The sequence below is a fragment of the Lampetra fluviatilis genome, chromosome 23, assembly GCF_964198595.1.
Source record: "Lampetra fluviatilis chromosome 23, kcLamFluv1.1, whole genome shotgun sequence".
Taxonomy (NCBI): Eukaryota; Metazoa; Chordata; class Hyperoartia; order Petromyzontiformes; family Petromyzontidae; genus Lampetra; species Lampetra fluviatilis.
Window position 1 is genome coordinate 6655949 of NC_136297.1, and position 106245 is coordinate 6762193.

General features: G+C 47.3%; 3 protein-coding genes, 20 non-coding genes and 5 pseudogenes across 24 annotated transcripts; 14 read left to right on the forward strand and 14 right to left on the reverse strand.

Moving 5' to 3' along the window:
- Nucleotides 1-9692: 9692 nt before the first annotated feature.
- Nucleotides 9693-21844, reverse strand: LOC144940662 (uncharacterized). 2 transcript variants are annotated; one of them, XM_078866946.1, is made up of 12 exons: nucleotides 21652-21844; nucleotides 20082-20406; nucleotides 19616-19732; nucleotides 18872-18981; nucleotides 18563-18657; nucleotides 17778-17901; nucleotides 17041-17316; nucleotides 15613-15807; nucleotides 15159-15300; nucleotides 13459-13631; nucleotides 12672-12740; nucleotides 9693-12447 (listed from the first exon to the last, which is right to left on the reverse strand). In XM_078866946.1, exons 2-12 carry the CDS (start codon nucleotides 20356-20358, stop codon nucleotides 12436-12438), a joined length of 1590 nt encoding a protein of 529 aa, XP_078723072.1. In that variant the 5' UTR covers nucleotides 20359-20406; nucleotides 21652-21844; the 3' UTR covers nucleotides 9693-12435. The 2 variants fall into 2 exon arrangements, with proteins under 2 accessions (XP_078723072.1, XP_078723071.1); XM_078866945.1 differs by having other exon boundaries at nucleotides 20082-20431.
- A 5206-nt stretch (nucleotides 21845-27050) lies between these two features.
- Nucleotides 27051-27169, forward strand: LOC144940976 (5S ribosomal RNA). Its single transcript, XR_013639189.1, has one exon. It is a non-coding gene; the product is annotated as a 5S ribosomal RNA (ribosomal RNA).
- A 1402-nt stretch (nucleotides 27170-28571) lies between these two features.
- Nucleotides 28572-28690, reverse strand: LOC144940978 (5S ribosomal RNA). Its single transcript, XR_013639190.1, has one exon. It is a non-coding gene; the product is annotated as a 5S ribosomal RNA (ribosomal RNA).
- A 752-nt stretch (nucleotides 28691-29442) lies between these two features.
- LOC144940979 (5S ribosomal RNA) lies at nucleotides 29443-29561 on the forward strand. The gene has a single exon (XR_013639191.1). It is a non-coding gene; the product is annotated as a 5S ribosomal RNA (ribosomal RNA).
- Nucleotides 29562-30982: 1421 nt separating this feature from the next.
- Nucleotides 30983-31101, reverse strand: LOC144940980 (5S ribosomal RNA). Its single transcript, XR_013639192.1, has one exon. It is a non-coding gene; the product is annotated as a 5S ribosomal RNA (ribosomal RNA).
- A 752-nt stretch (nucleotides 31102-31853) lies between these two features.
- Nucleotides 31854-31972, forward strand: LOC144940981 (5S ribosomal RNA). The gene has a single exon (XR_013639193.1). It is a non-coding gene; the product is annotated as a 5S ribosomal RNA (ribosomal RNA).
- Nucleotides 31973-33392: 1420 nt separating this feature from the next.
- LOC144941013 (5S ribosomal RNA) lies at nucleotides 33393-33501 on the reverse strand (annotated as a pseudogene).
- A 752-nt stretch (nucleotides 33502-34253) lies between these two features.
- On the forward strand, nucleotides 34254-34372 carry LOC144940982 (5S ribosomal RNA). The gene has a single exon (XR_013639194.1). It is a non-coding gene; the product is annotated as a 5S ribosomal RNA (ribosomal RNA).
- A 1421-nt stretch (nucleotides 34373-35793) lies between these two features.
- Nucleotides 35794-35912, reverse strand: LOC144940983 (5S ribosomal RNA). The gene has a single exon (XR_013639195.1). It is a non-coding gene; the product is annotated as a 5S ribosomal RNA (ribosomal RNA).
- Nucleotides 35913-36664: 752 nt separating this feature from the next.
- Nucleotides 36665-36783, forward strand: LOC144940984 (5S ribosomal RNA). Its single transcript, XR_013639196.1, has one exon. It is a non-coding gene; the product is annotated as a 5S ribosomal RNA (ribosomal RNA).
- Nucleotides 36784-38204: 1421 nt separating this feature from the next.
- LOC144940986 (5S ribosomal RNA) lies at nucleotides 38205-38323 on the reverse strand. The gene has a single exon (XR_013639198.1). It is a non-coding gene; the product is annotated as a 5S ribosomal RNA (ribosomal RNA).
- A 752-nt stretch (nucleotides 38324-39075) lies between these two features.
- Nucleotides 39076-39194, forward strand: LOC144940987 (5S ribosomal RNA). The gene has a single exon (XR_013639199.1). It is a non-coding gene; the product is annotated as a 5S ribosomal RNA (ribosomal RNA).
- A 1420-nt stretch (nucleotides 39195-40614) lies between these two features.
- LOC144940989 (5S ribosomal RNA) lies at nucleotides 40615-40733 on the reverse strand. Its single transcript, XR_013639200.1, has one exon. It is a non-coding gene; the product is annotated as a 5S ribosomal RNA (ribosomal RNA).
- Nucleotides 40734-41485: 752 nt separating this feature from the next.
- LOC144940990 (5S ribosomal RNA) lies at nucleotides 41486-41604 on the forward strand. Its single transcript, XR_013639201.1, has one exon. It is a non-coding gene; the product is annotated as a 5S ribosomal RNA (ribosomal RNA).
- A 1420-nt stretch (nucleotides 41605-43024) lies between these two features.
- On the reverse strand, nucleotides 43025-43143 carry LOC144940991 (5S ribosomal RNA). Its single transcript, XR_013639202.1, has one exon. It is a non-coding gene; the product is annotated as a 5S ribosomal RNA (ribosomal RNA).
- Nucleotides 43144-43895: 752 nt separating this feature from the next.
- On the forward strand, nucleotides 43896-44014 carry LOC144941000 (5S ribosomal RNA). The gene has a single exon (XR_013639211.1). It is a non-coding gene; the product is annotated as a 5S ribosomal RNA (ribosomal RNA).
- A 1420-nt stretch (nucleotides 44015-45434) lies between these two features.
- Nucleotides 45435-45553, reverse strand: LOC144940992 (5S ribosomal RNA). The gene has a single exon (XR_013639203.1). It is a non-coding gene; the product is annotated as a 5S ribosomal RNA (ribosomal RNA).
- Nucleotides 45554-46305: 752 nt separating this feature from the next.
- On the forward strand, nucleotides 46306-46414 carry LOC144940944 (5S ribosomal RNA; annotated as a pseudogene).
- Nucleotides 46415-48094: 1680 nt separating this feature from the next.
- Nucleotides 48095-48213, reverse strand: LOC144941003 (5S ribosomal RNA). Its single transcript, XR_013639214.1, has one exon. It is a non-coding gene; the product is annotated as a 5S ribosomal RNA (ribosomal RNA).
- Nucleotides 48214-48960: 747 nt separating this feature from the next.
- On the forward strand, nucleotides 48961-49069 carry LOC144940945 (5S ribosomal RNA; annotated as a pseudogene).
- Nucleotides 49070-50490: 1421 nt separating this feature from the next.
- On the reverse strand, nucleotides 50491-50609 carry LOC144940943 (5S ribosomal RNA). Its single transcript, XR_013639170.1, has one exon. It is a non-coding gene; the product is annotated as a 5S ribosomal RNA (ribosomal RNA).
- A 677-nt stretch (nucleotides 50610-51286) lies between these two features.
- LOC144940946 (5S ribosomal RNA) lies at nucleotides 51287-51395 on the forward strand (annotated as a pseudogene).
- Nucleotides 51396-53075: 1680 nt separating this feature from the next.
- Nucleotides 53076-53194, reverse strand: LOC144940993 (5S ribosomal RNA). The gene has a single exon (XR_013639204.1). It is a non-coding gene; the product is annotated as a 5S ribosomal RNA (ribosomal RNA).
- A 747-nt stretch (nucleotides 53195-53941) lies between these two features.
- On the forward strand, nucleotides 53942-54060 carry LOC144940994 (5S ribosomal RNA). The gene has a single exon (XR_013639205.1). It is a non-coding gene; the product is annotated as a 5S ribosomal RNA (ribosomal RNA).
- A 1421-nt stretch (nucleotides 54061-55481) lies between these two features.
- Nucleotides 55482-55600, reverse strand: LOC144940973 (5S ribosomal RNA). Its single transcript, XR_013639186.1, has one exon. It is a non-coding gene; the product is annotated as a 5S ribosomal RNA (ribosomal RNA).
- Nucleotides 55601-56277: 677 nt separating this feature from the next.
- On the forward strand, nucleotides 56278-56386 carry LOC144940947 (5S ribosomal RNA; annotated as a pseudogene).
- A 5081-nt stretch (nucleotides 56387-61467) lies between these two features.
- On the forward strand, nucleotides 61468-77854 carry LOC144940664 (telomeric repeat-binding factor 2-like). The gene is made up of 12 exons (XM_078866949.1): nucleotides 61468-61865; nucleotides 63446-63541; nucleotides 64355-64479; nucleotides 64837-64923; nucleotides 65408-65557; nucleotides 66027-66070; nucleotides 69884-70031; nucleotides 70617-70991; nucleotides 71536-71672; nucleotides 73508-73578; nucleotides 73817-73866; nucleotides 74806-77854. Exons 1-12 carry the CDS (start codon nucleotides 61490-61492, stop codon nucleotides 74977-74979), a joined length of 1833 nt encoding a protein of 610 aa, XP_078723075.1. The 5' UTR covers nucleotides 61468-61489; the 3' UTR covers nucleotides 74980-77854.
- Nucleotides 77855-79450: 1596 nt separating this feature from the next.
- Nucleotides 79451-87987, reverse strand: SLC66A3 (solute carrier family 66 member 3). The gene is made up of 7 exons (XM_078866950.1): nucleotides 87767-87987; nucleotides 86608-86690; nucleotides 85711-85783; nucleotides 83807-83864; nucleotides 82397-82517; nucleotides 81412-81453; nucleotides 79451-80670 (listed from the first exon to the last, which is right to left on the reverse strand). The coding sequence occupies exons 1-7, from the start codon at nucleotides 87904-87906 to the stop codon at nucleotides 80582-80584; spliced, it is 606 nt and encodes a 201-aa protein (XP_078723076.1). The 5' UTR covers nucleotides 87907-87987; the 3' UTR covers nucleotides 79451-80581.
- Between the last annotated feature and the right edge of the window lie 18258 nt (nucleotides 87988-106245).

Genomic DNA, 106245 nt, shown 5'->3' on the forward strand with positions numbered 1-106245 from the left:
TGCTGAGAGGGACCCGTGGGCGCCTACTTGTACTTGCTGCTGCTGACACTGGCTTCTGCGAACCTCCTTTGGGCTCCAAGTCCATCGCTTTCTTGTTGCTCCCTAAATCTGTTGAGCCTTGGGACTTATGGGGCTCCTGCTTTGGTTGTATGTCCGAATGTGTGACTTTTTTCAATTCCTGTTTGACCACCCCATTGCTCTGTAGCTGGTCGTCTCGGATGCTATGGGCTTTTGATGGTTCTTGATCCTCCACGACCGTCATGATGGTGGAGTCATGCTCAGCAGATACCCCGTTCAGCTGACTAAGCTGCTTTGCAGTCTGCATGGGAGTGCATTTCTCTGGCTTGGGTGTAACTGCAGTTGGTGTTTGTCCTCGATTGACTGAGTCCTTCTTCACAACGTGCACCTCACCGGAGATTGGGGAAGCTAATGGACTGGTGACAGGTTTCTTCACTTCCACATAAACATTCTCTGGAACTGACTCTTTCAGCTTTATGTTGGCGGTTATACTTTGACATGTATCTGTCGATGGATTGCATATCTTAAAGGTCTTTCCTGCAGTGCTAGTAGTAGGCGAGGTTTGTCCTGATAAATTGAAGCTTAGTTTTGACACCTCTTTGAGTCTCCTAGATTCATTCATGTCCTCTTTGGAGCCACTGGTATCTTGCTTTGGCTCGGATTTATGATCACTGGGCCTGTCTTGCTTCGTTTGGAGGGACCCCACTGGGACACGTTCGGTCGGTCTGAGGGTGCCATTGGAGTAAGCTGGTGGGATAGCTGAATGAACACCTTGGTCTGACGAGGTCTTCTGGGAGATGGACACCTGCGAAGTGCTGCGAGATAAGTGTCGGGCGTTCGCCGGGGTTGATTCATAGCTCGTCTTGCCCCACCCACTCGACAGGGTAATCACCATTTTTGAAGAACACAGTGTATTCTCATTCGTTGGTGGGGGCGTCACTGGACCGATCGCCTGGTTCTCAACTTGTGCATTTAAAGGTCGATCTCCTCCAATGGGCTTATTCAGATGTTGCAGAGGGGCGGATTGCAACAAAGGGCAACTGATTGGCGAACGGGCACAAGCTGGTTTGGTGGGGCTATGAGATTCAGTCGTACAGCATTGATCAGTCTTACAAATGCTGGTGGTCTCACAGCGCAGTGGTTTCTCCAGCTGAGTCGACTCCAATGTTTTGCTCATACTAACAGGCTTTTCTGTTTGTGGTTCAGCAGAACGGTCTTGAGACGCCAGATTGGTACCCTTGTTGATGCCGTATTGACGTCGCCTGGATCGTTGCACAGGTTGTTGTTGATCCGGCTGAGGAGGCTCTGAATTGCGGGAGCTGATGGCAACACTTGCCTGAGGATTGATGGAATCTTTTGATAGATCAACAGTGGAGCCTTGCTTTGTTATTGAACCGTTTGGTACAGGTTTTTTTTGCTCTGGTTTGCACCCATTCGAGGTCGCAATCCGGCCAATGGTGGACGAAGACTCGCATTGCTTGGTGCCATCAGCCCGAGTTTCAGCGTTCCCAACCTGCTGCTCCAAACATTCCGATTTTAAACTGGTGTTAGCTGATGGATCAGAGGTAGGCTGTACAGTGCTTGTGTTTGTCTTTAGTCCTTCACTCAGCTCGTTCGCTCCGCGATTGGGTCTCTTTATCGCAGGCTGATTCGACTTACTCGACCTGTTGATCAAACGGAAGCTCGCAGCCTTTTTTGCAGCCGCGCGATCTCGTAATTCTTCCATGACCCCATTCCACACGACACTGCGCGTCGAATCCTCCTGCGCTGTTTCATCTGAGTCGACAGACTCTGAAGAGTCGGGAGGAGGGTTTGCAGAAGTAGTTGAAACTGCTGCAGCATCCTGGTTACCTGCTGGCTCAACTACACGGCATTGTTCGCGCCTTTTTCCTTGCTGTTGTTGCTGTTTTGGCTGCATCTGCTGAGGTTGTAGACCTACATGCTTGAGCCCCTGGCCGCTGCGATGGTTCAAAATCGACTTGTTTATAAGGTCTCGCATTTCTTTGTCATTTTGAGTTGTAACATTGTCTGCTGCTTTATCATCCTGCAATGGCTTTTCGAACAGAGTTGATTTGACCTCACTAATGGGCAAGTCGCCATTTGACACATTTAAAATATCTCTGTCTCCATTCTCCCCAGATTCACCACAGGCCTTGTTCTCAAGTCTTTTATCTTCTGATGGCTTCTCTCGTTGACCTGAACTTAGTTCATGGGATTGCTTCTCAGTCTTTGTGTTGGCCTCAATTGAAACACCTTTGGCTTCCAACATTTCACGTTGCTCAATCATCTCACCATTCCGCCTCCTCTCCTTTAGCTTTTCTGACCGTGTCAAACTCAATTCTTGCTTCAGCTGCTCATCGCTTGACTCGTTTAAAACATTACTTCCTTCCAACATTCCACCCTTCTCAACCACCTCACCATTCTGCATCCTCTGCTGTAGTTTTTCTGACAGAATTGAACTCAACTTTTTCTCCAGCTGATCATTGATTAACTTGTTTAAAACATTACTTCTCCCCAACGTTCCACCTTGCTCGATCACCTCACCGTTCCGCCTCCTCTCCTTTGCTTGATCCACCTGAGCCGGCCTCAGTTCGCACTCTGGTTGCGCATCGCTAGACTTGTCAGGGACACAACGGTCCTGCCGTGCACCTCGCTCCACCACTCTGCCGTTCACCGCCCTTTCCTGCAACTTCTCGGAAGCACGGCAGGTCCGATCGTTCGCGTTACCCGGGTCATCATCCTGCCGACTTTGTGATCCCTTCCCATCAGTCTCCTCCGCGCCACTTGGCTCGTCCCTCGTGCCGGGGGACGTTGGTTGTGAGGATGGCCCTTGCGTGACGGGCGCGCGGTTGAACTTCTTAAATATATCCCCGAGGGAAATCTTCAGCTCGGACGAGCCTCCCACCACCATGGTGCCTCTTCTCGTGTATCACCGCTCAACCTATCAGCGTGTCAAGGGTGCGAAAGGTACAGAAAGCATGAGAATCTCTGACTCATTCGGTTGCCTCAGTTTCGCTGATAGTGTTAGCCAATTCTGCTTACCAGGAATACACAAAAACCGTTAAATACGATTACATATACAATACACTATTGTTAGACAATTATCCATAAAATATTAAATACAACTCATATTTAATAGACAAATCGAGTGAATAGTTATATCTTCATATAAGTCGATTATATTTTACATATGGAATACACTGCCTACACAGTTGGTTTGATTGGGATACACAGGAAATTATTAACCGATACATGGACAAGTCGCCGATTTCCCATTTAAAGTAGAAGACATCGCTTAATCTACAAGAATAATTAACAAAAACATCCTTTTCCTGATGACGACCGCTTGTTTTGCGATCGAAACGTCGTAGTTTTTTTGTTATTTTTTTTGAACCTATATACGTGACTTTACCGAAAGACCCAAAGAATATAAAAACATTTCCCTTTTGCAAATGTATGTAAATAACAAATGAAGGCAAATTGACGTCTCGGTTTCACATGATAATACATTTTTATTAGGCTTACTTTATTTTATTAATTAAATTTCCAAAGCCTTCATAGTAGTTTTTTTAACCGTAATAAACACCAAGTTTTCTAGCAAAATAAGATCAATATACACACATCTTTAGTTTTGTCAAGATTAGGCAAAGTGAACATTTGAACTGTCATTCGGGTATAATGAGATCAAGCAGCATGGCCTTTAGCGAGCTTGCCAAACACTTACAGAGCCAGAGAGCAGAGCAGCCTCAAGTGCAGCAGCGGGCCCCGTGTGTCTGTGGCTGCCTTTGGGCCTGTGGGTTAAATATAGGACGGTGTGGCATCCCAGGCGCTCGTGCATGCATCTGCCATGGATAAATATAGAGAGGCTGCCACGTTATCCACACCTCCCCTATGCATCAGCAAACTACAAAGTGCACCCAGGATGTTCACGGCTACAACACGCCACCCTTGGATGGCTTCTCCCATCTAAATGGACGTCGCTATTGTGGAGAAGAGACGATGGCAGTCAAAGCAAGGGAGATCAGAAGTATAAAATAAAAATCACAGCGAGACCACAAAATACAAAATATAGAACAATGTAACGATACAAAAATTGAGGCACGACTAAAAAAACTAAATTATAAACAAAATATTCCAATTGTTCAATCACTATTAAATACTAAAAAATAACGTGACTATTGTATCCATAACATGTCAGTATTCGAAACACACAGGGTGATACATTTATAGATGCGCCACTTAAACAATGATTGGAGGAACAACACTGGAGGGAAATCCGGTGTCTTCGTTTCAAAGCCTCTACAGGTCTCCCGCCACCAATCTCAATGCACACGTTAAATCTTCTGGCGCCTCTAGCTCTGTAAGACATGGAAAGCATCGTTTTCACAACATCTAATCGGCTGTTGAGACGAAAGTGAAAGGGTCGTTTAAAATCGATGGGGCATAATACTGCAAATTTATCGCCCTTCATTAAAAACACAAAACCCCACGTATACCGTTGAAGTAAACGATCGAAAGGGTTAAAGTCAGGTTTGGGATGGCGTAGTTTGTAAGAGTATTCCATACGTGATATTGTTGTAAAAGAGGATTTAACAAATTGAACCATTGGCCTCTCTCTCGAACATTGTATCAGAATGTTAAAACACCTCCGAAGCCGCGAGGCTTTACTTGCGGAGCTAGATTAGGCAACTGTTTGTGGAAACTTGTTAGTGAACACCTTGGCGAGGAATGTAGGCGAGAGTAAATTCATTATTGTTGATAAAGGAAGGTCAAATGAAATATATTAAAAAACGGATTAAAGTCTCGTGATAACCTGCAGATTCTGACCGGAACCATCAATGTATGACTACATCACGCGGAATAATAATACATTTCAACTCATAACGCGCTGTCGAACATTATTCACTCACTCTCATAGACAGAACGACTCATAGGCGCAAAGAGAACCCACAGACAAGAGGCAAAGGCAGCAGCCACGCAGTGATCCGGCGCCAAGAGTTTCCCAAGCTCTGCGGTCCTCTGTATATTAAGGTGTTAAAGAGTGTTTGCATCTGGGTAACAACCGGAGCACCCGGAGAAAACCCACGCGTGAGGTGGCAACACTATCGCATACCGATTGAACATGCTGTTTGTCTGCATTTTGCTGTACTGACTTATCCTGAAGAGCCATGGCAATGGCACTTCATCGATGCCCACGGGAATGAACTTTCTCATATTTTGTGTGATCCACCAAGGCTTGCCTCCAGTGCTGGATTAGAGGTGTGGATAGCCACCGCAGGTGGGCCATCGTTATTGTCAGATTTCGGAAGCTAAGCGGGGCTAAGCGTGTATACCGCTGGAATGAATCGCCATGCCCACCAGGTTGTCAAATGTGGTTGTGGGGACGAATAAATCCATCGTTGTATGCCCCCCGCCCGCCTCCATCAACCCGTACTAACCAGCGTGCGTAACAAAAAAAACTCAACACATTCGTCAACAAGATTGTGGCCTGAAAAGTAAAATTGTTTAATCGGCAACGTTTCGAGAAATGGCCATCAGTCGATTGACAAAAGAGCTGTCTGTGCATGTTAACCACAGAGGCAGGCCATACGGGAGATTCCTCAGCCAAGCCCAAGGGGGTCTCCTTAACACCAGAACTGGTCACCTCAAGTGACACTCTCCGGTCTGTCAGCTTTTACAATCAGCGCGGAGCCTCATCCTCCCAGTGCAGGGAGCTGGGTTGAGGATTTCTGGAGGGAGGGCCTGTGCACATTTACAAAGTGTACCCAAGACACATTGGCCGAGACATTCCTATGGGTAGGAGATAGGGGATAAACTTAGACTTCGATGTGTGTTCAGGTTGCACCCCGTGTTGTTCGGAATGATGTCCGGCGTTTCGCTCCACCTGCTTGGAGCTTCTTTATCATGATTGGAGCACGTGGGTGGAAACGTTGGACATCATGTCGGACAGCACGTGGTATACTACCTGACAAAAACATTGGAGCGCTTATACAGCACAACCACTAGATCCAGCGATATTGATATTGCCATGGTAATACTGGTAGGAACGAAGTGAACCAGCCTACAATAGATTATATCGTCCGTCCGTCCGATGTCCGATTAGGTGTAGCAACATCGCCCCCTACTGCAAACACTTGGCAGGACCCTACAAAAACCTTTATACTCAGTGAGGCTTTCCTGGCTAAACAAGTGTAACATTCCCCTATAATTCCCTGAGATAGTTTTTAATTAAAACATTTAAATTCAAAATTAACTCACAGCGGCCTAACGCCTACAGCTAGGCCTAAAGCCTAGAACTAGGCCTCAAACTCTCCCTTCGTATCGTACCCCCGCCATTTCATTTTATTATAGCCATTCATTCATTTGTTCGTTCCTACCAGCCCACCCCGCAGGGACCTGTTTTGTTTGTCTATAGGTGTATATTATGTTGATCCGCAGCCCTTTGTCAAGGTAGCAAGCCACCCCAAGCCGACGTGTCGGTCATGGGGTTGCTGGACCATACTTCACCACGCTGGTCAGTGTGGATTGGTAAAGAGATGTGTTTAGGGTTCAGGTTTTATACCAAAAGTAAAAACTAAGTGTCAACACCCAACTCGTTCAACATTTACGACAGTGGGGAGGAGCCGGGGGAGCGGTGACACAGTGGTTGGCCCACTGCGCTTTGAATCCACAAAAACACATTCCTGCGGAGGGAGCTGGTAGGAACGTTGGGTTGATACTCATACTCTTAGGTTTTTTCGGTAAAGTCACGTAGGGAAAAATAAATAATAAATATAAATAATAAACTAATATGAATAATAATGGAAATAAAATAATTTAATAAAATAACGTTGGGTTACTCGGTCAATGGCCAGGGTCAACGGCGGCGTGGTGTAATTCCGCAAATATGGTCGACTGTGAGGGCGGGCACAAGCCGGCGTGAGTAGGTGAAACGTTGAGTTTTATAAGGGCACCACGGGGTGACCAGCCCCTCCCCACCCAGCCCCACCCCTCCCACCCCGCCCCACCCAGCCCCACCCTCCCCACCCAGCCCCTTCCCACCCTCCCCACCCAGCCCCTCCCCACCCCATCCCCTCCCCACCCAGCCCCTCCCCACCAAGCCCCTCCCCACCCAGCCCCTCCCTGCACGCAGGACGGACACAATAATCCCCTGTGGGCTGGTGTAACCAGGAGGTTCCTACCAGTAATAAGTTCGTTTTGGCTAACACCAGTGGCGAGAGATATCTGAACCGGTTCTGGGCTCTTCCCCCCCACCCACAGCCGCTACACCAACTTGCAAAGACCGGCAGAGAGAGAGAGATGTGATCAAACAACTCCCATGACTGACACACCAACGTGGAGAAGCCTTCATCCAGCAGCTCGCGGATTAACGGAAGTCTGTAAAAGAAAACAGTGTTCACAACTCGGTACTATTTTGAGATCTTACCACATCGCCGCGTCAACAGGGGGAGCACTTCATTCAGCAGTGGATAGAAAATGGCAACTGCTGCTATTGATGATGATGACATCTGCTAAAATATATCTCGTAAAGAACAACACTTGCCCAGGAGTAATGGTGTTAAACATAGCATCACGCGTCATGCCACTGACACGGGTGTTTGCGTCATGGACGGACGGCAGCTGGGAGACAGGGTGATGCATTCCCGTGAACGTCCAGAACTCTCGTGCCATCAAACAGCATTACAGTATTACTATACATAGTGTATTGGTATAGGGGGCTCCAAAATGTGAAATCGCGAGTGGTTTTGCTCCCACACGAACGCGTCGGGGTGGAAAGCCGCCTAATGCAGCAAACGCTGAGCCGGCCAGCAATCCCGGATCGCCTACTGGTAACACTTGAGAACGCGGTGGTTGATTTTGTTATCCAATGTGCAATCTCTTTGCGAGCCGCCAGCAGCGACGAGTTCAAGACATATTGCTTTGACAGTCATACGACGAACATTATTCTCTGCAGCAGGGCAGGCGTAAGTGCTGCCCCTCTACTTCGTAGGCCAGAGTTCACTCGAAGGGACCTTATGGGTAGTACTGTGACATCCGCGTCGACGGACCGTTGTCGAACATGAAGATGTTCTAGATTTGAAGCTTTCGTGACTGCAAGGATTCATACTCTTAGGTTTTTTCGGTAAAGTCACGTAGGTAAAAAATAAATAAAAAGTTAATAAAAGTAATACCTAATGCAGTCATTTTAGCTGTGACGGTCCCACCTGATGACGGAGACTTGCGTTGCCTCCGAAACATCGTGATTTATTATTTTATTTTATTTCCATTATTACTTTTATTAACTTTTAATTGTATTTTTTACCTACGTGACTTTACCGAAAAAAACTAAGAACATGAAGATGTTGTACTGCTCTGCGAAATCCGAATGGATACTTCGTCTCGTAGCGTGACACCCATGGCATATCATCATCAGCCACGATCAACTCACTTCTAAAGGCTTCCCAAAGCACTATCTCTCACAATTCTGAAATGGAATATTCGACCAGACACCTGTACACAAGCTGATTTAACTGCTCCACCTCGGTAGACATTCTCTTGGTGTAAAGCTTTCGCGACTGCAGGGATTCATCTTCTTGGTTCTTTCGGTAAAGTCACGTGACTTTACCGAAAGAACCAAGAAGATTCTCTTGGTGGTTTCATTCCTTGGCTGTCATTGTTCCTGGCCATTGGCCATCCTGATAGCACAATTGGGATACAATTGTACGTGTGCTCGTCATCATCTTTTTCCCAATTGTTTCCACTCATGTGGAATCTGCCTCCCTAGTGCTCTTTTTCACCAATTTCTGTTCTGGGCCATGATCACCATGTCGACAGCAGTCCTCCCATCACATGAAACCGCCTCTTCCTGCACCTCCGACGAACACGGTTGGCTACGTATGGTGGGAAAGAAGTTTAACATTCATTCTAGGCCGATTCCTTGGTCTCTACCCTGGTGCTTTCCTATTCATCACCTATCTTCCCATTTCATTTGAATCAACGACTGTACCATTCAGCTTGTGTGAGACGGGTACCACAAACCCTTCTTCCTTGAATTTTTACTCAATCCAGCCTTGTATACCTGAAATACATCTCCCATCCTGTCAATGGTGCACATCTGCTCCATGGTTTTTCCCAAGTCCAGCATTCAGACCAGTATATGAATATTGGTCTTGTATACCGTTCCTTTAAATGTCTGATATACTATACATGAACGTTATATAACACATTCCTGCGGAGGGAGCTGGTAGGAACGTTGGGTTGCTCGGTCAATGGCCAGGGTCAACGGCGGCGTGGTGTATTTCGCAAATATGCCCGACTGTGAGGACGGGCACAAGCCGGCGTGAGTAGGTTAAACGTTGAGTTTAATAAGGGCACCACAGGGTGACCAGCTCCTCCCCACCCTCCACCCAGTCCCACCCAGCCCCTCCCCACCCAGTCCCACCCTCCCCTCGCCACGCAGCTCCTCCCTCCCCACCCAGCCCCTCCCTGCACGACGGACACAATAATCCCGTGGGCTGGTGTAACCAGGAGGTTCCTACCAGTATAATCACGTTAGAGCTCGTTGCAAGGGAGGGCCTTGAGATGTAGGGGGGCATTTGTTCCACAAGTATTAATTATTCAAACAGCACGCTTGCGTAAATCAATACGATGTATGTACTTGATGATCTCTCTGAAAAAAATGCGGAGCACAAATATTTAAGTTCAGAAATTTTATTGAAAACGGACACAAAATAGATAAAAACATGCGCAAATACATCAACATTACCACCAACAGGGCAGGCGGAAGTGAGAACTTGCACCACAGCCTCCAGACTCGCCTTCCTTCACAGGCTCAAAACCACACCCACTTTTCATATCTCCCATCATAAAAAAAGTAGGTGGAAACATCGATAGCGCCTAAACACACGCTAATCTGTTAAAACGGAGTAAAAAAATACAAAATATAACCCACAGACGTGACAGAATTTGCTTTTGGGACACCCTTATTTGCAATCAATTCTAAGAGTTGAATTTCAAACTTTTGTGGGACAAAACCTCGTGTGCTTTATGTGACACTATTGAAACATGTATACGATTTATAACAGCCTCCATTCACAAAGACAAACCTTATTGAGCTCTGGTTGTCAGCAAGATAATCATGGGGACGCTTGTCACGGATTCAATTATATCAACCTGACCGTGTGACCACTAACCCAGGCTAAACACTTGAGTTGGCTCATGCCGGCATGCATCCCCCCCAGCGAAAGGATGCATGTGGAGCAGTGGCAGCTTAAGTTAGAGCGGGTAGACGGCTAAAGCGAGACACCCTGAGGTCATAGTGATAAGCTTTCCCTGCAGTGGATTAACTTAGCATAGCTCAAGAGCTCTCACCGCAAAATGGAAACGGGAGTCAATTAGCGTTAGCAGTTTGTGTCAAGTTGAGCTTTTAACATCGGCTGCAAGTGAGTCTGCAGAGTCTCTGCAACAAATCCAAGCATGTTTAAATACTGCGAGACATCCATGAAAGATAATGCCTTTATTTTCGTCCTATATATCTCCAAGGTGGATTGGTGGTGCACGAGTCCCGTAAATGAGAGACCCAAGTTGAAATCCCAGCCACGGCTAAATATTAGTGGCGAGTGATATTTTCGTTGGCTCTGGAAACTCTTCCCTCCCCTCTTCACCAATGTACACGGAGCACAATGGTGAATTACGTTCAAACATCCCCTGTGACAGAGTGTGGGAATGCCTTTATGCAGCAGTGGATTGGTAAAGGGTTATGATTACTTGTAATCTTCAGGAAATAGACATTTCAAAATAAGTGAAATTGCATTGTAAAATACAATTTCAATTTGTGAAACTCTCTTCCCGTGGGAAGTAGAGAAGCCATACTCTGGCTTGCCAGGAAAAGACAAAAGCACAATGCAGACTGATATCATGTTCCATCTGTATGGGATAGTTGCTCCCTCGCACATGGGTTTTCTCCAGCTGCTAGTTTCCTCCCGCATGTAGATACACTCATTAATGGGCTGAAAACATTTTAAGATTGTAGGGCTTGGGGGTAATTGTTTGTGCTGGGCTCACCACCTGGCTGCTTTCTGGCTTGTCTGTGGCTCTCTAGGAACTGAGACGCAATTTGGATGAATGACGCTACATGGAACCAAGCAATATTTTTCAATAGCTCAAATTGATAAACTGGAGTCAAACAATCTTGCCAACCATATTTCCATTCCATGGGCTGAAAGTCTGTGTGAGCATGTCGTAATAATTCACGACTGGCTGAACACAGGTCTAGATAGTTAAAGGCATTCTCCTGTGCATGCCGAACTTTTATCGTGGCCACAACATGAATTTAGTTTAATGGCCCTGCTGTTTGGCACAACTTACATGAAAAAAAATACTTAAAGGCTTCCCAGATTTGAACCCAGCAATCTTAAGATTCCCAGCTTAGTGATCTGATGTCTTGAGCCACCAGGCAAGTTAGAATGAGACAATGGGTTTTCAAACGAACTGTCCAGATACAATAACATTTTTGAAGTATGGATGTCTAAAAGGCGCTCTCGTCATGTGAAACGTATTCAATAAAGGTAATGCATGTGTTTCACCTGAACAACGTGCTCTGTAACAAAATAAAGGTCAGATGAGAAAATTCCGCATGGGAATGGAGCTCCATTGGCTGCTGTCATGACACCTGTTAATTCTGATGGTAATCTTATTTTTATAAACATATAAAAAAAAAGGTCTCACTGGTAACAAATAAGGTTCCACCAGCCCTCCCAACCCCCTGCTCAGACTTAACTGGAAGAATCACTACTTAAAAAAAAAATATCTATGACTTTACTTAAAAATCACCCATGCGTGAGATGTTTAATTAAATCCCTATTTGTGTAGAAACAACCAGGATTATAGAAAACACCATTCGGCTTCCCTTCCATTAAACGATAAACAAAATCAACATCAATTTATGCAAATTTTTCACGAAAAATGTTTTATACCACACTGTGATAATCTTAAAAAAACACACATTATACCCGATTTGTGTCTTATAACCCAAAAGTAAATTAACCCATACTTGCTCCGAGTTTGGATTTATGGACACTGGGCTTGTCCGATGATCAAATATGACGTCAAACTTTGCCCCACAATTAATCATTATACATCTGTGACATTGGATTGGATAGGAAGTAATCCTAAAGTTCCTTAAGATTGGCCTTTATGTATCCCTAACACCCCTTACAACTAGACCTCATGTATTTGTATGCCCGCTTTCATTGGCGTGTGATTCTCCCCAGATCTCATTGATTATTGACAGTAAATCAATACCGAGGACTGTTGTGAAAACAGCCCGCTGAGGGCTGTGGGGAAGGATGCGAGCCACGTTCAGGAATGCCGGCCGGGGCTCAGGAATGCCGAGGTATAGAAACGCCATACCCGCTGGGGGAGGAGTGCTGCTGATCTTCACGAAATGAGCTGTGAGCATAGCAACGCATGCGCGCACACACACACACACAGGGCACACTTTTAGGCCAAGATTTTAGGGACAGGTGTTAAGCGAGCACTTTGCCAAAACATTGTCAAAAGTTTTACAGTAGTGTGCATTACAACTATGCCACCGAGCTTAACTTCCCACACACCACACATACAGATGCATATCACACCAGTCTGAAAATGGGTTCAGTGTTTGCATCTCTTACCTCCTTCACCGCCTGTTTAATGAGGTCCTTCCTCTCCGTGAGATCAAAGTCAGGAAATTTCGCATACACCTGGCAGTACGACACCACCATCACAGCCCCATGTGACACAAGAACACAAGGCACAACTCTCGTACTCCCCTCTACAACACTAGCAGTCCTCCGTACCCGGTGTATCCATATATCCAACACTAGAGCACAGTATCCTCAAAATCTTCCTTTAACCACTCCCGTGAAAATCGAGTTAAATTGATGAATCAATGCATCTTTACACCCCAAATGTAAATTTCCCTTCAGCTAGAATGGCCAATGCCTCCCACGCTTCCTTAACCAATACCAGAGTTCTTCAACTATAACTTCCCGTGGGCCACATGACTTTACGTCACATGGAGATATGTTATGACGTCTCATCTCCACATCTCTCATTTGTTATCTTGCTATAACCTCAATAACCTCTATCTTCTGTCTACAGCTGTCTCATCTATATTTCTTGTTTATCTCTCTGTCATCATACTATAATCTGCATATTTTCATGTCACGGTGAGCCATAACCCAGTGGGCCTTCCTTTTAAGTGCACTATCTTCCTTTTCCTTCACCACCCACTTCCTCCCAAACTTTTTTTCCCCACTCACAGCTTCTCGTCCACCTACCACCAGTGCCATCACATTCAACATCCTCTAACGCCCAATCCTCCCCCATGCCCTCCCGATATCAAATCCTTCTAGCCATCATCACCAACTCCCCCCTCACCCTTCCCTTGCAGCCCATGCCCCGGTCTGCCCCACACACCTCTTTGCACACATGCTTCATGGTGACGCTTTCCAAGTCGGCTCCGTCGAGGAGGAGGCGCACGGCTTGACGCAGATCGTCGTCGGACGGCGGCCTTTTTGTCTTTTTGATCAGGGGTTCGTCGTCCGAGCTGTCGGACCAGTCTGAGTTGGCACCATCACCAGCGCCACTCGCTGTGCATGTGTATGGGGATGGATTAAGCAGATCAAGACATGTATAAAATCTTCTTTGATAGTTTTATACAAATTATAATTCAGATTTTGTGTCTAAATTAGTCCTTGAACGAGTTGTCGCTGAATTTACCATTTTCGACATTTATTACTGAATACTCGGGCCCCTTAAAAATGGTTGCTGCCCACACATTTTGCTTCCCTAAGGTGGGAAAAACCCACCACAAGCCATGGTCAGTGATGTGGCCGATGATGTGAGATGTCACCAAGACTGCCGCAAGTGGTTTTTCTCCCACACGAACACGTCGGGGTGGAAAGCCGCCTAATACAGCAAATGCTGAGCCGGCCAGCAATCCCGGATTGCCTCCTGGTAAAGTTTCAGAATGCGGTGGTTGATTTTGTTATCCAAGGTGCAATCTCTTTGCGAGCCGCCGGCAGCGACAAGTTCAAGAACTTGGTCCACACATTGACGCAGGGATACGAGGGCCCGTCGACCCGGGATGAAGGCTGAGCTGGTGTGGTACCGTGACTTCCTGGTTCAGGAACCTGCCATTGTGGCATCCTACTTGAATCCACAGCTGCCGAAAACGACAGACCAAGACGAGCTAGTTACACTCAAGGGCACGATCCACTGTTCTGTAGCATCGCAACTTGGACGTGCTCGCGTTTCCGCCGACGGCAGTCGCTGCCCACATGGAGGAGGGGTCGCTGTTCAGCACCCTATTCAGCAACGTCGGCAGCTCCATCGAAGATGAAGTCGATCGTATTCTGAGCATGGGCGTCACGACCGCCAGCGCCTTCATTGACGTAATGCAGTGGTGGTCTCCCTGCAAAGATCTGCTCCACGCCCACTACAAGATGGCCTGCGGCTACTTGGGAGCACCGGCGACGTCAACTCTCTGCGAACGCGCGAATAGCGGAGCCAGGCGGGAGTTCACATGCGTTTGCCAGTCGCTGTCGTCGACGCGCTTTATCCAGTCCATGTGCTTGTGATCGTAGATTGCAGCCGGCTGCCTGAAGGTCCCGTCTAACCGGGCCGGAGTGGCAAAAGATCTTATTGCCTGCCATTCGTCCAAGGACGACGGCAATGACGAACTTGATCAGGTTGTTGAGATCGTCATCGACCAAGACGACTGGGATGAGGTTATGGAGGACGATGTCGTCGACAGCCTCAACGCCCGATTACAGAGTATTCAATACGAATAAAGCGCTCTACCTCGCGTTTACCTGTTATAACCTTTTTCACGTGTAGTACCCCGGTAATTACCCTGTAATCAGGTCATTTGTATGGGGTAAGGGTAGAAGGTAGGGTAAGGGTAGACTCGTTGCTTTTTAACTTTTACCTTACCTTGCTAAAGGATAAAAGGTAGAGTGATTGTATTGTGGTAAGGTAAAAGGTAGCGTGAAGGTAGGCTCGTTGTTTTTACCTTTTACCTTACCTTGCCGCGGACTATGGAGATACGAAAAAATAGACTGCAAATATGTGATAAACAAGGCAAATGTGCAGGAGACATGCAGTACAAGGCATACCTGGCTTCTTCTTAGGCTGGGGTGCTGCAGCTTTCTTATTGGTGCTGCTGTCTGCCTTCTTCACGTACGCTTTCAGGTCGGCCCTCTTCCGTTTCGTCTGCGACTTCTGTTTCGGACTCTTCCCTTTTGAGGACTCCTTTTCCTGTGGAGAAACAAATGTTATAATATAATGAATTCCCTTTTGTTTAACCAGGAAGGCCTCATTTGGGCTCAAACTTTTGCAGGAAGGTCCTGCACTGGGATGTTCTTACCATTTACCTTTTCCCCTCAACTTTATCCTAATTGTGCTCTTGGTTTCATGTCATGCGATGAATCTATTAGCGTAACTTTTTGATGTGGAGTGTGTTGGTCCCACAGCTCACATTTAGCATGAATTATAACAATCTTACACACGCACTTTTAAAAGATTCAAGCCCCTGTTTACACAGCTCTGTCGCAACCCCACAGGTGCCACCTTTAAGGTTGGGCTGGATGTGTCCTCTCCCTCCTCTTCCTCTTTGGCCTCTTCATCGGCCTCGCCGTCACTTGAACTGTCACTGGAGATGACTCTGCGAGCCCCTCCCCGAGCCTTCTTGTTTCCACCCTGAGCCTTCTTGGCTCCACCGGTAGCCCGGCCGCCCCCCTTCTTACGGCTTGAGCCTGGGGCGGGCTGTGAAAGGGGAAAAATACCAAAGTGAAAAATCAACCGCAACTAGATTATGGTCAAATTACATACTGTCGGCATACAAAAAACCTTGATACGGTGTACAGGGCAGTCACATTAACATCAACACATCCAAATAATAAACACAGTTTTTAATTAATAAATCTTTACTTAGAGCTTTCGTGACTGCAGGAATTCATATTCTTTGGGGCTTTCGGTAAAGCCACGTAGATATATATTTTTTCAACGGTTTTATTTAACTTGACACCTGTTTGTTGTGGTCGAATCTTGTAATCAAAATTTTGTCTACTTCCTGTTGTCCAATCAATTGAAAATTTGCACACGTACTCAAATCCGGTGATAATGCCTGTATCAAAATCGGCACCAATTCGTCAATTAATTGGCTCCTTTTCAAGCAATTACAATTTTAGTATGGACCCCTTATTAATTATATATTTTTGTGTAGGTCAAAAACGCCGCGGTCCCTAAACTGTCCAATCGCCTCGCACAAAAAGCAGGCGCCGCGTGTCTCAGGCGCGCCTGCTCCGTGTGAACGAGTTATGGGCACCATCACTCCACACACAAACAAAAGTTGTACATTGAAGATTAATTTATAAATTAACCAATTATTTCAAGTAAGCGTTGATGTGGGAGCAGGCGCCGCATCATTGACGTACTTCTCGAGGGCGAGTTCAACAAAGTTGTGAATAAAACCGTTGTTTAAAAAAAAAATATTTCAAGGAGTTTATTTCACCTGATGATGATTGCTTGTGTTGCGATCGAAACGTCGTGATATTTTTATTATTTTTCTATCCACGTGGCTTTACCGAAAGACCCAAAGAACATTGAATTAATATTCAACAAACACTTCTGTCAGAGGCCCTGGGTGTAAGGTCTTTTTAAATCCTTTATATTAAGTTCGCTTGCTTGCTTAGGACTGTGCAAATCTTTCGGTCGTTTTTTAACCCACTTCCCGTGATCCAATCGAGCTGACATTTTCCACACAGACTCGTTGTGCGTGACAATTAATTTTCCTGAAAATTTTTTTCCTAAATTTTACACTTTTTAGGACAAAAATATTATATTTAATTACCAATTGCTTAATGGTGCAATGCAATCATCTGACCCATAGGTGGCAGCCATCTCAAGCCAGAGGACGATAGGAGTCTAGCCGCCACGCATATAAAGGATTTATAGTGAAAAACTTAGTTTTTACGGGTTATACTTATTCCCCCTTACCTCATCTTCATCGTCCCCATCCCCCTCTCCAGCCTCATCCTCCTCCTCCTCATCTTTACTCGACTCTGCATCCCCTTCTTCCTTCTCTTCTTCCTCCTCTTCCTCCTCCTCTTCCTCATCATTGCTCGAGTTGGAATCTGAGGGTACCTCTTCATCATCTTTCTTTACCACCTTGCGTTTCTTTTTTCCGCCAGCGGACCCTGGAGTTTTTTTCGAGTGCGAAGCTCTTGAGCCCCGTCCGGAGCTCTTCCGCTTGTGGCTCGACTTCGGCAGAGACTGACGAACCACATAACCAGAGGGCAGAGATGTTACATCAGAGTCATTGTGTTGTTTAAAAAAAACACCTAAGAGGTTCGTTTTCAGAATTTAGTATTCTGCATGGAGTTTATACGCTGACGATTGTGGAATTTCAGTTGTCCAATTATATTATCTAGGAAATAGCTCCACTTTATTCAAACAACAAACCCCGCTTCTTTGACGATGTCCAGGTTACTCTAGTTATCATGCAAGTCTTTTCAAAGCTATTTATATTTCCACTTGGCTTGACTTCAACATCAGAATTCGGGTCAGCAAAATTGCTCCTAGGAATTTAGACAGTGAGCACTATGTTGCCATTGATGCCGTTTAGTGGTAATTAGGTGGCATTGTTGGCATGTGTACCTTATCATGGCTCATGTGAAACCGTGAGTCAATACCCATATACTCCACAGGCGTGCAAATGTGTGTACAACTTGCACCTTGCCAGAAGACTTGGGCTGCAGCAGGAATTCCATTATGCGCGCGACGACCTCATCCTTGTTTCCTCCCTTCTCTAAGTCCAGCACATCACAGAAGCTAGCCTTCAGCACGTCCTTGTGGTACCTGCAGTGGTGCAGCGATACCAATTAAACACGTACAAAAAAAACCCCAAACATACCCTTATTGCCATAAATATTACTTGAAAAATTGCAGTTAGTCAGCATCAATTCCCATCCACTGTTAACATTTGTGTCAAGTGACATCTCAACTGGTGATTAGGCCTCCCAAAGTTAACTCAGCCTTAAATATATATTGTCCACGTGAAAGAATGCCACAACATACTGTATATAAAATAAGTTTTGCTGGCTGGCTGGTGCGTGGGTGGGAAAGTGCATGGTGGTGATGTCACCACACACGTGTGTCACCACACACACGTGTGTGGTGACATCACCCGCATCCTACAGCATTGAGTCGGGTTCATGCATCGTGCTGATGTCATGTGTTCCTCCCCACCCACCCCTTCGGCCGGCCATGCACCCCGCGCAAATGTGCAGGCAGTGCCAGTGTTAGCATAAACATTGTTCAGACCAAGTTCCACGTAATGCCCACTCCACAAACAAGCGCAAGATAGGTAGCAATCACCACTGCAAGTGCAACACACATGTACCACACACACAGACACTTAACATACACATCTACGAAACACACACGTATTACAAACACAGATGTACGACACACATATACCACCAGCCTACACACAAAATGTAAAATCCCCTTAACATACTTCTTGATTGAGTCCTCCTTGCGCTTGTATATATCGCTGTCCTTGGAGAAGGAGAAGCCATTAAACTGACGGATGTTCTTCTTGACTTCTGTAAGCTGTAATAAAAAGTCACAGGGTACGATTAAAATTAGGAGTTTATTCATTACCCTTGCTTCTTGTTCAAAGGGTCTTGGCGAGGACCCTCCTGAAAAAGTAATGAGACTCAGTACAGCTTTCCTGGGTAAACAGGGTATTCATTACCATGGGATATATCATAGTAAAGAGTGTTCCTTACCACAGGATAGCTCATGGTAAGGATACAGTGCTTACATTGCCTGGACGGTTGTAGATAACCTTGTGCAGTGGCTTCAGAATATCAGCCTTCATTTTATTCATGAAAAAGTTGACCCTCTCGATTTCACCCAGCCGCTCTCCTGTGCCTGCATGAGCACACATGGAACATGCAATTGTCACATGATCAAAGATCTCCCATGTAGCTAATATAGGTGGTTGGGACAAGTGCTGTTAACAAGCAACCTATTGAAGGCTGGGACGGTGCACCAAGTGGTGGTGTGGCCAGCACTGTACCTAGCGTTTTGACGATAAAGGTTTTAGTTTATCATGCATGCATAAGCCTGTACAGGATGATTAGACAACATATGTGGCTAAATAAAACGCAATCAATACACTTTACTTACGCAGAAGCAGGTGAGACCTGAGTGAAAATACCATACCTGTCAACCGGTATGGTTTACCCATATTCCTGTACAGGGAAATAAGAGTTTTCAGGTCCATACGGAGTACAGCCGTTTCAATACGGGCAATATTTTTTTGTTCATGTTTCTCCCTTGTGATGGGACTTTGTAGGACGAACGTGGAAATATATACGGGCACGGGGTGACCAATAAGGTCTGAATTGGTCTGTAATAAGGTAAGCACTGATAAATGGGTTGACAGGTATGAAATACCGAGAAACAAACATTCAGGGTACAAATATTGAATGCAGAAAAACTGAACCAATCGAATTTAAAGAGCACAGTGAAATACGAGGGTAGTGCAACGGCAAGGGCTCACCCTCCTCTATCTTGTGCGTTTCAGCCTTGGACTTGGGCGCCTGGAAGCTGAGGCGCTCCACCTTTTTCTTCTCTCGCTTCCCCTCCTTCACCACAGGGTCCCGCTCCAGTAGCCCCACTGAGAACAAGGGGCCCGCGGCAAAGTTGAGAGCCAACGCGATCGTCATCGATGTGATCACAACGCACGCAGATGGTCACCATTATTTTGATTGGGTCTCTAAAACAAGAGACTGATGATTGGGTCTTTAGACAAGATGAACTTGCTCTGTTTTCAGCCACAATAATATGTAAAAAGTATTTTCACATGCTCCACAATAATCATATCAACGGTATCTGATGGGGCATTTTGCAGAGCAGTCTCTGATTGGGTCTTTAGACAAGGTGAACTTGCTCTGTTTTCAGCCGCAATAATATGTAAAAAGTATTTTCACATGCTCCACAATAATCATATCAACAGGAATACTTACACTTCAGCTCTTCCTCCTCTGAACTCTCCTCACCCTGGTCCGATTCCCCCTCCTCCTCTTTCTTCTTCGTTTTCTCCCCCTTCTTTTTCGCCTGCACCTTTTTCTTAGACTCTTTCTCGTCTTTTTTCACCTCCTTCTTTTCATCAGTCTTCACCTCCTCGGTATCTTTTTTATGTTTCTCTTCCTTCACCTCGGTCTCCACTGCCTTCTCCGGCTGTGAAGGGGGTGCCACCTTCTCTCCAGCCTCAGCATCGCTGGCTTTGGCGTCTTTCGACATGACGACTCGAGGGTAATCGCAAGCCACTGGGGGTGGTTAGCAGTCGTCCTACGCGGGGCAGGGAGGGGCGATGCTACAGCAGAGGGCAACATGGTGCAGCACAGTTATACGAGTGAAATGCGGCAAGGAAAACGTCCAACAAGGAACACGGATTAAGTGTCAAAGACTGCTCGACTTCACTTAACACGTATCTACCCGATCTATATATCTTCTCTCACACAAAATGAAAGCAAAACCTCTGGGCGGGAATGTCCACGTGTTTTGGTTGAGCCGACGTGCACTCAATGATCTTATGAACAAATACATTTGCGCCGTTAACATTTGATCGCCAAAGAGCTCCAGTGAGGTTACAGTAGCCTTATAAATGCGTTAAAATTAAGTAAAAACAAGTGTGAGATACCGAGTTCGCAGTGGTGCATTAATAGATAACTAAAACTCAACACCTTGGTCAATACCACTCACTTAAAATATAAAAAATACAATAGATGACGTTTCTGCTATAATTAGTTCCCGAAACATCATCTATTATAATTCATTTAGGATTTAAAGCTTTCGTGACTGCAGGGATTCATCTTCTTGGTTCTTTCGGTAAAGTCACGTAGAATGGAAACAATAATGTTGTATTTTTATTATTTCCATTCTACGTGACTTTACCGAAAGAACCAAGAAGATTCATTTAGGAGTTTAAAAAAATTTTTAGTATGACCCCGAGCTCTGAGATCGTATGGGGGGGGGGGGGGGGGGCTCTCCACTGCTGGATGGAGGTCCTCACCACACACGTGGCGGGGTCGTCGTGAGTCTCACTTTGACCATACTTCACCACTGCCACCGCAAATGATTTAACCACCGGGCGGCTAAGCTAACCCACACACTCTTGAAAAGAACGCGGTGTTTTGTTTTGCGAGCTTGAAATCAACCGATTGCAAATAACTCGAGAGATTGTTGATGCTTTAAAACCGGCGTAGTTTTGATCGCGTTGCTTATTTAAGCTATACATCGCAAGAGTTGCGAGCGAGCGAGCGTCGTTAACCTCACAAGGCCCCAACATTTGGCATTCAGCAAATAACAAGCGACGCAGTCGTAAAACACAATAACACGAACTGCACATTACAGCATCTCCCCACATCTTCCGTACGAATCATCAAAGCGAACGAATTAATAACACGAAAGATCTCGGGTGAATAATCGCGTTAATTGAATCGATAAATCGATGGCTTGAGCTAACGTGTATTAATCTCTTTTTTTTTAAGGGAACATTTTTAAAACTCGCTTTAATCGAATCATTGCACGTACCGGGCCGTGAGCGCTACGCTCGTCGAATCACTCTGTTGAGTTGCGTGTATTGTAATTTTTTTTTTATATTCGTGGTTTAATTTTTTTCTTTGATTGTTTTAGCAACAAAATTGTTTTTTCTGTTTAAACGCGAAGCTCCGTGTCGCTCATCTCCCGCGCGCGATGTCAAGATGGAGGCAAAAAAAATAATAAAAAGTCCCCGCGCGAGGCCCAAAAGCCACCGCCGGCCAATGAGAGGGCGCCGCTTGGGTCACGTGTGGATCCGGTGGGCACGCGCTGAGATTCTTGGGTTTCGTGGCATCGTCTGCAGCCGCTCCGCCAATCGTTGACGTCAGGCAGTCCCCGCGTCTACGCAAGGGATAGGTTCCCGAGAACGATCCGTAACCCGAATTTTCCGTATGTCGGAAAATGGACGATGTCCCCGCAAAATCAAGATAAATTCCAATTACTTTAATCCGAGTGAAGCCGCAACCTCACCGCGCTGGACTACTTGCGTTTGCATAAGTAACGCAAACACTTCCGTGCATTTTTCGATTTAGAGCTTTCGTGACTGCAGGGATTCATCTTCTTGGTTCTTTCGGTAAAGTCACATAGAAGGGATAAAAAAACATTTTTATAAATAAAATCATTTTTTATAAAAAAAAATGTTTTTTTTTTAAATTTCCCTTCTAAGTGACTTTACCGAAAGAACCAAGAAGATTTCCGCGCATTTTATTATTTTGCAACGAGAGTTTCCGTAAGGGTGGATTTCCGTAAGTCTGGTCGTCCGCAACCCGGGTAACTGTGTATAATTAAAAAAAAATCTACAAGTTCGTCAATAACACTGGATGTGTGTGGCCTTGAAAGAAAAAGTATACACTTAGCGATGTTCTTGGCAGAGGTGGGACAAAGTCATTGTTATGCAAGTCCAAGTCGAGTCGCAAGTCATCAAATTCATGACTCGAGTCTGACTCGAGTCCAAGTCACATGACTCGAGTCCACATCTCAGAGGTGGGACAAAGTCATTGTTATGCAAGTCCAAGTCGAGTCGCAAGTCATCAAATTCATGACTCGAGTCTGACTCGAGTCCAAGTCACATGACTCGAGTCCACACCTCTGGTTCTTGGGCAATGCTCCTCCTCCAGAGCACATAGGGAGGCAAAAGAGACGGTGTGGGAAATGAGAGTTGGCGACTTGCACTTATTTACACCATGGGACCTGGTGAGAATACCATGATTAAAACTATTAATATTGATGACCAGTTTTGGAATTGGCATGAGAATAGTTGATTGACTAACGAATCCTCTAAATAAAAAAGCATAACTCCTAAAGCGTACAAATTTTCAATTCAAAGTAAAATGATGAAATGCTGCTGGCACATGCATTGCGGGAAGATGTTTTCTTGTCAGCACAAGCCACAATCCACTTAAGAGCGCGAAATCCACAAAATAACAGGAGCCTGCGGGGTGGGCTGGTAGGAATAATACTAATACCGGTACAGGGATATCGACCGCACACACACGCACACACACACGCGCACACACGCGCATAAACGTACACACGCACACACCGCACGCACACAAAGACAAAGATCCCCCGTGTAGCCTGAACAGACTGTCGGGGCAAGTGCTGTTAGCGAGCAGCACCTATGAAGGCCGGCACGGCACACACACAACAACAACAACCGCCATTCGCCACTAAGTGGCGGTGACGTCACCACGACGCTTGTGCCAGGCCATGTGCACCCTGAGGCCACGTGAAGTGTCGAACGCCCGCTGGCAGGAGGTCACGGGGCAGACCCAGGTGCCACGGGTCGACTGACCGAGATGACCGAGATGACTGGCTGATGCACCACCTGTGCCCCCTACTGTGCCACACACACACGTACACACACATGCACGTACACACACACACACATGCACGCACACACACACGTAATGAAGTTGTGTTGCTACGCTTCCAGTTCGCCGTGAATAACGATCCGAAGCCCAATAGCGCCCATTCATCACGCCGCTCGAGTGGGCCGGACACGCACACACGCACACACACGCACACAATCACACATATACACACACGCACACACGCACACACAGACACGCACACACACGCGTATACACACGCACACACACGCACGCACACACGCGCATACACACACGCACACACACGCGCATACACACGCGCATACGGACGCACACGCACGCGCATACACACGCGCATACACACACGCACACACACATATACACACCTCTCACCTGCAAGGCAGCGGTCGCCGCTTCTCCCACATCTCTCGTCGCGGCAGCTGTAGCGATGGTGCAAGTTTGTTGTTGTAAAGTAATTTTGAAGCGAAGTTTAAAGTTTTGCCGTGATGGCAGGGGGAGCGGGCGGTAATCTTGTCGGACAGGGTCATGCCAAGTGTTTGCAGTAGGGGGCGATGTTGATACACGTGTGAATACGATGTAGTGAACACGACAGAGATGTGGTGAACACGGCAGAGATGTAGTGAACACGACAGAGATGTAGAGATGATAGTTAACACGACAGAGATATAGTGAACACGACAGAGATGTAGAGATGATAGTGAACACGGCAGAGATGTAGTGAACACAGCAGATGTAGTGAACACGGCAGAGATGTGGTGAACACGGCAGAGATGTGGTGAACACGGCAGAGATGTAGAGATGATAGTGAACACGGCAGAGATGTAGTGAACACAGCAGATGTAGTGAACACGACAGAGATGTAGTGAACACGGTAGAACTATAAGCGAGTGAATAGCAGCAGCGACGAGGCCTCTCGCTGCCTCTGCTCTGCCGCTGCCGGGCTGCAGATTCAGCCGAGTCAGGTACCACTGCCAATATGCACAACAACAACAATAAACGTGCTGCGTTTCATCTCTGTGTTAATAAGCCTGCCGCACTAGGTCTCACGAAGCCTGCCGCACTAGGCCTCGTGCCGTGCTTTTCGTGCACAAATAAGGCGATTAAATGTATCTCGTCTCTGTGTTAATAAATGTTTCTTGTCTCTGTGTTAAAAAAACGTGCTGCGTTTCAGTAAAGTAATTTTTTTTTATAAACGTGCTGCGTTTCATCTCTGTGTTAATAAGCCTGCCGCACTAGGCCTCACAAAGCCTGCCGCACTAGGCCTCGTGCCGTGCTTTTCGTGCACAAATAAGGCGATTAAATGTATCTCGTCTCTGTGTTAATAAATGTTTCTTGTCTCTGTGTTATAAAAACGTGCTGCGTTTCAGTAAAATAATTGTTTTTAAATAAACGTGCTGCGTTTCATCTCTGTGTTAATAAGCCTGCCGCACTAGGCCTCACGAAGCCTGCCGCACTAGGCCTCGTGCCGTGCTTTTCGTGCACAAATAAGGCGATTAAATGTATCTCGTCTCTGTGTTAATAAATGTTTCTTGTCTCTGTGTTATAAAAACGTGCTGCGTTTCAGTAAAATAATTGTTTTTAAATAAACGTGCTGCGTTTCATCTCTGTGTTAATAAGCCTGCCGCACTAGGCCTCACGAAGCCTGCCGCACTAGGCCTCGTGCCGTGCTTTTCGTGCACAAATAAGGCGATTAAATGTATCTCGTCTCTGTGTTAATAAATCTTTGTTGTCTCTGTGTTATAAAAACGTGCTGCGTTTCAGTAAAATAATTGTTTTTAAATAAACGTGCTGCGTTTCATCTCTGTGTTAATAAGCCTGCCGCACTAGGCCTCACGAAGCCTGCCGCACTAGGCCTCATGCCGTGCTTTTCGTGCACAAATAAGGCGATTAAATGTATCTCGTCTCTGTGTTAATAAATGTTTCTTGTCTCTGTGTTAAAAAAACGTGCTGCGTTTCAGTAAAGTAATTGTTTTTAAATAAACGTGCTGCGTTTCATCTCTGTGTTAATAAGCCTGCCGCACTAGGCCTCACGAAGCCTGCCGCACTAGGCCTCGTGCCGTGCTTTTCGTGCACAAATAAGGCGATTAAATGTATCTCGTCTCTGTGTTAATAAATGTTTCTTGTCTCTGTGTTAAAAAAACGTGCTGCGTTTCAGTAAAGTAATTGTTTTTAAATAAACGTGCTGCGTTTCATCTCTGTGTTAATAAGCCTGCCGCACTAGGCCTCACGAAGCCTGCCGCACTAGGCCTCGTGCCGTGCTTTTCGTGCACAAATAAGGCGATTAAATGTATCTCGTCTCTGTGTTAATAAATGTTTCTTGTCTCTGTGTTAAAAAAACGTGCTGCGTTTCAGTAAAGTAATTGTTTTTAAATAAACGTGCTGCGTTTCATCTCTGTGTTAATAAGCCTGCCGCACTAGGCCTCACGAAGCCTGCCGCACTAGGCCTCGTGCCGTGCTTTTCGTGCACAAATAAGGCGATTAAATGTATCTCGTTTCTGTGTTAATAAATGTTTCTTGTCTCTGTGTTAAAAAGCGTGCAGCGTTTCAGTAACGTAATTTTTTAAATAAACGTGCTGCGTTTCAGTAAAGTAATTTTGAAGCGAAGTTTAAAGTTTTGCCGTGATGCGCCGGAAGCGACGGCCATCTTGTTTAATTCACATATCGCAGGGGGAGCGGGCGGCCATCTTGTCAGACAGGGTCATGCCAAGTGTTTGCAGTAGGGGGCGATGTTGATACACGGACGGACGGACGGACAAACGCGGACGGACGGACGGACAAACGCGGACGGACGGACAAACGCGGACGGACGGACGGACAAACGCGGACGGACGGACGGACAAACGCGGACGGACGGACGGACAAACGCGGACGGACGGACGGACAAACGCGGACGGACGGACGGACAAACGCGGACGGACGGACGGACAAACGCGGACGGACGGACGGACAAACGCGGACGGACGGACGGACACATTAATCTATTGGTGGTCTGGTCCACTTCGTTCCTACCAGTAAAAGTCGTTTTTTACACATCCCATCAGCCAGGCGACCTGAGAGTGAATCGTTTCATTAAAAATGGTTGACCAGAGGAACAAACTTTGGGCTGGTTTTGACAATCAGTGTCTCACCAACAGAGTGAGTGAACGCTGGTGAACTGCGGGACGTTCATATGCAAGGGCCCCTCTGTTAGCTAACAAAGTCTGCAAGTTTTGGTTTAAACACACACACACACGTACTGTACGTAAATATGGTGACAACTTTTACTCTGAGATAGCTGCTCAGAACTGAGATGTTGCTCCAGAGCTGAGACCACCACTTGGGTTTGCACCGAGACGTCTTGAGTTGAACTCCACTGTGAATGCGAGGATGATTGCAGGCAGTGTCTTCACACAAGAAGTTAAGCCACGTGCAAAGGTGGGTCACAACTAAGTTAGAGATAAGTTGACGACTTATATGGGTAACATTTACGCGCTGTGAAAATATCATCAGCCGGAAGAGTTGGCGTTGAAGATGAATTTACTGAATCTTCACTAAGCTTTCGCCTACGACCATATCACCCTGAATACGCCCGATCTCGTCCGATCTCGGAAGCTAAGCAGGGTCGAGCCTGGTTAGTACTTGGATGGGAGACCGCCTGGGAATACCAGGTGTTGTAGGCTTTTTGTTCTCGGCTTTTGCCTCTTCCCGTCGGCAGGGAGAGCGCTGTCTACCCCGCGTGTCGCTCACGCACAGCGGGGCTGGCGGGTTCTCGTCCCTAGGGGGCACCGCTACCTCGGCTAGTAGCTGACAACAGCTGAATTTTACAGCCTTTGTCATTCCACTGCTGGATGAAAGTCTGCTCAAACCACGTCGGTTATAGTTTTTGTTAACCATATATCGCCACGCTGGTCAGTTTTTGGGTTTGCGACGTCACTTTTATTTCTCCGCACGGCTGAAACATTTATTTACAGCTGCCTGATTGAACGTTCACAGCCCTCTGTCAATCCACTTCTGGATGAGGGCCTCCACATGCCGAGTGGGTAATGGGGCTTATTTGACCGCGCGTCCACGCTGGTCCCTGGGGGTTAGTGAGGGCGGGAATCTCCGTACATAGAAGTGGGGTGCAACAAGCGGGTGTTGTGCACTGCCCACTGAAGAGGGGATAGTGGGAAATTAGAGTTGGCGTCATACAGTTATTTACACCATGGGACCTGAATAATATGTTAAAAACTATGAATTTTGATGACCAGTTTTTTTCATTGCCATAAGAATAGTTGAACTATTAGTTGGGATTGAGTCACACATCCTTCAATCAATCAAAATAATGACTACTAAATAATTCTTATTTATATTAAAAGTAAAATGATGAAATTATCTTTGGCACAATGCATTGTAGGAGAATGCTTTCATGTCAGCACCAGCGATAATCCACTGAGCGCGAAATCTCCAACATAAAAGTATTTTTTACACATCCCATCAGCCAGGTGACCTGAGAGTGAATCGTTTCATTAGCAAAGGTTGACCACAGGAACAAACTCTGGGCTGGTTTTGACAATCAGTGTCTCATCAACAGAGTGAATTCTGGTGAACTGCGGGACGTTCACGTGCAAGGGCCCCTCTGTTAGCTGTGGGTCCCAGTGGAGCACAAAACTCTACAATGCACGACACGGAATGACCAGGCGCGTAGTCGGTGCAGCTTTGAGGCCGAGGTAGCGATGCCCCCTAGAGACGAGAACCCGCCAGCTCCGCTCTGCGTGAGCGACACGCACAGAGTGGAACGTGCATATTTAATCTTAATTTTGTGGGGAGCACGGCCAACTCGGGGTGAGCGTGTTCCATTTGTTTAACAGCTCTTGGTCAATCCAAGGCACTGTCATGTTCATCGTGGTTATGCAAATTAAGATAGAACTCTAAGCAAACAAAAACCTGATGAATTCCAATTCTGAATCCCAAGAAGTCACGAGTTTGACCCCGAGTAGCAGTGCCCCGGAAAGACATTGAAACGCCAGTTCGGCTTCGTGCGTGTGAAACGTGGAGTAAATAGCGCCCCCTGGAGACACGAAAACGCAAAAAGTTTCTAAAAGCCTACAACACCTGGTATTCCCAGGCGGTCTCCCATCCAAGTACTAACCAGGCTCGACCCTGCTTAGCTTCCGAGATCGGACGAGATCGGGCGTATTCAGGGTGATATGGTCGTAGGCGAAAGCTCAGAGAAGATTCAGTAAATTCATCTCTTAACGCCAACTCGTCCAGCTGATGATATTTTCACAGCGAATAAATGTTACCCACAAAATTCGTCAACTTATCTCTAACTTAGTTGTGACCCACCTTTGCACGTGGCTTCACTTCTTGTGTGAAGACACCGCCTGCAATCATCCTCGCATTCACGGTGGAGTTCAACTCAAGACGTCTCGGTGCAAACCCAAGTGGTGGTCTCAGCTTTGGAGCAACATCTCCGTTCTGAGCAGCTATCTCAGAGTAAAAGTTGTCACCATATTTACGTACAGTACGTGTGTGTGTGTGTTTAAACCAAAACGTACTGACTTTGTTAATCCGCTGATGGATGAAGACCTCCACAAACCGTGTCTGTCCTATCCCGGGGGTTGATTGAGCATACTTCACCACGCTGGTGGACGGTGCGGGTTGGTGGGGAAGTGGTGGGGGTGGAGAGAGGCTGACCTGGTTCGGATATCACTCGACACCACCGATGTTAGCCGTGCCCGGGATTCTAACTCAGCTCAGCAGCTTCACTGCACCGTGACGCTGAGAGCCACGGCGCCCTAAGGGCTGTGGTCTTGACAGTGGCAGAAGTGAGCTCTGGGCTCGCGATCTGTAGCTGGTGGTGAACACGAGTTTTGTGGGTAACATTGACTCGCTGTGAAAATGTCATCAGCCATATCAGCCGGAAGAGTCAAGGTTGGAGATAAGTTTACTAAATCTCCTTTCAGCTTTCGCCTACGACCATATCACCCTGAATACGCCCGATCTCGTCCGATCTCGGAAGCTAAGCAGGGTCGAGCCTGGTTAGTACTTGGATGGGAGACCGCCTGGGAATACCAGGTGTTGTAGGCTTTTTGTCCTCGGCTTTTGCCTCTTCCCGTCGGCAGGGGGAGCGCTGTCTACCCCGCGTGTCGCTCACGCACAGCGGGGCCGGCGGGTTCTCGTCTCTAGGGGGCACCGCTACCTCGGCTAGAAACTGACAACAGGTGAATTTTACAGCCTTTGTCATTCCACTGCTGGATGAAAGTCTTCCCAAACCACGTCGGATATAGTTTTTGTTAACCATATATCGCCACGTTGGTCAGTTTTTGGGTTTGCGACGTCACTTTTATTTCTCCGCACGGCTGAAACATTTATTTACAGCTGCCTGATTGAACGTTCACAGCCCTCTGTCAATCCACTTCTGGATGAGGGCCTCCACATGCCGAGTGGGTAATGGGGCTTATTTGACCGCGCGTCCACGCTGGTCCCTGGGGGTTAGTGAGGGCGGGAATCTCTGTACATAGAAGTGGGGTGCAACAAGCGGGTGTTGTGCACTGCCCACGGAAGAGAGGATAGTGGGGAATGTGAGTTGGCGTCATACAGTTATTTACACCATGGGACCTGAATAATATGTTAAAAACTATGAACTTTAATGACCAGTTTTTTTCATCGCCATAATAATAGTTGAACTATTAGTTGGGATTGAGTCACACATCCTTCAATCAATCAAAATAATGACTACTAAATTATTCTTATTTATATTAAAAGTAAAATGATGAAATTATCTTTGGCACAATGCATTGTAGGAGAATGCTTTCACGTCAGCACCAGCGATAATCCACTGAGCGCGAAATCTCCAACATAAAAGTATTTTTTACACATCCCATCAGCCAGGTGACCTGAGAGTGAATCGTTTCATTAGCAAAGGTTGACCACAGGAACAAACTCTGGGCTGGTTTTGACAATCAGTGTCTCATCAACAGAGTGAATTCTGGTGAACTGCGGGACGTTCACGTGCAAGGGCCCCTCTGTTAGCTGTGGGTCCCAGTGGAGCACAAAACTCTAAAATGCACGACACGGAATGACCAGGCGCGTAGTCGGTGCAGCTTGAGGCCGAGGTAGCGATGCCCCCTAGAGACGAGAACCCGCCAGCTCCGCTCTGCGTGAGCGACACGCACAGAGTGGAACTTGCATATTTAAGTCTGTGGGGAGCACTGCCAACTCGGGGTGAGCGTGTTCCATTTGTTTAACAGCTCTTGGTCAATCCACTGCCGGGTGAAGGCCTCCCCACAAGCCACTGTCATGTTCATCGCGGTTATGCAATTTAACATAGAACTCTAAGCAAAAAAATACCTGATGAATTCCAATTCTGAATGCCAAGTAGTCAAGAGTTTGACCCTGAATAGGCAAGTGCCCCCTATAGACATTGAAACGCCAGTTCGGCGTCGTGCGTGTGAAACGTGGAGTAAATAGCGCCCCCTGGAGACACGAAAACGCAAAACGTTTTTAAAAGCCTACAACACCTGGTATTCCCAGGCGGTCTCCCATCCAAGTACTAACCAGGCTCGACCCTGCTTAGCTTCCGAGATCGGACGAGATCGGGCGTATTCAGGGTGATATGGTCGTAGGCGAAAGCTCAGAGAAGATTCAGTAAATTCATCTCTTAACGCCAACTCGTCCAGCTGATGATATTTTCACAGCGAATAAATGTTACCCACAAAATTCGTCAACTTATCTCTAACTTAGTTGTGACCCACCTTTGCACGTGGCTTCACTTCTTGTGTGAAGACACCGCCTGCAATCATCCTCGCATTCACGGTGGAGTTCAACTCAAGACGTCTCGGTGCAAACCCAAGTGGTGGTCTCAGCTTTGGAGCAACATCTCCGTTCTGAGCAGCTATCTCAGAGTAAAAGTTGTCACCATATTTACGTACAGTACGTGTGTGTGTGTGTTTAAACCAAAACGTACTGACTTTGTTAATCCGCTGATGGATGAAGACCTCCACAAACCGTGTCTGTCCTATCCCGGGGGTTGATTGAGCATACTTCACCACGCTGGTGGACGGTGCGGGTTGGTGGGGAAGTGGTGGGGGTGGAGAGAGGCTGACCTGGTTCGGATATCACTCGACACCACCGATGTTAGCCGTGCCCGGGATTCTAACTCAGCTCAGCAGCTTCACTGCACCGTGACGCTGAGAGCCACGGCGCCCTAAGGGCTGTGGTCTTGACAGTGGCAGAAGTGAGCTCTGGGCTCGCGATCTGTAGCTGGTGGTGAACACGAGTTTTGTGGGTAACATTGACTCGCTGTGAAAATGTCATCAGCCATATCAGCCGGAAGAGTCAAGGTTGGAGATAAGTTTACTAAATCTCCTTTCAGCTTTCGCCTACGACCATATCACCCTGAATACGCCCGATCTCGTCCGATCTCGGAAGCTAAGCAGGGTCGAGCCTGGTTAGTACTTGGATGGGAGACCGCCTGGGAATACCAGGTGTTGTAGGCTTTTTGTCCTCGGCTTTTGCCTCTTCCCGTCGGCAGGGGGAGCGCTGTCTACCCCGCGTGTCGCTCACGCACAGCGGGGCCGGCGGGTTCTCGTCTCTAGGGGGCACCGCTACCTCGGCTAGAAACTGACAACAGGTGAATTTTACAGCCTTTGTCATTCCACTGCTGGATGAAAGTCTTCCCAAACCACGTCGGATATAGTTTTTGTTAACCATATATCGCCACGTTGGTCAGTTTTTGGGTTTGCGACGTCACTTTTATTTCTCCGCACGGCTGAAACATTTATTTACAGCTGCCTGATTGAACGTTCACAGCCCTCTGTCAATCCACTTCTGGATGAGGGCCTCCACATGCCGAGTGGGTAATGGGGCTTATTTGACCGCGCGTCCACGCTGGTCCCTGGGGGTTAGTGAGGGCGGGAATCTCTGTACATAGAAGTGGGGTGCAACAAGCGGGTGTTGTGCACTGCCCACGGAAGAGAGGATAGTGGGGAATGTGAGTTGGCGTCATACAGTTATTTACACCATGGGACCTGAATAATATGTTAAAAACTATGAATTTTGATGACCAGTTTTTTTCATTGCCATAAGAATAGTTGAACTATTAGTTGGGATTGAGTCACACATCCTTCAATCAATCAAAATAATGACTACTAAATTATTCTTATTTATATTAAAAGTAAAATGATGAAATTATCTTTGGCACAATGCATTGTAGGAGAATGCTTTCACGTCAGCACCAGCGATAATCCACTGAGCGCGAAATCTCCAACATAAAAGTATTTTTTACACATCCCATCAGCCAGGTGACCTGAGAGTGAATCGTTTCATTAGCAAAGGTTGACCACAGGAACAAACTCTGGGCTGGTTTGACAATCAGTGTCTCATCAACAGAGTGAATTCTGGTGAACTGCGGGACGTTCACGTGCAAGGGCCCCTCTGTTAGCTGTGGGTCCCAGTGGAGCACAAAACTCTAAAATGCACGACACGGAATGACCAGGCGCGTAGTCGGTGCAGCTTGAGGCCGAGGTAGCGATGCCCCCTATAGACGAGAACCCGCCAGCTCCGCTCTGCGTGAGCGACACGCACAGAGTGGAACTTGCATATTTAAGTCTGTGGGGAGCACTGCCAACTCGGGGTGAGCGTGTTCCATTTGTTTAACAGCTCTTGGTCAATCCACTGCCGGGTGAAGGCCTCCCCACAAGCCACTGTCATGTTCATCGCGGTTATGCAATTTAACATAGAACTCTAAGCAAAAAAATACCTGATGAATTCCAATTCTGAATGCCAAGTAGTCAAGAGTTTGACCCTGAATAGGCAAGTGCCCCCTATAGACATTGAAACGCCAGTTCGGCGTCGTGCGTGTGAAACGTGGAGTAAATAGCGCCCCCTGGAGACACGAAAACGCAAAACGTTTTTAAAAGCCTACAACACCTGGTATTCCCAGGCGGTCTCCCATCCAAGTACTAACCAGGCTCGACCCTGCTTAGCTTCCGAGATCGGGCGTATTCAGGGTGATATGGTCGTAGGCGAAAGCTCAGAGAAGATTCAGTAAATTCATCTCTTAACGCCAACTCGTCCAGCTGATGATATTTTCACAGCGAATAAATGTTACCCACAAAATTCGTCAACTTATCTCTAACTTAGTTGTGACCCACCTTTGCACGTGGCTTCACTTCTTGTGTGAAGACACCGCCTGCAATCATCCTCGCATTCACGGTGGAGTTCAACTCAAGACGTCTCGGTGCAAACCCAAGTGGTGGTCTCAGCTTTGGAGCAACATCTCCGTTCTGAGCAGCTATCTCAGAGTAAAAGTTGTCACCATATTTACGTACAGTACGTGTGTGTGTGTGTTTAAACCAAAACGTACTGACTTTGTTAATCCGCTGATGGATGAAGACCTCCACAAACCGTGTCTGTCCTATCCCGGGGGTTGATTGAGCATACTTCACCACGCTGGTGGACGGTGCGGGTTGGTGGGGAAGTGGTGGGGGTGGAGAGAGGCTGACCTGGTTCGGATATCACTCGACACCACCGATGTTAGCCGTGCCCGGGATTCTAACTCAGCTCAGCAGCTTCACTGCACCGTGACGCTGAGAGCCACGGCGCCCTAAGGGCTGTGGTCTTGACAGTGGCAGAAGTGAGCTCTGGGCTCGCGATCTGTAGCTGGTGGTGAACACGAGTTTTGTGGGTAACATTGACTCGCTGTGAAAATGTCATCAGCCATATCAGCCGGAAGAGTCAAGGTTGGAGATAAGTTTACTAAATCTCCTTTCAGCTTTCGCCTACGACCATATCACCCTGAATACGCCCGATCTCGTCCGATCTCGGAAGCTAAGCAGGGTCGAGCCTGGTTAGTACTTGGATGGGAGACCGCCTGGGAATACCAGGTGTTGTAGGCTTTTTGTCCTCGGCTTTTGCCTCTTCCCGTCGGCAGGGGGAGCGCTGTCTACCCCGCGTGTCGCTCACGCACAGCGGGGCCGGCGGGTTCTCGTCTCTAGGGGGCACCGCTACCTCGGCTAGAAACTGACAACAGGTGAATTTTACAGCCTTTGTCATTCCACTGCTGGATGAAAGTCTTCCCAAACCACGTCGGATATAGTTTTTGTTAACCATATATCGCCACGTTGGTCAGTTTTTGGGTTTGCGACGTCACTTTTATTTCTCCGCACGGCTGAAACATTTATTTACAGCTGCCTGATTGAACGTTCACAGCCCTCTGTCAATCCACTTCTGGATGAGGGCCTCCACATGCCGAGTGGGTAATGGGGCTTATTTGACCGCGCGTCCACGCTGGTCCCTGGGGGTTAGTGAGGGCGGGAATCTCTGTACATAGAAGTGGGGTGCAACAAGCGGGTGTTGTGCACTGCCCACGGAAGAGAGGATAGTGGGGAATGTGAGTTGGCGTCATACAGTTATTTACACCATGGGACCTGAATAATATGTTAAAAACTATGAATTTTGATGACCAGTTTTTTTCATCGCCATAAGAATAGTTGAACTATTAGTTGGGATTGAGTCACACATCCTTCAATCAATCAAAATAATGACTACTAAATTATTCTTATTTATATTAAAAGTAAAATGATGAAATTATCTTTGGCACAATGCATTGTAGGAGAATGCTTTCACGTCAGCACCAGCGATAATCCACTGAGCGCGAAATCTCCAACATAAAAGTATTTTTTACACATCCCATCAGCCAGGTGACCTGAGAGTGAATCGTTTCATTAGCAAAGGTTGACCACAGGAACAAACTCTGGGCTGGTTTTGACAATCAGTGTCTCATCAACAGAGTGAATTCTGGTGAACTGCGGGACGTTCACGTGCAAGGGCCCCTCTGTTAGCTGTGGGTCCCAGTGGAGCACAAAACTCTAAAATGCACGACACGGAATGACCAGGCGCGTAGTCGGTGCAGCTTGAGGCCGAGGTAGCGATGCCCCCTAGAGACGAGAACCCGCCAGCTCCGCTCTGCGTGAGCGACACGCACAGAGTGGAACTTGCATATTTAAGTCTGTGGGGAGCACTGCCAACTCGGGGTGAGCGTGTTCCATTTGTTTAACAGCTCTTGGTCAATCCACTGCCGGGTGAAGGCCTCCCCACAAGCCACTGTCATGTTCATCGCGGTTATGCAATTTAACATAGAACTCTAAGCAAAAAAATACCTGATGAATTCCAATTCTGAATGCCAAGTAGTCAAGAGTTTGACCCTGAATAGGCAAGTGCCCCCTATAGACATTGAAACGCCAGTTCGGCGTCGTGCGTGTGAAACGTGGAGTAAATAGCGCCCCCTGGAGACACGAAAACGCAAAACGTTTTTAAAAGCCTACAACACCTGGTATTCCCAGGCGGTCTCCCATCCAAGTACTAACCAGGCTCGACCCTGCTTAGCTTCCGAGATCGGACGAGATCGGGCGTATTCAGGGTGATATGGTCGTAGGCGAAAGCTCAGAGAAGATTCAGTAAATTCATCTCTTAACGCCAACTCGTCCAGCTGATGATATTTTCACAGCGAATAAATGTTACCCACAAAATTCGTCAACTTATCTCTAACTTAGTTGTGACCCACCTTTGCACGTGGCTTCACTTCTTGTGTGAAGACACCGCCTGCAATCATCCTCGCATTCACGGTGGAGTTCAACTCAAGACGTCTCGGTGCAAACCCAAGTGGTGGTCTCAGCTTTGGAGCAACATCTCCGTTCTGAGCAGCTATCTCAGAGTAAAAGTTGTCACCATATTTACGTACAGTACGTGTGTGTGTGTGTTTAAACCAAAACGTACTGACTTTGTTAATCCGCTGATGGATGAAGACCTCCACAAACCGTGTCTGTCCTATCCCGGGGGTTGATTGAGCATACTTCACCACGCTGGTGGACGGTGCGGGTTGGTGGGGAAGTGGTGGGGGTGGAGAGAGGCTGACCTGGTTCGGATATCACTCGACACCACCGATGTTAGCCGTGCCCGGGATTCTAACTCAGCTCAGCAGCTTCACTGCACCGTGACGCTGAGAGCCACGGCGCCCTAAGGGCTGTGGTCTTGACAGTGGCAGAAGTGAGCTCTGGGCTCGCGATCTGTAGCTGGTGGTGAACACGAGTTTTGTGGGTAACATTGACTCGCTGTGAAAATGTCATCAGCCATATCAGCCGGAAGAGTCAAGGTTGGAGATAAGTTTACTAAATCTCCTTTCAGCTTTCGCCTACGACCATATCACCCTGAATACGCCCGATCTCGTCCGATCTCGGAAGCTAAGCAGGGTCGAGCCTGGTTAGTACTTGGATGGGAGACCGCCTGGGAATACCAGGTGTTGTAGGCTTTTTGTCCTCGGCTTTTGCCTCTTCCCGTCGGCAGGGGGAGCGCTGTCTACCCCGCGTGTCGCTCACGCACAGCGGGGCCGGCGGGTTCTCGTCTCTAGGGGGCACCGCTACCTCGGCTAGAAACTGACAACAGGTGAATTTTACAGCCTTTGTCATTCCACTGCTGGATGAAAGTCTTCCCAAACCACGTCGGATATAGTTTTTGTTAACCATATATCGCCACGTTGGTCAGTTTTTGGGTTTGCGACGTCACTTTTATTTCTCCGCACGGCTGAAACATTTATTTACAGCTGCCTGATTGAACGTTCACAGCCCTCTGTCAATCCACTTCTGGATGAGGGCCTCCACATGCCGAGTGGGTAATGGGGCTTATTTGACCGCGCGTCCACGCTGGTCCCTGGGGGTTAGTGAGGGCGGGAATCTCTGTACATAGAAGTGGGGTGCAACAAGCGGGTGTTGTGCACTGCCCACGGAAGAGAGGATAGTGGGGAATGTGAGTTGGCGTCATACAGTTATTTACACCATGGGACCTGAATAATATGTTAAAAACTATGAATTTTGATGACCAGTTTTTTTCATCGCCATAAGAATAGTTGAACTATTAGTTGGGATTGAGTCACACATCCTTCAATCAATCAAAATAATGACTACTAAATTATTCTTATTTATATTAAAAGTAAAATGATGAAATTATCTTTGGCACAATGCATTGTAGGAGAATGCTTTCACGTCAGCACCAGCGATAATCCACTGAGCGCGAAATCTCCAACATAAAAGTATTTTTTACACATCCCATCAGCCAGGTGACCTGAGAGTGAATCGTTTCATTAGCAAAGGTTGACCACAGGAACAAACTCTGGGCTGGTTTTGACAATCAGTGTCTCATCAACAGAGTGAATTCTGGTGAACTGCGGGACGTTCACGTGCAAGGGCCCCTCTGTTAGCTGTGGGTCCCAGTGGAGCACAAAACTCTAAAATGCACGACACGGAATGACCAGGCGCGTAGTCGGTGCAGCTTGAGGCCGAGGTAGCGATGCCCCCTAGAGACGAGAACCCGCCAGCTCCGCTCTGCGTGAGCGACACGCACAGAGTGGAACTTGCATATTTAAGTCTGTGGGGAGCACTGCCAACTCGGGGTGAGCGTGTTCCATTTGTTTAACAGCTCTTGGTCAATCCACTGCCGGGTGAAGGCCTCCCCACAAGCCACTGTCATGTTCATCGCGGTTATGCAATTTAACATAGAACTCTAAGCAAAAAAATACCTGATGAATTCCAATTCTGAATGCCAAGTAGTCAAGAGTTTGACCCTGAATAGGCAAGTGCCCCCTATAGACATTGAAACGCCAGTTCGGCGTCGTGCGTGTGAAACGTGGAGTAAATAGCGCCCCCTGGAGACACGAAAACGCAAAACGTTTTTAAAAGCCTACAACACCTGGTATTCCCAGGCGGTCTCCCATCCAAGTACTAACCAGGCTCGACCCTGCTTAGCTTCCGAGATCGGACGAGATCGGGCGTATTCAGGGTGATATGGTCGTAGGCGAAAGCTCAGAGAAGATTCAGTAAATTCATCTCTTAACGCCAACTCGTCCAGCTGATGATATTTTCACAGCGAATAAATGTTACCCACAAAATTCGTCAACTTATCTCTAACTTAGTTGTGACCCACCTTTGCACGTGGCTTCACTTCTTGTGTGAAGACACCGCCTGCAATCATCCTCGCATTCACGGTGGAGTTCAACTCAAGACGTCTCGGTGCAAACCCAAGTGGTGGTCTCAGCTTTGGAGCAACATCTCCGTTCTGAGCAGCTATCTCAGAGTAAAAGTTGTCACCATATTTACGTACAGTACGTGTGTGTGTGTGTTTAAACCAAAACGTACTGACTTTGTTAATCCGCTGATGGATGAAGACCTCCACAAACCGTGTCTGTCCTATCCCGGGGGTTGATTGAGCATACTTCACCACGCTGGTGGACGGTGCGGGTTGGTGGGGAAGTGGTGGGGGTGGAGAGAGGCTGACCTGGTTCGGATATCACTCGACACCACCGATGTTAGCCGTGCCCGGGATTCTAACTCAGCTCAGCAGCTTCACTGCACCGTGACGCTGAGAGCCACGGCGCCCTAAGGGCTGTGGTCTTGACAGTGGCAGAAGTGAGCTCTGGGCTCGCGATCTGTAGCTGGTGGTGAACACGAGTTTTGTGGGTAACATTGACTCGCTGTGAAAATGTCATCAGCCATATCAGCCGGAAGAGTCAAGGTTGGAGATAAGTTTACTAAATCTCCTTTCAGCTTTCGCCTACGACCATATCACCCTGAATACGCCCGATCTCGTCCGATCTCGGAAGCTAAGCAGGGTCGAGCCTGGTTAGTACTTGGATGGGAGACCGCCTGGGAATACCAGGTGTTGTAGGCTTTTTGTCCTCGGCTTTTGCCTCTTCCCGTCGGCAGGGGGAGCGCTGTCTACCCCGCGTGTCGCTCACGCACAGCGGGGCCGGCGGGTTCTCGTCTCTAGGGGGCACCGCTACCTCGGCTAGAAACTGACAACAGGTGAATTTTACAGCCTTTGTCATTCCACTGCTGGATGAAAGTCTTCCCAAACCACGTCGGATATAGTTTTTGTTAACCATATATCGCCACGTTGGTCAGTTTTTGGGTTTGCGACGTCACTTTTATTTCTCCGCACGGCTGAAACATTTATTTACAGCTGCCTGATTGAACGTTCACAGCCCTCTGTCAATCCACTTCTGGATGAGGGCCTCCACATGCCGAGTGGGTAATGGGGCTTATTTGACCGCGCGTCCACGCTGGTCCCTGGGGGTTAGTGAGGGCGGGAATCTCTGTACATAGAAGTGGGGTGCAACAAGCGGGTGTTGTGCACTGCCCACGGAAGAGAGGATAGTGGGGAATGTGAGTTGGCGTCATACAGTTATTTACACCATGGGACCTGAATAATATGTTAAAAACTATGAATTTTGATGACCAGTTTTTTTCATTGCCATAAGAATAGTTGAACTATTAGTTGGGATTGAGTCACACATCCTTCAATCAATCAAAATAATGACTACTAAATTATTCTTATTTATATTAAAAGTAAAATGATGAAATTATCTTTGGCACAATGCATTGTAGGAGAATGCTTTCACGTCAGCACCAGCGATAATCCACTGAGCGCGAAATCTCCAACATAAAAGTATTTTTTACACATCCCATCAGCCAGGTGACCTGAGAGTGAATCGTTTCATTAGCAAAGGTTGACCACAGGAACAAACTCTGGGCTGGTTTGACAATCAGTGTCTCATCAACAGAGTGAATTCTGGTGAACTGCGGGACGTTCACGTGCAAGGGCCCCTCTGTTAGCTGTGGGTCCCAGTGGAGCACAAAACTCTAAAATGCACGACACGGAATGACCAGGCGCGTAGTCGGTGCAGCTTGAGGCCGAGGTAGCGATGCCCCCTATAGACGAGAACCCGCCAGCTCCGCTCTGCGTGAGCGACACGCACAGAGTGGAACTTGCATATTTAAGTCTGTGGGGAGCACTGCCAACTCGGGGTGAGCGTGTTCCATTTGTTTAACAGCTCTTGGTCAATCCACTGCCGGGTGAAGGCCTCCCCACAAGCCACTGTCATGTTCATCGCGGTTATGCAATTTAACATAGAACTCTAAGCAAAAAAATACCTGATGAATTCCAATTCTGAATGCCAAGTAGTCAAGAGTTTGACCCTGAATAGGCAAGTGCCCCCTATAGACATTGAAACGCCAGTTCGGCGTCGTGCGTGTGAAACGTGGAGTAAATAGCGCCCCCTGGAGACACGAAAACGCAAAACGTTTTTAAAAGCCTACAACACCTGGTATTCCCAGGCGGTCTCCCATCCAAGTACTAACCAGGCTCGACCCTGCTTAGCTTCCGAGATCGGACGAGATCGGGCGTATTCAGGGTGATATGGTCGTAGGCGAAAGCTCAGAGAAGATTCAGTAAATTCATCTCTTAACGCCAACTCGTCCAGCTGATGATATTTTCACAGCGAATAAATGTTACCCACAAAATTCGTCAACTTATCTCTAACTTAGTTGTGACCCACCTTTGCACGTGGCTTCACTTCTTGTGTGAAGACACCGCCTGCAATCATCCTCGCATTCACGGTGGAGTTCAACTCAAGACGTCTCGGTGCAAACCCAAGTGGTGGTCTCAGCTTTGGAGCAACATCTCCGTTCTGAGCAGCTATCTCAGAGTAAAAGTTGTCACCATATTTACGTACAGTACGTGTGTGTGTGTGTTTAAACCAAAACGTACTGACTTTGTTAATCCGCTGATGGATGAAGACCTCCACAAACCGTGTCTGTCCTATCCCGGGGGTTGATTGAGCATACTTCACCACGCTGGTGGACGGTGCGGGTTGGTGGGGAAGTGGTGGGGGTGGAGAGAGGCTGACCTGGTTCGGATATCACTCGACACCACCGATGTTAGCCGTGCCCGGGATTCTAACTCAGCTCAGCAGCTTCACTGCACCGTGACGCTGAGAGCCACGGCGCCCTAAGGGCTGTGGTCTTGACAGTGGCAGAAGTGAGCTCTGGGCTCGCGATCTGTAGCTGGTGGTGAACACGAGTTTTGTGGGTAACATTGACTCGCTGTGAAAATGTCATCAGCCATATCAGCCGGAAGAGTCAAGGTTGGAGATAAGTTTACTAAATCTCCTTTCAGCTTTCGCCTACGACCATATCACCCTGAATACGCCCGATCTCGTCCGATCTCGGAAGCTAAGCAGGGTCGAGCCTGGTTAGTACTTGGATGGGAGACCGCCTGGGAATACCAGGTGTTGTAGGCTTTTTGTCCTCGGCTTTTGCCTCTTCCCGTCGGCAGGGGGAGCGCTGTCTACCCCGCGTGTCGCTCACGCACAGCGGGGCCGGCGGGTTCTCGTCTCTAGGGGGCACCGCTACCTCGGCTAGAAACTGACAACAGGTGAATTTTACAGCCTTTGTCATTCCACTGCTGGATGAAAGTCTTCCCAAACCACGTCGGATATAGTTTTTGTTAACCATATATCGCCACGTTGGTCAGTTTTTGGGTTTGCGACGTCACTTTTATTTCTCCGCACGGCTGAAACATTTATTTACAGCTGCCTGATTGAACGTTCACAGCCCTCTGTCAATCCACTTCTGGATGAGGGCCTCCACATGCCGAGTGGGTAATGGGGCTTATTTGACCGCGCGTCCACGCTGGTCCCTGGGGGTTAGTGAGGGCGGGAATCTCTGTACATAGAAGTGGGGTGCAACAAGCGGGTGTTGTGCACTGCCCACGGAAGAGAGGATAGTGGGGAATGTGAGTTGGCGTCATACAGTTATTTACACCATGGGACCTGAATAATATGTTAAAAACTATGAATTTTGATGACCAGTTTTTTTCATTGCCATAAGAATAGTTGAACTATTAGTTGGGATTGAGTCACACATCCTTCAATCAATCAAAATAATGACTACTAAATTATTCTTATTTATATTAAAAGTAAAATGATGAAATTATCTTTGGCACAATGCATTGTAGGAGAATGCTTTCACGTCAGCACCAGCGATAATCCACTGAGCGCGAAATCTCCAACATAAAAGTATTTTTTACACATCCCATCAGCCAGGTGACCTGAGAGTGAATCGTTTCATTAGCAAAGGTTGACCACAGGAACAAACTCTGGGCTGGTTTGACAATCAGTGTCTCATCAACAGAGTGAATTCTGGTGAACTGCGGGACGTTCACGTGCAAGGGCCCCTCTGTTAGCTGTGGGTCCCAGTGGAGCACAAAACTCTAAAATGCACGACACGGAATGACCAGGCGCGTAGTCGGTGCAGCTTGAGGCCGAGGTAGCGATGCCCCCTATAGACGAGAACCCGCCAGCTCCGCTCTGCGTGAGCGACACGCACAGAGTGGAACTTGCATATTTAAGTCTGTGGGGAGCACTGCCAACTCGGGGTGAGCGTGTTCCATTTGTTTAACAGCTCTTGGTCAATCCACTGCCGGGTGAAGGCCTCCCCACAAGCCACTGTCATGTTCATCGCGGTTATGCAATTTAACATAGAACTCTAAGCAAAAAAATACCTGATGAATTCCAATTCTGAATGCCAAGTAGTCAAGAGTTTGACCCTGAATAGGCAAGTGCCCCCTATAGACATTGAAACGCCAGTTCGGCGTCGTGCGTGTGAAACGTGGAGTAAATAGCGCCCCCTGGAGACACGAAAACGCAAAACGTTTTTAAAAGCCTACAACACCTGGTATTCCCAGGCGGTCTCCCATCCAAGTACTAACCAGGCTCGACCCTGCTTAGCTTCCGAGATCGGACGAGATCGGGCGTATTCAGGGTGATATGGTCGTAGGCGAAAGCTCAGAGAAGATTCAGTAAATTCATCTCTTAACGCCAACTCGTCCAGCTGATGATATTTTCACAGCGAATAAATGTTACCCACAAAATTCGTCAACTTATCTCTAACTTAGTTGTGACCCACCTTTGCACGTGGCTTCACTTCTTGTGTGAAGACACCGCCTGCAATCATCCTCGCATTCACGGTGGAGTTCAACTCAAGACGTCTCGGTGCAAACCCAAGTGGTGGTCTCAGCTTTGGAGCAACATCTCCGTTCTGAGCAGCTATCTCAGAGTAAAAGTTGTCACCATATTTACGTACAGTACGTGTGTGTGTGTGTTTAAACCAAAACGTACTGACTTTGTTAATCCGCTGATGGATGAAGACCTCCACAAACCGTGTCTGTCCTATCCCGGGGGTTGATTGAGCATACTTCACCACGCTGGTGGACGGTGCGGGTTGGTGGGGAAGTGGTGGGGGTGGAGAAAGGCTGACCTGGTTCGGATATCACTCGACACCACCGATGTTAGCCGTGCCCGGGATTCTAACTCAGCTCAGCAGCTTCACTGCACCGTGACGCTGAGAGCCACGGCGCCCTAAGGGCTGTGGTCTTGACAGTGGCAGAAGTGAGCTCTGGGCTCGCGATCTGTAGCTGGTGGTGAACACGAGTTTTGTGGGTAACATTGACTCGCTGTGAAAATGTCATCAGCCATATCAGCCGGAAGAGTCAAGGTTGGAGATAAGTTTACTAAATCTCCTTTCAGCTTTCGCCTACGACCATATCACCCTGAATACGCCCGATCTCGTCCGATCTCGGAAGCTAAGCAGGGTCGAGCCTGGTTAGTACTTGGATGGGAGACCGCTTGGGAATACCAGGTGTTGTAGGCTTTTTGTCCTCGGCTTTTGCCTCTTCCCGTCGGCAGGGGGAGCGCTGTCTACCCCGCGTGTCGCTCACGCACAGCGGGGCCGGCGGGTTCTCGTCTCTAGGGGGCACCGCTACCTCGGCTAGAAACTGACAACAGGTGAATTTTACAGCCTTTGTCATTCCACTGCTGGATGAAAGTCTTCCCAAACCACGTCGGATATAGTTTTTGTTAACCATATATCGCCACGTTGGTCAGTTTTTGGGTTTGCGACGTCACTTTTATTTCTCCGCACGGCTGAAACATTTATTTACAGCTGCCTGATTGAACGTTCACAGCCCTCTGTCAATCCACTTCTGGATGAGGGCCTCCACATGCCGAGTGGGTAATGGGGCTTATTTGACCGCGCGTCCACGCTGGTCCCTGGGGGTTAGTGAGGGCGGGAATCTCTGTACATAGAAGTGGGGTGCAACAAGCGGGTGTTGTGCACTGCCCACGGAAGAGAGGATAGTGGGGAATGTGAGTTGGCGTCATACAGTTATTTACACCATGGGACCTGAATAATATGTTAAAAACTATGAATTTTGATGACCAGTTTTTTTCATTGCCATAAGAATAGTTGAACTATTAGTTGGGATTGAGTCACACATCCTTCAATCAATCAAAATAATGACTACTAAATTATTCTTATTTATATTAAAAGTAAAATGATGAAATTATCTTTGGCACAATGCATTGTAGGAGAATGCTTTCACGTCAGCACCAGCGATAATCCACTGAGCGCGAAATCTCCAACATAAAAGTATTTTTTACACATCCCATCAGCCAGGTGACCTGAGAGTGAATCGTTTCATTAGCAAAGGTTGACCACAGGAACAAACTCTGGGCTGGTTTGACAATCAGTGTCTCATCAACAGAGTGAATTCTGGTGAACTGCGGGACGTTCACGTGCAAGGGCCCCTCTGTTAGCTGTGGGTCCCAGTGGAGCACAAAACTCTAAAATGCACGACACGGAATGACCAGGCGCGTAGTCGGTGCAGCTTGAGGCCGAGGTAGCGATGCCCCCTATAGACGAGAACCCGCCAGCTCCGCTCTGCGTGAGCGACACGCACAGAGTGGAACTTGCATATTTAAGTCTGTGGGGAGCACTGCCAACTCGGGGTGAGCGTGTTCCATTTGTTTAACAGCTCTTGGTCAATCCACTGCCGGGTGAAGGCCTCCCCACAAGCCACTGTCATGTTCATCGCGGTTATGCAATTTAACATAGAACTCTAAGCAAAAAAATACCTGATGAATTCCAATTCTGAATGCCAAGTAGTCAAGAGTTTGACCCTGAATAGGCAAGTGCCCCCTATAGACATTGAAACGCCAGTTCGGCGTCGTGCGTGTGAAACGTGGAGTAAATAGCGCCCCCTGGAGACACGAAAACGCAAAACGTTTTTAAAAGCCTACAACACCTGGTATTCCCAGGCGGTCTCCCATCCAAGTACTAACCAGGCTCGACCCTGCTTAGCTTCCGAGATCGGACGAGATCGGGCGTATTCAGGGTGATATGGTCGTAGGCGAAAGCTCAGAGAAGATTCAGTAAATTCATCTCTTAACGCCAACTCGTCCAGCTGATGATATTTTCACAGCGAATAAATGTTACCCACAAAATTCGTCAACTTATCTCTAACTTAGTTGTGACCCACCTTTGCACGTGGCTTCACTTCTTGTGTGAAGACACCGCCTGCAATCATCCTCGCATTCACGGTGGAGTTCAACTCAAGACGTCTCGGTGCAAACCCAAGTGGTGGTCTCAGCTTTGGAGCAACATCTCCGTTCTGAGCAGCTATCTCAGAGTAAAAGTTGTCACCATATTTACGTACAGTACGTGTGTGTGTGTGTTTAAACCAAAACGTACTGACTTTGTTAATCCGCTGATGGATGAAGACCTCCACAAACCGTGTCTGTCCTATCCCGGGGGTTGATTGAGCATACTTCACCACGCTGGTGGACGGTGCGGGTTGGTGGGGAAGTGGTGGGGGTGGAGAGAGGCTGACCTGGTTCGGATATCACTCGACACCACCGATGTTAGCCGTGCCCGGGATTCTAACTCAGCTCAGCAGCTTCACTGCACCGTGACGCTGAGAGCCACGGCGCCCTAAGGGCTGTGGTCTTGACAGTGGCAGAAGTGAGCTCTGGGCTCGCGATCTGTAGCTGGTGGTGAACACGAGTTTTGTGGGTAACATTGACTCGCTGTGAAAATGTCATCAGCCATATCAGCCGGAAGAGTCACGGTTGGAGATAAGTTTACTAAATCTCCTTTCAGCTTTCGCCTACGACCATATCACCCTGAATACGCCCGATCTCGGAAGCTAAGCAGGGTCGAGCCTGGTTAGTACTTGGATGGGAGACCGCCTGGGAATACCAGGTGTTGTAGGCTTTTTGTCCTCGGCTTTTGCCTCTTCCCGTCGGCAGGGGAAGCGCTGTCTACCCCGCGTGTCGCTCACGCACAGCGGGGCTGGCGGGTTCTCGTCCCTGGGGGGCACCGCTACCTCGGCTAGAAACTGACAACAGCTGAATTTTACAGCCTTTGTCATTCCACTGCTGGATGAAAGCCTGCCCAAACCACGTCGGTTATAGTTTTTGTTAACCGTGTATCGCCACGCTGGTCAGTTTTTGGGTTTGCGACGTCACTTTTATTTCTGGCGCACGGCTTAAACATTTATTTACAGCTGCCTGATTGAACGTTCACAACCCTCTGTCAATCCACTGCTGGATGAGGGCCTCCACATGCCGAGTGGGTAATGGGGCTTATTTGACCGCGCGTCCACGCTGGTCCCTGGGGGTTAGTGAGGGCGGGAATATCTGTACATAGAAGTGGGGTGCAACAAGCGGGTGTTGTGCACTGCCCTCTGAAGAGGGGATAGTGGGAAATTAGAGTTGGCGTATTGCACTTATTTACACCATGGGACCTGAATAATATGTTAAAAACTATGAATTTTGATGACCAGTTTTTTTTTATTGCCATAAGAACAGTTGAACTATTAGTTGCGATTGAGTCACACATCCTTCAATCAATCAAAATAATGACTAATACATCATTCTCATTTATATTAAAAGTAAAATGATGAAATTATCCTTGGCACAATGCATTGTAGGAAAATGCTTTCATGTCAGCACCAGCGATAATCCACTGAGCGCGAAATCTCCAAAATAAAAGTATTTTTTACACATCCCATCAGCCAGGCTACCTGAGAGTGAATCGTTTCATTAGTAATGGTTGACCACAGGAACAAACTCTGGGCTTTTCGATTTAAAGCTTTCGTGACTGCAGGGATTCATCTTTTTGGTTCTTTCGGTAAAGTCACGTAGAATGGAAATAATCAAATAAAAAAAACATTATAAAATAATGCAGGTGAAGACCAGGTCTGTCGGGGTCTTCGCCTGAGGACGGCTGCTTGCGTTGTCGTCGAAACGTCGTGAGAATTATTTCATTATGTAGTATTTTTTATTATTTTATTATTTCCATTCTACGTGACTTTACCGAAAGAACCAATAAGAAGAAAAAAAAACTCTGGACTGGTTTTGACAATCAGTGTCTCATCAACAGAGTGAATTCTGGTGAACTGCGGGACGTTCACGTGCAAGGCCCCTCTCTGTTAGCTGTGGGTCCAAGTGGAGCACAAAACTCTGCAATGCACGACACGGAATGACCAGGCGCGTAGTCGGTGCAGCTTTGAGGCCGAGGTAGCGATGCCCCCTAGAGACGAGAACCCGCCAGCTCCGCTCTGCGTGAGCGACACGCACAGAGTGGAACGTGCATATTTAATCTTAATTTTGTAGGGAGCACGGCCAACTCGGGGTGAGCGTGTTCCATTTGTTTAACAGCTCTTGGTCAATCCAAGCCACTGTCATGTTCATCGTGGTTATGCAAATTAAGATATAACTCTAAGCAAACAAAAACCTGATGAATTCCAATTCTGAATCCCAAGAAGTCACGAGTTTGACCCCGAGTAGCAGTGCCCCGGAAAGACATTGAAACGCCAGTTCGGCTTCGTGCGTGTGAAACGTGGAGTAAATAGCGCCCCCTGGAGACACGAAAACGCAAAAAGTTTCTAAAAGCCTACAACACCTGGTATTCCCAGGCGGTCTCCCATCCAAGTACTAACCAGGCTCGATCCTGCTTAGCTTCCGAGATCGGACGAGATCGGGCGTATTCAGGGTGATATGGTCGTAGGCGAAAGCTAAGAGGGGATTTAGTAAACTTATCTCCAACGTTAACTCTTCCGGCTGAAATTGTTATATTTTCACAGTGAGTAAATGTTACCCACAAAATTCGTGTTCACCACCAACTACAGATCGCGACCCCAGAGCTCACTTCTGCCACTGTCAAGACCACAGCCCTTAGGGCGCCGTGGCTCTCAGCGTCAAGGTGCAGTGAAGCTGCTGAGCTGAGTTAGAATCCCGGGCACGGCTAATATCGGTGGTGTCGAGTGATATCCGAACCAGGTCAGCCTCTCTCCACCCCCACCACTTCCCCACCAACCCGCACCGTCCACCAGCGTGGTGAAGTATGCTCAATCAACCCCCGGGATAGGACAGACACGGTTTGTGGAGGTCTTCATCCATCAGCGGATTAACAAAGTCAGTACGTTTTGGTTTAAACACACACACACACGTACTGTACGTAAATATGGTGACAACTTTTACTCTGAGATAACTGCTCAGAACGGAGATGTTGCTCCAAAGCTGAGACCACCACTTGGGTTTGCACCGAGACGTCTTGAGTTGAACTCCACCGTGAATGCGAGGATGATTGCAGGCGGTGTCTTCACACAAGAAGTGAAGCCACGTGCAAAGGTGGGTCACAACTAAGTTAGAGATGAGTTGACGACCTATATGGGTAACATTTACTCGCTGTGAAAATATCATCAGCCGGAAGAGTTGGCGCTGGAGATGAATTTACTAAATCTTCACTGAGCTTTCGCCTACGACCATATCACCCTGAATACGCCCGATCTCGGAAGCTAAGCAGGGTCGAGCCTGGTTAGTACTTGGATGGGAGACCGCCTGGGAATACCAGGTGTTGTAGGCTTTTTGTTCTCGGCTTTTGCCTCTATCCGTCGGCAGGGGGAGCGCTGTCTACCCCGCGTGTCGCTCACGCACAGCGGGTCTGGCGGGTTCTCGTCCCTAGGGGGCACCGCTACCTCGGCTAGTAGCTGACAACAGCTGAATTTTACAGCCTTTGTCATTCCACTGCTGGATGAAAGTCTGCTCAAACCACGTCGGTTATAGTTTTTGTTAACCATATATCGCCACGCTGGTCAGTTTTTGGGTTTGCGACGTCACTTTTATTTCTCCGCACGGCTGAAACATTTATTTACAGCTGCCTGATTGAACGTTCACAGCCCTCTGTCAATCCACTTCTGGATGAGGGCCTCCACATGCCGAGTGGGTAATGGGGCTTATTTGACCGCGCGTCCACGCTGGTCCCTGGGGGTTAGTGAGGGCGGGAATCTCTGTACATAGAAGTGGGGTGCAACAAGCGGGTGTTGTGCACTGCCCACTGAAGAGGGGATAGTGGGAAATTAGAGTTGGCGTCATACAGTTATTTACACCATGGGACCTGAATAATATGTTAAAAACTATGAATTTTGATGACCAGTTTTTTTCATTGCCATAAGAATAGTTGAACTATTAGTTGGGATTGAGTCACACATCCTTCAATCAATCAAAATAATGACTACTAAATAATTCTTATTTATATTAAAAGTAAAATGATGAAATTATCTTTGGCACAATGCATTGTAGGAGAATGCTTTCATGTCAGCACCAGCGATAATCCACTGAGCGCGAAATCTCCAACATAAAAGTATTTTTTACACATCCCATCAGCCAGGTGACCTGAGAGTGAATCGTTTCATTAGCAAAGGTTGACCACAGGAACAAACTCTGGGCTGGTTTTGACAATCAGTGTCTCATCAACAGAGTGAATTCTGGTGAACTGCGGGACGTTCACGTGCAAGGGCCCCTCTGTTAGCTGTGGGTCCCAGTGGAGCACAAAACTCTACAATGCACGACACGGAATGACCAGGCGCGTAGTCGGTGCAGCTTGAGGCCGAGGTAGCGATGCCCCCTAGAGACGAGAACCCGCCAGCTCCGCTCTGCGTGAGCGACACGCACAGAGTGGAACTTGCATATTTAAGTCTGTGGGGAGCACTGCCAACTCGGGGTGAGCGTGTTCCATTTGTTTAACAGCTCTTGGTCAATCCACTGCCGGGTGAAGGCCTCCCCACAAGCCACTGTCATGTTCATCGTGGTTATGCAATTTAACATAGAACTCTAAGCAAAAAAATACCTGATGAATTCCAATTCTGAATGCCAAGTAGTCAAGAGTTTGACCCTGAATAGGCAAGTGCCCCCTATAGACATTGAAACGCCAGTTCGGCGTCGTGCGTGTGAGACGTGGAGTAAATAGCGCCCCCTGGAGACACGAAAACGCAAAAAGTTTCTAAAAGCCTACAACACCTGGTATTCCCAGGCGGTCTCCCATCCAAGTACTAACCAGGCTCGACCCTGCTTAGCTTCCGAGATCGGACGAGATCGGGCGCATTCAGGGTGATATGGTCGTAGGCGAGAGCTCAGAGAAGATTTAGTAAATCCATCTCTAACGTTATCAGGATTCTGCTGATGCTATTTTTTACAGCGAATGAGCGTTTCCCATGAAACTCGTGTTCACCACCAGCTGCAGATCGCGACCCCAGAGCTCACTTCTGCCACTGTCAAGACCACAGCCCTTAGGGCGCCGTGGCTCTCAGCGTCACGGTGCAGTGAAGCTGCTGAGCTGAGTTAGAATCCCGAGCACGGCTAACATCGGTGGTGTCGAGTGATATCCGAACCAGGTCAGCCTCTCTCCACCCCCACCACTTCCCCACCAACCCGCACCGTCCACCAGCGTGGTGAAGTATGCTCAATCAACCCCCAGGACAGGACAGACACGGCGTGTTGTAGGGCTTCATCCATCAGTGGATGAACAAAGTCTGGACGTCATGGTTTAAATACACACAAATACTGCATATAAATATGATCACAACTCTTCTCCTGAGATAGATGCTCAGCTGGGAGGCTGCAGCTGCTGCTCCAGAGATGAGACCACTTGGCTTTGCACCGAGACGTCTTGAGTTGAACTCCACCGTGAATGCGAGGATGACTGCAGGCGGTGTTTTCACACTATGGGGAAGTTGACCAATTTTATTCCAAAATGAGTACCGGTACATTAGAGATGAATTTACTGAATCTTCACTGAGTTCTCGCCTACGACCATATCACCCTGAATACGCCCGATCTCGGAAGCTAAGCAGGGTCGAGCCTGGTTAGTACTTGGATGGGAGACCGCCTGGGAATACCAGGTGTTGTAGGCTTTTTGTCCTCGGCTTTTGCCTCTTCCCGTCGGCAGGGAGAGCGCTGTCTACCCCCCGTGTCGCTCACGCACAGCGGGGCTGGCGGGTTCTCGTCCCTGGGGGGCACCGCTACCTCGGCTAGAAACTGACAACAGCTGAATTTTACAGCCTTTGTCATTCCACTGCTGGATGAAAGCCTGCCCAAACCACGTCGGTTATAGTTTTTGTTAACCGTGTATCGCCACGCTGGTCAGTTTTTGGGTTTGCGACGTCACTTTTATTTCTGGCGCACGGCTTAAACATTTATTTACAGCTGCCTGATTGAACGTTCACAGCCCTCTGTCAATCCACTGCTGGATGAGGGCCTCCACATGCCGAGTGGGTAATGGGGCTTATTTGACCGCGCGTCCACGCTGGTCCCTGGGGGTTAGTGAGGGCGGGAATATCTGTACATAGAAGTGGGGTGCAACAAGCGGGTGTTGTGCACTGCCCTCTGAAGAGGGGATAGTGGGAAATTAGAGTTGGCGTATTGCACTTATTTACACCATGGGACCTGAATAATATGTTAAAAACTATGAATTTTGATGACCAGTTTTTTTTTATTGCCATAAGAACAGTTGAACTATTAGTTGCCATTGAGTCACACATCCTTCAATCAATCAAAATAATGACTAATACATCATTCTCATTTATATTAAAAGTAAAATGATGAAATTATCCTTGGCACAATGCATTGTAGGAAAATGCTTTCATGTCAGCACCAGCGATAATCCACTGAGCGCGAAATCTCCAAAATAAAAGTATTTTTTACACATCCCATCAGCCAGGCTACCTGAGAGTGAATCGTTTCATTAGTAATGGTTGACCACAGGAACAAACTCTGGGCTTTTCGATTTAAAGCTTTCGTGACTGCAGGGATTCATCTTTTTGGTTCTTTCGGTAAAGTCACGTAGAATGGAAATAATCAAATAAAAAAAACATTATAAAATAATGCAGGTGAAGACCAGGTCTGTCGGGGTCTTCGCCTGAGGACGGCTGCTTGCGTTGTCGTCGAAACGTCGTGAGAATTATTTCATTATGTAGTATTTTTTATTATTTTATTATTTCCATTCTACGTGACTTTACCGAAAGAACCAATAAGAAGAAAAAAAAACTCTGGACTGGTTTTGACAATCAGTGTCTCATCAACAGAGTGAATTCTGGTGAACTGCGGGACGTTCACGTGCAAGGCCCCTCTCTGTTAGCTGTGGGTCCAAGTGGAGCACAAAACTCTGCAATGCACGACACGGAATGACCAGGCGCGTAGTCGGTGCAGCTTTGAGGCCGAGGTAGCGATGCCCCCTAGAGACGAGAACCCGCCAGCTCCGCTCTGCGTGAGCGACACGCACAGAGTGGAACGTGCATATTTAATCTTAATTTTGTAGGGAGCACGGCCAACTCGGGGTGAGCGTGTTCCATTTGTTTAACAGCTCTTGGTCAATCCAAGCCACTGTCATGTTCATCGTGGTTATGCAAATTAAGATATAACTCTAAGCAAACAAAAACCTGATGAATTCCAATTCTGAATCCCAAGAAGTCACGAGTTTGACCCCGAGTAGCAGTGCCCCGGAAAGACATTGAAACGCCAGTTCGGCTTCGTGCGTGTGAAACGTGGAGTAAATAGCGCCCCCTGGAGACACGAAAACGCAAAAAGTTTCTAAAAGCCTACAACACCTGGTATTCCCAGGCGGTCTCCCATCCAAGTACTAACCAGGCTCGACCCTGCTTAGCTTCCGAGATCGGACGAGATCGGGCGTATTCAGGGTGATATGGTCGTAGGCGAAAGCTAAGAGGGGATTTAGTAAACTTATCTCCAACGTTAACTCTTCCGGCTGAAATTGTTATATTTTCACAGTGAGTAAATGTTACCCACAAAATTCGTGTTCACCACCAACTACAGATCGCGACCCCAGAGCTCACTTCTGCCACTGTCAAGACCACAGCCCTTAGGGCGCCGTGGCTCTCAGCGTCAAGGTGCAGTGAAGCTGCTGAGCTGAGTTAGAATCCCGGGCACGGCTAATATCGGTGGTGTCGAGTGATATCCGAACCAGGTCAGCCTCTCTCCACCCCCACCACTTCCCCACCAACCCGCACCGTCCACCAGCGTGGTGAAGTATGCTCAATCAACCCCCGGGATAGGACAGACACGGTTTGTGGAGGTCTTCATCCATCAGCGGATTAACAAAGTCAGTACGTTTTGGTTTAAACACACACACACACGTACTGTACGTAAATATGGTGACAACTTTTACTCTGAGATAACTGCTCAGAACGGAGATGTTGCTCCAAAGCTGAGACCACCACTTGGGTTTGCACCGAGACGTCTTGAGTTGAACTCCACCGTGAATGCGAGGATGATTGCAGGCGGTGTCTTCACACAAGAAGTGAAGCCACGTGCAAAGGTGGGTCACAACTAAGTTAGAGATGAGTTGACGACCTATATGGGTAACATTTACTCGCTGTGAAAATATCATCAGCCGGAAGAGTTGGCGCTGGAGATGAATTTACTAAATCTTCACTGAGCTTTCGCCTACGACCATATCACCCTGAATACGCCCGATCTCGTCCGATCTCGGAAGCTAAGCAGGGTCGAGCCTGGTTAGTACTTGGATGGGAGACCGCCTGGGAATACCAGGTGTTGTAGGCTTTTTGTTCTCGGCTTTTGCCTCTATCCGTCGGCAGGGGGAGCGCTGTCTACCCCGCGTGTCGCTCACGCACAGCGGGTCTGGCGGGTTCTCGTCCCTAGGGGGCACCGCTACCTCGGCTAGTAGCTGACAACAGCTGAATTTTACAGCCTTTGTCATTCCACTGCTGGATGAAAGTCTGCTCAAACCACGTCGGTTATAGTTTTTGTTAACCATATATCGCCACGCTGGTCAGTTTTTGGGTTTGCGACGTCACTTTTATTTCTCCGCACGGCTGAAACATTTATTTACAGCTGCCTGATTGAACGTTCACAGCCCTCTGTCAATCCACTTCTGGATGAGGGCCTCCACATGCCGAGTGGGTAATGGGGCTTATTTGACCGCGCGTCCACGCTGGTCCCTGGGGGTTAGTGAGGGCGGGAATCTCTGTACATAGAAGTGGGGTGCAACAAGCGGGTGTTGTGCACTGCCCACTGAAGAGGGGATAGTGGGAAATTAGAGTTGGCGTCATACAGTTATTTACACCATGGGACCTGAATAATATGTTAAAAACTATGAATTTTGATGACCAGTTTTTTTCATTGCCATAAGAATAGTTGAACTATTAGTTGGGATTGAGTCACACATCCTTCAATCAATCAAAATAATGACTACTAAATAATTCTTATTTATATTAAAAGTAAAATGATGAAATTATCTTTGGCACAATGCATTGTAGGAGAATGCTTTCATGTCAGCACCAGCGATAATCCACTGAGCGCGAAATCTCCAACATAAAAGTATTTTTTACACATCCCATCAGCCAGGTGACCTGAGAGTGAATCGTTTCATTAGCAAAGGTTGACCACAGGAACAAACTCTGGGCTGGTTTTGACAATCAGTGTCTCATCAACAGAGTGAATTCTGGTGAACTGCGGGACGTTCACGTGCAAGGGCCCCTCTGTTAGCTGTGGGTCCCAGTGGAGCACAAAACTCTACAATGCACGACACGGAATGACCAGGCGCGTAGTCGGTGCAGCTTGAGGCCGAGGTAGCGATGCCCCCTAGAGACGAGAACCCGCCAGCTCCGCTCTGCGTGAGCGACACGCACAGAGTGGAACTTGCATATTTAAGTCTGTGGGGAGCACTGCCAACTCGGGGTGAGCGTGTTCCATTTGTTTAACAGCTCTTGGTCAATCCACTGCCGGGTGAAGGCCTCCCCACAAGCCACTGTCATGTTCATCGTGGTTATGCAATTTAACATAGAACTCTAAGCAAAAAAATACCTGATGAATTCCAATTCTGAATGCCAAGTAGTCAAGAGTTTGACCCTGAATAGGCAAGTGCCCCCTATAGACATTGAAACGCCAGTTCGGCGTCGTGCGTGTGAGACGTGGAGTAAATAGCGCCCCCTGGAGACACGAAAACGCAAAAAGTTTCTAAAAGCCTACAACACCTGGTATTCCCAGGCGGTCTCCCATCCAAGTACTAACCAGGCTCGACCCTGCTTAGCTTCCGAGATCGGACGAGATCGGGCGCATTCAGGGTGATATGGTCGTAGGCGAGAGCTCAGAGAAGATTTAGTAAATCCATCTCTAACGTTATCAGGATTCTGCTGATGCTATTTTTTACAGCGAATGAGCGTTTCCCATGAAACTCGTGTTCACCACCAGCTGCAGATCGCGACCCCAGAGCTCACTTCTGCCACTGTCAAGACCACAGCCCTTAGGGCGCCGTGGCTCTCAGCGTCACGGTGCAGTGAAGCTGCTGAGCTGAGTTAGAATCCCGAGCACGGCTAACATCGGTGGTGTCGAGTGATATCCGAACCAGGTCAGCCTCTCTCCACCCCCACCACTTCCCCACCAACCCGCACCGTCCACCAGCGTGGTGAAGTATGCTCAATCAACCCCCAGGACAGGACAGACACGGCGTGTTGTAGGGCTTCATCCATCAGTGGATGAACAAAGTCTGGACGTCATGGTTTAAATACACACAAATACTGCATATAAATATGATCACAACTCTTCTCCTGAGATAGATGCTCAGCTGGGAGGCTGCAGCTGCTGCTCCAGAGATGAGACCACTTGGCTTTGCACCGAGACGTCTTGAGTTGAACTCCACCGTGAATGCGAGGATGACTGCAGGCGGTGTTTTCACACTATGGGGAAGTTGACCAATTTTATTCCAAAATGAGTACCGGTACATTAGAGATGAATTTACTGAATCTTCACTGAGTTCTCGCCTACGACCATATCACCCTGAATACGCCCGATCTCGGAAGCTAAGCAGGGTCGAGCCTGGTTAGTACTTGGATGGGAGACCGCCTGGGAATACCAGGTGTTGTAGGCTTTTTGTTCTCGGCTTTTGCCTCTTCCCGTCGGCAGGGGGAGCGCTGTCTTCCCCGCGTGTCGCTCACGCACAGCGGGGCTGGCGGGTTCTCGTCTCTAGGGGGCATTGTGCAAACCCACCGCGTTCTAAGAATAGATTTGACCCTTTCTGGCAATAAAAGAGGTGTTCAGATGTTAAAACACCAAACAGAAACCTTGTTGCAAGGAATCATGGTAGCAATCAGTGTCAAAGACAATGCATGTCTTACCAGAGTGTGGTTTTCTTGCATGTTCACCACGAGTATGTGTGGTTATACTGGTAGGAACGAAGTGGACCAGACACCAATAGATTATATCGTCCGTCCGTCCGTCCGTGTAGCAACATCGCCCCCTACTGCAAACACTTGGCATGACCCTACAAAAACCTTTACACTCAGTGACGCTTTCCTGGCTAAACAAGTGTAACATTCCCTTATAATTCCCTCAGATAGCTTTTAATTAAAACATTTAAATTAAGCTTTCCTGGCTAAACAAGTGTAACATTCCCTTATAATTCCCTGAGATAGCTTTTAATTAAAACTTTGAAATTAAATAATTAAAACTGTGAAATTAAATAAAAAAAAACTCACAGTGCCCTAAAGCCTACAGCTAGGCCTAAAGCCTAGAACTAGGCCTCACAGTCTCCCTTCGTATCGTACCCCCGCGTGTGTGAAAGGGAGTTAATGTTTAACAATGTTACATTCCCTGATGTTTTAAAATAGAAACATTTAAATTTAAAGCTTTTACATAAATAATAAAAACATTTAAATTAAACATTAACTCACAGCGACCTAAAGCCTACAGCTAGGCCTAAAGCCTAGAAATAGGCCTCAAAGTCTCCCTTCGTATCGTCCGATTAGGTGTAGCAACATCGCCCACTACTGCAAACACTTGCCAGGACCCTACAAAAACCTTTCGACTCAGTGGGGCTTTCCTGGCTAAACAAGTGTAATAATATATTGTTCATATTCTTTGGTTATTCGTTCCTACCAGCCCACCCCGCAGGGTCCTGTTAATGCGTATCACATCCAGGTTGAGGCGACCGGACTACGTTTGAATGGGACGTCTACAGCTAAGGTCGTGGAGTGGGGCCGACCATAAATGACGTCACGCACCTGGGGGGGGGGGGGGGTCAGACATTTGTGACGATGTGTGACGAGGGGGGGGGGGGGTTTGAGAAATGTGACGTCACATCAAAATGCGCAACTTTAAATAAATTTAGACAACACGTTCTACTTAATTAAATATACTTTTTAATAAATGTTTTCTCCTACAACATCAGAGTGCAGCAGCGCCACATTAAATACCCACTACAGTACAATGACAATAGTTTAGAGCGATTTGAAGCATGTTTTATTTTTTTGTGGGGGGGGGGGGTCAGAACTTTGTGACGTCATATTTGAGTGGGGGGGGGGTCTGACTTTTTGTGACGTCGTGTGACGAAAGAAGGAGGGGGGGGTCAAAAATCGTCCAAAATCTCGTGATGTCATCAGAGGCGTAGCTAGGATATTTTGCGCCAGGGGACGAACTATAAAATTGGCGCCCCCCCCCTCCCCCCCGTTTAATCACATTTTCCTATTACATCGAATAAGGAATAACAATTAAAATTTTAATGAAACATTGTATAAAGAAGCACATTTACAGAAATTATATTACATGGCTCACTCAGTCACTGTCGTAGACTGGTTGACATAGTCTACAAAATATACATTTTCTTGATTTCACTGTCGCAATCTGGTCAATCACGTAATACAAATCAGTTTTTTTCAATGTTTCTCTTTCAACGCTAAGAAGAGCAAGATCGCTGAGACGATCTTGTCCCATTGAAGCACGACAAAATAAGTTTCAATTTGCTGAACGACTGCTCACAGCTTGCAATTGAAACTGCTATTGTTAATAAAATTTGCAGTGAAATTCGCTAATTCGGAAATATGTCGTCTCCATCTCCATAAAACACAATAAAACCAAGAAGATCCAAAGGAGTTTCTGGTAGAACTTCATTCCGGTTACTGAGCAGCATTTTGCAATCTCCAATTTCTGTGAAAAGTTCGTGGCCATTGATGTCGGTGTCATAGAAATTTCCGAAATCTGTGCAATTTCGACGAATTGCATCGACATCTGTGTCGGATAGAAGAGTTTTGACGTCCAGCAGAAAACCGTATTGACATCTCCTGTTGAAGTCGATAAAATACGCTCTTCATAACGCGCACAATGTCTTCTTCTGCTGAAAGTCCTGCATCTCTTGCCAGTTCTCCTGGCATCTTCCGACGTCGCCTAATTCTTCTGTCCACATCGATCCCCCATGCAGGCTGTGCATCTTGTTTTGGCGTTGTCTACAGCAACTTGGCTAAAATCATCACGAAGCTTGACAAATTCATGCTCCAAAGATTCAAGATTAGTTGCTGCTTACTTGAAATTCATAGTAGGATCATGTAAGCGCTTCTGAACACGATCAATTTTTCCAAGAATGACATTCCAGAAATGTAATAAAACTATGAAGTTAAGATTCAATACGCATGCCTGTAACTGTTCTGCATCACTTCTGGTTTCAGGCGTTATAGTTACGTCCTCCGATAATTTGTCTAGTAGCCCTACTAGTTCATCCAGTCCTTCATAGATAGCTTTAACAGCTTCTGATCGTGCACTCCAGCGTGTTTCAGACTCCCGCTTTACTGTGATGGGCACAGCTTTTTTTAACTCTTCCCAACGAATTGTTGAACGAGAGAAAAACAAATATATACTTTCAACTGTTCCAAAAATTGTGACGACAAGTGGATCCTGTTTAGCTGAGTGTACTCCTGCTAAGTTTAAGCTGTGGTTGTCACAGTTGACAAACAATGCTCTGTGATTTTTGTCACATATTCGTTGTTGACTAAGGCTGAAAGACTGCGCCTGTCTGTTGTTTGGGACGTTTTTCCATGTAAGTTCTTAATAGGCGCGCGTACCAAAATGTAATTACATGACATGTTGGCTGTGTGTGGCGGGATATATAAACTTTTAGGTTGAGGTGTAGATTTGTGCAGTAGTTTCAGGCTGCCGCGCCCGCCGCAATAAGTTCTAATGTAACGTTGTAAGCCTCATTTTGGCGCCCCTTTATCTTGGCGTCCGGGGACATATGTACCCCCCTGCCCCCCCTAGCTACGCCTCTGGATGTCATTTATGGACGGCCCCTTAATCGCTCGCAGGTGATGGCGCTGTTCGCGGTCCCTCTGTCCGGGCGACAGCCGCGGTGTACACGAGGCGTGCGCGTTTTACCGCGTGCGGCTCCGAGGCCAATCAGCAAGGAGCGCGTCCCTCCTCGAAGGCGCTCACGGAGCCGAACGACGCAGTGGAGGAGGGAGCCGAACGGGCGGACGTCGCTCCCCGCCTGCCCAGCGAGGGTGGCGGGGTTGGAAGTCGGGCACAATATAAGGATCTTGGTGATGAATAAAAAAACCCCACCCACACATTCATTGGGAACATCCTCACCTTCTTGGTTCTTTCGGTAAAGTGATCACGTAGAATGGAAATAATAAAATAATAAAAATAAAACATAATAAAATTATTCTCACGACGTTTCGGCCACAACGCAAGCAGCTGTCCTCAGGTGAAGAACAGGTCTGTCGATAAGACAGAGTTGCAATCAGTGTCAAAGATAATGTCTTACCGACAGACCTGTTCTTCACCTGAGGACGGCTGCTTGCGTTGTGGCCGAAACGTCGTGAGAATTATTTAATTATGTTTTTTATTTTTATTATTTTATTATTTACATTCTACGTGACTTTACCGAAAGAACCAAGAAGAAGAATCCCTGCAGTCACGAAAGCTTTAAATCGAAAAAACATCCTCACCGTTATCATTACTGACGTTTATGGCCCATCCAACCATCACCACCAACATCGCTGTCAATCTTTTACCAGAGACAAATTTAGACTCTATTGGTCACCCCGTGCCCCTTACAGATCCCAACGTGCATCCTACAAAGTCACATCACAAGGGAGAAACACAAACAAATTGATAAAAAACTCATGTTTTTGCCCGTACGCCGTATGGAACTGAAAACTCCCTGTACAAGAATACGGGGTAAACCTAATGAGTTGACATGTTTGTAGCAGTGTAGTGTATAGTGTAGTGTATCGTAACATACACGGAATGCCACCACCGCAACAGCAGCAAATGCGTTTGTCTCTTGACAGATTAACACGGAGGCTTTCGCCTGCTGGCTGCCTGCGTCGGGTGGTGTTGGACGACACAACATTTGTGCATTCACGGCGATCTCACCCAAAACACCTCCACGCTGTAAGATCGAGTCACATCGTCGCCATGGCCACGGCCAATCCACTGCCGCGACTTTGCTCTACAGGGTTCAGGGGGGGGGGCGTGTGGGGGGGTGTGCGGGGGGGTGTGCGGGGGGGGGTGTGGGGGGGGGTGTGCGGGGGGGGTGTGTGGGGGGGTGCGTGCGGGGGGTGTGCGGGGGGGTGCTTGCGGGAGGGGCGTGCGGGGGGGGCTTGCGGGGGGGGGGGACGTGCGGGGGGGGGGCTTGCGGGGGGGGGCTTGCGGGGGGGGCTTGCGGTGTGGCGTGCGGGGGGGGTTTTGGGGGGGTGTGCGGGGGGGCTTGCGGGAGGGGCGTGCGGGGGGGGTGTGTGGGGGGGGGCTTGCGGGAGGGGCTTGCGGGGGGGCTTGCCGTGGGGCGTGCGGGGGGGGGTTTAGGGGGGCTTGCGGGAGGGGCGTGCGGGAGGGGTGTGTGGGGGGGCGTGCGGGGGGGTGTGTGGGAGGGGCGTGCGAGGGGGGGTGTGTGGGGGGGCGTGCGGGGGGTGTGTGGGAGGGGCGTGCGAGGGGGGGTGTGTGGGGGGGCGTGCGGGGGGGTGTGTGGGAGGGGCGTGCGGGAGGGGTGTGTGGGGGGGCGTGCGGGGGGGGGTGTGGGAGGGGCGTGCGAGGGGGGGTGTGTGGGGGGGCGTGCGGGGGGGGCGTGCGGGGTGGGAGGGGCGTGCGGGGTGCGTATCGCGGCGCCTCTATTCGTGACAATGCGGTAAGGGACGCGGCGCCTAAGATCCGGTTCCTCGCCCGCGTCGTCTTCGTCGACGACGGATCCGGTTCCGCAATCAAAATGGCGAAGCGCGGGAAGACGTCAAAGGTGGCGACGAAGTTGACGGGGGTCGAGGCGGTGCGGACGCAGCCCGAGGAGGACAAGAAGAAGAAGAAGCAGGAGGCGATGTTAGAGGAGGGGCACGAGGAGCGGCAGGAGAAGAGGGAGGAGAAGGGGGGTGAGGGTGAGGAGGAGAAGGGGGGTGAGGAGAAGGGGGGTGAGGCGGTGAACGTGGAGGAGGATGATAAGAAGAAGCAAAACAACGAGGCGGAGGTGCAGGAGGCGCTGGAGAAGATCGTCAACAGCTGGATCCTGGACTACGTGTTCTACGTTGGCAAGCGGCTCTTCGACGAGGAGAACTACTTGGAGTTCGGCGAGATGAGGGACATCATGCAGAGTACGTGTCTCCCCCCTCCCTCCATCCTCGCCTCTATCACAGCAGCTGCGACTCGTGCGTGTAACCCCGTGCCCACCAACCTCGCCGCATTTCCGATTTAAGCACGGTCGGCGACGTACGGTGCGAAAGAAGTTCGACAGTACGGGCGACCCTCACTGCATCATGCCGCTGCTGCTGTTGATTTGTTTGCAATCGCACGTGTCGATATCGATTTAGCGTGTCGATATCGATTTAGCGTGTACAGTCGTGCTGTGTTCTCAAAGAGAGTTATACCAAATGTGGACCTCCACGTGGGATTCTAGATTTGAAGCTTTTGTGGCTGCAAGCATTCATAGTCTTAGGTTTTTTCGGCAAAGTCACGTGGGCAAAAAAGAAATAATAAAAATAATAGAAATAAAATTATTCTATTATTATTGCAATTTTTAAAGTCACGTACGTAAAAAATAAAGCATAAAAATAATTGAAATAATATAATAATAAATGTATTATTATTTCTATTATTTTTATTATTAATTTTTTACCTCCACGTGGGAGTCAAAGACTGGAATCGTAGAGGAAGGAAGAACGAGTCCAAGATAATTCTAGATTTGAAGCTTTCGTGACTGCAAGGATTAATACTCTTAGGTTTTTTTCGGTAAAGTCACGTAGGTAACAGTTCACCAACTCTGAGGCTAAGCAATTGAATGGCCAAATCACTTGGAACTGAATATTTACTTGTTGCTTTTCATTGGTCATGCAAAATCATCAGTGGTGGTTAGTATCAGAGGTGGGACAAAGTCATTGTTATGCAAGTCCAAGTCGAGTCGCAAGTCATCAAATTCATGACTCGAGTCTGACTCGAGTCCAAGTCACATGACTCGAGTCCACATCTCATAGGTGGGACAAAGTCATTGTTATGCAAGTCCAAGTCGAGTCGCAAGTCATCAAATTCATGACTCGAGTCTGACTCGAGTCCAAGTCACATGACTCGAGTCCACACCTCTGGTTAGTATTGTGCAAGATTGAGGGCTCCTCGTTCAGAATGTGTCCGCTGTTGTAATTAATAACTCCCATGTAATTGTGTTTAAAGTACTTTTGCTGTGTTTAAACGGTAAAGGAGTTTGTGGAATGCGCACCCTGTTATCATATTGAATAATACCGTGTTTTAATAACAATACCGTTAGTTTTAATTCCCGTTGCTATTTTCAAAGTGGGCAATACTGTTGTGGTCGAAACAGAAGAAGAGTCATGGCGTGCTCAGGTGCATTGGGCACATTGCCTCACCCCTTATTGTTTTCAGTAGTAACATGCGGCATTTTCATTAGTGTTTCAACAGCTACAATGGGCAGTACTGTGTTAGGGAGTGCTGAGCAGTCTGGGATCCGTTGTAAATGTGTCATTTGTAATTAATTGCAATTACTAGTCGGGTACTGGGTGAGAGTGGTGAGAGAAGATGTGGTCTATTGCAGTGTTTATCCGCTTTACTTTATTTCTTTTTACTCATATTATTGACACAGCCTGAGATTGGTTTTGTGTTCACGCGTGTATGTATGGGTGTGCGCGCGTACACGTGAGCATGGTGTTTATGTATCCGCGTGCAGTGGTGATCCAGCGTCCTTTCAAGCAGACCCTGGAGGCGATGATGAAGCTTCGCGTTTTGCAGCTGATGTCACGCCTTGCCGAGGCTCAGAATCTCGGTGAGTCTGGCCTACCGAAGAATTAGATTAACACGTAGGCTTTCGTGACCAATGTTATCCACAGAGGTTTTTTGGGTTGCATCGTGTAAATATAAATGGGTTGTGGCAAATGCTATGTTGGTCAGACAGGACGAGTGATCAGCATGAAACTAAAAGAACAACCGTGCCAACAAGGACACTCAATTGATTTTTATAATGTTGAAGTTCTGTGCAAAACTAGTTACTTACTGGCCAAGAATAATTCGAGAATCTATCGAAATTGAGAGAAATTAAAATAATTTTAACCGTTTGGATAGCTACAGGCTTAGTGCTGCTTGGAAGCGAATACTTAAGTAATACACTATTTAATTGCATGCCTGTACAGGTCACTAAACGTCTATGGGGATTAACTGTGAGCAGACAACAGGTACTGAGATTTTCGTCCACACAAATAACGGCAGGATGTACAAGCACAATGTACATGCATAATGTGCATGCATAATGTATGTTAATCACCCTATGGATAACACAAACGGTAATGGATATCCATTGTGATTTATATGCACACATTAACACCCCACTCTGGCCTTCGCATTTGACTGGCTCACAAGTGACGACATCGCATTTATCCCTCTAAGAACAAAACGGGAGGATTTATCTAAATCTGTCTTTCACCTGATGATGCTAGTCGTAATTACTGGCGAAATGTTGTACTCGAATTGTAAATGTGGGTTTACTCTCCAACACACCGGTGTGTTGTACTAGTAGATAACATTTAGATTGTGTTTATTAAACACGTACAATCGTGTGCTGTCTGCTGTTCTATGTGCACAGAAGCGCAGTTTGAAGATGACAGCCTCACTCCAATGGAATCAGCTTTGCAGGTGCTGACCATCATGGAGGATGAACTAAAGATCTCACAGCCTCTGACCAAGCTCAAGGAGCAATTCAAGATACAGGTAACGATGGTAGTGTCTTCGTAACAGGTGCTTGCCAATCTGCTGCTGGATGAATGCCTGTCGTTCATGGGGATTGATTCACAAATACTTTACATTGGTTAGTGCTGGTTGTTAATGATTGAAAGCTCAGAACCGATTCAGATATCACTCGCCACTGATTTTAATCGTGGCCTGGAATCAAATGAATGTTTCTGGGTTTGTAGAATACTCAGTCAACCACCGTGCAGCCATTCCCTCCACAACAGCTAATCCATGATAAATGCATGACATTTTGCGTATATCAACACTTGCATAATTTTTCCCCAGTTATATTGTTGACGTTGAATTTTTGTGTTTTTTTATTCTGTTTCTTTTTAGGCAGTCATTCTTTGCTTTATTCAAAACGACTATGTCAAGGCTGCGGAGGTGTTCAAGAGGCAGTTTGGCAACAGCAAGACTAACAAGGTATGATGACAAAAACCTTTTTATATGTACAGTAAATGTTAGGCTTGTGTTTCCGATATTCAGAATTTCAGATTAATCTATTCATCAAATGTCAGACGATATGAATTTTTTTTTATTTTAGATTGATCCAAAAACATGAAGTCATGTCATGAATATGATGTAAAAGTTGTTACGTGGCATTGGGTGACAATTGTCATATAAATGATCTGCAAATCTGAAAATTATCAGAAATTGTCCTTTAAAATCCACATTTTTTCATCTGAAACTCATCCTTGGAAATTTGTTGTGTGCAGCCTGTGCTATATTGAATGTGAGCTTTATTGAATAACTTTTATCGCCTTGAGATTTTTAACAACATTTTTTTATTTACTTAACTCACACTATGATTTGGTACTTTAAAGTAAACTATACTACGAGATGGTGAGACTGCTAAATAACAGATACATGTGAAAAGTTATTTATTGCCGATACTGTCCTCACCCAGCCCTTGAAGGATGAACTACAGGCTGCTTTGAAGAATCGCAGCGTTCCCGTGTCTTTGCTGACCACCTACCCACTCAGCCAAATCTTCCAGTGCGTGAACAACTTGATAGAGCCCCTGCTGAGTCTGCAGTCACTACCCTTCCTGCTCAACGTAAGGAATGATGAGAGAGCGCATGGGCGGTTGGGTGGAAAGCCCTTCCACAAATAAGGCGATGACTGTCGTTGTTGAGTTGGACAACTCTGTGGCCAAAGTAGAATGACTTGTGATATCGTAGCTTGCAATGTCGCAAGTTCCGTTTTAAATGAGATTTGGTGTAACTCAGGAGTGTGTATGATAGTTTCGACATTGGGCGTCTTAAAGTTAAGATACTTCGTACATGAATAATGTAGCTATCTTTTGCCACAGACCGAGTACGTCATTGGTGCTTGCTTGTCGGCCTGGCAGGTGGTTGGCTGGTGTAGTGATAGTGTAATCTCTCGCAACAGCTCTGACTAACGTGAAAGTTACACTTTCACGACAACATTCGTGTTTACTTTGACGTCCAAAGCCTACATGCGAGCTCTGCGATATGAAAGTATTTCAAGGTGTGCAGTGTGTAACTGTTGTGTTCTGTCGGCAGGCATCAAAAAAAGTCCTACAAGCCAGGAAAGAAGCCAATAAAGGGTAAAACACCCCTTTATTAACCCTTCCCCTCTGCACCCTTAACTGTTGTATATTACCATCTACCTATATAGGTCAAACATAACCACACTTCTCGTTGTTGGGCGGCGTGTGTATTTTCAAGCACGTTATTAGCCGTAAGTCTTTTTGTAAAACAAAACAAGTGGAATGAGTTTTCAGACTTTAGATTATATAAGTTACTCGGTTTAGCCCAGGGGAAAAATATATTTCAAATCTTATCTTGTCTTAAAAACATAACATATACATACACAAATACTATGCCCCCCCTCCAAAATTATTTTCAACACCCCCCCCCCCTCCCAGTCAATTTGTATTTTGTCGGCGTACGTACCTACACACCCTACATACAATAGTCATTAGTATCTACTGACTCTATAGTAGTTCCTACTGACTCTTAAAGTAGCATCTAGTGATTATATAGTAGTATCTACTGACTCTGCAGTAGTATCTACTGACTGTGCAGTAGTATCTAGCTCTACAGTAGTATCTACTGACTCTACAGTAGTATCTACTGACTGTACAGTAGTATCTACTGACTGTACAGTAGTATCTACTGACTCTACAGTAGTATCTATTGACTACAGCAGTAGTATCTACTGACTCTATAGTAGTATATACTGACTCTATAGTAGTATATACTGACGCTACAGTAGTATCTACTGACTCTACAGTAGTATCTATTTAGTATAGAAGTATCTACTGAATCTACAGTAGTATCTACGGACTGGAGTAGTATCTACTGACTACAGTAGTATCTACCAACTCTACAGTAGTACTGGTAGGAACCTCCTGGTTACACCAGCCCACAGGGGATTATTGTGTCCGTCCGTCGTGCAGGGAGGGGCTGGGTGGGGAGGGGCTGGGTGGGGAGGGTGGGGAGGGGCAGGGTGGGGAGGGGCTGGGTGGGGAGGGTGGAGAGGGGCTCGGTGGGCAGGGTGGGGGTGGGAGGGGTGGGGTTTGGTGTTGAGGGGCTGGTCACCCCGTGGTGCCCTTATAAAACTCAACGTTTAACCTACTCGCGCCGGCTTGTGCCCCCCCTCACAGTCGGCCATATTTGCGGAATACACCACGCCGTTGACCTTGGCCATTGACCGAGCAACCCAACTTTCCTACCAGCTCCCTCCGCAGGAATGTGTTAAATACCAACTCTGTATTAGTAATTTCTGACTCTACAGTAGTCTATTGACTCTCTCGTATTATCTGCTGAGTACAGTAGTATCTATTTACTCTATAGTAGTATATCCCAACTCTACAGTAGTATCTACCGACTCTACAGTAGTATCTACTGACTGTAGTAGTATCTACTGACCCTACAGTAGCATCTACCGACTCTACAGTCGTATTTACTGACTATAGTAGTATCTACTGACCCTACAGTAGCATCTACCGACTCTACAGTCGTATTTACTTACTCTATAGTAGTATCTACTGACTGTAGTAGTATCTACTGACTCTATAGTAGCATCTACCGACTCGACAGTCGTATTGACTGACTCTATAGTAATATCTACTGACTGTAGTAGTATCTACTGACCCTACAGTAGTGTCTACCGACTCTACAGTCGTATTTAGTGACTCGACTTATTCCAAAGCGGTCGTATACCGAGGTTCCACTGTACGTGACTTTACCGAAAGAACCAAGAATATGAATCCCTGCAGTCACGAAAGCTTTAAATCGAAAAGTAAACCCAACAATTTGTCAGTTAAAAGCGTTGCAAGGCATGCGCAGACAGACAGAGAGACAGACAAAAAATTACTTTTATAGGTAAGATAGCATGAATAAGCCTTGTGGGTGTAATGACTTGCACACCCACCCACCCCATGATTTAAGATAATTGTGATTGTGTCACACATCGATTCAACATTGACCTTCCTTTTTTATATTGTGGTGATTGTAGAAGCTGCTGGTGGTTTTAGGGGTCATATGGACCCATTATGTGTAGTGGGCTCAACTGAGTCGCAGACATACTTCTTAGAGGCAACACATTTATTTATACCAACACGTTAGCACAAAGGGGTAACTGCCCCTTTACCAGATAACAGCCTATGGTGGTGGTCCACCAGCTAAACTACGCTAATCACACTTGGGAGTTAGCTGCAATGGACCAGACCCCGGCTTGGGTCCAGGTTCACGTGTTGGTGATTCTTCTTGGACGTAGAACGTAGATCTTCAAATGACGGTCGCAACGCTGAATCCTGGTCCCTGTGGGGACCCGGTTTATATGCTCCCGGGTCGTGGATGGCCCCGCCCTTGGCCACGGCCACCTTGGAGAAACCTCCGGTCGTTTCTCGACCCTTGACGTAGGATCTTTCCTCCGACACGTGACCACCCCCTAGCCCCCACCTGGGGGCCCCATGTAGACTTTACTGGTCACGTGTCCTTCGGGGTCAACCAGAGTGCCATGGCCCACAGTAACCTAGTTCTTGTGGCCTGCACTCTCACCCTACCCTGTAGGGGTCAGCACTACACGCAGAGTGTGGTGCCACTCAGCGCTGTCACTCAGCGCTCACCAAGCCCCCTCCAGGGCTGGTACTACACCCACATATCCGCGGTGTCCGCGATGTGTGAGTACATCGCACGCCGTGCTTCACTAGAGCCGGCATTACCCAGTGACATCCACGATGTCGCTACATACGTGATGTCAGCGATGTGAGTACATCCGCACGCCAGGTCTCTTTAGAGCCGGCACCGTAGTGACATCCGCGATGTCACTACATATGCAACATGCATAAATTGAAGTATTGATTCGTTACACGTGATTTAATGTATGTGTAACGGGTTCCGGAGACACTTGTAGAGGTAACTTCTTTATTACAATCCAACACTCCAACACTCCAACAGTCCAACAGTCCAACTACTCTGTTACAGCCTAGGTACACAGCCTAGGTACACAGCCTAGATACACTACTCTGGCTACGCTCTGGAACTCGCCCTCACAAGGTCGTAGAGTCGGGAGTTCCAGAGTCCCACCACTGGCCCTCACAGTGTCCCAGGGTCCTCACATGGCTGGTCTTGGGTCTTGGGTCTTGAGCTACGACTGGCCCTGATCGTCCAGGGAGCTCCCCTTTTATGCCTAGTCCCCAACGAGGGGTGGGGCCGTGTGCGCCCCCAGATATCCCACAGAGCACACACAGCCCCCCCCCCGTTGGTGGCGCCAAGCGGCTTAAGCTCCTGGGCCACCCGGGAACCCAACGCCTGGCGCCAAGAGGCTTAAGCGTCTGACCCGCCAGGGAACCCAGCGCCTGGCGCCAAGAGGCTTAAGCGCCTGGCCCGCCCAGGGTCCCAGAGCCCCCAGCAGCCCCCCCCTTATGTCACTACATATGCACCCTGAGGCAAAAAAAATTATATTAATCGATAACATATATGCTTTGGTTAGCTGTCTAAGATGTCTCCCTATATATCTTTAAGTTAATTAAAATAGCTGAGAATATCCAAGCCTTTTAGTAAATTAAGTTACAATGAAGGTAATTCATGATCTACATCTTGTTTCTCGCAGCTCTAACGCATTCACCTTCAGTCACCCGGGTATTGGATCATATATTTTGTTGGTTGTCTGTATTTAGATGCGTGTATCTTGATTTACGGCAATGGTGAAGACCAATGGGCGAGTACTATCTGAACTTGTCCTGGGGTCTGTCCTGGACTCGGCTTTAAATTAGTACGTCATGCAGTGTGTAAACATGCAGTGTGTAAACATTACTGCATGTGGTTCTGGCCACACCAGGTGCTTGCTAACAGCATTTACCCCAACGGTCTCGATGTAAGCTACAGGATGGATCTTTGTGTGTGTGTAGACCGGCAGCTGATCGCCCTGGTACCAGCAGCGGAACAGGCAGCAGTGGCAAGGTTTTTGTTTCGTGCTTCGAGGTGCGTGATTCCTTTGTGGCGCTGAATGCATTGGGGGGCGGTGGTGATGAGCGGGTCTCCCTCAAGCTCTTCCAGGTAGCCCTTGTGTCCTCTCCATAAAATATGGTTTCACGTTAAAATGTTGATCGTCTGTTTAGCGAGTCCAGACTTTTGAGACCTTTTCCTTTGCCAAAGGCTGATGGGCCTATCTCTTTTGCATAAACATTCTCACGGTTTTATGTCCAGCATCTTGTAATTCAGTCACATTTAGACACTGTATCCAAATTGTAACGTATGTTTCTAGATTTGAAGCTTTCGTGACTGCAAGGATTCATGCTCGTAGGTTTTTTCGGTAAAGTCACGTAGGTAAAAATAAAATAATAATAATAATAAATGAAAATAAATCAATCAAATCACGACGTTTCGGAGGCAACACAAGCTTCCTTCATCAGGTGTGAAAAGGCACAGCAAAATAACTGTAAAAAAAACCTAAGAGTATGTAACATATGTTTTTATGGTCAGCCTGCAGATTCTTGTAATTGGGGTTATTTTCACCTCAACCCTAATTTCTAAATACAAAAACACCCAAAATATTACGTTAAGTACTTATATAAATGTTGTTAAACCCATGTAATCAATACAGCTGCAATCTGTTAAGATTAACAAATGCGCTACTTGCAGGAGATGGAGGGTACAGATTTCTTGCTGGAGAATGCCATCCCCTCAATCGCGAAGCCTGTGACAAAGACGAAGAAGCCACAGCCTACCCCACTGGTGGCGACAGCACCACCGGCTGCACCACCGGCTGCACCACCGGCTGCACAACCGGCTGCACAACCGGCTGCACAACCGGCTGCACCGTCAAACCCAGCGTGTCCGGACACCTTGCTTGGAAACCACCCCCAGGACATAGCTGCCACCACTCCTCACAAAGGAGGTGGGGAGAAGTGCAAACGTGGCGATCATTCCAGCAGCAGCAGCACGGATGACTCCATTTCTTTGATGTCTCTGCACAAGCGCATCCTCAGGAGAAGGCATAATGCCTTGGACAGCGGGGTGAGTGAATTCTGGTCACATACATTAGCTGTGCACTGAATAATCAGTTTTATCAAATTCAACCAGAGGTCTGTCATTTGAGGTCCGGTTCACTCCCTGGGACCATGACTACGCGATCATTGTTTGGATCTGGAATGTAATTTTTGTCATGCTTTCCTCTGACTTTAATGGGCTTGTCTTGGTTTGTCGGTAAAGGTACAGCCATTTTTTGTCAATCCGGTGCTGGATGAGGCCCCCTCCCCATGCCGTGTGTGTCGGAGGGGTTTCTTCACCACACAGGTCAAGATGGGAATCGTATATAGAATGACTTGAAGTTGTGGGGATAATTGGGCAATAATACCCATAAAGGATATTAATGGGACACCGATATATAACTCAACTGCTCTTCCATCCAAAACCTGATGACCCCTGTTTCCAAACCCCTTTATTTACCCCCTGATCTAAATTTGATCTGTATTGACTGAGTCTTAATTGGCGCTCGCTGATGGGGCCTTCGGTGAAGGTCCGAACAATAAATGGGATCCATTGGCTGTTTTTCCTGCAGTCGGAACACTCGGACAAACATAGCCCACAAGTCGCGAAGAAGTTAAAGGTGCACAACCCATTTCAAGTCAACGGCAAAAACACAACGGCGAACGCACCCCATCGTTCCAAGCAGCAGAAGTTGGCGACAAATAAGAGGTGTGGCTCGTGCAGATTTCTACATTCATCTTTGTCACCAAAACCAGCAGCAGCTATATGACCATCGCTTCCGTCGACAGCAGCAGCAGTATCATCATCATTGTCCATAGTAGAGGTTTTTTTGGGTTAGGTCGCTTAAATATATAAATGTGTCGTTAAAACCCACCACCACCCGACACAGCCAATACCCAACACAGTCATCGTCACCACTTATGGTAACCATAGCATCAGCAGCAGCATCGTCGCCACAAACACCAACATCAGCAGTAACATAATAATCACTCGTATTAGCAGCTGCATCATCACCACTACTGACAGCACAGTAGCTCCATAACCAACAACAACAACCGCCATTCGCCACTAAGTGGTGGTGACGTTACAACGGCGCTTGTGCCAGGCTATGTGCACGTTGAGGCCACGTGAAGTGTTGAACGCCCGCTGGCAGGTCACGGGGCAGACCCAGGCGCCATTGGTCGACTGACTGAGATTATTGGCCGATTTACCACCTGTGCCAACTTTCTGTGTTTTAGCCGCCCGGCGCTCCACTCGTTGTGAGCGTCGCTCTTCTGCCCTCCGTTTTTGTTGGAGGGCAATTGGCCAGTATCATATTTTATGAGCCTCCTCCACAGAGGCCGATCTTGATACCGCTGGTACCAGTCATCTGCAAGTCCACTCAGCTCTACATCCTCCTGTACCACATTACTTCATCTCTTCTCTAGCCCGTGCCGTGCCCGTTTAGCCCCCTCTATCTGGCCGAACAAAAGCTGTTTAGGCATGCGTTGGCTGGGAATGCAGGCTACATGACCCAGCCAACGCAGTCTTGCCTGCCAGAGGATCTCACCGATGGGATTTGTCCAGATCTTTCAAGGATTTGTGAGCTCCTCACACAATCCAGCCTGGTTAAACCCAGGATGGATCGTAGGCAGGCCAGCCTAAATGTTTCTAACCGGCGAAGATGTTCCATTAGGGGGGTCCACGTTTCGCAAGCGTAGATAAGGGAGGGCATGACTGGCCAAGAAGACCTGAAGTAGTGTAGCATGACAGACCTGTTAGCTTCCACACAGCGTTACGCCGCTCGACTGATTCGGAGTGAGACCTCTGCTGTCAAACCGGAGTCAGTCATGAGCACACTGCCCAGGTATAGGAAACTCTACTCTCTCCACAACAGCAGCAGCATAAATGACTCTCTACCATCAGCATCACCAACAGCAGAAGCAGTACCAGTACCAAGTACAGACAGCAGCACCGTGGACATCAAGACTATTCGTATCCACAGCATCCACATCGCCAAGAGCAGCAGAACGAACACCAGCAATGACAGCAGCAGCATGACCATCACCAGCATTAGTTTCACAATACATAGCAGCAGCAACATCACAACCATCGCTCACACTACAACCACCATCAGCAACAGCAGCATTATTACCACCAACCGAGGCAGCGTTGTCACCACCACCACTACCTTCAACTTCTGCATCACCATGCTCATTACTGTGGTATTGGTGTTATATTGTATGTCTGTTGATCATCTTTTTCACCATACGTAACCAAACGTTAAAAATGGACAGCAGTGAGTGCAGTGGCTAGTGCACTGCTACTAACCCTGCGATCTAAGATTGAAGCCTATTCACGACCAATAACTGCGGCCGGGATTGGTGTTGTCACCCCACCCCCTTGTGGGCCGTGCCGGCCTTCATAGATGCTTGTTAATAGCACTTTCACCAACAGTCTGTTAAAGGCTATATGGGGAACTTCGTGTTTGTATAATGTTTATAAACAATATTGTTTATGGTATTGGTGTTTTTCCTACTCTTATATATTTGTATTTTTTATAGTTTGCAGTCCCTTAGCAGATCCGAGGGGTGGCTTGATTGTACTTCTGATGCTTCACAAAATGCGTCATTGGGTGAGTACATGGAGATTTTGTGCTCAAGTGTTTTTATCGGTACTGATATTGCTGTTGGGACACTGCACAGACAAATAATATTGACGGCAGTGCATTGGGTTTGTGCAATATACCTAAAAAATATTTAAAAAGAATAATCCCAATTAAAAATGATCCTTGTATACTTTGATTCTGACAAAAAAAAATTCAAGTAACTGTTACTTTGAAAGCTGAACATTTGCTTTTATAATTTGTACAGGAACGTCAGTGATTTCAGCCGACTCCTCCATCGCTGGACGCAAAAAGAGGGTGAGTTGTAATACCTGTTCCATCACCTTCTCAATTATACCTGTTGTCCACAAAACAACTGGGGCCCATGTCCATCAAGTCATGGCTCAGGCTCCAGGTTGGTTATCCACTGCAAAATCTGAGTCGTGCTGTTGACGTTATAGGCAGTGAATAGTTATATTCGACAAATGGTTACCCCATCTCTGGCCCTGATTGGCTCCGCGAAAAATTTCAGAGGCTTTTTTGAGGCCAGAGTTATCCTGCATCAACTCTGACAAATCGCCAGCAGAAAATCATCCATACTCTTGGCACTGTGCTGGCATCGCTCGAATGTGTCTGAAAAAGCTTATAGACGCAGATTTACAGCTCTATTTTGATGGGAAATTTCTCCCCTAGGGCAGTAAAAAATTACATTGTCCAGTCTAGTAATTTAGAGACAGCCAGAAAAGCATATTGAGATGAAATAATGTTTAAAACATTTTATGAGAATAAGATGTCATTTGTATTTTAAAAGTAAAGGTGCAACCCTGCAAACACTTGGTCATGCCAACTCTGACGGAAGGGCCTCCACTAGAGATAGTTTTAGGGCACTGCCCGGAGCGGGCCCACTCTTCCACACTTGCCACACCTTGGAAGAGGTGGGATTACCCACACTTCACCCCACCACATGGAGACTTTTTGATCAGCTAACTGTGTTTATATCCATTTATCCTTCTGGGTGGACCGAGGCAGGTTTATTTCATAAACGTGATACATTTTTCAACTACATACATGGGGAGGTTGAATTATAGATCCAGTCCGCCACAGAGACGATCTGGCTGAAGAAAGGCGAAAAGAAAGTTGAGTGTGCTAACCATGACACCATAGCAGTATCTCACAAAATGTTATTGTTTTTATCGCTATACATAAAGAACATGTTTTAGTTACCATCCCTTCTTCCCCAACTTGCCCTCTTCCCAGCAGCACTGGTCTGCTTCCGAGACGATCTGGCTGAAGAAAGGCGTGAAGAAGTACGGCACCGGCAACTGGGCCAAGATCCTGGAGTCGTACAATTTTGTCGGCCGCTCCAACGTGATGCTGAAAGATCGTTGGCGCACGCTCGTCAAGCTGGGAGAGGACAAGCTGGATGTCTAGCGGCCAAAGATACATGCTCTGCTCGTCGCAAATTAAACACCTGCACACCCACAGTCCTGATAGTGTTGCCAAGTGCAAAAGTGGTGGTTGGTCTTTTCTCGTACATCTTGTTACCGCTCTGCAACTGAGCTGAGCCAGTCCGGCATGGCTCTGTAAGTGCCAGTTGGTTTTTCCACTGCAGAAGCCATGTCGCATCGCTGATGTCACACGCAGTGAATGAATTGAGACGCACGCAGATGACCCAGTGACTGTGCTCGCCGTGTACTGACTTCACGTCGCACGCGATGAACGCGTCCTTAGCCGAGGCCTGCTTTTGAGGCCAGCTTAAGTGTGGAGCATAACCAATGGAAAACCACCTGTGCACCGTGAGGGCCCCATACTGGCTCTGCCCAGATGTCCTAGTCGAAAAGGGGTATAGATCCAGTTGTTTCAACATGGCCGGAAAATGTAAAACAAAAATTTACCACTGCCACGATTAAAGTCCGCGTAAGAACATTTACTACGGGACATATATAATGTGTCCTTCAAGAGAAGCACACATCTGATGAAGAGGCTAGAGTATTATGACATAAGTGACGAATTAAATCCAAACTGTCCATTCAGAATGTCTGAGGCCACAGTTTAAATTCTGTCTAGGTATAATTTATTAGTTGATGTTACGTTTGGACACCCTGTATATACATTTCAAGTTAATGCAAGGATAGTTGCAGTAAGTCCTCGTTTAATGTGGTCGATGCGTTGTGGAAAAGTGCCGCATTCAACGAAAAATTGTCCCCATAAATAATTTAACAATAAAGTGTGGAGAGATACAATGTACGCGCACAATAAGATTGTGGGATAACTGAGGGTACGCCACCGCATGACTATCTTTCCGCGAACTGTATCATACTGCTCGGCTGCGCAGCCCAAGAAAATTGTTCTTTATCGACCACTCAGAAACTGCGTTGTAATGAGGCGCATTCCGCGTTACGTGAGAAGTGTTCCCGAACGGAAGAACCGCGTTACAGTGAGGGAGGACCTGCCGTACATGAGCACACGTGCGCACTGTCACATTCAGAATTTTGGAGTCTTGTACCTGATACTTTTTAATAAAAATAAAAGTAGCCAAGTTTATATTGTCCCATATAAAAAGTAAATACTCTCTTACTATAGCATCACACGACTTGCACTGGTGAGTCCAATTCTTTTTTTTATATGCCTTGTAGTTTATTTAATTCTTCCTCATAGCAGGCTGCAAAGTTTAGTTTTGCGCTGTGTGGGAATGGTGTTTGTATAATACAACCACAAAGGACACCCTTCTGAATGAATTTTTACTTTAATTCACAACGATGCAATTATAAAAAAATGTGCATGAACCAGAAATTATTTCATAAAATGTAGTCGTCAAATTGGGTTGTAGAAAGGATGTTGGTATAATTGTTCGCACACTGGACTTGCAGTCAAGGTGTCACTGGTTCAATCTCCCGGCATTGAAACTTTTGACACAGTGCCGAGATGTTAACTACCTCTCCTGGTATACAGGATGTTGTGGGTTCCAAACGAACCGTGACGCCTGTGTGTTTGGAGTTTGCATGGTCTTCTTTGAGTCATGGATTTCTTTCCCGGTATTGCCTTCCACATTTTAGAAACATGCGTTTAAAGTATTTGGCTGCGATAAAGTCCCACGTGAAAAGCAATTTTGTCGAGCTATCATTTGTGGCCAGAGCGCTTCTGAAAAATATCTATTTAGCTCCGGGGACCTTACCTGGTCAAATAAAAGGATTCTTACGTTGGTGCAAGTTTAGTAAATTCCCCCTACCCCTCCAGCCAGCAGTATAAATGGGTTCAGTCGATCGGCAGGTCGAGTGTGGTGAGAGTAGAGCTCCCTCTCGTGGACACCTTTCTGCCAGCACTGATACAAGTCATTAGCTGCACGTTTACCTGATGGACACAACTTGCTTCGATGGCGAAAAAGGCGAGGAGATGAGACATTGCTCCGGATTTGCAGGTTCCTCGATAGTAAACTTTATTTTATTGTAATTTTTACTTTATTGAAAAGCGTAATTGTGCGTGTACATAGGACGTAAGCGAGATGGCTTGCACAACATCTATAATCTCTTCCCACTGTCCCGCGGTGCTCATCCTCTTGGATGCGTTCCCTCCTTTTGACTTTCGTCTGTCGACCACAAGCCCTCTTAGTGATGTATGTTGCCTAACTGCCTGATAATAAATATGTATCATTTTCGTTTGTTCCCTAATCCACGGGTTTTTTTGGTCGAGACCTCTTTCAATGCTTTTTTCGAGTGCATCTCTGCACTTTTCAGATATTTTTCCTCCTTTTTTAAGTAAATGTTACTGGTCCATGTGCAATAGTAACTAATATGCACTGCAATCGTGTTTTTGTTTTAGGCACATTCGTATTTTACCTTTTGTTATCAGTTTGTTTTTAAAAAAAATAAGCCCAAATCTTCATTCAATTAACTGCAATGCGGCCAAGGAACGGATTCGTGGGCACGTGTGTATCTTTACAACTTTTTTGTATTGCAGTCACATTTGTATTTTCTACCATTAGTCCGCGCATACTTGTTATAAATGTACAGTTGAATGTCCAAAATATTTCCGTAACATAAATGAAACTTGCGTGGAAAAGGTTACAAACGAAATACAGTTCAGGTACCGTTGGTTCCATGGCAAGCGCCTAAGCCTCACTTGTTCTCGTCAGTGTGTTCATCCCATCAATTCTTATCTCTGCTCTTTGTTAGTCTCGCAATTACATGTATTTTCAATGTTATGATCAATGTAGGAAAGTAGATTTATCGTACTTCTCACCTTCAACCCGCACGGCGTGGGGAAACCCTCATCCAGCAGTGGCTTTACAGCTGTGACGCAACGTGTACATCATCAACACCACCCACAATTTCAAATTCCTGTTTTTTTTTTTACACAACCTATCGGTCCAACGGCTTTCCTTCTGGGAGTTGCATCATTTCAGCAGCATTAAGTACCTGTTCTTGACAAGCAAAACTCCGGAGAGATTTCGACATTAAGTGTCTCAGCAGCAAAGTCCAGGCTTACTTGAATCGTTGCTGGTGAACTGCCATGTTACAGGCAAGGGTTTACCTGTTAGATTTAGGGTCTTATTTGGACCCAAAATTAAATAATACAAACTCTTAGGTTTTTTCGGTAAAGTCACGTATGTAAAAAAATAGTAATAAAATAAAATGAAAGCAACCACATTTTCATTTATTTTATTTTATTACTATTTTTTTACCAACGTGACTTTACCGAAAAAACCTATGAGTATGAATCCTTGCAGTCACGAAAGCTTCAAATCTAGAATTAAATAATACAAAGCATACCAATAATGTGCATGCTTGTTGAATGTAGGTCACGAATGACAAAATAATTCAACACGTTCTTCAATGACACACTGACCTTAAAAGGGGAAATATATGCTCGGCGACGTTTCGGGCAATGACCCTTCTTCGTAGCACATGAAACGGAGTATCACCAAAAACTTTTAAGTTAACAAAATAGCTCAGTTTCGATTTCGTGTCGTTTCCCCCCACCACCACGATCCTCTAAGTTAAAGGAGCGCAAGACGGTGGAGAGCTCAGATGGGAGTTTCAATGCCTGAGATCGGCCGGCAGGGGGCGCGAGATTGATGAGTCGAGGCGTGAGCTTCGTGGCGGCCGTTGCATGCATTTGGACGTAGCAATGAGATCCCGGCTCGTGTTGCCTGCAGCAGACGCGAGACGGATTGATCGGTCGTTCTGCAAAAGTTAGGAGCTGCTGATATAATCACCATCTTTTCAGGGAATTCAACTTTTGGCTCGGGTTGTGTTGAATGCACCGTATTTCGGAACATTTTAAAGGTAAATGTCCTGGATCAAGGCAGTCTCTGCGATTTCTGAAAATGTCTGGCACAGTGTTCGACCTCCAAAGCCTTTGTGAATTTCAAGATTTTATACCAAGGTTTAAAATGTTCTGACTTGATGATCTGGACAAATGGCAGGGCTATCTGAGACGTAGGTTGGGGCCTATGAGCGGCAGGCGGGGCCATCGTTTAACAAGAGCGAGGCTATTTGTCGAGTCGGCCGGGCTAGTGCTTGAGTGGGCGTGGTTATGTCAACAATGGGCGGGGCTGAAGGAGGCAGTAAGAGCTCACCACATTTCCCAGTTGAGCCTCCCAGAAATTAGCATAATATTCCATCGTCTGTTTTTATCATGTTAGTTCTAAATCCTTTCACAAAGTGTGCCTTGAGCCCATGATTATCAATACGTATGTCTAGCCAATCCCATATCTTCTCTAATCCCAATGTCATGTGTACTTTGAGCCCATAAAAGCACTTCTGCACTTACAAAATTTCTGTTGTCACAACAATTGCCAATTCTTCAAACATGGTTCCAGCACATTATTTTTAGAAAAGTTAAAAAATACTTTATTCACGTGCATTTTAAAAGGGACATTTGTAACAGGTACACATCATGGATAGGTCACAAAAATATCGGGACACGATGTTTTACAATGGAGTGCACACTGGAAGGAAAAGACAGATCCGTTAAGGATGTCAAGAGAAAGATTTGGAATGTTACTTGGGGGTCAGTCACTGGCAGCACATGGCTTTGCTCTCATTGTATGGAATGTATTAATACTGGTAGGAACCTCCTGGTTACACCAGCCCACAGGGGATTATTGTGTCCGTCCGTCGTGCAGAGAGGGGCTGGGTGGGGCTGGGTAGGGGGTGGGAGGGGTAGGGTGGGGGGTAGGAGGGGTAGGGAGGGGCTGGGTGGGGAGGGGCTGGTCACCCCGTGGTGCCCTTCTAAAACTCAACGTTTAACCTACTCACGCCGGCTTGTGCCCGCCCTCAGTCATATTTGCGGAATACACCACGCCGCCGTTGACCCTGGTCATTGACCGAGCAACCCAACGTTCCTACCAGCTCCCTCCGCAGGAATGTATTATTTATGCTTCGATCTAACCTCAGTGGGCTATTGCGCAGTTATAAATGTAGACATTTGCAGTCCTTTTCGTCAATCCACTGCTGGGTAAGGGTCTCCCCCACCAATGGGTAAATGAGGGTTATTTGGTCATACCTCAACAAGGATGGCCAGTGCAAATTGGTGAACAGAGGGAAGGCATGGACGTGGGAGAAAATAAGTACAGTACAACAATTGGATTTCCTGCACTGGCCTCTGCTGCCCAACACGTCGGCCCACAGCCTACACAACACGCTGCCGCGCACGATGGTCGTCCTTCCGCGCGCCACACAGGCTCAACTCTGCAAAGCTCGTGAGATCAGATTAATTTGGGCGCATTCCTGGGCGATTTGGTAAGAGGTGAGCACAGGGTGATCCGTTTATAGATACCCCACTAATATAGATACCCCACTAATACACTTATAAAACCTTTCAACCCTCCCCTCTAATATAAAAAGCGATCGCTTTCACAATACAATATATTCAATCACCTGTTGACAAGACAGCAAGGCTGTCAATGTAAATCAGTGGGGTACGGACGAGTGGATCATCCTCCACAGTATACGCCACTTTCAGATTTGGTTGGCGGTTTTTGGAGTGTGAGAGGCGGTGGAGCGTGAGATGCGGTGCTCCCGAGGGTCGTCTACTCGAGCTTGTGCTTGTTGCGGAGGCGAATGATGGTGCACAGAACCCAGAAGTTGAGCAGCAGCATGAGCGTGAATCTCAGCAGCACTGCGTCAAGCGGCAGCCAAAAAGAAACAACATTGCAACAAGGCCAGCTATTATTTTTAAAAGTTATATCACGTAAAAAATATATATGAACATGAAAACAGGTGCATTTTGAGGAGCGATGGTATATTTCGTGCTGCTTGATTTGCTTATTCTAACTTTGCTAGTTTTAAGGTTAAAGTGTCCAATTTTTAGCGTTTTTTCACGAAATATTTAATTTCGATTTAAAGATTTCGTGACTGCAGGGATTCATATTCTTAGTTCTTTCGGTAAAGTCACGTAGAAGGAAAATAATAAAATAAAAATAATACAATAAAACGTCGTGAGAATTTTATTGTTTTATTTTTATTCTTTTATTATTTCCCTTCTACGTGACTTTACCGAAAGAACCAAGAAATATTTAATGATTGTAAGTAATAAGTGATATACGTCACTTTGTCAAATCATTGTTGGATTAAAGCCTTCCCATGCCATGCCAATCATGGGGTTGGTTGACCATACTACACCAGCTCGTCATTGCAGTTTGGTGGAGGGGCCCAAGGCCCTGTTCAGATTTTGCTCGCCACTCATGTTAGCGGTGGCTGTAATTGAAAATGAACGCAGCTGGACAGGTTCAGAGTGCAGGGTGGCGCAGTGGTGAATGTTTATATTTGTTAAAATATACTTTCTTTTGCTGCTGTAAGACCAGTGGAACTGCTTAAATTTAGAAGAAGAAAAAAAAAAGGATGAGCATCAAACACTTACCGGCAAAGTCTTGAGTCGTCATGAATGTTGTGAAAATTCTGGCTGTGAAGTCAAGCACAGGCAGACACCCACATGAAAAAATGCACAAAAGGTACAAAGACTCCCCATATAGCCTTTAGCTGACTTAAGGCAAGTGCTGTTAGCGAGCACATATGAAGGCCGGAACGGCACACGAGGGCGTGGGTAGCCAACACCACGCTCGGCTGCCTTTATCACCCCAGTGGCGATGTTTACACACCGCACCAGGTACCCATTTGAAGCCGTGTCAACCTATGGGAGGCCCAGGACCGCTTCAGATAATCGTCACTGACGTCGACCGTAAGCGGGAATCCAATTCGGGTCGCCGGGTTTGTCGCTAAGCACACTAACCACTCCACTACCCTTCCCCTCAAATTCACACACACACACAGCTTCAGTGAAAACGAGCAATAACTGACCGAATGTTGCAATTCAGTCCCCACCTTAGCAATTTGATAAATTGTTATGATTCAGTAATCATGAGATTCGATAATCAGTTTGTCTTGATTTTGCAACCTCGTTCGGACATATCGCTTCTTGTTTGTTCCATGTCGTTTGTACAATTGTGTCAACGTCTGCTGAAACGTAACAGTACTGAATATAATTAGCATTAAATGTGCTTTTTTGTAATTCTCCATTCTCACGTAAAATTTCGTTCTGCTCTTAATTTTCCTAAACCCAGCCGCGAGAATAAAAAAATGTGCTGTCCGTCTGTCACGAGATGACAGAGCGGGGTGGAAAAGTGCTGTCCTATAAAGTGCATCCCAGAGGCACAATGGAAGGAACTCCGGTATCCGCTCCCGTGGGCCGTTCTCCAAAAACAAAGGGCCTCACTGCTTTGCGAAAGTTCCGAATGGATACTTCGTGACGTGACGCGACACTGATGGCGAAATTCGGATAAAATTGGGGGGAAAAAGTATTTCAAAATGTAGAATAAGGGTCGCATGTGTCAGAGGGCTGTGCACACCTGCACTTGTGTACACGGCCATTGCCCAGGTAGCGGCGCTGAGCTGCCCCGAGTCCTGGCTCTTCCAGAGGCTTCCGAGCTGAGCCAGTTTACTGCTGACACCTACCATGGTGCAACAAGCCTGCGCGCACACACACACACACACACTCGTTTTAGATTAAAAACAAATTTCTTTAGAAATGTTTTTTGTGTTGTTTTGTGCTTTCCCCGCAAATTAACACGGTCGGCTACATACGGTGCGAAAGAAATTCAATATACTGTACATCAAGGCCATAGCCATGGAATCAACATTGGGGGGGACCAAATCTTCCAGGGGGTCTGGGGGTTCCCCCCCAGAAAAAAAATCTAAATTTATAAACGAATTTCCTGCCTAAAATATAAAAAAATGCAATAACACATAGGATGGACTTTTTTTTTTACAATAATGTCTAATAGTGTATTGTATTACATTGCTCTGTTTTTTCTTTTTTTACCTTGTTTCATTGTATATAAGGGCAGAGATTAGGGATTAATAAAGTACAACCATAACCACAATCATATGAACAGAAATCTATTTTATAGTAATATATCGGGGGGGGGGGGGGGGTGAGGTGTCCCTCCCAATATATTATAATTACGGCCTTTATATACATACACGTACGTGCTAATCTATATGAACGGATACATTACAAGACAAAGCTCCCTCCCCATAGCAGTAACAGACTGTTGGGGCAACTGCTGATCGTGAGCAGCTATGAAGGCCAGCCCGCCCTTGGCCACGCCTCTTTTCCCGATCCTTCGGGAGGGTCCAGGACCCACCTCACAGTGTTCCTCAACCCTGGTACCCCCCCCCCACCTTTTCGCACATCCGGTCACGTGCCCCTCCCTGTTTACCCAGCCTCTCCCCAAGTATGGCCATACGGTGCCAGGTAGAGGCTCCGCCCCTACAGTATCACTCACATGGTACTGTCTCTACATAACGGTCCCCACATCAATGACACTCCACATACACTAGTACATCAGAGGTCGCAACCGGGTACCCGATACCCTACCCGATACCCGGCTACCCGTACACGGCCGGGTACGGGTACCCGTTTGCGACCCTGGTGCGGCCGGGTACGGGTAGGCCGTGAGTCACTGGTGAGTAACTGTCACTCATTTCCCAACGTCTTGTGAATCTTCTCACAATTCAGGTTCCTAGAATCAACCCACCCGCGTCTGCAACATGGCTTCATCCCAGAGGTCGCAATCAGGTACCCGTTTGCGATCCTGGTGCGGCCGGGTACGGGTGATGATTCAAAACCCGTTTGCGACCTCTGTAGTACATACATCTACACGAGCATACATATGCACATGCTTGCAAATGCACATGCATAAATATCCATGTCCAAACATTTAATTCACAGGAATGCAAATACAATCTTAACTCACCATGCAGATATCTATGATCCAGTCCTTTAGCGTTATGACCTTGATAGCGACCAGACATCTGACATGTGGTTAAAGAGCTCTGGATAAAGATGCACCGTCATATCATAAGTCATGACCATCAACTTCTCTCACGGTCCTGCGACAATAACAATTAGTCCAGCTCGTACAGATTTCTTTGCTCCATGTCTGTGGAGGACATCCTCCCAAGCATGTTCCCTCCTTTGGCTGCAAACCTATCATCAACTCGAACATTGGCCATCATCCTTTAAAACTAAACTAAACGTTTTATTTTACCAGTTAAGGCCCACTGACCTATATATAATTTTTTCAGACCTGGCCACAAATGAAAGCTCAACGAAGTGGCTTATGTGGAAATGTATCGCAGCCAAATACTCTAACCGCATGTTTCTAAATGTGGAAGGAAAAACCAGATGATCCGGAGAAAAATCCACACGACCACAGGGAGAACATGCAGACTCCAAATATACAGGCATCTCAGGGTCAGGATGGAACCCACAGTCTGCTGTATACCAGGCAAGGTAGTTAACAACTTGTCACCGTGGTGCCCTTTGTTGCAAGGTGTTCTGCCAGAGGCCACGTGTATTTCTACACGGTCAATACGATACCTCTAACTGGCGTTACTCTCTAATCCACACGTGTTCCTCTTCCTGCCACGCGGTGTGATCCCAAGCGACAAGGTCGCCGACCCGAGCTTCTCGTGCGTCGGCTTCCACAGTCTGGAACTCGTCATCGAATGACTCGAGGCGTTTGGCGCTCGGCTTGTCGCGACCCCCCGTATTCAAGCATCGCCTAAAAACGAAAACTCTTCCGAGGCCGTCTCCTTCATCACGTAGCCGAGCAGCGGAGATGGAGGCCTCCACGCTCGGGCGACGTCTGCTCCGGTTTACGTTGCTGCTCTCAACGATGGCACCTGACAAGCAAATCTGAAATTTATTATCATCGCCCTGGGTGCGAATCCCTCGGTTGGCACCCTTGATTCAACTATGACTTCAAGGATAGCAAATGAATTGTCTCAATCCAGCTGTTCGTGGCTGCACAACAAAACACGAAACATTTGGCGACACTGCATTGGTATCGGTGGATAAGCAAGAATCGCAAAAAAATCAACACATTCGTCATTAACAAAACAATAAAAATGACACTTTGCATTATTCACTTATTAGAGGCTACACAGCTCCCAGTGCTGTAATAGATGTTGCTTTGAAGGCCCTATGGTGTAAAGTGCAGTCTCCAATCCAAATCAAATCAACGTCTATAGCCTATTTTTGTGTAGAAGGGCTACTGCCAGAAACATCACCTATTCTATACTTTGCCTTTAAAGGCCACAGGGTTATCGGACACATTGTTGTCGATCGAACAATGTATCCGATTTGCTAAATATGTGCAAGTTAGAAATTGCTTCATTATCATCAACGAATGTGTTAAGTTTTGTTTTGTCATACCTGCTGGACAGTGTGTTATGATGAATTTCGATATTTATTTTCCCAAGTGGGCATCTGTTGAGCAGTAGTAGTGCATAGCAATGTTGTGCAGCCTTCTGAGCTGGATTAAACCTATGACGAAATCACCCTCAATGCATCTGATCTCATAAGATCTCGGAAGATTAGTTGGATACGAGCCTGGATAATGCTTGGATGGGCTACCACGACGCATAAAGCAGGTTGATATAGAATGTGGGGGCAACTTTGTGGGCATCAGAGGGCGACTGCTGCAACATCGATCGTTGTACTGTACTCTGACTCCCATGTTCATGCTCCCCACCGTCATCCATATGTACACTGACCAGCATGGTGAAGGACAGTCAAATAACATCCTTAACACGCGTGGCACGGGGAGGCCTTCATCCGGCAGTGGACTGGCAAAAGGGCTGTGCATGAGGATACAAGGTGGCGTAGAAAATGATGCTGAGTCCCAGGTTTCCATTGTAATACAGTATGAGCAGCAGCAACAGCAAATCTGTGGGGAGAAGATTTCGGAAGTGATTTGACAACTCACAAAATGTGCTACAGAGTGCGGCAATTACTCTTGAGATGTACCTATATACAGTTCTTTGTCATTCAACTAATGGGCGAAGGCCTCCCTACTCCACATTCAGGTCATGGGGGTTATTTGACCGTACTTCACGCTGGCCAGTGCGGGTTGTTGAAGGCCCGATGGCCTAGACATGGATGCATATACAGTACAATGGATGTTGCTCTTTCATGAATGGCCAGCATTGGGGTGTTAGGATAATTACGTGTGGGACGAACCCAGTATCCAGAGAAAATCCACCAAGCATACGAAGTGAGAACGCTGGACGGTCTGCAACAGATAGGTTCACAGACCCACTTGCTGTACTTGCATATTCTGGCCACCTCGCAGCCCAAATATCTACGCGATCCACCAATCCCTGCCTTCAAAGTGCTGGATCGCAGCTCGTGCCACCACGGGAGTGCGAGAGCGTGATGTAACGAGGACTTCAGTTCCACACTGCAAAGTGAAGTGTTATGTACCGAGGACTTGAGTTCCGTGTTGCAGAGTGAAGTGTGATGGAATAAGGACCTGACTTTCATACTGCAGAGTGAAATGTAATGTAATAAGGACGTGATTTTCGTACTGCAGTGAAGTGTATTGTCACGAGGATTTGAGTTTTGTACTGCATAGTGAAGTGTAATGTAATAAGGACCTGACTTCCGTGCTGCAGTGAAATGTGATATTGTGATGAGGACTTGAGTTCTGTACTGCAGAGTGAGTTCTGTTTAATGGTTGTCGGGACTGAAGCAACTTCCCCCATCCCCCACCTTGGACCACAAGGATCGGGTACTCGAAGTAGGTGGGCGCCGGGTAGCCGTAGTACATCTGGTACGCGAGGAATATCACGAACCTGTGCGACATAACCACCATTCAATCGAAAGTGAAGTACATTTTTAAATCAACGTGCGTTCGTCTTGGCTCGTGTTTTTTTTATTGGAGAGCGGTGGTGCAGCGGTTGGCACACCGAGCATAAAAACTCAGCCAACCTGCGTTGGATTGGAGTTTGGATTAGGTGTGGGGTTAGTACTGTTGGGTCAAGGGTTAGGATAACGTTTAGGTTCAGTGTTAGGGTCAGTAACTTTAACAAGGTAAAGGGTTCGCGTCTATGTTATGCGTTCTGGTCAGGGTTATACCAGGGGTAGGTAGAGGCAAGGTTGCGGTAAAGGGTATATTCGAAATCCTAGATTAGGGTTAGTAGCAGCAACTATGGTCAAGGTTCGAGTTTAGAAAGATATATTGATTCTATGTTAACGTTATCAACGGGGATACAGTCAATCCAGGGGTTAGCGTTAGGGTAGTCAAGGGGGGGATGACAGCGTAACGTTGAAGCGCTCAGCCCCCCCATCCCCAATGCGCGGGGCCCGGGGCTATCGCCCGATTCGCTATACACTCGGGACGGCTCTGAGGGCAAGGTGGAGGGGATTAAGGTTTTTTTTGGGGGGGGGGGGGGGGGCTCAGTGTTAGCACCAAGGTATAGGGATGAGGTTGTGAGATCTGGGATAGGTTTAGAGCAGGGGTTGGGAACCTCCGGCCCGCGGGCCGTATGAGACCCACGAAATCATTTGGTGTGGCCCTGCCAAGGCAACCGCAGGCGGGACTCAAAATTCACTAAATCTAGGAGCAAACCTGGAAAAGCAGTTGCGAGTAGCAGCAACATCCTCAATACCAGCTAACATCACACGCCTCGCCAAAGAGAAGCAGTTCCAGCCCCATCGCATTAGGGGCGAGTTAATTAAATATTTGACCAAATATCACAGGCAAATTTTGAAGTTGATCATTTTGCATGGCCCGCGAATGATGTTATACATATCCAAATGGCCCTTGACAGAAAAAAGGTTCCCTACCCCTGGACTTTAGAGGCTCAGGTGGTGGTGGTAGTGGTGGTGGGGGGTGTCGGGGCGAGGTGTGTCACGCGTGTCTCGCTACCCGCCGAGTTCCAGCAGCAGGCTGGGCAGACTGAGCCCCCGTGAGCTTCTGCTATTGACGAGCAGCACCATCTGCGGCAGCTTGAGCACCATGCTGACCAGCAGCGTGCTGAAGTTCGCCGCGTCCAGCAACAAATCCATGCTCCCAATTAAAACGAGATACGATAACAACGACGACAATCACCGCGACACAAACCACGACGTTTAAAGGCTCCCCTCGCAATGGACGTGACCAAGCAGCGCCGTTTAGATACTCCGGACCGCGTTGGCAGTGGCGTCGCGTGATTGGCGGAGTCCGCGCGAGTGCCGCGCTTCTGATTGGCTCGCAGGGTGGCGGGGTAGGGGTGGGCGGGACAGAAAAAGGGGGCGGGGGCACGGTTCCGCCAATGGGAGATGGTCTTATCCCCCCCCTCCCACCCCCCTGCCGAGGGCGTTGCTTATGTGGTTTGGGGAATGCAAAAACGATCCTTTCAAATTCTTAGGTTTTTTCGGTAAAGTCAGGTAGGTAAAATAAAATTAATAAAAGTAAAATAAAAATAAAATAAAAATCACGACGTTTTGGAGGCAACACAAGCTTCCATCTTCAGGTGGAACCGTCACAGCACGCTTGCTGTATCAAGTAAATGAGAGATTCCAAGAGATACTACCCCGTATATATTGAAAGCGATGGGTATTACCTTGTTTTCTCGGCATCTCTTGAGGAAGGCCAGCGTCTCGAGAAGCTGTGACTTCTTGTCTCGTCTGTTAAAAACTCTAACAGATCGTTTCAAGGTGTAGGAGTGCACCAACGCGTCCATGTGCAACACGTGGTGAGATAACACTGGTCAACAAAAACTAATTCTGGCCTGGAATTTTGCAGCTGTTTTAGACTAATTTCAGGGTGCTGATTCCAAATCTGATCTCAGATTTGCTCTATCACATCTCATTTTTATGCTATCGGCATACCCCATTTTCATTGATTTTACCCGAAATTAACTCTGTTACTTATGATTGCAAGTCAGTGACTGCTTTAGTGTTAAATTATGGTGCTGTATTTTTAGAATAGTGTGTTTATAATATCATTTTATGTAGATATCCACATTTATTTAATATCTTTCTTCGGCAGTTTTTATTGAAAATGCAATGTTTTATATCTCAAAAACCTGATGTGATAGACAAAAACTGATGCCAGATTTGGAATCAGCACCCCAAAATTACCTTACAACCGTTGGAATACCTTATGCCAGAAAAAGTGTGTTGACCAGTGTATAATCTGATGCGACGCTTCAAGCACGTGGACACAAACTCCCCCACCTACCCCCTTGGAAGTATTACATCTGACACCGTGACGTGGAAGCGCGCTCCCCCCTCCCCTGCCCCCCAAAGCGTGGGGCCCGGGGCGCTCGCCCCGATTGGACGTAACCTGTTAACATCTGTGGTATAAAGAAGGGCGCATCTCTGCAATTGATTGCAAAACGCCACTGCTTCTGGAAAGGATCTTCAGTGCTGCTGCAACGATCTCCACTCCGTATGGAGCAAGTCGAGTAAGGGTTGTTTTTGGCCTACTCTTTCACGCTGGCCAGACGTCTCGGCATTATTTTGGGAGGCGGGGGGGGGGGTTACCCACACTTTACCCCACAACAGGCGACCTGCTGGGCGACTGTGTTTGTAACCCATTTATGCTGTTAGATTGGAAGATTTCAAAAATGTGCTTATTTGTTGCAACTTGCCACGTCCGGGGTGGAACGACCCGGCGACGTGTCCAGTGTGCTCGCTAGCCAGTTACACCAATGGCAGTATCGTGGAATTAATAAAAAAAAATATTTCAACAGGAGTGTGTAGCCCCTTTTTTGGGTGAAGTATGGTCAAATATCCCCATGGCTTGCAAAGCGTGGGGGGGGGGGGAGGTTTTCATCCAGCAGTGGTATGCCCAAACAGGCGCTGTACCTGTACAATGTACAATTTATACGAGCCTGTGTGTATAGAGAGAGGCACGTTGTAACGCGAGCCTCAATGGCGAATTCCCCACGACGGGGAGCTGACACGCTTGCACGTTACTGAATGCATTTTTTTTACTTTAACCCGCGCACTGCTGCACAGTCGCGTCATTCATTGAGCAAATAACGAGCGCATTTAAACATTGGAGAAGATGGAAAAAGCTTTAATCAATTGCACTGCGAAAGAGCTCGTTATGCCCATAATGGACGCCAGCCATGTGGGATATTAACTGTTTCAAGAAAAGTAAAGCGCGCTTTGTGGCAGGACGAGCCGCAATTGACTTGGCGATGGAGATGCAAGCAAAGGGGGGAAAACGCGCACCTTGACATCAGCCGCACCTAGTTTACACAACAAAGGCTCATTCCTAACGGCGTGCTTCAGCCGCACCGACCCTCACAAAAATAATATTCAGGGCCTACCTTGGCTCCTCCCACCCTCAACCAGTATATATACAAATACTGTTTTCTTGGTATTTCTCTCACTTGATACAGCTATCGTGCTGTGACGGTTCCACCTGAAGACGGAAGCTTGTGTTGCCTCCGAAACGTGATTTTTATTTTTATTCTACTTTTATTAATTTTAATTTTTTACCTACGTGACTTTACCGAATAAACCTAAGAATATAAGCTCACGAGGATGGCCACCGAGGGGATGCAGCGTCTGGATCGGCTCGTGCGCAGGATCCAGACGGATCGTTCCATGGCAGGACCGCGAGAGATGGCAACTGCTTTTTGGAAGCCTTTATTCACCAGTGGATAGATCATGGCTGATTATATTAACGAGTATAGGGAGAGAACATCTTTGACACACATAGGTATTCAGCGAGGATTTTAGTGTCTTCTCTGGTCTGTGCGCTGCGAATGATGGTACAGACCTCTTATTCAGGGTATGGTTGACGGATCCCCAGAGATCACCGTGTCGGTAAGACTCCCAACCTGTAAGGGCTTGAGGTGGGCTTTCTCCAACTTGCAAAGAACACTCGTTTACAATAGAAATTTGCCAAACATCACAAGCAGAGAACAGAGCACTGAGCTTGGCAACCGCTGAGACCCTGGGTTCGAATCCAGGAAACCGCACGTGATTAAACCAGGTTAGCTGGTGCAATGAGTTGATCGTCTCAGCCTGGTCACATTTGTATGTACTTTGGTGAAATTCCAGTTCTTAAAATTGAAGATATCGCTACGACCGTCGTGCTAAGAACATTGCTCGCAATGGCAGAGCTTGGTGGGAGAGTGCTGCCACCTATAGCATGGACCAGAGGTTAATACTGGTAGGAACCTCCTGGTTACACCAGCCCACAGGGGATTATTGTGTCCGTCCGTCGTGCTTTCCAGAAATGGGAGGGGTCGGGCTGGGTGGAGAGGGGAGGGGCTGGGTGGGGCTGGGTGGGGAGGGGCTGGGTGGGGGGTGGGAGGGGTGGGGCTGGGTGGGGAGGGGCTGGTGACCCCGTGGTGCCCTTATAAAACTCAACGTTTAACCTACTCACGCCGGCTTGTGGCTGCCCTCACAGTCGGGCATATTTGCGGAATACACCACGCCGCCGTTGACCCTGGCCATTGACCGAGCAGTCCGACGTTCCTACCAGCTCCCTCCGCAGGAGGAATGTGTTTGGAGGGATCCCAGAGGTAGCTCTGGGATATCCAATTCTGTGGATAAAACACGGAGGGTTGCCACCGCTGACCGACAGATAACCTATTGGATACTTGACATCTTAACATAAGGGACCGTCCATAAATGACGTCACGCACCTAGGGGGAGGGGGGGGGTCAGACATTTGTGACGATGTGTGACGAGTGACGAGGGGGGGGTGTGAGAAATGTGACGTCACATCAAAATGCGCAACTTTAAATAAATATAGACAACACGTTCTATCTTCTTGGTTCTTTCGGTAAAGTCACGTAGAAGGGAAGTAATACAATAATAAAAATAAAACATAATAAAATAATTCTCACGACGTTTCGGCCACAACGCAAGCAGCCGTCCTCAGGTGACAGTGTCTGCTTAATTAAATATACGTTTTAATAAATGTCTTCTCCTACGACATCAGAGTGGAGCGCCACATTAAATACGCACTACAGTACAATGACAATAGTCTAAAGCGACTTGAAGCATGTTTTATTTTCAAAATAGAAATATGTTTTTTGGGGGGGGGGGGGGCAGAGCTTTGTGACGTCATATTTGAGGTGGGGTTCTGACTATAATCACCCAGGAATGTCTGTCCTAAACGCTCGTGACGTCACTCCACATCGACCAGCCCCCCTAATTAATATTCATGAGCAGGTGACATCCTCCAAATGGACACCGACCCACCACTCCTCATTAATAATCATGAGCGGGTGACGTCACTCAATATGGAGAACTCCCCCCCCTCACTAATAATCAGGCGCAAGTGATGTCACTCCACATCGAACAGCCCCCCTCTTTAATAATCATGAGCAAGTGACGTCCTCCAAATGGACACCCCTCCCATTATCATTAGCTACTATAATGAGCCAAGAATGTCTGTGTGCAACGCTCGTGACGTCACTACACGTCTACCAGCCCCCCTCATAAATAGTCATGAGCAGGTGACGTCACTCAACATCGAACAGCCCCCCTCATCAATAATCATTAACAGGTGACGTCCTCCAAATGGACACTCTCCCCCCCTCCCCCCCATTAATAATAATTAGCGGCTGACGTCACTAAAGATGTGGGGCGAGGCGCTTGTTCTCTCTTCCTCGGAGTCAACTCACAACCCTCACTACAAAGGCAGAACCCCCACGTCACGCGATCTCCGTCACGCTGTTGAAACATCAAAGTAAAAAGGACGTCGTGATGAACAAGGGATTATAACCTTCAAATGAAATAGGTCTGTGTCACCGCGCCCTTACAAATTGCACACGAATGAATGCAATGATGAATGCAATGAATATATCACGTGGCGGTCTGCTGTTCGCTTACAGGTTTCACATTTACTGCAATACACCCGTCCTTGGACGAGCAAAAGGCGAGTTGTTATGGAGGGCATGAAGCGACATTCTTCTCATTGTACCGTCCGTATGCAGGACGAGACCCCACTGACCCTTGAAATTGCGATCGTTCCAGCGTCCTCGCTTTTGTGTTTAACCCCCGTGCGCTCTGCGCGGTAGAAGTTTGACCGGGACTTGTGACATTCCGCAGCGTAGGTGCGAGGTAGGAGACATTGGGGCACAGAAGCCATCCCGTCCCCCATCCCCTTACCTCCCCCCCATCCCCACCACCATCCACCCACCACCTCCTGTTCATCTCACAGTGACCTCTGTGCATAATACATTACTGAACCACAATACTTTGCTGATCTCGTCAAGCAGCATAAACAATCACGCGAACTCCGGTCATCCTCGCAGTGGCTTTTGGCTCGCCACCGAACAAAGACGGTCACTGCATCGCGCGCTTTTGGAAGCGCTTCTGCGGCCGTCTGGAACGCTCTACCTTCCGATATCAGGAAGCTACTGGAGCTATGCACTTTTAAATCTAGATTGAAAACGAATTTCTTTAGAACTGCTTTTTGTGTTTGGTTTGTGTGTCCTTTCCCCGCGCGCCTCCGATTAGCACGGTTGGCTACTTACGGTGCGAAAGAAGTTCAAACATACATTTATTGACACGTGCATGGACAGCTCCCCACGCCGTGCATAAAAGAGTGTTGCGTGGCACTCATCTCCATTGGCGGTCCTGAATCAGTGGTGACAATGCCACATTGCTATGGCACGGACCAAGTCCGTTCATCTTAAACCCCATCGCATTCCGCCACCTGGATATTTACATCAGTGACTTTTGTAAGGGAATGTTAACACTGACAAGAGGGTTCTGTCACGTATTGTTTGTTCTAAGTACAGTATCACCGCCGTTGTTTGGTAGGTCGCTTGTGACGGGGTAAAGTGTGAGTAGTTTCTCCCACTTCCGAGAAGTCTGGCCAACGTGGAAAAGGAGGCCAAATATCCTCTCGGTGGGCTCTAGAGTGGCGGTGGTGGTGGTAGTGGAGGCCCTTTTACTTTGCAGTGGCGTGAGAAAAACATTGCATGGTTGCACCATTACCTAATTCCCTTGTTACTGTCTCTGTATTTCGGAATTCTCCACAAATGCTACTCAAATTAATAACCCCCAAGAATTTCTCACTGCCGTCTCGCTCGAGGAGGGTAAGAAATGATCTCAGGAGCCCTTTTCTTCGTGTTCCCACTGCCACATTTTATATACCGTACAATGTGTTCGCGTACATTGAAATAGGAAGGGAAAAAAAGCCACCACGTTTCTTTCATATTGCGGCTTTGAACCTTCCTAAGGTATTCAGCAGCATGAATTTATTTTTGTTTCCATTCGCGTGAGACTGTTTTTTTGCTTACGTGAAACCAACTTGGATCGAATTAGTGTGTACACTGCAGCTATTTGCGTGCCACTTACACACAACGTGGGCAAATGCAGACATGTAAATTAACTTTTGTAAAATTACTCTTTCACATTCACTTCCAAGACTAATAACTCCCAATTATCCGTGGGGAGAATATCCGAGTTGCTGACTAAATCGTGCTCATTTGCACTTCTGGTTTAATGTGACGTTCTTACCCGCCCCGACTGGACTTCTGTGAAAAATAACTTTATAGCTCATCGTATTCCTCCAGTATAAAACACATTCCTGCGGAGGGAGCTGGTAGGAACGTTGGGTTGCTCGGTCAATGGCCAGGATCAACAGCGGCGTGGTGTATTCCGCAAATATGGCCGACTGTGAGGGCGGGCACAAGCCGGCGTGAGTAGGATAAACGTTGAGTTTTATAAGGGCACCACGGGGTGACCAGCCCCTCCCCTCCCCACCCAGCCCCAACCCTCCCACCCCCACCCAGCCCCTCCTTCCCCACCCAGCCTCTCCCCACCCTCCCCACCCAGCCCCTCCCCACCCTCCTCACCCCACCCAGCCCCACCCTCCCTACCCAGCCCCTCCCCACCCTCCCCTCCCCACCCAGCCCCTCCCCACCCAGCCCCTCCCTGCACGACGGACGGACACACTAATCCCCTGTGGGCTGGTGTAACCAGAGGTTCCTACCAGTACTAAGGTATATCGATGCATTGTAACGCAGATTTGATGAGCGCTCGCTTCTCCAGGAACGCATCTTGAGCGCTAAGCGAGGTCTGCCTGTTCTGTGAACCGATTACTTTGAGAAACAATACAACGAGATGGCGCATTCTACGACCCCACGCCCACAAGAAGATGAAACATACACGTGTTTTTAAAGCTAATTTATTAAACGTGGTTTTGCATTGTCATCGATTCCTTTTATACAGATCATCTCTTTACCCCTTCCATTACCCCAGATGGTTGAGAGTTAACTGTGCCACTGTATCGTGTGAAATTTTGCACGTGTTTATAATTGTGCGTGTGTAAAACATGTGAAAAACACGTTATGCCCATGAATGCATCTTGATATGTCACCTTGAATTTCACCCAAATACTCCTTCTAGGCAGAGACAGCAAACTTATATACGTGACAAATAGCGCCTCTTTAGCCTTGCATATTACGGAAGTCCATTGATGTGAGCACCTAAATAACCGCACAGATTCCCACGCTGTCAAGTTTATTTGAAGACAACCCTCAACGCAAAGATCCCCTTCCCCTACTCCCCGTGTAGCCTGCGTAGGTGATTGGGGCAAGTGCTTTTAGCGAGCAAGCACCGATCAATACCGGAACGGTACACGAGGGATGGGTGGTTGGCCAGCACCACGCCCGACTGTCTTTGTCTCCCTAGTGGCGATGTTTACACGCCGCACCAGGTACTCATTTGAGGCTGAGTCGACTTAGGGGCGGCCCAGCACCGGTTCAGATAATCGGTGGCCGTGAGCGGGAATCGTACTCGGGTCACCGGGTTCGTAGCGCAGCGCTAACCGCGACACTACCGCTTCCCCACTCCCAATTGCCCACAAAAGACAAAGACCCTCCGTATAGCCTTAACGTACTGTCGGGGCAAGTGCTGTTTGCGAGCACCTATTAAGTCCAAACACCCACACACCTCCCCACTCGCACACACACACAGCCACATATTCAATCACACACCCTCCCATAGACGCGAACTCACCACCCCGCACCCCCCCCCCCCATGTGAGCTTGTGTTGGGCGGGTTGGATTAAATTGCCTCGCCACCCGAGCAGTTAGCGGGCGGGCACTTAGTGAGCATCTGTGAGCGAGCTGCCGCTCCCTCTCTCTCTCATCCCAGGCTCCGCGTGCCATCGTCGGGTGGTCTGTGTGGCCGCTTTCCACGCAAGATGCTCGCTTACCGCCGGACAAGGTATCTTCTTCTCGACACCTACCTGCACTTCTCGTTCAACTTGCAGTGTGAAATAAGAAATACATTAACAGCGTTCGTCAAGGCCGTGACCCAAAACGTCGCCCATTATATACTTTTACATCTAAGGCAGTGTTATTGTTCAGATTCAAAGCTTTCGTGACTGCAGGGATTCATCTTCTTGGTTCTTTCGGTAAAGTCACGTAGAAGGGAAATAATAAAATAAAAAAAATTAAACATAATATTGATGAATGTGTTGAGTTTTTCGTCATTATTATATGTTATTTTTGCTTGCACCGCTGCAAACGCAGTTGCGGCAGCAGCAGCAGCACCAACGTAATTCGTTGAATGTGGAATTTTAGTCAAGGCTTTGTGGATTTCATTGCGTCATTCCCTTCAGAGATTTGCAACGGTATATTTGGGTTATTATAAGTGTTGTTGGCTGTCAAATGTTTACTCAAACACTGAGGTCTTAAATATCCCTCGCCCCACACCCATTAATGTTATCGGAGCAGCCAATCGGTGCAATGAGGAAATCATTTAACTGTATAGCCTGTACGGTATACACATGTAGACGATTGCCACATGCAGTGTACCGCAGTCTCTAAATAGTCCTGGCCTGCATTTTCTTCCTTCAGACTTACAGCGGTAGTTAATATTGTCACGTGCATGCATATTAAGTCACGCTTTGATCTTCGGAGGTAGACGCAGAAGGAGGAGGAACCACACCTGTCAACTGTTTTAGCGAAACGGGTCACTTTTTTCCCGTCCGCACGACCCAGTAAATACGCATGGAACGTCGGAGCGTCCAACGTTGGTCCAAGGGTTCCGAACCAAATTACAACGTTGGTTCAACTGTTTGAACGTTTATTGTGGTGGAGGTTATGGCTTTTATAGTGTTATTCGGAAGCTTAAGCAGACTAACTACGATGTCGGTGAACTCAGAATTGTTTGAATTTGAGATTCGCATCAAGCGCATCATTGTCAGTTAGCAAGACATTTATTGGCTCATTGCCGGAATTGTACTGTGTCGCGTAGGCTTTTGTATGATCGCCTACGACCAGATCTGATCCTGCATAGCGTTGCTATGGGGTCACCGCCGCGCACATACAAGTTGTAATCGGCTGCTGCTTGGCTACATCGCGGGCATCCGAGGGCAGTTGAGCAAAATCAATTGCTCTGCTGTACTTCTAAACACCCACATCCACGCTCCTCGGCCACCTTCACCGATCCGCACTGGTCAGCGCTGTGAAGTTTGGTCAAAGAAACCTCCACGGACTCAGGCGGCGTGACGAGGGCTTCATCCAGCAGTGGGTTGACAAAAGAGCGGCACACGTACCGTATACGTGCACATGTGGAGCATTTATAATGCACACGCGTGTTACTAATACGTACAGCAATACATTCCATACGTGCGTTGGCAATGTTTATTACTGTAACACAGCGATAAGTTGAAATGGGGTGGTGTGTGTTTGCAATGTTTGTGGAACAGTTCGGCAAATGCCAGAGGCGGAATTGCGTAAATATGTTAAAGGAACTGAAAACAACATAAATGTCTATTTATTTTACAAGATAAGCATTTTTTTCCAAATTGCTACGGTGCAATTATCTGCTTTTGATGATAAGCTCTCCGTAGATGGTCATGATGAATGTCACGTGTGATGTGTGAGTGTAAACGAAGCTAAGCATGCGTCTTCCATAGATTGACTGCCCACAACGCATTTGCCTGGCAGCAATGAGTCGTATTCAACATTTTTTTACATTTTACCAGGTAAGGCCCACTGAGCTATATAGTTATTTTTCAGAAACGACCTGGCCGCAAATGATAGCTCACCGAAGTGGCTTATGTGGAAATTCATTGCAGCCAAATACTCTAAAGTCTAAACGCATGTTGATTCGAAAAGTGGAGGGAAAAACCAGAGAAAAATCCACGCGGCCACGTGGATCGAGACAGCGCAAAGTCAAATTATTATACAGGAACGTGGATTGGTATGGGCCCTGGTGCAAGGAACGAAATGAGGCCACACCGGCCCAATTTGTATCCCTCTTCGTAGCCTGACACCTTGGCCCCTCCAGCCCATGAACCCTGGTGCAGCCGCACCTCCTGCACAACCTCGATTGCTACGCCGCTGGCAGTAAGTAGGCTGGCGACCGGCACGTGCAGAGTTGCGTGTGTATTGTCTCCGGGCTCTCCGGTTTCCTCCCACACGAACCAACCGTTACAAACAGGAGGAAAATAGAAATTGGCCAAAAATTAATCAAAAGGAAAATAATAACAAAGTAGGATTATAATTCCTTCTAATTATCCAGAGAAGATTCCTACTCAGGGGGTCCTGCTGTACTGGGATGTTCGGCCATGTCCATGGACAAGAGTTTGGCATTGTGTGAAAAGAAATCAGGGTACCCGGAGAAAACGCGCACACGGGAGGGGGCGTGGGGACTTGAGTTAAATGTCCGCACCGATGGACTCATTCCGCTTCTCTACTCCAATCTTCTGGCCACCATTCAGTCGAAGAATCAGCTCGGTATTGAGTTAAATGCAGTGAGGGATTCCTGAGTAAAGGAAGGGGAAAACTAATGAATGCGTAAGTGGGTTCTGGGAGTGACTGCTCTTAGGAGGAGTGCGCCTGCCTTGGTGGTGATGATGATGATGTTAATTTTGGAGCTTTCGTGGCTGCAGTTATTTCGGTCAAGTCACGTATGAAGATAAAATAATAAATTAAATAATAGCATAATACGACGTTTCGATTGCAACACAAGCAATCATCATCAGGTATAAAATAAATAGCAACACAAATCTAACCAGAAAACTATAGACAGACATATAAGCAGACAGATATCACCAAGATACATAGAGAGAGTAACACAGGCACAGAGAGGGTGTTACTCCCTCTATGTATCTTGGTGATATCTGTCTGCTTGTATGTCTGTCTATAGTTTTCTGGTTAGATTTTTGTTGCTATTTATTTTATACCTGATGATGATTGCTTGTGTTGCAATCGAAACGTCGTATTATGCTATTGTTTAATTTATTATTTTATCTTCATACGTGACTTTACCGAAAGAACCAAAGAATGATGATGATGATGTTGTTTGTTTCGCTGCTGTTGCTTCTATTGGTTCTGCTGATGGTTGTAATGATGATTATGCTGCTGCTGAGCACGCTGCTGTTGCTGCTGATGCTGTTGCAACTAATGCTGATGATGATGATTTATGCAGTCACAGTTGCGGCTGCCGCTGATGATGATTTATGCTGCAACAGTTACTGCTGCTGCTGCTGATGATGATGATGAGAATTGCCTATTATAATAACGGGCAGCCCGCACGTAGCTTTGTATTTGACTAACCGTGCACCCCTCCCTCCCTTCGGATGTGCCGTCCTGTCAGCCAGCCAGCAAAACCCTTTTCTAATATAATATGAGAACGACGCTGGTAATACGGATAAGAGTGAGGATGTTTGTTATTGTCACGTGTTTGCGCTGCCAGGTGTGGGTTTCTCGGTGTGGCACGGAGCCTCACGTGCCTCCTCCTCCTCCTCTTCATCCTCATCACCTGCACGAGCGCGCGTGAGTACAGCCACGCGGACCTGTGACACAGACGGTCACGAGTGAATGAATGAGGCTAATGATAATGATTGAATGAATGAAGTTGATGCTGTGGCACAGACGGTAACGAGTGAATGAATGAGGCTAATGATAATGATTGAATGAATGAAGTTGATGCTGTGGCACAGACGGTCACGAGTGAATGAATGAGGCTAATGATAATGATTGAATGAATGAAGTTGATGCTGTGGCACAGACGGTAACGAGTGAATGAATGAGGCTAATGATAATGATTGAATGAATGAAGTTGATGCTGTGGCACAGACGGTAACGAGTGAATGAATGAGGCTAATGATAATGATTGAATGAATGAAGTTGATGCTGTGGCACAGACGGTAACGAGTGAATGAATGAGGCTAATGATAATGATTGAATGAATGAAGTTGATGCTGTGGCACAGACGGTCACGAGTGAATGAATGAGGCTAATGATAATGATTGAATGAATGAAGTTGATGCTGTGGCACAGACGGTAACGAGTGAATGAATGAGGCTAATGATAATGATTGAATGAATGAAGTTGATGCTGTGGCACAGACGGTAACGAGTGAATGAATGAGGCTAATGATAATGATTGAATGAATGAAGTTGATGCTGTGGCACAGACGGTCACGAGTGAATGAATGAGGCTAATGATAATGATTGAATGAATGAAGTTGATGCTGTGGCACAGACGGTCACGAGTGAATGAATGAGGCTAATGATAATGATTGAATGAATGAAGTTGATGATGAGTGTGTGAATGAAAAGCTGGCACACTGAGGGTATGAATTAATGAAGCTAACCGTGATCATTGTCGCACCTCCGATTAGCATGGTTGGCTCCGTACGGTGTGAAACAAGTTCAACATACATGTATACACACAATAAATGAAGATAATGATGAGTGATTGAAGCCGAGCGAGTGAATGAAGCTCATTCTGACTGAATGCAAAGCTAACGATGATTGAATAAATGAAAGTGATGAGTGAATTAATGGATTTGACGAGTAAATTATGAGTCGATAAATTCAGCTTATGAGTGAGTGAAGGAAGCATACGAGCCCAGGAATGAATGTCCAAATGAGTGAATGGCTCACTTAATCTAATGACGAGTGCATTGGCACGACTGTGAATGACGAGGCTTTCGGGACGATCAGGGTGTTGCGACGGCTCCCTCGTGTTCGCCCCTTCAGAGAACGTTGACGGCGAGGAGGAGGAGGCTTGTCCCAGGGGCTACCACGGCAACGACGACCTGCCCGGTGAGCAAGGGGGACACGTTCGAGAGAGAGACAAACACCAGAGGTCGCAACCGGGTACCCAATACCCGTACCCTACCCGATACCCGGCTACCCGTACCCGGCCAGGTACGGGTACCCGTTTGCGACCCTGGTGCGGCCGGGAACGGGTAGGCCGTGAGTCACTGGTGAGTCACCGTTTGTCACTCATTTCGGGTAGGGTACGGGTACGGGTAGGGAACGGGTACCCGTACCCGGCCGGGTACGAGTACCCGTTTGCTACCCTGGTGCGGCCGGGTACGGGTACGGGTAAGGAATCAAAACCCGTTTGCGACCTCTGACAAACACACACGGATGGAGCGCTGTGACCCGGACGAGAGACGCACAGACAAGCGGAGATAGCCGAGGACAGTGTGGCCGAGAGCAGCGATTGGATGAAGTCAAAGGCCAAAAACAAAATGGCTCCCTGCCCTGCACCAGCATTTTTGGGGTGGTTATCCTTGCTCGTGGTCCTGAGCTCTTGCTGGAAATTCCACATTCCTATGGCATGCCCCAGTCAATGTATTATCTATGATCCTGCCCATTACAAAATTGTTTCTCGCTGACCTCATGACCTCTGGATCCTGGCTTTGCACGTAATTCGTGTGGTGATTTTATTCAAGAAGTCATTATTTTTGTTGTTGTCTAATTGTTTCCCATTTCTTGTATTGTTTCTCATCTCGTCTGTGCAGCTGTGTTCGCTATATTATCTCAAAGCGTTAGCGTTTCATTTTCATATAATTTTCATCAATTGTTAACAATCGACTCTGGTGGGCATAGTTCAATGCAGCTATCGTGAGAGTGAGGCTCAGTTTTAATCGATGGACTAATACCTTATTACACATTCGTACTCCTAATTAGCAGCGCGCTCAGTCTGGCACTGTAGTTAGACGTACCATATGGTTCAGTCGCTGCTATATCTGTCCAATATGTTATTTGTTACACATTTGTTTCAATATTTCACCTGGAATATCCCTTGAGGTGAAAAAGAATCAGCATATTTATTTAGACTGGAGGAATCCGATGAGCTGTGATTTCACAGATGTCCGGTAGGGAGGGACAGGTCAGCAAGTTACAACAATACAAAAGAAACGATAGGAGTACAAAATAGAGAAAAGGTAAGCAAGTCACGACACATCAAGGCCGTAGCCATAGAGTCAACATTGGGGGGGACCAAATCTTCCAGGGGGTCTGGGGTCCCTCCCCCCCAGAAAAAATAATCTAAATTTGAAAACGAATTTCCTGCCATTTCCTGCCTAAAATATAAAAAAATTCACGAACACGTAGGATTGGTTTTATTTAGTTATTTAACAATAATGTCTAATAGTGTATTGTATTACCTTTTATTGTGTTATTGTATGCAATGGCAGAGATTAGGGATTTATAAAGTACAACCATAACCACAATCATATAAACAGAAATTCATTTTATAGCAATATATTGGGGGGACATTTTGAGCATATTTGAATATTAGCGGGGATGTGTCCCCCCCAATATATATTATGATTACGGCCTTGCGATACATCACGGGTGTATAGCGCTTTGCTTGAAATTAACATTGCATCAAGGGGTTTATTCCACCTATGTGCACGCACATGCATTGTCGCGATGGAACCAAACTTTTCTCCTGAACTCTTGACCTCCGCTTGACGTTTGGCCCCCAGGGTACGACCTGCTGTCCGGCATGCAGGGGGCGTACCGGCTGGGCCCCCGTGCGCCCCAGCGCGTGGCCGGCTCCACGCCACTGCAGGTGGCTTACCGGCTGCACCGCGACGCCATGCTGCAGCTGCCTACACGGTGGGGCTCGGGGCGGGGTGGTCCGGGTTTTACCGATTTCGCGTCGGTCCACGTTTATTGACGCACATCAGCGGCCGTTCGGCAGCTCGCGTGCAGCGGTGTAAAGCGTTGCGACTCCCACGTCTGCCGAGACGTCTGACCAGTGTGGAAGAGTAGGCCAAATCATCTCCAGAAGGGCTTTCTGTAGCTCTCTCTCGAAGTGGAGGTCCCTCCTGCCAGCAGTGGTGCGAGCAGGCTCTTGCAGGACTGCGCCTTTACCTACCGTTACATCGAGAATTTGATGTTTCACTGAGAAAGTTTGCCATTTTTGAGTAACTTTCAGAGTAGGAAATCAAATGAGGGCACATTCTGACTCGAGTAAACTCTTGACCAGTGGTATTGATGGTAAGTAATGCATGGCATATGACCTTTGACCTAAGTACAAAAAAAACAAGCAAAAACATATTCACCACGCCAATCTTATTTTTCCCGTGCCACGAATTTTTTATTGAGATTTAAAGAATAGGTTTTTTATTGTTGTAAAATATCGGGCAAGAAAAAGGGCTATCATGCATACTTCTTCTTTATAGCGGTGTGCTCGCTAACAGCACTAGCCCCAGCAGTGCATTAAGGGCGTCACACGGAGTGAGCGAGGTGGTGGGGGGCTGGGGCTTAGTGATCTCTGTGTTTGTGTCCGCGGCGCGGCAGGTCCGTGTACCCGCGGGGCGTCCCACGCGCGTACTCGCTCGTCTGCACGTTCCGCACGCTGGGGGGCAGCCCCCCGCGGGGGCCCTGGTTCCTGTGGCAGCTGACGGACGCGCAGGGCGGCCTGCAAGCCGGTGTGCGCCTGGACCCCGACACGCAGGTGGAGGGGGGGGGGGGGACAAGCGGGCCGCGGTGTCACGTGGGGGGGGGGGGGGGCGTCGTAAAGTAGCACGTGGAGATACAGGATGCACAAGCGCGACGCAGCAACACAACGCAAAAACACGGGATGCAGTGATATGAGATGCGCTGATAGAGGACACAGCAATACGAGACGATGATGATGATGACGATGATGATGACAATGATGATGCTGATGATGATCATTGCGACGACGATGATTACGACCACGATGATGAAGATGACGATGATGAAGATGACGATGATGACAATGATGATGACGACAACAATGATGACGGTCAGATTACTGATGCAATGACAACGAGGGCGACGACAATGATGATGACAAATATGATGATGACGACAATGACAATGACAATGACGATGCCGACAATGATTCAGACGAGAACAACGACCACGATGCTTATATGCACGATGTCCCGTTGCCGTCGTCCCCCGTTCGTATCAGACGCTGAGCTTCTCCGCGCTGGGCGAGGACGGCTCGCTGCGCTCCGCGTCCCTGCACGGCGGCGCCGCCGTGGCGCGCCTGGCGGACGGCGCGTGGCACAAGCTGGCGCTGGGCGTGGCGGCGCACGGCCACATCTCACTGAGCGTCGACTGCGGCGCCCCCGTGCAAGGCCTCCTCGAGCCCCCTGGCCCGCTCGCCCGCGTGCCCCCCGACGGGACCGTGCGCGTGGGCTCCCTCGTGGGCCAGCCCGGCTCCTCCGCCGCGGTGAGACCCCAAATGCGGCGGCTGCTGCTGCATCGTAATAGGGGTGCTATGGTGGCGAGGATGTTTCTGTTACGCGTCATCGCTTTGGGATGTTCTGTGTTCATATTTTGTTTGTTGCGGTTGCACCCGACTCAAGAGCCGCATGGCTCACAGGGCTATAGCTAATAAATGAAACTTGAAACTTGAGGTGTTAACTACCTCGCCTGGTATACAGGAGGTGGTGGGTTCGATCCTGACCCTGACACCTGTTGTATATTTGGAGATAGCGTTTTAGAGTATTTGGCTGCTATACATTTCCACGTGATAAGCCACTTCGTTGAGCTATCATCTGTGGCCAGGTAGCTTCTGAAAAGAGATATATAGCTCAGTGGGCCTAACCCAGTAAAATAAAAAGTAGTGCGTGAGAAACCGGAATAATACGCCGACGTGCCGACTGCTTCACAGTGGACGTGAAAGGTCACCTGACGTCAGTTCGCAGAAGCGGCCAATTGTGTTGCCGTCCGCAGGGCCCAGATTTTAAAATCACACCGCGAATTACTCGTTTGGGATTTACATAGCGATTATCGCCCCCTTCTGGAAGACTGATGCCCCAGGTCATCCCTACAAATGAGATTATATCCTGTGCTCTTGAGCTCTCGCCTGGTTCAACAACATGACCTTGGCGAATTGCCCGATGATGCGAATTGCCCGATGATGCTGGATGCAATTACCAGCGAAATGTCGTACTCAAATTGTAAATGTTGTGGTTTTACGCTTCAACACACCGGTGGGCTAAAGCAGTGAACTATTTGTCTTTTGTCAACGTGACACTTTTTTACTGATTGGCCGTGTTGGGTGGTGGAGGGTTACGACACATTTATAAATAACGCGATCTAAACCCAAAAAACGTTGATTATGGATGAACTTGAAAGTTGAGAAGAGACTTCTAGCGTTTTGTCCGTGTGCCGGGCGACACAGTTGCTTGTGTCTCTGTTCCCTGTGTCTCAATTCCCTATATCTCAAATGCCTGTGTCTCAATGTTGTCGTCTAATGTCCAAATGTCTCTGTTTACCTGGTCCCAATTCCCATCTATAAATCCTCAACATCTGGGTTTCTACATCAGCATCTAAATTCCCTGTGTGCCCATGTCCCTGTGTCCCCATGTCCCCGTGTCCCCGTATCCCTCTATTCCTATGTCCCTCTACTACGTTCTCACGTATCCTTATCCCGTGCGTCCCTGTCTGTCAGATGGACCTGCAGTGGATGCTGCTGCACTGTGACCCCGGCCGGGCCGCGCGTGAGACCTGCACTGAGCTGCCAACACCTCAACCGGTAATGGCCGCCCATCCGCCCTGCCTGCCTGCCAGACCAACCCAGACAATTGTCCAGCTAGTCCAGGGCTTGGAAACCCGCGGCTTCGGAGCCGCGTGCGGCTATTTGCCTTCCCCCCTTACGGCTCTTTGGCTGCCCCTTCGCGGGAAGCCGTATATTTTTTTTTTATAATTTTTTTAAATCTTAAACTTTATTTTACGTAAAGGTAATTGATTCAAATATGGCAGGGAATGGGTCATTATGCAAGGTATTCGTGACAACACAATGTACAGTTAAACTGTATTGTTAAATAATTACGAAGGGGGAAAAACTTAACAGACGCAGCTTATTCACCTATCACCTATTTTGTTTATTTAAGTCAGAATGTGTTTGCCGTCTGTTGTATACCTGCTGTGTTTGTGCACAAGCTCTCAAACTATTTTCGTCAAAGACAATAACAAAGAAAAATGGCTCTTCTTCTTTGAAATGTTGCCGACCCCTGGCCTAGCCACTCTCTGTCTAGCCTGTACAGCCACCTGTTAATATTTATGTCTGTCCAACCAGCCACCTGGCGATTTAGCCTGCCTGTCGATAATCACATGGTCACCTAGGCATCTGCCTAAAATTTCACTTGGCCCATTTAATTTGCCTATCAATCTCGACATGTCTCCAA

Excerpts from the sequence above, each read along its gene's own strand:
- LOC144940662 (XM_078866946.1), bottom strand. The coding sequence starts at position 20,358 with ATGTCGAAAGACGCCAAAGCCAGCGATGCTGAGGCTGGAGAGAAGGTG. Across the intron at positions 19,733-20,081 it reads AGAGGAGGAAGAGCTGAAGT|TGGGGCTACTGGAGCGGGAC; the intron begins GTAAGTATTCCT and ends CCTTGTTCTCAG. Across the intron at positions 18,982-19,615 it reads AACGCACAAGATAGAGGAGG|GCACAGGAGAGCGGCTGGGT; the intron begins GTGAGCCCTTGC and ends GTGCTCATGCAG.
- LOC144940664 (XM_078866949.1), top strand. The coding sequence starts at position 61,490 with ATGGCGAAGCGCGGGAAGACGTCAAAGGTGGCGACGAAGTTGACGGGG. Across the intron at positions 63,542-64,354 it reads TGCCGAGGCTCAGAATCTCG|AAGCGCAGTTTGAAGATGAC; the intron begins GTGAGTCTGGCC and ends CTATGTGCACAG. Across the intron at positions 65,558-66,026 it reads CACTACCCTTCCTGCTCAAC|GCATCAAAAAAAGTCCTACA; the intron begins GTAAGGAATGAT and ends TTCTGTCGGCAG.
- SLC66A3 (XM_078866950.1), bottom strand. The coding sequence starts at position 87,906 with ATGGATTTGTTGCTGGACGCGGCGAACTTCAGCACGCTGCTGGTCAGC. Across the intron at positions 83,865-85,710 it reads ATCATTTTCTACGCCACCTT|ATGTCTGGTCGCTATCAAGG; the intron begins GTATCCTCATGC and ends ACCACATGTCAG. Across the intron at positions 82,518-83,806 it reads GGATCATAGATATCTGCATG|GCTTGTTGCACCATGGTAGG; the intron begins GTGAGTTAAGAT and ends GTGTGCGCGCAG.